At 45.1% G+C, this 119363-nt stretch overlaps 7 protein-coding genes and 2 long non-coding RNA genes across 16 annotated transcripts; 2 read left to right on the top strand and 7 right to left on the bottom strand.

The window, feature by feature from the left end:
* Positions 1-15263: 15263 nt before the first annotated feature.
* Positions 15264-30222, bottom strand: marchf9 (membrane-associated ring finger (C3HC4) 9). Its single transcript, XM_061807950.1, has 4 exons — positions 29150-30222; positions 25999-26154; positions 19522-19714; positions 15264-16297 (listed from the first exon to the last, which is right to left on the bottom strand). Exons 1-4 carry the CDS (start codon positions 29534-29536, stop codon positions 15966-15968), a joined length of 1068 nt encoding a protein of 355 aa, XP_061663934.1. The 5' UTR covers positions 29537-30222; the 3' UTR covers positions 15264-15965.
* Positions 30223-34415: 4193 nt separating this feature from the next.
* Positions 34416-41514, bottom strand: tspan31 (tetraspanin 31). The gene is made up of 6 exons (XM_061828227.1): positions 41221-41514; positions 39840-40007; positions 39678-39758; positions 37671-37811; positions 37323-37433; positions 34416-36647 (listed from the first exon to the last, which is right to left on the bottom strand). Exons 1-6 carry the CDS (start codon positions 41458-41460, stop codon positions 36573-36575), a joined length of 816 nt encoding a protein of 271 aa, XP_061684211.1. The 5' UTR covers positions 41461-41514; the 3' UTR covers positions 34416-36572.
* A 950-nt stretch (positions 41515-42464) lies between these two features.
* agap2 (ArfGAP with GTPase domain, ankyrin repeat and PH domain 2) lies at positions 42465-79838 on the top strand. 5 transcript variants are annotated; one of them, XR_009796180.1, is made up of 19 exons: positions 48788-50865; positions 56007-56065; positions 57116-57203; positions 59076-59161; positions 59238-59373; positions 61852-61986; positions 62085-62203; positions 62938-63084; positions 63210-63284; positions 64027-64131; positions 64719-64890; positions 65807-65917; positions 67735-67869; positions 69499-69650; positions 71626-71716; positions 72661-72883; positions 75331-75601; positions 75853-76146; positions 79713-79838. XR_009796180.1 is itself a non-coding variant. In XM_061828288.1 (19 exons), the coding sequence occupies exons 2-19, from the start codon at positions 49755-49757 to the stop codon at positions 76057-76059; spliced, it is 3423 nt and encodes a 1140-aa protein (XP_061684272.1). In that variant the 5' UTR covers positions 48788-49195; positions 49282-49754; the 3' UTR covers positions 76060-78877. The 5 variants fall into 5 exon arrangements, 3 of the variants coding, with proteins under 3 accessions (XP_061684286.1, XP_061684272.1, XP_061684260.1); XR_009796179.1 differs by lacking the exon at positions 79713-79838 and adding an exon at positions 78030-78877; XM_061828288.1 differs by lacking the exon at positions 79713-79838 and having other exon boundaries at positions 48788-49195; positions 49282-50865; positions 75853-78877.
* Positions 43023-44191, bottom strand: LOC133495191 (uncharacterized). Of its 2 annotated transcripts, XR_009793506.1 has the most exons (3): positions 43787-44191; positions 43654-43706; positions 43023-43549 (listed from the first exon to the last, which is right to left on the bottom strand). It is a non-coding gene; the product is annotated as an uncharacterized LOC133495191 (long non-coding RNA). The 2 variants fall into 2 exon arrangements; XR_009793505.1 differs by having other exon boundaries at positions 43654-44191.
* On the bottom strand, positions 59378-67091 carry LOC133505245 (uncharacterized). Its single transcript, XR_009796185.1, has 5 exons — positions 66942-67091; positions 65438-65941; positions 64089-64186; positions 62068-62229; positions 59378-59513 (listed from the first exon to the last, which is right to left on the bottom strand). It is a non-coding gene; the product is annotated as an uncharacterized LOC133505245 (long non-coding RNA).
* A 1352-nt stretch (positions 79839-81190) lies between the features above and the next one.
* LOC133505207 (zinc finger and BTB domain-containing protein 39) lies at positions 81191-88768 on the top strand. The gene is given in 5 exon segments (XM_061828237.1): positions 81191-81312; positions 82017-83060; positions 83425-83748; positions 84174-84425; positions 84428-88768. Coding segments are annotated over 5 exon segments (2340 nt in total). The 5' UTR covers positions 81191-81222; the 3' UTR covers positions 85058-88768.
* A 1646-nt stretch (positions 88769-90414) lies between these two features.
* Positions 90415-94909, bottom strand: gpr182 (G protein-coupled receptor 182). Of its 3 annotated transcripts, none has more exons than XM_061807957.1 (3): positions 94854-94875; positions 93104-93216; positions 90415-92575 (listed from the first exon to the last, which is right to left on the bottom strand). In XM_061807957.1, exon 3 carries the CDS (start codon positions 92570-92572, stop codon positions 91502-91504), a length of 1071 nt encoding a protein of 356 aa, XP_061663941.1. In that variant the 5' UTR covers positions 92573-92575; positions 93104-93216; positions 94854-94875; the 3' UTR covers positions 90415-91501. The 3 variants fall into 3 exon arrangements, with proteins under 3 accessions (XP_061663941.1, XP_061663947.1, XP_061663951.1); XM_061807963.1 differs by lacking the exon at positions 94854-94875 and adding an exon at positions 93302-93349; XM_061807967.1 differs by lacking the exon at positions 93104-93216 and having other exon boundaries at positions 94854-94909.
* Positions 94910-101796: 6887 nt separating this feature from the next.
* pip4k2ca (phosphatidylinositol-5-phosphate 4-kinase, type II, gamma a) lies at positions 101797-110176 on the bottom strand. The gene is made up of 10 exons (XM_061828247.1): positions 109717-110176; positions 107578-107675; positions 107404-107500; positions 105862-106011; positions 104927-105073; positions 104168-104206; positions 103954-104067; positions 103480-103744; positions 102464-102567; positions 101797-102380 (listed from the first exon to the last, which is right to left on the bottom strand). Exons 1-10 carry the CDS (start codon positions 109882-109884, stop codon positions 102300-102302), a joined length of 1263 nt encoding a protein of 420 aa, XP_061684231.1. The 5' UTR covers positions 109885-110176; the 3' UTR covers positions 101797-102299.
* A 2415-nt stretch (positions 110177-112591) lies between these two features.
* igfbp6b (insulin-like growth factor binding protein 6b) lies at positions 112592-118323 on the bottom strand. The gene is made up of 4 exons (XM_061828262.1): positions 117987-118323; positions 117349-117383; positions 116669-116788; positions 112592-113568 (listed from the first exon to the last, which is right to left on the bottom strand). Exons 1-4 carry the CDS (start codon positions 118321-118323, stop codon positions 113455-113457), a joined length of 606 nt encoding a protein of 201 aa, XP_061684246.1. The 3' UTR covers positions 112592-113454.
* Between the last annotated feature and the right edge of the window lie 1040 nt (positions 118324-119363).

The following is a 119363-nucleotide window of genomic DNA, read 5'->3' on the forward strand; positions in this document are numbered from 1 at the left end:
GTTGGATAGGATTAGAAATGAGCTCATTAGAGGGACAGCCAAAGCTGGATGTTTTGGAGACAAGATTCGAGAGAGCAGACTTCGATGGTTTGGACATGTTCAGAGGCGAGAGAGTGAGTATATTGGTAGAAGGATGCTGAGGATGGAGCTGCCAGGCAAAAGGGCGAGAGGAAGACCAAAGAGAAGGTTTATGGATGTGGTGAGGGAAGACATGAGGGCAGTTGGGGTTAGATGCAGGAGATAGGCTAAGATGGCAAAAGATGACACGCTGTGGCGACCCCTAACGTGACAAGCCGAAAGGAAAAGAAGAAGATTTTTTCATCCTCTGATTGGTCAGTCAGAATAAAAGTTTGACTAAAGAAACTTATCCGTGGCGATCTGCATGTAGTAATCAGCATGTCCGTGCCAGAAAAATTTTACAATTGCAGATCATTTGAAGAAAAAGAACTAAATTGTGGAATGGAGCAAAAAACAGAATTGAGAAAAGGGAACTAAACTAGTAAAATATCTATCCTCATTGGACTGAAACAATAATTCAAATAAAATGCACTGCACATAAGTTTAATAAAAACAAGTATTTGTCAACAGAGTGCGAAAAGATTTATTAACTGTACCACATGTAAATGTTAAACACAGGCCAAGTGTACTTAGCAAACGTACTGCACAAAAAAAAAAGTTTAAACCAACCTAACAATTTCCTGTTAGATCTTTCAATGCAGCAATTGTTTAACAGACCACTAGAGGGAGCCCCCATTTCGCTAATCACTCCCTCATTCCAAACTATGAGAAACACTGATTTTGTCCACTTATTTTGGGAAAATGAAAAACTGGAACGAGTTCGGGCCATGATGATCTGATTGTGCAGGTTCGGAACCCGAGCTACGGCCTCCCAGATTTCTCCGGGACCGACCACGTACAAAGCATTCACCTCAGCCTCGTTTAAGACGAATCTTTGATGGTCCCCAGAAACACTCGTCGCCATCGGCCCCGGGATTAGAAAATGTACAGTCAAACGACGGCAACGTTATGAGTGTGATGATCCTCGCAACAGCCGCTTCCCACCATGGAGGGGCTGCGCAAGAGCGTCTCGTCCACATCGGCAACCACGCAGCTCTTTCCTAGGTCGCTGACGACCATTCCTGGTGCATGTGAGCAACCGCAAAACATCTACGTGAGATAGCGCACGTGTTGCAGGCATGCAAAGAACTTCGAAATTAGATTTTAATCCTACACCTTGTAGTTCTAATCGATATTGAATCAAAGGTTTTGATGTCAATTCTCCGAAAAGTAGGAATAATGTTCTTGAAGATTTATTTCCATGCCCAATTACAGCAAACACCCTTTTTTTTTTGCACATGAATAAAAATGATTTCCTTTTGGAAACTGCAATGAAAATTTTAAATTTTGCCCGGCACAGCCTCCTAAAGACCTTCTATTTGTGTATTTCCATTTGGTTATCAAATGAAAGTTCGGTTGAAAGGGGCACCCGGGCACCATTAACACATGAAGCCCCCCCTGCTGGCCGGGAGCTGAGTCCATTTAGAGGATTTGCTGACTGATACTGAATTGAGGATCTGTATTTGCCGATGTGACATTCTTACATAGAGAAAAAAAGGTTAGTCCTAAAAACGCAAAAAAAACAAATGCTTCTTTATAATCTGGGGTCACAACATCAACAAGAGTACTTTGATAAAGTCTTTAAAATATGTATACAGTACATTATCAACAAAAACATTGATAAAACTCGTGTAGTGTATTTCACCCCCCCCAACATTAGCGCAACCCACTTGAAGCTACTTCTGTAAATCTATCAATAGCCTACACGACATGGGAACGATGTCTCCCTCTGAGTATTTTTGATTTCCTGCCAGACTAAAATGAATTCTCCCCGAGTTACGTAACATGCAATTCGTTGATGGCGACGAAGCTAAACAACGAGCGAGCGCTCCGCGAGGGCTATGAGCTCACATGCTGCACCAGCTCCTCTTTTTCTTTTTTCTACCCCTTCAACATACTGATTAACAGTACGGAAACCAATTTCCAACAGAAACAAAAACTATAAAGCTCTGCAAACAGTTATCCACACACAAATTTATATGATTTTATATCCACCTACGAAAGAGTCATGGGTTGGGCATGAAAAAAAAACAAACTGCACAGTCCATATTTGCACCCCCGAAAAAAAATCAGATGTCAAACTAGGGGGATAAAAAAATAAATGAATTGATCTCCAGTGTCAATATAGGCTGACTGTTTAAAAAAAAAAAAAACGCAAACATCTGCTTTGACTTTGGAAACCAACGAGCAACACCCCCCCCTCAATTTTCAAACCAGGAACTCCATCATCTACTGATGTTTCTACATGTTCTGCACAATCCAAATGAAATCGTGTGCTGTTTACACCCATGACCATTGAAATTCTAAACATTCTTCAAATTCCTCAATGAATTGAAAGTTGCAGCCCGAAGCATGGAATAACATGTCATGTGAAGGAAGGCAGGACTCATCCTTCATTCCATTTGTTTATTGCCAAACGGACTCCATTGAGCTTGCAACAACGTAGTCAAGAGAAGTTTTTCTCATTCCAAACGCTATTTGAGTTTCTTCCTTTTTGTTCCCCCAGAGCTCCGTTACCTACATATGTTATTATAATAATCTTATGTTATTGTGGAAATAAATGCATCCAAAAAACATGGATGGACAGGTGAAGCTGAGCTCACACACGAAGCATTCAGCAAAACGTGTCAGGAATCGAACACCATCAACTGGACTCATGAGCGTCCACGGTCCATCATTGAGCAACCGGGCGGGCCCCGCAAATGGCCACCACGAGCGATGTCGTCACAAAGGGCTGGAAAAGACACACTTCACGCCGGTAGCTTCTACGGAAAATGTTTCGCGGCTGCCCGGCGACGGGTCAGCAAGTCAGACCGTTTCGGGGTAGAGTCCAAAGTCAAGACAATGACAGGCCTCAGGCCACTGTCGGGAGACAGGGCGCAAAAGTGCCAGTCCGGCTCAGAACGTCCACCATGCAAGGCCTTCGCTGGCTGCGGCCGTGTTACACAACACTTGTGTTTTAGTAGCGCAACAACACTAGATTAGGGCTGCAAATAATGGTCACTTTAATCATCAATTCATCTGTCAATTATTTGGGGAGGGATCAGATTAAAAAAAACATGTCCATGTCTGTATGCAAAAACAAGACACTACTTCATATTGAGAGTCCAGAAAATTTACAAGCAAATTGATTATGATTCAGTTCCTGGTTTGGTCAGCCAAAAAAAAAAAAAAAAAGCTCAAAACAATAAACAATAAATATAAAATCACCTTAAACGCTAGTTATTTTTTTCCCCAATGTAAAATAGGTTGTTTGCACAACTTGAATTTGAATTAAACATAATACTGTTTGAAGAGTTGGACAATTTGTCGAGTGAAGAAATTCTCTAATCGATCAAACGACTACCAAAACTGTTACAGATTAAATGACTCATGGATTGGTTTTCATTCGTTGAACAAAAACGCTTCAAGGGCTCTGGCGGCCACACAAACAGGCGCTGACTCAATTTACGGTTTGGGGACGCACCAATCACGGGTGCTGTGCCGCCATCGGACTCGGTGGCTCACTTGAAGGAAAACAAAAACAAGATCACGAAAGGCGTTGTGACGTCACTGCCGAAGCCACGGCCGACGCATAGTCGAGCAGCAGCAAAACTACCAAAATCTTGACACGCGAGGCGCAAAGGCCAGCTGCTGCTGCGGCTGCTTGAGGTGCACTCGCGGTCCTCAACTTCGGGTGGGAGGGGGAAACGATAAACAAGCTGCAATGTGAGACGTGAGGGGGGGGGGTGTCGCAAAAAAAATGAAAATGCTCGAACAGCTTTTGCTCGGCCCAAATCACACAAGTTTCAACGCTTGCTGCGCGTTTGGTGGGCGAGTAGCTGCCAACATCTGCCGGAGATGTTTGCAGCTCAGCCAAAGTGGCGAGCGAGCCAAAAGAGGTTCCCAAGTGGCCTCACCTGTATTCGGGGACGCTTGGACGAGGTCACGGGCGATCACGCAGCCTGACCCATCCGCGATTGGCTTCCATTTTCACGGGTCGGACCGGGCCGCGGGCTCGGGGGGGGCGTTTGAAAGCGTTCTTCGAAGGCGCTCCGAACTCGACTTATCGACGGCGGGCGGCTCCTCCTGCCGCTGCGGCCGCCAAGTCGTCACTTTCGCAGCAGCGACAACAACACGGAGGGGGAATCCAGGCAGGCGGCTGCAAGCGAACCGAACCGACGACGACAACAAGCGAGGAAATGGGGCAAGCCAGCCCGGCCGGTTTCAAGCTCCCCCTTACTCCGCGACGACGACAACAACAACACCGACCGCCAGACGCGCTCCGGTACCGCAAAAGCACCCGCGACTCGAAGCCGACACTTTGCTCCCACGCGCAAAAAGCGCCCTCCCAGCCCGGAGAGGAAAAAAATCGACTTTTGTCCAATATCCCACGCGTTGTTTTTCTCCACTTGGCACTCTGCGGGTGCCCTGAAACCGACCACACCGTCTGATTGGGCGAGCCCTGCTCAGGGGGCGTGGCCGAGGCATTCCTCCCTGTCCTGCCGCCGCGCGCGCCAAATTCCGACCAGCAGCCGAAAGAGAGAAACACACAAAGGAATGACAACACATACAAAAGTCAATTGCAATTAAGTTGAGACAACTGCTCAACCTTTAATTTTAACAACACTCATGAATGCTTTGGGAACCCAGGACATTCATTGTTGAAGCTTTCGAGGTGGAATTCTTTCCCATTTTCGATGGACGTACAACTTGACTTGTTTAACACTACCGCCGAGGTTTCCTTTGTAGCATTTTGCGCATAGTAATGCACGTGGAAAAATGTGACATGCGATGCAGACCCTAAAGGTGACAAACCGAAAGGAAAAATGAAGAAGGATGCACCTGCACACATTGTCAACGGGAGATAGGTCCGGATTGCTGGCAGGCCAGTCTAGTACTTGCCTTTGTAGCGCCGGAGAAAAGGAGTCGGAGGCGGAGTGTCGGACACAGGGAAAGAACTTGCTTTATTGTTCGACATCACCAAACTAATCGCATAACGGCGGGAACTCTGTTAACCTTTTACTCCGGAAGCGCAACAACAAAAACAGTCCGTGCGGAACCCCGCACCCCAACTCGAGGTCCCGCGGGTGAATTATGTAAACACCACACAAGCCCCCCCAGAATTCACCCATAGTCAAAATCCTTGTGCCGTGGAGGGATGATGACCCGACCCCGGCGGGTGTGCACTGTAGGGGGGGCGGGGCCGCACTGTCCATTGAGTCACGGGACAAGGGCTCAGGCGGGGTCAAGGGTACCCCGGCAGGCGCAGGGGCACAGGGCAAAGGGGGACGACCCCGGCGCGGGGGGAGGGCCAACCCCAAAGGCTGGGCAATGTCCAGGTGCGCGGGTTTGACCCTGTCCACGGAAACAGTCTCGGGTCTGCCGCCAATGTCCACGAGCACGCTCTTGTCCCCGTGCTCCAGGACCCTGAACGGCCCGTCGTATGGGGGGCGGAGAGGTCCACGGTGGGCGTCATGACGAACAAACACAAAATCTGCAGAGCGCAGGTGACAGGGCAGCTGGGGTGCCATGTTGCGACGTGGGAACCGGCGCGAACCCTTTTGCGGCCTCCAGCAGGGAGGACCGTTGCCTGGCTGCGGACCAGGGCTCTGTGGCGTCCGGGATGAATTCGCCGGGGACCCGCAGTGGCTGGCCGTAGACGAGTTCGGCGGATGAGGACAACAGGTCCTCCTTGGGGGCGCACCTGAGGCCGAGCATGACCCACGGGAGCTTATCCAACCAGTTGCCGTCCGTCAAGCCGGCACGCAGGGCTGCTTTCATGGAGCGGTGGAACCGCTCGCAAAGACCGTTCGCCTGGGGGTGATAGGCGGTAGTGCGGTGCAGCTTGACCCCCAAACTCTCGGTGACTGCGTTCCAGAGTTCAGAGGTAAACTGAGGGCCACGATCTGAGGAAAGGTCGCACGGTGTCCCGAAGCGTGCAACCCACGTGCCGATGAACGCCCGGGCCACGTCTGACGACGTTGTCGAGGAGAGGGGAACGGCTTCGGGCCAGCGGGTCGTCCTGTCCACCATGGTGAGCAAGTAGGTGAATCCGTGCGAGGGAGGAAGTGGACCTACCAAGTCGACGTTGACGTGGTCGAACCTCCTCTCGGGGACAGCGAAGGGCTCCAAGGGGGCTTTTGTGTGGCGATGCACCTTAGCCCGCTGACAGGCCACGTATGAGTCGACCCAGGCCTGCACATCTTTCTTGAGACCGCGCCACACGAACTTCTGGGCCACCAGCCTCACGGAAGGTTTCCTTCCGGGGTGGGAGAGGTTGTGGACCGCCTCGAAAACAGCTCTTCGCCAGTTTGCAGGGACCAGCGGCCGAGGCTGGTCAGCTGAGAGGTCGCACAGCAACCTGACGCCCGAGTCACCAACCGCGACTTCCTCCAGGCGCAAACCCGTGTCAGAAGTCTTGAGGGCCTGCACCCCGTGGTCCGAGGCCTGGTCTGCGCTCAGGCGGGAGTAGTCGAGACCCAGATGCACAGTGCCGACGATCGCCCTGGAGAGGCAGTCCGCGACCACATTGGATTTGCCGGCGATGTGTTGGATGTCCGTAGTGTACTCAGAGATGAACGACAGTTGGCGTTGCTGGCGGGCGGACCACGGCTCGGCCACCTTGGACATGGCGAAAGTGAGGGGTTTATGGTCCACATATGCCGTGAACTCACGGCCTTCCAATAGGGAGTGGAAGTGGCGGATCGCCAGCCAGAGGCCGAGGAGCTCCCTATCGAACGTGCTGTATTTGCGCTCCCTGGGGACCAGCTGACGGCTGAAAAAGGCAAGCGGTTGCCAGGCGCCGCCGACCCACTGTTCGAATACGGCTCCAACAGCGTAGTCCGATGCATCGGTAGTGAGAGCGACAGGGGCCCCGTGAGTCGGGTGGGCCAGCATAGCGGCACGACTCAGTGCGGCCTTCGTAGCCTCGAAGGCTTCCATCCTCTCGGCCGTCCATTCAACGTCCCGGTTGGGGGCCTTGTCTTTAAGAGCCTCATAGAGCGGGCGCATGATGTGGGCCGCCCGGCGGATGAACCGGTGGTAGAAAGTCACCATCCCCAGGAACTCCCGGAGGCCCCGAGCCGAGCGAGGTCGGGGAAAAGCGGAGACGGCCTCCACCTTTGCCGGAAGGGGGGCGGCGCCGTTCTTGTCTATGAGGTGCCCGAGGAACTGGATAGAGGGCACCCCGAAAACACACTTCGCCGGGTTGATGATCAGGCCATGCTGCTCAAGTCTTGCGAAGAGGTCGCAGAGGTGCATCAGATGTTCATCCTCCGAGGAGCTGGCGACGAGGATGTCATCCAAATTGACGAACACAAATGGCAAGTCCCTGAGCACAGAATCCTTTAAACGCTGGAAAGATTGTGCCGCGTTTTTAAGACCAAACGGCATCCTCAGAAACTCGAACAGTCCAAACGGAGTGATTAAAGCCGTCTTTGGAACGTCTGAGGGGTGCACGGGAACCTGGTGATACCCGCGCACCAGGTCGACCTTGGAGAACAAGATTTTGCCTGCCAGGTGGGCTGAGAAGTCCTGAATGTGTGGAACAGGGTAGCGGTCGGGCGTAGTGGCGTCGTTAAGGCGGCGGTAGTCACCACACGGTCGCCACCCACCACTCAGTTTAGGGACGATGTGTAGTGGCGAGGCCCACGGGCTATCCGAGCGGCGGACGATGCCCAGACGCTCCATGTTGGCAAACTCGGACTTAGCGACTGCTAGCTTCTCGGGATCAAGCCGTCGGGCCCTCGCGTGGATCGGGGGGCCCTTGGTCTCAATGTGGTGCTCGACCCCATGTTTAGTCGTGGCAGAGGAGAAAGTGGGCCGTGTCAAGCCAGGGAACTCACCAAGGAGGAGTTGGTACTTGGTGCTGTCCGAACTGGAGAGACCACCATAAGTCGCCTCATTGCGGACGCAGGCGACCGTGGAAAAAGTCAGTGCATCCACCAGACGGCCCCTCTTAACGTCCACCAGCAGCCCGTGGGCACAAAAAAAATCAGCGCCGAGGAGAGGGAATGAGACAACCGCAGTGACAAAGTCCCATGTGAAGCGCTGACTCCCGAAACACAAGTCCACAGTCCTCATGCCATAAGAGCGGATAGGGGAGCCATTAGCGGACAGTAGGGGTGGCCCATGAGTCCCGCCAGCGGCGTCCTCCGCAGTGGCCCTCAGGACGCTCCTCTGGGCGCCGGTATCGCAAAGGAATTTGCGCCCGGAAAAGTTATCCTTGACGAACAGCAGCCGGCTCTTCGCGCCCACGCTCACGGCCGCTGCGAAGCGTGGGCTTTGGCGTTTCCCGACGCGTCGTAGTTGCAAGGGGCGCGGCACCTCTTCGCTTTCGCACCGAAACGGGCATGGAAGTAGCACAAGCCTGTGCCAGCACGGCCGTCGGTGCCGAAGGGGCCCCTGCTGGATGCCACCCCCGCGCCCGAAGGTGAGTAACTGCACGTCGCGGCCAGCGTCTCAGGGGAGAAGCGCTGGGTTGCCAGGAAGAAACGGTCGGCCTCCTCGGCCAGGGCCCGGGGCTCAGTGATAGTACTGTTCGCGAGCGCCGTCTGAACATGCGGTGGCATTTGCCTGAGAAACAGTTCCATGAAAATGAAATTGGGCTCTTCCGTGCCCAGCAGGTTTAGCATCATTTCCATGAGTTCGGAAGGTTTGCTGTCCCCCAGTCCATTAATAGCCAACAGACGTCGGGCACGTTCCGGCCGTGAAAGCTCAAAAACCTTGAGAAGGTGAGCCTTGATCCCAGCATACTTATCTCGGGCCGGGGGAGAGGTGATGAAGTTCACTGCTCTGGCCGCCGTTGAGCTCCCGAGTGCTGAGACAACGTGGTAGTAACGCGTGGAATCATCTGAGATCCCGCGGAGGGCGAACTGAGCCTCCGTCTGTGCGAACCACGCTGCCGCGGACGTCTCCCAAAACTCCGGCAATTTGAGGATGGCGGTTGCCATGTTCGTTTCAGTCTCGAAAACGCCGGGACTGACGTCGGGGTCACCAGTGTAGCGCCGGAGAAAAGGAGTCGGAGGCGGAGTGTCGGACACAGGGAAAGAACTTGCTTTATTGTTCGACATCACCAAACTAATCGCATAACGGCGGGAACTCTGTTAACCTTTTACTCCGGAAGCGCAACAACAAAAACAGTCCGTGCGGAACCCCGCACCCCAACTCAAGGTCCCGCGGGTGAATTATGTAAACACCACACCTTCTTATACTAAAGAAATAAGCCACACAGTTATAACCTGTGTAGAATGTAGCTTGGCATTGCCTTGCTGAAAAAAGACCTGCTTGGATGGCAGCATTTGTTGCTCCAAAACCTGTACCTGTTTTCTTCACAGATGCAATGGGTATTAACACATCCATCCCATCAAAGATGCTGGCTTCTCCTCAGCGTTGCACCTTTTTCTCTTAGACACGCAGGACACCACATCCGTGATTTCCCAAAACACTTTTAAATGCGGACTGGTCAGACCGCAGCACACTTTTCCACCTAGCGTCTGCGGTCCGTCTTGGATGAGCCTGGGTCCAGAGAAGCCAGCCGGTGGCATTTCTGCCTGTTGCTATAAAGCTTTGACTTTTCCTGGTAGAGTTTGAATTTGCAGTTTTGGTGACCAACATTAACGTGTAATGTGAACTGACGGTGGTTTTCTCAAGTGTTCCTGAGCCAACATGCCGACATTATCCTTGCCAAAACAATCCCGCTTTTTAATGGAGTGTATGAATATGTGAGCCTTTCGTGAGTGCTCCTTTTTAACCCAATCATGTCACTTTTGTGAACTTGTTCAACTTTGGAATGTTCCAAATAGGTGTTTCTTGAGCATCCCTAAACCTTTGCCATCTTGGAACATGTTGCAGGCATTGAATTCGAAATGTTTGAAAATTAGGTCTGTCGACAATTTTTGGCCGGGCCGCAGCTACACAGCGAAGCTGCGACGTTATAATGATTATTATTATTATTGCGTTCACAAATGAACAAAACGGCAAGCGATGCTCAGGATCTGTGGCGGCGTATCCTGGCAACTGTTATCCGACGACCAGTGACCTTGCCCACTGGGGTCTTGCAGATGCCGCGTGACTCTGCATGAAGTGCCTTTACCCATCTTTAAAAACAGAAAGCTTCAAAGTAATACTAAAACAACAAGCAGAATATTATCTGGGAAGAAGTCTCTGTGTTTCTTTTATGGCTTTTGAACAGAGTTCTAACTGATGACAATAGTTAAAGTGCACCCGTTGCTTGCCCTCCTGCAGCTGATAAGAAGGACGTAAAAGACAGCGAGAATCCAGATGTAGAGGTTTGGACTTTTTTTGCTCGTCTTCACAGAAGCTGCGTACTTGTAACAAAGTACAAGTGCTCTGTTCGTCGACTATAATGGATATCTTTTTAAAGTATCTGTGACTTATTGGAGTATCGAGTTTTCACACCATAAAGTCACCCGTTGGGACGATTAGCCTGTCTGGGCATGGACGAATGGGAAAAAAAAAAAAAAAATGCTGTTTGCTTTGGCTAATGTAGTATTTTTTGCACCTTGGGTCTCCGTCGTAGCAAAGCTATGGAGCTCAATTTTGATATTGTGATGTAATGTTTTATGAATTAAAATGTTCTAGATAGTGAAGTCTGTCAAAATGTTGAGTCTAGTTGGAAAGGCGACTTTAACATGTGTACGAGAGAGCAGGCGGGGTCACCTGGCCTCCAATCTCCACTCACATTGTGCACTGCAAGGGGTCATGCACTTTAGTCATCAATTGTGAATGTGTTCCGGAGGATTTCAGAGGCATTTGAAGCACTCATTCCAATCTTTTGGGGAAAATTCCACCAACATGCCGTCCACTCGTCACGCTGCAGTTGCAAAACGTCTTCAAACACGAAAGTCGAGTCGATGCAAGCTAGCTCTCAAACGACAACCTACGACATGGAGCATGAATTTCTTTTCCTTCTTCTTTTCTGCACAAGCTAAATTTTACAGCTTCAGTATTCACAAATTCTGTAAAACTTCCATTAATTTACTGAAGTATTTTTTAGAGTCTTGCTTTTGTGCAGGAGTTGAATCGCATACTTTAGCCAGTCTTTTTGTGGCAATTTGAAGCAGCAGAACTTCAGCTGATGGCAAACAAGACACTTGCAGGGACGGATGAATGTGACTGGGGTCTAAGATCATGTGACTTGCTGGAAGAGAACACCCGCTACCCACAAGCTCACCCCCCCCCCCTCCCCCTTCCTCCCCATCCAGCGGGCCTGCCCTGAGTAGCCTCTGCTGGAAGTTTCCAGGAAAGGGGCCTTGTGGACAGGCTGTGAGGCCTCAGCAGGGAGACATTTGGCTCATTGAGAAAAACAAAAACACAGAGGGGCGGCGGGAAGACTCTCCCTCTTACATAACTCAGCCTCCATGACAGGAGGAGAAAGAAAAAGAGGCACGATGCAAAGAAAAACCCGTCCGTCCACCACTCCTCAGCTCGGCTGGAATGCGACCAAATGTGAAAAGCTGCGAGGCCGCCTTGCAATTGTGCAACCGCCACTGCCGCGTTCAACTCGTTGGAACGTTCACGTGTTTTTGATCGACGTCGTCCCAGATGAAAGCTAGTCATTCGGTACCGCTCGTGTGCCCCGAGAGATGATCGTCGCGTAGTGCCATGGGAAATCGTACCCCATTTTCACTTCATTGTTCCTAAAATGGATATTGTGGTCAGTATCACTACGAAGTGCCTTCGGTTGTCGTGACAATACAGCACAGAATCACCTAACAAGACTTCCTAAAAATGAGTCTATCCCAATACAGAGTCAGTTTGAATTGGCCGCTTCAATTCGTGGACTTCCTAGATTGTTCCCTAAATTCCCTTCCGAGCAATTATAGAGTAGCGAATGAGCAAGTGATTTGCGTCTGCGAACATTCCTCCAATTCTCTTGTATCCCTTTAATGTCAAGACAATTTTGCTGTGCCACAGTGGAGTTTTTAAGCCTCCGCCGTGGTTTCTTAGTATGATAAGCAAAGTTAATTGAACATAAAGTTTCTAGGCGGGGGAGAGAAATGAAGACAAAAGACAAAGGACTAATTGTAAACAGGATAAGAAAAGTCAATCATTACACATCTACAACAATTAAACATTACATATGGGTGTTGCGTGGAGCTGTAGTGCTACACCCCGTGAGGGCAGGACAGTCGAAGAATCATGCGGGACAAGGGTCGTGAGTCCGGTTGTACAACTAAAGTGTACTGGGACGGACTAAGGGAAATATAAAAGTGTACAGGGTGAGAGTATAAATGAGGGAATACACAAGCAATTGGCATAGACGTGAGTTATTTGTCGCAATAAGTAAGTGCAGCGAAAGAGTCCTAGGGGTGTGGGCCTGTGGACGTAGCCCACCCAGACGCAGCACCGACCCCAAGACCCCTCCCACATTCCCGCCTGGCTGGCGCCATTTAAGACTTACCGCTCATAGTTTTTTGCGCTTGTGAGCAGTTGTACAGTCGTTTGTTCTTGCGGTTGATGATGGCGCACAGATGCAACTAGAGAAGACGATCTTGGCATCGGAACGCGTTTGTGAGCTGAGCCCGAGGCGACGAGCGGACTTAGCTGGCGAGAAAGGAGGCAAATGGTCCCATAGCAAAACGTCTGCAACTTAATGCAAGGTGGTTTCTCAAGTTAGAAGTGGGCTGAAATATTCAAGTTTGGCAAATGACAAAATGACACCCCGCATGTTAACGCTTGTTTTTTGTTAATAGTCTGCAAAGTTTTCAAGTTGCACATGGTTGTCACAACTCACTTTGATTGGCTAGCGAAACCCAAAAGAAAAGTGTGCGCGGCCATGTTACTTTCTTACGAGTGAACTTGAGTCAAACTTCACTGTGGTAATCACGTTGGAATTGAGCAAGGGTGCCCGAAGTTGAAAACCAAAGTCTAAAAATTGATCCTGCATGCAATACAAATAAAAGTAGCCAGCTGCATGTCGATTACTGCAACAAAAGAAAAGTACTGTTTCATCCAAACATAAATACTGTAGTAAAGGTAAAAAATTAAATAATTGTGCTTCATTAAAAGCAATCTGGGAAGTGTGATTTATCCAAAAGGTAACTTTAGTAAATATAACAGAGTAGATATAGCATGTTCCTACCCACCTCTGGTTTTCAGTGACTTAATGTACTAATATATGTCTGCCCGAATAACCCAAAAATGTGGGAATTCCAAATTTAAACGATTGTTTGGAACAAACTGCTGCTACATACTGTATCCATATTTATTTGCTTAAGAAAAAAGAAAATCACGTCTTTTGTCTTGTTTCTCTAACAGTGATGCCGCAATATGGTGCCAAAGTTGGGATCTTGGTACCAAACAATGACCTGTGTACTACGTATAGAAAGTACGAATGTGTTGGAGTGACACATCATTACTCAGACGCCGTTTGAAACATTTTGAATGAAGAATCAACGTGTCTGATTTTTGGTATCTGTGGTGTCTCGTTACCTGATTGTGAATTATTATTATTATTATTTTTCTTTTTTACACCAGTTCCTCTAAGGTTTTATTTGGTGCAGATGCTCTTGTAGGTGAAATCAGATGGAAACACCTGATGGTGGTTTTGCAGTTATAAACACGTGACTTGACAGGCCACATGGTCTACCTACTGTGTTCTATACTTAGGTGAATATTTATGATAATCTACTTTCATGGAATATTTATTGCCTTAATGTAGCTGTCCCCCCACCCCATCAAATTATTGTTTAGTGGTTTTTCCCGACAACAATTAAGCCAGTGTACATTAAACCCTCCCCCCAGAAAATCTACAAAAAGTATGATTATTGAAATGATGATTTTGTCTGAATGTACTTCACAAATCAACTTCGTCCCTTTGAAATTTGGGCCTGTTTAAATGCGCCCAACCCTACTACACTGGAAGCCGCTAGGTGGCGACCTACTCCTCTTTCTTTTTGCTTTCTACTTTTTCTTGTTGTTTGTATAGATATTAACACTTATTTCACCCGTTGTATGGCAATATTAGCCACAATTTACAGTCATAAATCAGTATAAAATATGCTCCTTGGAGATGTGTGCCTTGCTGTATTTTTTCTCAATAAATCCATAAATTATTTGACATTAATGCTCAGGATTTTTTTAAAAACCGTCAGAAGTACTTCTTCATTTTCACCAGTCCCTCTGAGTAGTTTTTCACTGATTACTTTCTCTTTCTTCCTCAAATACCTATTTGGAGGATGACTTTTTACTTTATTATGAGTTATATTACTCGTATTAAGCAACAAATAAGTATAAAGGATAGTATAGAAATTAAGTACAGCATTCTTACTTGAGTACAAAATTTGGCTAACCCTAGCCGTACTACAGTGGCCTGGAAGTGCTTTGCACCCTACTCCAACCGCTTGTGCTCCCTATCAATATCTCCCTAACTTCCTCCAATCAGTATTTTCTTTTCCCACGTTTGTGCTAAAAAAAATGTATTAACTCCACCATAAACAATGTCACAACAATTTTACCCATATTTTAAGTGGCTTAAGAGAAAGAAAATGACATTGGAACATCGATGCTAATTTCCACTAGCCTTACCGTTGTCTTTGGGATTATACTGTGTGTTAGCATTGAACTAGTGCATGTTTGGTTAAATTAAATAATCTATCCATTCATTTTCTTAGCTGTTTATCCTCACAAGGGTCATGGGATTTCTGAAGCCTATCCCAGCTATCTTTGGGTAGCAGTACACCTGGAACTGGTTGCCAGCCAATCGCAGGGTACATAGAAACAAACAGCCATTTGCACCTACGGGCAAATGAAGAGTCATCAATTAACCTAACGTGCCTGCTTTTGGAAACCGGAATGGTCGGAGAAAACCCACGCAGCCACAAGGAGAACATGAACTCTCCGCACAAGCGGGGCTAGGATTTGAACCTCAGTCCTCAGAACTGTGGGGCAGATGCGCTTATCAGTAGTCCACTGTTCCACAGACAGACAGAGACGGAGTCATAAGAGCTCACCGGAGCCCGAGTTTTAATCCAATAGTTTACCAATCAAATAGGACTCAGACAAATCTGTACTTGGTGTTTTAAAAGAAAAAAAAAAAAAACATTGTCGGACTTTGTGACGGTGACAAAAAGTTGAAATCAGATGGTTTGAGAGTGTTTATTCTGGCAAGCACCATTGGAAACAACAAATTTGTGTCCATGTTATGTGGTAAAGAAAATGATATAATCATGCAAAATTCCTCATGAAATGTACATATGATGTATTTATTGCAAAGAGATTATATCTAAATATCATTTCAATCTCATTGATTTTGATATGATTTTGGAGGGAATTTTTTTTCCTTTCACTTGGGTGTATTGCCTGGTATTGATAATGATCTTGTTCAAATGAAGAACCACACAAAGGTGTCTGGAAAGGCTCGGCATGTACTGTAAGGACTGACATGATTTCTTGATCCCTCCGAAATCAAAGATTGAGTAGAAAACAAAGAGATGCAAAAAAAAAAAAACAAAAAAAAAAAATTCGAGGCTCAACCGAAAGAGAAAGAAATGTCTCTGTGCATCCTGATATTGAACTGGAGAGAATAAAAAATGTCTGGTCATTTCGGATTAGTTTAGAAACGCTCCTTTCCCCCTTTTCCGTCCTTCCTTGATGTCTTTGAAAGTGTTTTTTTTAAATCCTTTTTTCATCACTTCCCTCATTGGTGAAAAGGAGCATCTGGCTTCTTCTCGTGATTAGAAACAAGAGGAGAACTCGTGGAGAGTGTCTCTGCGTGTTTTTGATGCTCCGGGCATCGCTTTTGCTTCCTCTGCAGGTCCTTTTCCGATTTCGCTTTCCCTATTACATACGCTCACCTAGATCTGGACTCCAAGGCCACGAGGAGGTCTTTCCTCCTTGCCACCTCATACGGTGGTGACCCTCATCACCACCTCCCGGTTGGCGGCGGTGCCGATGCGTGGGTCGTTGGGCCGCAGCTGGCTGAGGATGTGCAGGATGGTGTATCCGCAGCGGCGGTTCAGAATAGTTCTCAGCCTCCTGCCCCGGCGGCCCGCGCTGCCGCCCGCCAGGCCCTGTGGAGTCCCGCGACCGCCACGGGCCCCCGTCTTGCTGGCCAGACTCACCGGGTCGCCCAGGTCTTTGGATTTCTCATAGTTGAGAACTTTCCACTGCTGGTTGACGGCCTGCCATCGTTTGAAAATGCGATACACTGACGATCCCTCGTGGATGATGAGGCCTGTCGGAAGAACAGGACAATTTAGATCTGTTCCTCAACAGACAAGATACGCTGTGAAGTAAATCTCAACTCATACATCTGGTGAGACACCAAATTATTTGAGGATACACACACACAAAAAAGAAAAACTGAAAAGTCGCTATTCAAAACACAAGCCACAGTCAGAGTTTTAGAAAATGAATTACCAATTTCCAAACTTAGCCTGACCAATCGGCAATGCAAATAATATCGACATGAACAAGTAAAGAGCAACGTTTAGCTTGATGTTTGACAAAACATCGTCGCAATTAATTCTGAACTTAAATTAACGGTTGAGAAATGCAAAGCTTTAACGCAAATCTACTGCTATTCATGTTTTACTGCGTGTGTGCAAGCCAAGGTCATCTCCCTCTGACTTGGGGTAGGGGGGGGCGAGTCCTGTTGTGCGTACACACCAGAGTACACACTATTTTTGGAGTCCTTAGAGGGAGTGCTGGTGAGCGTTCCCTCTGGGGACTCCATCGTTCTGCTGGGGGACTTCCAACGCTCACCTGGGAAATGACAGCGATACCTGGAAGACTGTGATTGGGAGGAACGGCCCCCGTCGATCACAACCCGAGTGGTGCTCTATGATTGGACTTGAATTTATAAGCTTCATACAGGTATTTCAATTGCAATTAAGTGAAACTGCACTTTTGAGGGACATTGTGGTATTTAATTTGTCCACTTGAAGTTGCCTTTCACACACAACATAAGCGTGCCTGCTTGAGTGACGTGAACAGCCAGTGCGGTCCAATGCTAACGAGAGTGGGTGTTGGTGAGAATAAAAGCGAGAGTAGGGATATTTCAAGGGAGGCTCGTCGGTTCCATTCATTGGAACGTATCAAGCGTCTAGCATACATTTGCATACATTCAACTCACGAGCTTTTCTTTTTCTTCCACAGGTTCAATATCCATTATGAATATAGTTGATTTCAAACACAATATTTGATGTTTTATGTTCAATTTATATGACCTTATGCACCAAGGAGGTGCGGCTCACTAGATGCATAAATGTGTTTTTCCCCATAGGGAAAGCTCACCTGCGGCGATTGGGGACAACAATTCAATTTTGTAAGTGCGGCAAAACAGGTGGCAGATTGATCAGCCGCTTGTGAAAACAGTTGCCAAATCACACGACGGTTCAGCTGGGTTTGCCGGTGTCGCTCGGTGTGCGGCAGTTTTTAGACGCAGTCATTGAGCAAGGGAGGAGTCACCACATTTAAAGAAAGGCCTACTTCTGTCGGCCAATCAGATGACAGCTGGGCCACGGACATCCTTCACATATGTTTTTTTGCGGTTCAAAACCGATGTTCAGCTCCCTTACAAAAAAATTTCTCCCCCCATTGACAATTCTATTCATAAATTTAAGCATGAACTATTTGAGCAAGTATACCATGGTTAGAATACCCCTTTTTAAATTGTTCATCCACACACCTGCCACCCTCCAGGCAATGATTGGGTTTGAGGTCACAAAAGTTTGAGCCGTGACATATTCTATTACCAACACTTCTCTTCTCCCGAAGAATTTGACAATTTGAAATTTTGCTAGAGATTTTTACAAGAATCAGAGAAGTTGCACTATGGATTTGCTTTCGCGGGCCACATATCTGGCCCCCGGGCCTACAGTTTGACACCAGTGGGTTAAGAACTGTGCCAGTGTACAAGATATTGAATACACAGCATCCAATGCCTATTTAGGCTTATGAATGAATATAACGTATGAATCGCTCATGTGTGGGGGTGCGTTGGAAACTATGCGGTGGTCCGGTTCTGTCGGGTTGGGCCGCGTCACGGAGTGGGGGCAGGCTTAAAGCAGCTTTTGTCCTGGGCTTGACCTTTGTCCATGTTGGCAGAAGATGACATCCAGCGAGGTGGAAGGCACGACAAGGAACAAACATCTCAGCGTCGCCTTCAAATCAATCAATTTGATCCCGGCACTATCAGTCCCAATTTTGATTGGTGCTGGTTGGAATGGAAAAGTAATGCAGGCCAGGCTGGGCTAAGCAAGGCCAAGGCAGAAGGGAGCCGGGTCGTTCTGGAACTCGATGACATCGCCATCATACGTCACCGTTGATGACTCTAACCAAGGGATGGGCAAATGTTTTGGCTCAGGGGCAACATTAATAGGTGGGCCAATACAGAACCAGATCCTTAAGTATCAAAAAGAAACTAATCAAACAAATTAAAAAAAGGGCATTCCGTGTTAATGCTCAACTTTACTTTTAATCGTGACAGTTGTTTTGTTGATCACTTTTATTTTTTATTTTTTTGCCAGTGCATCAAAGTCTGGTGGTAGTTTTGTTGTGGCAATACCCAGAACACAATGGGGATGTTCATCATTCACCTGGGATCTGTAGGATGTTTAGCTGGTGTTCATCACACTAAAAGTCTGCCCACATACAGTACAGATGTAGAACCAAACACCGCCAGCATCCTGTGTGCCATCTTCAGGATTTTGGGACGTTTATCTGCGCTTAATGAAGCATAAAACCCTGGCATGTCACACTGGAGATCAATCAGTTCCAGGGCCTTGTGTGACCGAATCTTGGATTGGATTTTGTCAGAAGGAGGTGTTTTGATGAACCTGCAAGCTTGATTCTTAACCGCTGAGCTGTAGCCAACAGTTCCTGCATTTATTGGCCATTAGCACAATCAGCGTGCGTGGTAGAAACGTGACGGCTTATGTTATATTCCTCTAAAACCGCAATGGTTTCTTAACAATTTAGACATACAGCCGTTGAGTGGACCTCTGTGAAAAAGTATTTAATCACACATTGTAGATTAAGCACTTAGCACTAACAGTCAACTTTTCTTTTCTTTGGCCCACGCATGGTTGAAAAAGGGTTCAGATCAGTAGCAGCGTAAAAACAGAAAAGCCAAAGTCAAGTCTCAACCAAGTGAAAACACTGGTGATTACAGCACAACCTGGTGGAACCAGTCGCCATTACAGGATGCTGTCCAATCGATAAAGGCATGATTTTGATATGATTTGGGCAATTCAGTGCCAATCGTCGGCGGGTCGATTCGAAATGATAACGGGCCAGATCTGGCCCGGGGCCCGTACTTTGCCCACCCCCAGGGGGACGCCCTAACACACAAAATAAATAAATAAAAAAACTTTGTTGGTTAAATTAAATTGGACTTCTTGACTCTGTATTTCTTTGTACCGCAGTCGTCCAGCAGACCGTTTACGGCGCGCTTACCTATGCAGACAATGTCCATGAAGCCGTACATGCCGTAGCAGATTTGGAAGAGCAGGTCCTGACGTTGCCACTTGGCCGAGGGGCTGAGAGAGGACCAGATGAGCCAGGAGATGCTGGCAATGAGGAACAGGGAGCCCAGCACGATGGCCGCGATCTGCACCTTCTCGATCACCGTCAGCGAGATGGCCTGCCACTGGAAGGACACGCCGCTGGACAGACTCTTACATGCTCAACAAGTACTACATTGTCCAAAGTAATGCTTCCATTTGATATCACATTACTTTGGTCCAACCAGATGAATTGAAAATACCAAACAACTGCAAATTATTAGCTTCTCTGATTTGGTAGTACTGACAACCTAACTCCCAAAATCTTAATATAATACCATTTACAGCAGTGGTACTCCTACACCAACTCACACCTAAAAAATGTGGATCAATAAAATATTTTAAAACAAACACTTGTTTAAAATTATATACAAATGATGTACAGTAAATGCAAATGAGTTCAACTTAAAAGTTAAACACAACCGAACTGTGCTGTGTGCCAGTGAATCTTTGGCAAACAACTTGAGGGGGCTCTTGTGCAACTGATGGTGTGCGTGCTGCACCCCAATGTGAAATTATCAAAGAAGATCCAACGTTATTTCAGGTGCGGCCCCAGACTTTGGTGCGGGCAATGTGGGTTCGGTTCCAATTTCGTGATGGTCTGTCTATATCTATGTGCTCTGTGACTGACTGGCAAGCGGTTTAGGGTGTAGTCTGGCTTTTGCCCCAAATCAGCTGGGTTAGGTTCCAGTGTCCTGAGACCCTAACCAGGATAAAGTGCTCTTGAAAATGGACTACACAGGCCATCTCTTTTTTTTTTTTTGGATGCGGGGAGGGGGCCACTTCTCATTGGAGTTACAGTTGAGCTGGAGTCTTGCCCATCTGATTTTGTGTAGGAGGCGGGACATACTCGGAACGGGCCAACTGCCAATCACAGGGCACGTAAATCCAAACAAGCAGCTATGGACAGTTTTGCTGAAACCATTTTGGAAAGTGGAAGAAAGCTGTTTTGATGAAAATCTACCAAAGTGAGTATATTATCCGGGATGTAACGTTTCACTGACATGGCCAAGTGCTGAGTTTCCTGGCTTCCGACTTACACGTTTCCATGGCAACAGCAAGTACCACCAATCGGAGAAGTGCGTACCCACTTGATAGAGGAAAGCCGTGTCCTTCTTAATACAAACAAGTTTCTTTATTCAACATCCAAGGTTGCACGAAACATAAATTCCATGTAGATCTGTGGCATCGTAGACAGACAGACAGACAGACAGACAGACAGACAGATAGATAGATAGATAGATAGATAGATAGATAGATAGATAGATAGATAGATAGATAGATAGATAGATAGATAGATAGATAGATAGATAGATAGATAGATAGATAGATAGATAGATAGATAGATAGATAGATAGATAGATAGATAGATAGATAGATAGATAGATAGATAGATAGATAGATAGATAATGCAGCCCTATGGGGGCACAAACCAGTGCAATCTGTAGGCCGGTCCCAAGCCCGGATAAATGCAGAGGGTTGCGTCAGGAAAGGCATCCGGCGTAAAAACTGTGCCAAACAAATATGAGCGTTCATCTAAAGAATCCCATACCGGATCGGTCGTGACAACGCCCTCCCCCGGCACTGCTAACCTGCAGGGCGTCGGTGGAAATTCAGCTACTGTGGGTCGAAGACAAAGAAGAGGAGGAAGCCGGATCCATCGTCAGAAGCAAAAGAGGAATGCACAGAGCCTACAACTGAGTGTAGGGACTTTGAATGTTGGGACTATGACAGGAAAAGCTCAGGAGTTGGTTGACACGATGATTAGGAGAAAGGTTGATATTCTGTGCATCCAAGAGAGCAGGTGGAAAGGTAGTAAGGCTAGAAGTTTGGGAGCAGGGTTTAAATTATTCTACCACGGAGTAGATGGGAAGAGAAATGGAGTAGGGGTTATTTTAAAGGAAGAGCTGGCTAAGAATGTCTTGGAGGTGAAAAGAGTATCAGATCGAGTGATGAGACTAAAATTTGAAATTGAAGGTGTTATGTATAATGTGGTTAGCGGCTATGCCCCACAGGTAGGATGTGACCTAGAGTTGAAAGAGAAATTCTGGAAGGAACTAGATGAAGTAGTTCTGAGCATCCCAGACAGCGAGAGAGTGGTGATTGGTGCAGATTGTAATGGACATATTGGTAAAGGAAACAGGGGCGATGAAGAAGTGATGAGTAAGTACGGCATCCAGGAAAGGAACTTTGAGGGACAGATGGTGGTGGACTTTGCAAAAAGGATGGAGATGGCTGTAGTGAACACTTATTTCCAGAAGAGGGAGGAACATATAGTGACCGACAAGAGCGGAGGTAGAACCACGCAGGTAGATTATATTTTGTACAAACGATGAAGGAAGAAAATGAGAGAGAAGGAAGAGTTGAAGAGGCAAGAGTGAAAGACCAGGAAGTGGAAATGATTAGTAAGGGGAAAGTCAGAAAGGCACTACAAAGGATGAAAAATGGAAAGGCAGTTGGTCCTGATGACATACCGGTAGAGGTATGGAAGCAATTTGGAGGGATGGCTGTGGAGTTTTTGACCAACTTATTCAACAGAATATTAGCGGGCGAAAAGATGCCTGAAGAATGGAGGAAAAGTGTTCTAGTTCCCATTTTTAAGAACAAAGGGGGTGTTCAGAGCTGTGGGAACTATAGAGGAATAAAGTTGATGAGCCACACAATGAAGTTATGGGAAAGAGTAGTGGAGGCTAGACTCAGGACAGAAGTAAGTATCTGCGAGCAACAGTATGGTTTCATGCCTAGAAAGAGTACCACAGATGCATTATTTAGCTTGAGGATGCTAGTGGAAAAGTACAGAGAAGGTCAGAAGGAGCTACATTGTGTCTTTGTGGATCTAGAGAAAGCCTACGACAGAGTACCAAGAGAGGAACTGTGGTACTGCATGTGTTAGTCTGGTGTGGCAGAGAAGTATGTTAAAATCGTAGGTGTGCCTTAGGTGTGACAGAAGAATTTAAGGTGGAGGTGGGACTGCATCAGGGATCAGCTCTGAGCCCCTTCCTGTTTGCAGTGGTAATGGATAGGCTGACAGATGAGGTTAGACTGGAATCCCCTTGGACCATGATGTTCGCAGATGATATTGTCATATGCAGTGAAAGCAGGGAGCATGCAGAGGAACAATTGGAAAGATGGAGACATGCACTGGAAAGGAGAGGAATGAAGATTAGCTGAAGTAAAACAGAATATATGTGCGTGAATGAGAAAAGTGGAGGGGGAAGAGTGAGGCTACAGGGAGAAGAGATAGAAAGTGTGGACGACTTCGAATACTTGGGGTCAACAATACAGAGCAATGGAGAGTGTGGTCAGGAAGTGAAGAAACGGGTCCAAGCAGGTTGGAACAGCTGGCGAAAGGTGTCTGGTGTGTTATGTGACAGAAGAGTCTCTGCTAGGATGAAGGGCAACGTTTACAAAACAGCGGTGAGGCCGGCCATGATGTACGGATTAGGTTAGGGTTGGCACTGAAGAAACAACAGGAAGCTGAACTGGAGGTGGCAGAAATGAAGATGTTGAGGTTCTCGCTCGGAGTGACCAGGTTGGATAGGATTAGAAATGAGCTCATTAGAGGGACAGCCAAAGTTGGATGTTTTGGAGACAAGGTTAGGGAGAGCAGACTTCGATGGTTTGGACATGTTCAGAGGCGAGAGAGTGAGTATATTGGTGGTAGGGTGCTGAGGATGGAGCTGCCAGGCAAAAGAGCGAGAGGAAGCCCAAAGAGAAGGTTTATGGATGTGGTGAGGGAAGACATGAGGGCAGTTGGGGTGAGAGAGGAAGATGCAGGAGATAGGCTATGATGGCAAAAGATGACACGCTGTGGCAACCCCTAACGGAACAAGCCGAAAGGAAAAGAAGAAGATGGACAGATAGATAGATAGATAGATAGATAGATAGATAGATAGATAGATAGATAGATAGATAGATAGATAGATAGATAGATAGATAGATAGATAGATAGATAGATAGATAGATAGATAGATAGATAGATAGATAGATAGATAGATAGATAGATAGATAGATAGATGTCACCCACAAAAGAAGCTGATCAAATGTGTTCATTATGGGCTGATCAAAATAAAACGTGGTTCACCGGTCCAATGATGAAATGCATGATCGGCGTCTGTGATGGAAACGTAGAGCGTGTTTTCAGCGTGTTGACAAGAGCGGACAATTTCATGTTGGACTTGTGTGAAAACAAACGACATGCGTGATGCCATCCATCATTAAAGTTGCTGAACTTGAATGGCACTGAGCACCCTCTCCAAACATCCCAGCTGAGAGCAGCTACCTTTTCCCCCTCCTGTCTAATGCAAATGAAGTTCTGCTCACCAGACTTCCCTCAACTGCAGGGTGTGATTATTCATGATACATCCAGGGGGAAAAAAAATGGCTTGTGGAGAATATGGAGCGGTATCAAGAAAGAGTGGATCAGAACAAAAAAAAGAGCAGTGTGTTTAAAAACAACAACAACAAAAAGAGAGACGCTCCTAAAACTGAGGAACAGTTTGAAAAAAAATCTATGCTAGTTTTTTCACTGTCAAAGCTTGTAACTATTCCATCTTAGTGTTGTGTTTACATATTTCCTCTGTTCCACGTTATTTTCACATTGTTCAGAAACTTGACCTCATAGAGAAAAACTGAGATTGGTTTTGGGTTCCGCACCAGAAAAAAGCTGCTGGACCTAACTCAAAAAAAATGTGTGCTCCCCAGTGATCTTGGGGATTGTTTTTATGTCAATGCATTAGAAACACTGCATATTATGTTCAAAATCAAAACATGAAGAAAAATGTTTCCATTTTGAAATTCAGCCATCCATCCATTTTCTTGTGCTTATCTGAGGTCAGGTCACAGACTTCCCTGTTCCCAGCCACTTCCTGCAGCCCTTCCGATGGGATCCCGAGGTGTTCCCAAACCAGCTAAGAGACGTAGTCTTTCTAGCATGTCCTGGGTCATCCTCCACGGGCGACGTGCCCTGAACACCGTACCAGGGACTCTGAGCTCCTCACCCCCACCAAGGAAGTCCAAAACAGAACACCGCTTGGGTTCTGAACAGGGATGGCGTTCCTCCCAAACACGCCCTTCCAGGTGTAGCTGACATTGCCAAAGTGAGCAATGAAGTACTCCAGAAAAATAACGGAATCCCTGGCGGGAGCACTCTCCAGCACGCTCTACGAGGACTCCAAAAAGGGTGGGTACTCTGAACTGCTGTTTGGTGCATAGGCACAGAAAACAGTCAGGACCCATCCACCCCCTCTCCCCCCACCCAAGGGCCAAGGGAGGCTACCCTCTCATCCACTGGGGTGAACCCCAATGTACAGGTCCTGTGCCAGGAGCCAATAAGTACACTCATATCTACTTGGTGCCTTTCACCATGGGGAACTCCAGAGTGGGAGACAGTTCAACCCATTTCAAGAGGACTTGAATCAGAGCCCAAGCCATATGTGCAGAAGAACCAGATTACATCGAGTTGCAACTTCTAAACCTCACACGCCAGCTTGTGCTCCTTTCCTGCCAGAGAGGAGACATTTCATATACCTTGAGCCTGTGCCCTTGGGCACTGCCTAGCTCACTCTGCACACTCAACTCTATGCTCCCTGCTTCACATGGTGAGCCCAAGGGAAGTAAAACCCACGTTACACAAGCACACATAGGCTCCCATCACCTCCTTCTCATTTCCTGCTCGGAGAGAGGGCTCAGTTAACGGTGACTGATTCTGTGAGTGTACTTGTTCGGGTTTTGTTTGATAAACCGGGACGAGATCTGAGGCTGACCGCCTCCCCTGGAGTGGATGTCATGGAAGATTCTGCTCCAACACAACCACTTTCTTGAAGATTCTACCCACGGTGCTTCATCTCTTGCCTTTTTCATGAATATTAGACAGCTCCAAACAATGTGATAAATGTTCCTCACTTGACATCCATTGCAGCCTGGCCGTCCTTTCTTAAGGTGTCATCCTTTCTCCACAAATGGCTTTTGGAATTTTTCCTTGGTTGACTGGGGGGCTTAGATTAGGGGATGTGATCAATCAGCCAACTCCGGCTGATGAAGGCCCATACTGGCCAACGTGACTTAGTATTTTGTTGAATAACGATAGTTTGCAATAACTGCCTTGCATTTGTGTTGCATGGACTTACAACTTCTTACAGTCCAAGATGATTTCACACCTATTTCTATTTCACAGAAAGAATGAGCGCCACACTACGTTTAATTTTAAAATGGCACTTTCGATGAGTTTGATTGCACACTCATGAGCATACAAATCCAATGTTGAGTCTGTTGGTTTTCTACGACTACTGGTTTTTGGTCTACTGATTTTGAACAGCACTAGCTACGTTTGAGCTGTCCCAAGTCAGAGCGGGACGGACGGATGAAATACCTGCAGGGGGTTTTTGGTGCTGATGGCCAGAACCTGGTACTTGAAGTAACACAGCTCACAGCTCCAGGAGCCCCTTTCACTGATCCAGCGGATGAGGCAGGGCTGGTGGGTACAGCGCACAGACCCGTCGCACCGGCATGGGCTCAATAGCTCTCCCTGCATGACATAATAGGAACCACAGCAAATCAGGAAAATCATACAACACAGGTAGAGTAATATTTGAAGACAATAGGCACTACGGTACCTCCGGGTCGCAGAAAGTGATTGACTACCACTGTCGTGAACTGACAACCGTGGCATAAACAAATTGTGTTTGGGGTTGCACTACCAGGTATACACCAAATGGTTTAGGTATTTTTAATGTCTTTCTGTCGTGGATAAATAAATGGCTCAAATAAGATGGAGGAGAGCAGGTGACAATATGAGCATTTTACCGACAGAACCCATTTATACACGGTTAGCAGCATTTCTTAGACTTTTTTCTATTCTTGTACACTTTTTGGACAATCAAAATAACGTGAGGATATTAAAAAGAAGTTCACTGACTCAACATCTTTTTAGAAAGGATAAAGTTTCCATCCATCCATTTCCTACCGCTTCTCCGGGTTGGGTCACGGGGGAAGTAGCTTCAGCAGGGATATCCAGACTTCCCTATCCCCCGCCACTTCTTCCAGCTCTTCCAGAGGGATCCCGAGGCGTTCCCAGGCTAGCAGAGAGATGTACTTTCTCCAGCGTGTCCTGGGTTGTCCCTGGGGTCTCTTTCTGGTGGGACATGGGACCCAAATATCTCACACGGGAGGCATCCAGGAGGCATACGAATCAGATGCCCCAGCCACCTCATCTGGCTCCTCTCAATGCGCAGGAGCAGCGACTCAACACTGAGCCCTTCCGGCAATCTTCCCTCACCCGTGACAAGATACTTAAACTCCTCCACTTGGGGCAGGATCTCATCCCCGACCTGGAGAGGGCACGCCACACTTTTCCGACTGAGGAACATGCTTTCAGATTTGAAAGTGCTGATTTTCATGTCAGCCGCGAACCGCTCCAGTGAGAGTTGGAGTTCACGGCTTGATGAAGCCAACAGAACCACATCATCTGCAAAGAGCAGATGATCGATGCTGAGGCCACCAAACCAAACACCCTCTATGCCTCATCTGCACCCAGAGATTCTTTCCATAAACATTATGAACAAAATCGGTGACAAAGGGCAGCCTTGGCGGAGTCCAACTCTCACCAGAAACAAATTTGACTTATTTCCGGCAATGCGGACCAAACTCTCATAGCGGTTGTACAGGGACCGAACAGCCCATATCCGGGGGTTCGAGACCCCATATTCTGGTTTATTGGATCATAATACTTCCCCTTTTTTGGGGACAATGACCCTTAACCAAATAATAATAATAATAATAAGTTTCTCCTCTGTCCCAATGTGAGTAATACAAAAACTTCATCGAGCACAGAAAAAAATCACGTGGGGATGACAAAGATTTCAAGACATAAAACGCATTTGTAAAGGGACAGACTGGAAAGTAACCCACCATCATGGGGTTTGCGGATGGCAGTTTCTCTTCTATGAAAAGATTTGCTTGGGTTGTCTTTGAGTTATTTAGCAAAACATAATAACTGCCAGCTAACGTTCAGTCTCCAAGATGGCTATACGTTTCACTGTCAAAGTGAGCACATCTGTATCAATCCAAGTGACAGAAAAGTCCATTCCTAAATTCCCTCACTGTGTATGACTTACCACCATTTCCCACAATTCTCTTTTGGTATCAATGTACCTGTTCACATGTCAATTACGACCAGCATTACATCTCTCTCCAAAGCAACTAGGCTCACCTAACATCTTTGCACACATTCAAACTCTGGTGGTAGAGAAGAAGACAGAACACATGTTCGTCCTGATCAAATGACATGGAAGGCTCTGTTTATCCACCCATGCATCCATTTCCCAAGTTGCTTATGCTCACAAGCGTCACGGGAGTGCCGGTATCCATCCCGGCCAACTTTGGGCCAAAGGCGGTGTACACCTTGAACTGGTTGCCAGTCAGTCGCGGGGCACATATCAACACAATCACTGAGCGGGAATTGAACCCACGCTGCCGGAAGCAAAGTGAGGCCTCTGTACCACTACACTACACCATCTGTGACTCTTGGCGTAACATAATGTGGGGCGTTGATGCACTCTTAACTGCTCCAAAGGAACAAGACTGTATCTTGCACAACTGTGACTCTTATGAGGAATACAGTAGTTCCTATTAATTGAATGTCTATTGTTCTTTGTCGATTGTCGTATGAGGGCGGCACCGACTGCCGGAGACAAATTTCTCGTGTGTTTTTACATACTTGGACATTAAAGCAGATTCTAATATGTGTCTATGTATGTATGTGTGTGCATGAGAGAAAGAGATAATGATGCAGGCATTGATCTAATGAATGAAAAAAAAAATACTAATGTTGGCAGTTAGTCCATCTTATAATGTTTAATTGTAAAGTACAATAATGGGAAAAAAAATCCGTTATGACCTAATTTATCCATTTTATTGAAGTTGTTAGTCTTCATTTCACTACTTTTACTGAGATTTTCGATTTTTGCTGCCGTACAGCTTCAGAACCCCTATTGAAGTATTTTATGCAGGTGTATGGAAGTCCAAATTTTGGTACTGTGAAACCACTATTAGTGAGTACAAATCGTCCACTAGTAGATGGACCTTTGGCTGTGGAGCAAATGCTCAGAAGGCTCCTTCAGATCCAGTTTAAGGTTTCAGTGCGATTACAGCGGGGAAAACGTGACTAGAAATACGAAGAATTTATTTATTTTAAGTGAGGACAAAGAGCGCACTAGTACTTTGACCCTGAAGCTCCTCAAACGTACGTGGGACCAGTAGTGGCGAAAACACAAGACAGCGGTTCCACTCTTAGGCTGAACGCCCCCTCCCCCTTTTTTTTTTTAAATAAAGATGATCAATCAGCCGAGTATATTTAATGAGAAAAGGGAGGACTTGTTGTTGTTTTCAGACAGTGTGAGCCTTATATGGAAGGCTCCATCACGGGCTGCGTTCGACGAGCAGTGGAGCGCGCGAGCCCGCACGAACAAGCTCGCTCGGGCCTGACCTGCCGGTCGACCTCAAATGTTGGCCGGATGGCGCACCTGCTCGGGCCCTTGGAAGCAGATCCGGCACTGGGGGGTCCGCAGGCTGCTGGCGGTGCTGGCCAGCGACACTGCGTCCAGGCCCTGCACCTGCAGCTTGGGCTCCTTGTCGTCCAAGGCCCGCAGCTGGCTCCGGGGCCGTGGCGGTTCGCTTCCGTAGTACTCCTCGTCGTCGTTCCGGGAGCGGCAGTCGCCGAAGGGCGGCCAGCCGCAGCCGCCCATCACGCGCAAGCCTCGCACGGCGGCGGCAGCTGCTGCGGCGGCGGCGGCGGCCGAGCGTCGCTCTCTGTCGGGGTCGGGTGATGAGCCGGACTGGCTCGAATCGGATCGCATCCACACCAGCACTTTCAGTTCGTTCAGAAACATGCGGATCCGATATTTGAACATGTTGGGCTACACGCACACGGGAACCGACGCCTGCCTGGCTGGAGGATGTTTGCGAGTGGCTCGAATGGACGCGCTCCCTTCTTCCTTTCTTGGCCCTCGTCGAATTTTACAACGCGCCCATTCAGACGCTCGGTGTGCAGTCCTCACAGCAGCACGACATACATCATTCGTCTTCCGATGAAAATAGAAAGAAAATAAACCACCCGAGACACCTTGTGTTCATGTGCATGAAACGAGAGAGGTGACGGTCGAGCCTACATCTCGTCTCGCTCGCCGCCGATGTGGAGGCAAAGCAATGCCGAGGCGGGGAACTCGACATCCGCGCGCTCACATCTGGGACTCTCGGGGACAATCATCATCCGACAAAAGAAGCCATCTGGGGGCCAACAAAAGAGTCAGCTCGTCGTCACGGCCGCTCTCCTTTCTTCTGCTTTTGCCATCTCCTCCCGAGCATCCGGGCCCGAAAAGTCACTCATTCTCATTGTCCAAACACCGCCGAGTGCTCCCCGCGTCTGCCGTCGTCGCCATCAAGGGAGGAGGGAGGCGGAGGAACAGAAAGGAAAGGAACAACAACAACAGAAAACAAGAAAAAAGGCGGCCTGCGCTCGGTTTTGCCCGTCAAATGCAGAAGACCAAAGAAGGATGAAGGCGTCCGACAGCCATCGCCGACGAGGGGAGCGCATCCATCGATGCCCACCTCCAAATGGAGCTCGCCTCGCGCAGCTACTTCCGGAACACGCGTGGTGACATCCTGTACACGGACAAAGACTCTCACTTGTTTTTTTTTTCCTTTTTTTTTTTTTTTTTAAATGGAAAGTGCAGGTGGAGCGCTTCGGAGTCTCTTCGGGCAGCCAGGAGGCGCTGTCCGCGGTGCTGACGCCTCCTTTCGGAATAAAATTATTCGTCCAAACCTAAAGTACCGGCGGCCATTTGTCTTTCTTATGAGCAATTTACATCACAATTCGTCTTCATGGCGTTCGGTTGAAAATCCTCACTGGAGTCTGAGGACACGTAGTCGTACCACCCGGAAATAAGTTGTGTGACGTCATGAGGAAAAACTATCTTTGCCAGGGGTGACCAACATGTTGCCCACAGGCACCAGGTGACACCCCAATGATGGAAGATTGTGAGTTCGTAGGGATGTTGCAAAATTCAGTGTTGTCCTGGCACTCTGCTAACTACTTGTTCTACTTTCTTTGTATCTCTGTTCTACTTACATATGGTGAAATGTTCAGGTCATAGTACTGGATGAGAAACAGTAAGGGTGACGCTGAATATCAATGTTAGCCTTTCAGCTTCATATCAATGGTTTATTTCGTGAGGTGATGCTAAAAGAGGTGACGTGAAGTTGACTGTAAATCATATTGCCAGTTTACATACACCAAACGCACGCACGCGCACACATGCATACTGAAAGCAGCATTGGCCTTTCTCTAAGCTAGCAGGATTCCTGTGCTAATTCATTATTGATGGGCCATATTGAGCTGTTTGCCTTCCTGTTTGTCCACGCTGAATTGTGAGAAGAATCTGGATCCCCCCCACCCCCACACTCTCAGAAGCAATAATAAAAGGGCATCAGTCGTTCTTCCTGTTGCGTGCTGCAACAGGGACACTTCCATGTAGACTACGTGGCTCTAAGGCCAAAGCCGGCAACACAAGGGCAAGTTTGATTGTCAAAGTCTGGCAACGTGTACCACGAGTGCTACGCGGACTCCCTTGACATGTACGAGAGCCCACTGTTCAGTTCGAAAGTGCACCTTTTGACAAAGCACACTTGTTCCTAACTCGTTCATATATATATATGTATTTCCATTTTCTTAGCCGCTTATCCTCACGTGGGTCACGGGAGAGCTGGAGCCTATCCCAACTGTCAATGGACAAGAGGCGGGGTACACCCTGAACTGGTTGCCAGCCAATGGCAGGGCACATCGAGACAAACAGCACTCACAATAACACCTTGGGGGAATTTAGAGTGTCCAATTTTTGGGAATTTTTTGTCCAGTTTTTGGGATGTGAAAGGAAACCGGAGTGCCCGGAGAAAACCCACGCAGGCTCGGGGGAGAACATGCAAACTCCACACAGGTGGGTCCGGGATCGAACCAGGGACCTCAGAACTGTGAGGCCAATGCTTTACAGCTGACCCACCGTGCCGCCATATATATATATATATATATATATATAGTTGAACATCAGTTGCTGTTTTCACTCCAGCTCTGTCATCTTTTCTCACAATAACAACACAGCTTTTATGTATTACTACCAACTGTGACACAAACACCTACCATGCCTATACTCAATCAGTTGGAGTGCCAGGTGCATAAACTTGTACGGATTGTAACATCTTTGCATTTCTCTCCCTCACAATTGATATGACGACCTGAGATTCGCTGCCTAATTTGCATCTTCTGCTCAAAAGCCGTGCTGAGCTCTGCTCCAATCTGAAGCAGCACCACCATCTATTGGCCACACCCAGTCCTTACAGTGGTTTACAAACCTGAATTTCACAGACAGAAAGATTTTCGGCTGCATTCATTGGTTGAGGAACATACTTGACAACCAAATTGGGTCGGTGGTAGGAAACTGTTGGATTCCACTAGACCAATCTGAACAAAAGAAAGCATTGAATGTATTTGTAGACTTTCACTTACGCATACTTTATAATGTTTAATACTTTATGTCCTAGAGGAAAAAGTTTGGCTGCAGGTCTGCTTGGCTGACATGCAAGAACTTCGCTGGAAGTCCAATGCGACCGCTAAGGTTTTTTTTTTTGCCTCTTGAGCGGATTTCCGGCAACAGTTAACTTCCCCATCCTCCTGAGGGGCCTGATGCCAGTCCCCGCCCTACCAGGCGGGCCCATATGCCGGCTGGGCGCATTTGTTCGGAGAAACTGTGGAGGTTCGTGCGAGGAGAGACGACCATCTGTCCTCTCCCACATTTAGAACTCGCTCCGCAAGCACAAGGAGGACAGATAGATCTGCGAGGTTTCTGTCGCAGGTGTCGTCAAGCTTAGGGCCTCCGTAGGTCACGCCAAGTGAAGCTTGCCGCCATTCTGCAAAACTAGCCATGAAATTAACCAAACGCAGAAGTGCCAGATGCCTATCAGTGGCAACTCAAAAGTTGCTCATCAACAATCTCTTAAAAACACACTAACCGTCTGACTGTCAGCCGTAACTGCACTAAAGAATCCACCCGATGTCTTCAACACACTTGCTTTTTAGGAGGCTAAATAAAATAAAAACAGTGCTTTGTGGAGGTATTAGTATGGCATTGGGCACGTGTACAGTATATATATATATATATATATATATATATATATATATATATATATATATATATATATATATATATAATGTATGTGTTAAAATGGAAAAAGTAATAAAACTGAATTTAAAAAAAGGATAATTCCAACCCTTCAACTTTCATCTTTAGGCTAGCAGGACAGTTTCTCATCAGTTTCTTCTGCTGTAACTATTGCCAAACAGTCCTCTATGTGTCCAAAAATTGCATAGTCATTTGTCCGGCTTCAAGCCTTGGCTTATTTGAACTATGACCCTAACCCATCGTCGTCATTCCCACCAATAGCATCCAGCGTGTGCCTGTTTACAGGCGATTCTTCATTCAAGAGGTAAAAATAGCAGCAAGTGTGTGTCCCAGCTCTGACCATACTACCCCCACGTGGCGGAAGGTGGTAGAAATTCTCATGGTTCCAAGCCGTTTCCGGTTTAAAAAAAACAAGCAAAAAAAGCAAAAAAACAAAAAACCTTTCCTGTGGGCTGTGCATTAGGTACCTAAGCTGACTTGGTAGCACCACTACAACATACTGTAGCAATAAGAGAAATCATAAATGCTATAGGAAAATGCAATAAAACAGCTCATACGCAGCTATGCATCACACGCACAAGTGATGCTGATCACTAAATGTGCTAATGAATTGAGATCTCTCACGACGTGTTTTTCTCTGACCAACCAATCAGAGGACAACAACTGAAATTTGATTGGAGAAAACATCCACACACAGTACATCATCAATATTCAATTGCTTGACGGTGGGTAATGTATCAATATTTCCAGACTACTTCCAATGTCACCTTCCATTCCTTCAGGACTATCTAGACTTGCGTTTATGTCTTAAACACACACTATATTGCCAAAAGTATTGGCCCACCCGACATCCAAATAGTTGCTTTCCCTTCTACGGCCACAGGTATATAAAATGAGGCACCCTGGTTATGCAGACGCCGAGGCCAGCGCCAAGAGGTCGGTGACTTTCTCATGAGTCGATCGCTAGAGACCTCCAAACTTCGTGTGGCAGAGAGCTTCACGGAACAGAGCAATAGGTCACCAAGGGCATTGCAATGCCTCGGATGGCGAGGTGTAGAGCAAGCCGCCGCCGACTCTCGAGCAGTTGGAGACCCCTTGTCTGGAGAGACAAATGGCGCTTCTCCATCTGGCAGTCTCACGGATGAGTCTGGGTTCGGTGGTTGCCAGAACGATTCTTGTCTGAATGCTTGATTGGGCGCGGAGGGGGAGGGAAAATCCGCAGGTGTGGGCTTATTCCTCAGGACCTGAGCTTGGCTCCTTAGTTCCATTGAATTTGTTGTGGATGAAGTTGACTGGCCTGCCAAAGTTCTGACCTCAACCCCACAGCAAAACCCCTTTGGGATGAACTCAAGAACAGTTTGGGAGCCAAACTTTGTCATCCAACCTCAGTGTGTGAGCTGTAATGACATGAAATGTAGGTCTTTGAGTGTTTCAGCCAACGGAGAAGGAATTGCTGGCCCTAACCATGGCTTTCCTGCAAATAGCATTTTGTATATTTGTACACATAATTTTGTCCGCAGCCATCAAAAACACAAAAATGCAACACAAACTCCAAAAGTATGGTCCAATTTCAGGTTTTATTAATTGTAAAATGAGGTCCCCAAACAAATGGAAAAATACATTTGGAGGAGAGGCGCGCACATATAAACAAGGTGTGGAAATTGAGCAGAACAGTATTTGGCAACGCGTCTGCGAGCCTCAGGGAAAAGACTGGCCCAAAGCAGCAGCAAAATGTGCACCGGCTGTAAGCTGGCAAGTTCAAGTAAGACAATTCAAGTGGACGCTTATCCCAAGTGAAGAAGTGTGTACAGGAACGTCAATAAATCAGCAGGAAATATCAAAAACCCAACAAAGATGTCTTAAAACAAACCCATCTGTACAAAGCATTTAACACTGATGAATGAAAGAGTCAGCAATTACTGACAAGATTAAAAAGAACTGCAACCGAGGCCAAACCACACGTCACAACAAACCCTTAAAAAAAGCAAATTTGCCTCTGCCATGCACTTTTAGGAAGATTTAGCAAAGTGTGTATGTTTGTTGGCTATATTGTCATTTATTCCACTTAAATATGAGGAAAATCTATGTACCTGACAGGGAGCAACATCGGAGTGCGTGCAACACTAATGGAACAACTACACGGAAGATGAGTTTTATGTACAACATCAGGTCTGCAGTCCCATGGCGCTCAAACCTGTGACAGTTGGCTCAGTTACAGCTCACAATTATTCCAACGAGTGACTACTTTATCGAAATTCTGGTCCAGGAGCAACGTGACAAGAAAATGAGAGTCTGCCAAAATGCTGAGTTGGACTGGTGGGGCCCACTTCAACCTGAACTCTGAAAAAGCCCACAACTGTTTTCTTTTTTGGTAACGTCTTTACCTCTTGGTAAAAAAACAAAAACAAAAACGAAACTGAAAAGATAGTATATACCATAGTTGACCATTGACTCCTGGACCCTTTGGTTTGGTCTGGTCTGGTCTGCAACACAAGGAAGCCCTTCTCTGATTGGCTGACACATTTCGGGTCGCTTCAGTTCATCCACCAATAAGGTCGCAGGACACGTCAAAATAACCGTGACCTTTCAAATAGTGTCACTTACCGGATAAAGAAAAACCTAAGCCTGCAGATAACCGTGATTTTATAAAGGAATTCTTCTGTCCATTTTTTTTTTAAATAATCAAATAGAAAAACACTAATTCCCATTAAATTATTAAAAAATAAAAATCATTATTAAAATCTCAAAACTAAATGCACTAATTGATTAAAATTCAGCACTCTAAATGACAAATTGTTTGCAAGTGGCACCCCTGGTGAAACAAAGTTAATTATTCAGTCAGTAAATTAGCTCAAATGTTGACCACTGTTTTTCAACATGAAAGGCGACATTTGCAAATGCCTTATCTTAATTAAAAAAAACACACACACTTAATCGGTCTGCTTTGATGGAGGCCGAGAGGAATCTGAACACATTTGTTGTCAAGAGGTTGAACTCAGAAGATTTGGTATTGAGGAGGAGGGAGGGAAAAAAAAATCCCAATTGTATTTCTACAATGTCAGTTTGAAGGAAAAAAAAAAAAAAAGCTCCCGTTTATGAATAAAGAGTTGGAAATAAAGCCCCCCCCCCACTCTGACTCAACCCTGTCAAGGATAAATCAATGAAAAAAAAAAAAGTCAATTCAGGTGATAATTGATCATTGTTGCATCTGTAACGCAAATGGAACGTTATTGGTGTGAATGTGGGCAGTAGGATAGTTCATGGACTTCTTTCAACAAATGTCTGATTTTAGAGGCCTTTGAAGTCCAGATTTTTTTAAAAAAAAAAAAGAAAATTCCTCTCGTCCCCTTGCGAAGTCCAAGCCGTTTGTGCATTTTGCTCCACACATCTGGTGGCCACGTATTCTCACCGTCGCAGACGACGCCCTTGTTGCGTGTGACAACATTTCCAGGCCCACGTGGGCAAATTTGTGAGGTGCTTCTCACTCACTGGGATGGGCGGCAACCGCGAGGGCTAGAAGTCGGGCCATCAAAGAGAGGCTGGGTCGGAATACGGGAGAGTCGGCCTCACCGGTATTACGAGTCATCCCGTCGTGCGCAAACGCCCGGCCGGTCTCGGACCAAGAAGGCGTGTGGGGTGCGTTCTCGAGTGGGCCGGTCCGTTCTGCGTCGTGTACCAATGTGTCAAAAACGGCACGGGGATGAAGCGTGATGGATTATAGGAATGCGCTCGGGTTCGCTCGTGGGTCCTTCTGGTTCCTGTAGCGGACTGCCAGCCAAACTCCCAAAATCTGGAGGAGGACATTCAGGAAAGTCAGATGACGACAACACTGTACAGCCAAATATCGACTCTTGCAGTGTCTGGGGACAAATCCTTCAAAAGATTTTGAATCCAAACAGTGGCAACAAAAAGTCTACACACACTGTTCGCATGCCAAAACTTTTTCGATCACTAGGCCTTTTTTGAATGGTGGGCGCTCTTCCAGAACCGGTACCGGCGCCAAATGGTTACAACATAGTAGGATGTTTCAATGAATATTTCATATTAAACAGCTTTAAAATTGGATTTTGGTTGGCTAAAGCGCAAGTATTTTGGGTAAAAAAAAAAAAAAAAAAAAAAAAAGATTTGATTTCATCATAATTTTCAAAATCTGTACTGCCTTTCTTAGGTACATTATTGTCACAGCCTTGTTGTTAGGTTAGGGTTAGTTGGAGTTCGCTATTGGTAGATTTGACTTTTCATATTTTTCCCTGTGGAACCCACCCTCTCAGCTATTTTCACAATGACCATAAATCCCACAAGTGGACGGTGAAGTCCTGCCTAAATAGGAAAGTAGTAATTGATGGTCTTCACTGCACTATTTTAAGAATATTTGCAGTTCACGCAGACTGCGCCTAAATGTACCGAGTTTAAACACCTCCTGTTGGGCGTGTCTGCGTTAGTGAGAGAACCAAGCGCTGCTCACTTCTGTGAAGCTGAAGAAGAGCCCAACCCCTCCGAGGATCTTGAGAGCCTCACTGGCGTGGTGTAGCATCATATCCCCGCACGTGTAGCATGAAATGTTCTCCTTGCATAACTGCAATCCAATACAGAAAAACAGCAGATAAAGCTTTTTTTTCTTTTTTTTTTGGGTCTCTGGCACTGCAAAGCCGCGATCTGTCTGCTAAGCTCAAGCGATTTGGACAAACCGTGCGAGTTAAGCCAACGAAAACTGTGGCTACACACTACGGTGTACTGCTCACAGGACTATTTATTAAGCGACGTGATTAAGCGCAGGTCGTACTTGATATAAACGTGACATTTCCAGACTTACGGCGGGACAGTTCTGAAGATCTTCCTCGAACTGCGCTCGGTGGCTGGTGACGTTGAGCAGTCCGCAGCAGTTGAGCTGACTCTCCAAGTCGGTCTTGGTCTTATTATGCAGCATGCCCCATGCAGAGTTCAGAAGGCTTTCCTGGAAAAGCGTTTCATGTTTACTTAGCCTTGTGCCTCTATAACACCGTGCGTACATAAAGTTGGTGAGAAGTCAGTATGAGAGTGCCTGACTTGACATTTTCTACAGCTAGGAGAAAAGCACCAAACTTCGAACTGGCAAGAAGACAATTCATCCATCAATTTTCTAAAGCTTATCTGAGTTCGGTCGCAGCAGCAGTAGCTTTTGCACTGACGCCCAGACTTCCCTTACCCCAAGCCACTTCATACACATCTTTCCAGGGGATGCTGAGGCGTTCCTGCGCCAGCCGAGAAACGTAATCCCTCCAGCGCGCCCTGGCTCGTACCTGGGGTCTCCTCTCGGTGAGACGTGCCGGGACTAACTCACCAGGGACGCATCGAAATGAGATGCTCCACCCACCTCATCTGGCTCCTCTCAGAGGAGCAGCGATTTGATAATGACCACCTCTTGGATGAACGATCTTCTCATCCTCTCTCCTAGATAGAACACGGACACCCTACGGAGGAAACCCATTTCGGTTGCTTGTATTCGGGATCTTGTTCTTTCGGTCACGACCCACAGCTCGTGACCTTGAGTGAGGGTAGGAAATTAGATTGACTGGTAAATTGAGAGCTTTGCGTTTCGGCTTAGCTCCTTCTTTACCACACTGGACCGATACGAAGTCCACATCACTCCAGACACTACACCAATACTGCTGTTGATCCCCCACTCAATTCTTCCCTCGCTCATGAACAAGAGCCAAAAGTACTTGAACTTGTCCACTTGGGGTCGGATCTCATCCCCAACCTGGAAAGGGCATGCCACCCTTTTCCGACTGAGGACCATGGTCTTAGATTTGGTGGTGCTGATTCTCATGCCGGCCGCGAACCGCTCCAGTGAGAGTTGGAGATCATGGCTTGATGAAACCAACAGGACCACATCATCTGCAGGCTTGGCGGAATCCAACCCTCACTGGAAACGAGTCCGACTCGACTCCGCCGTCAGTAGGGAATGTGGACCAAACAGCCTATATCAGGGGGTGTGGCACCCCATGCTCCTAGAACACTTCACACAGGACTCCCCGAGGGGAATGCCTTCTCCAAGTAGATTGGTTGGGTGAACACCCATGCAACCTTGAGGACCCTATCAAGAATGTAGAGGTGGTCCACTGTTCCAAGGCCAAAACAAAAACCACACTGCTCCTCCTGAATCTGAGATCTAACTTCCTGACGGACGCTCCTCTCAAGCAACCCTGAATAGACATTACCAGGAAGGTTGAGGAGTGTGATCCCCTTACAATTGGAAAAACACCCTCTGTTCCCCTTTCTTAAAAAGGGGCTTTCGGATAAAGCTTCGTGAGGGGACTATGACGCACTTGTACCCTTTCAAGTCAACTGAAAGTTGACCGTTCAGCGTTTTAGTACTTTATGTACAACTTGTTTTTCTAACAAGGAACTCCACAGCTAAATTCAAAAGCTGTTGTTTGACCCAAAAAATTGATCAATAACATCCACTTGTATGTCCTTGTGAGTCTTTGGTCTCTGCTGCAACCTGCCAAAGACACCGTGATCATTTGAGCTTAGTGTCTATTTCCTGTTGGACAGCGAGGAACTGCTGATCGATAGAGCGGTCGTCATGGACTCATGATGTCAATATGGGAGCAGCGTGATGAAGATGGGGGTTTTAATTCCAATTCAAACAGGATAGCTATGGCTTTGAATTTTGTGCAAGTTGAGCAAAATGTATTGAAACACTGAGAATCTGTACATTTGCATTCAGAAGAAAAGGTCAGATTAAGTTCACAGCGCATTTTAGTCACATCCTGACAATTCAACCAAAAGACAATGGAGGTCAGGTACACATGAAGACGGAAGAGTACAGACTCACCTGCTGGCCGCGGTTCATCGCCAGGCAGGAGCAGGACACTCCAAATTGAAAGAGGAAGACTATGAAAAGAATTACCATGTACTAGGAAGCCAGACGTTAAAGAAAACCGCCGATTGAATTCATGAGACTTTCAATTCCCCGACTGACGAGGTGAAAGGATACAAAGAAAAGCACGACTTGGTGGTGGCGGATGGCTCCGACGAGGCCCACAGCGGCAATCAGCAAGAGGAAGACGCCCACGGCAATAACACCGCCGATGACGTGGATGCTGGACACCAAGCCGAAGCCCTTCCCCCACGCTGCCACGCCGATCAGCAGCAGCCCGACCAGCTGTATGTCACATGGGGGGGTCAGGGGGGCAATTAATTTCAACTTAATTCACTACATTTGAAGATATTTCCAACATCTTAAGAGGATTGAATACATTTTGTACACAGTTCTATATAGAAGTGTGACAACTCTTTGATAATCAGCCAGGTCTCGAAACAAGACCTCAACTTCAGCTTCTCCGCAGACAGAAATCAGAATATTTACTCTGAATTCCATCGTCCTCCACGGAAGCAGACCGATTACCTTTGTGCTTAATCGAAATGCAAAATTTTCAAACAGCTGCTTCTACTTTGGAAAGTAATGATCCAAGTTTTTGACCCACATGAATAGTTGATGGGCCTGTTCTTAAAATAAAAACACACCAGTGATGGGATGTTGTGATTTCGCAAAAACGTTTTAGAAGTTATCATTTGAAAATGTAAACTTTCTTTAGATTTATAGAACCTGATCCTTGTTGAAGCATTATTGCTAATTACTGAGATGTCAAGATAGTCTTCAAATAGATGAATACTAACACAAAGGTAATTTGAGCAATTTCTGAAATGTGTATCCAAATGTTAATAGTCCTTTGCATTGATTAGCACACTGACAAAAATACTTCATTTTCACTTCCAAGATTAAATTGTAGCATGTTGATGTAAATTCCCCATGCATTTTTAGTGTTTATAGTCAAATTAAGTTTTTTTTTTTGATCCAGTGTAGTGAAGTAGTCCTCAAAAAAAAGAAAAAAGATGACTGCTGGGGTAGACGTCTTGCGAAAATGAAAAGAACAAATCAATAAAAAAAAAACAAACAAACAGTAAACACACTGGTATTTGCTTGAGTGGACCACATCTGGCCTCTGATTTGTGCCGAATAAAGGTGAAAATTTGCATTGTTTTGAAACGGTTCAAGATAACACTCTGGGCAATGATTTCTATTTAGAGCTGATGAAACAGCCTGACCTGGGCCAACCCGACCCGAAGAAAGGGCTTTTGGACGTTTCACGCTAACGATCAGCTGGCCTAACTATCATCTTTGCTCCGAGGAAACTGCTCTACGGCTAAGAAGAACTACATTTGAAGCCAGCTACTAATATATTCACAGTACTCTGAGAATGTACTCGCCGGGGTCGTTCAGTGAGAAAACGAAAAGGATCGAAGCTGGTAGCATTTGTTCTGCGTTGCGGCTAAACTGCTAGCCGAGATGCTAAGGTAGCTAGCTCAAGTCTCACCATGTAGACCACGTTCAAGGCGCAAAGCGCGTTTTTGGAACAAGTGAAGCCACCGCACACCATCCCTACTGCCGACTGAAAGCCAAATCCAAGGAGGAGAAGAAATCGCTGCCGAGATTGACTTTTCCAGTCTTCTATTTTCCTGACGTAAGATACGCGTGACGTGACCACGTGACCAATTGCAACTTCCTTTTCCTGTTGAGGCGCTATTCTTCTTCGTCTAGTTCTTCTTCTTGCCATTTCCGTCACCTACTGCTCTGGAGTGTCGATCAGAGTACATACACACATCCAGTAGATCCAGTACTAGGGAGCAATAAAATATAGCCATCCATCTTGAGCAGCTTATCCTCACGAGTATCGCGGGAGTCCAATCCCAGCTGTCAACGGGCAGGAGGCAGGGTACACCCTGAACATGTTGCCAGCCAATCAGAGGGCACATGGAGTCAGACAACCTTCGCACTCACAATCACTCCTAGGCTCTCCAATTAATGCATGTGTTTTGGGGATGTGAGAGAAAACCGGAGTGGCCAGAGGAAACCCACACAGGCACGGGGAGAACATGCAAACTCCACACAGGCGGGGCCGGGATTTGAACCCCGCTCTTTAGAACTGTGAGGGCAACACTTTACAGTTGCTTCACCGTGCCGCCTAAAACAAATAGAACACGGAGAATTCATTGCTTCTGCATTTATTGCACTTTATTTGAATGACATTTTGTTTTCCTCTACATTGCTCTCTAAAGAAGTCTGGGATTTTTAACTTTACACATGCAGCACCTTCACGTCTATGCTACAGAGTTTAGATAGATAGATAGATAGATAGATAGATAGATAGATAGATGGATAGATAGATAACTTGTTTGCTTTGCTAGCTTCATAAGAAAGTAATTGATATGAAAAGAAAACAAAGTACTCGCTCCCCCCAACGCACACATACAGGGACCATCCTAATTTTGAGACAATAGTACATGACGTCTCTCGGGGGAACGACTTTTATATTTATTCCCTTCACAAATGTAGCAGCTTTGATAATGATAATGTTGTGTGGAAAAAGAAAAGTCATAGGAGACTTGCGGCGGCAGGAGCTTACTGCCTTATTGGACTTTACAAGGTAGGTACAGGCTAGCTAGCTTGCTCACGAGCAGTGCAGATGAGCTGAATGGTGACACAAAAACGGGTGACTTTCAACCATTAAAAGACGCTCTTGCACGAGTACAACACGATGGTCGCTCTGACATACAGGCGGAACAAATACCTTGCTGCTATTTAATGAGAAAGGAAGTGAAGATTGTGGCATGCGAGATTCAACCGCAGGGCCGTCGCGAGCCGTCAAAATTGGGCTCGAAAAAGGAAGTCAAGTCAGTTGAGTGCAAAGCTACAGGAAGGTTTCAAGTGTGCTGACTTTTGCGGTCCGCACGGCCTCTTTCCTTTCTGCCGCTGAGGCTCATGCGGGAGAAAGCGGTCCGATGGGACCAAGCGATCAATTGTGCCGTTGCTTGTGTTTGCGCCACGTGCAGCGACCATGAGCGGCAAAAGCAAATTGCCAAACTCGGCCGTGATCAAGGCGGAGGTCAGGCGATTTGAATCGCTCTATGGTGCCATCAACAGACTTTCTAAGCAGCTGGAAAGGGTCGCTGATCCACAGCTGCGCTCAGGCCTGAAAGTCTACCTCCGCAGTATAGAAGGTAAGCCGCTCTTGTGTACAAGTTTTGTTTCTTCCAAGTAACGTGCATGTCTGTCTGCAGTCATGGAAACCATCGATATGACAGAAAAACACAACCGTATGCAACTGTGACACATAGATCATCTGGAGCAGTTCACCTTTAATTCTTTAATCCAATCCTTTCTTTAACCAGAAAAAACAATTTAATTTCAAATCTGTTTTTCAAAGGTGGTCTGGCCAAGAAGGCGGAAGACAATTTATCTCATAATACAGTCGGCGCATTCATAGAAAAAGAAACAGAAAATTACCATTGATGCTTGCATCCACATAGACTGGATGCTAATGCAGCAGTCTAGCATGTCAGTGAGGAAGACCAGCAAGTGCAAAGAGAACTGCGACTTGTCAAAAGCAGGTAAAATTATGGTCAAGAAATACAGTACAGTCTTCTTTTTTTCCTTTTGGCTTGTGCCGTTAGGGGTCGCCACTGCGTGTCATCTTTTTCCATCTTAGCCTTCTCCTGCATCCTCCTCTCTAACCCCAACTGCCCTCACGTCTTCCCTCACCACATCCATCAACCTTCTCTTTGGTCTTCCTCTCGCTCTTTTGCCTGGCAGCTCCATCCTCAGCATCCTTCTGCCAATATACTCACTCTGTCGCCGCTGAATACCTCCAAACCAGAAATACAGTACAGTACTTTTCAGAAAAAGGGGCCAAACACTGCATCGACATAAAGATACATACAAGTTATTGTAGTACATGAAGAAAACATACAGGTTGTTCCACCAAAGCAACGTCTTTTGAATTGAAGCTGTTTAAGATGAACCCTGAAAGATGTTTTCCAATATTCAGTCTCTAAATATATTTCCTAAGCTGGTATTCATTTGTGAAAATTTTGTAGAGAAACCTTTGATGTGATATGGGTTTGCTTTCCTCGTGAAATTGGGCATCTTTTAGCCTCCATAAGTGCATCCACATTAGGCGTCAAATTCGGAGTCGCAGCCAACTTCCGAAGCCTGTTTAAGTGGTAAGGGGCCATTAAAAAAGTCGTTATGGCGCCCTCCAGTGGACAACGTTAGCAGTTAACAGTTACTTCGATTTAAAAATTTCACAAGTGAATGACTTCTGTTCTCACGGGCTGGATCGGACCCCTCTCCCCCACCCCGACGGGCCGATTCTGGACTGTGGAATTGTCTTTGACAGCGGTGGTTGAGGCTTTGGAACAAAGGTCAAGTTTTGAAAATCTCCTTCGTGTCTATGGTGGATAACGCATGCTACATATTTACACGGGCGGATGGACGTGGCAACTGATTGAAGCGTGTCACGGCAGCCAAAGAGCAGTCACGTGCAGCCTATTTCCTGTCTGCCTGTATGCAGCTGCCCTCAAAGCCACTTCCTTTCATACAAGTGGCCCCTTTTCACTCACGAGTTGTACCTTGTTGCCTCACATGCCTCACTTCTCATCGCTTCTTGTTAATGTGATCCAAGGCCTTGCAAGTGGTTCTGGGATTGCATTGCAACCTGTGGCATCCAGTGATATATAACAACATCTGAAAATTCCAGCAAAACGTGTTGCAAAATTCTCTTTTCGAGAGACTAATAGTGCAAATGTTCTGGTACAGTGACGAGTGGGCAAACGCTGGAGAGAGTTGTAAAAATTGTAAAAAACTGATAAAACTGTGAGTGTTTGAAGAATGTAGCAGGGTCCAAAAGAGATGTGCAAATTTGGCAGCATCCATCCATCCATCCATCCATCCATCCATTTTCTTCACCGCTTATCCTCACAAGGGTCGCGGGGAGTGCTGGAGCCTATCCCAGGTGTCATCGGGCAGGAGGCGGGGTACACCCTGAACTGGTTGCCAGCCAATTGCTGGGGACATTGAGACACTCACAATCACACCTAGGGGCAATTTAGAGTGTACAATTAATGTTGCATGTTTTTGGAACGTGGGAGGAAACCGGAGTGACCGGAGGAAACCAACACAGGCAGGGGGAGAACATGCAAACTCCACACAGGCGGGTCCGGGATTGAACCCGAGACCTCACAACTGTGAGGCCAACGCTTTATCAGCTGACCCACTGTGCCGGCAATTTGGCAACATGTTACAAAAAAATTGCATTAGTTTGCATTGTTCGATAGCTCAGCTGATCACCGTTCCAAGGCGCACTCTGCCAAAGTCAGCTCGGTTTGCCTTCAGCTCACCTGAAGGACAGCAAGTGCAACAGACCTTTTCAGGATGTTTGGAAACAAAAGGCACCAGGAAACCTCCGTTTGGATTGAAAACTGTGATAAAAATTTGTGTTTTAGGTTGCGTCATCGGATACCCTGACCAAAATGATTTTGTTATTTTCAAATTTCGTCTCCAAAAAAATCGCAATGAATTATGCAGAACCTGTGGATGAGGAGGATACTGTAAGTGGGAATGGATGTTCTAAATAGTTGTAGAGAGAAGAAAGATCTTAAGACCGAGTAGACACTTCTAAAAGGACCAAGTGGGACAAAAACCTCCATCATCACGTGTGTGTAATGCATTTTCTCACAGCTACGTAGAAAAGGTTTGCATGGGCTGTCTTTGAAGAATTAATCAAAAACAAATAGCTATTTCACATTTAAAAATTATCCATCCATGTTCTTCTGCTTATCTCGGGTGTGGCTGCAGGCTCAGTAACCTAAGAATCCCTTCCAGGGGGTCCCAGGATATTCCCAGGCTAAGATGTACTCTCTCAGTTGTGTCACACTTCATCTGGGAAGTGTCCAAGAGGACAGGTTAAACTTCAAATGTTAAACTCATCTCTCTAGTTCATCAAATATTCAAATTTTATTTTATTTTATTTTATTTTAAACAAATACTGTATGCTAGGCCTTTATGTTATTTTTGGCCAGCAGTGATTTTGGCCTTGGAAGTCTGCCATGGATGCATTTTTTTCCCTGTAGTCTGTTCCTTATTGTTGTGTCATGAACTCTGACCTAAAGTGAGACAGGGACTTTAAGTGAGACAAAGAGAGGCCTGCAGTTCTTTGGAGGTTGTCCCAGTTTCCCGACGGGACATGTTAGATGAGTTGCTGTTATGTTCTTGGGGTCATTTTTGTAGCTTGGCCACTTCAGGGAAGGTCCACCAGTGGTTCATATTATCTCCTTTTAAGGATAATGGCTGTCATCGTCATTTTTTGGAGTCCTAAAGCTTTAGAATCGGCTCTTTCCTTTCCAGACTGAATGCTGTCAGTGATTTTATTTCTCATCTGTTCTTGAATTTCTCTTGATTGTGTCACTTTGTTGCAGCTTTTTGAGACGTGCTTTTGGCCAACTTAATTTCGTCAAGTTCCATTTTAGTGATTTCTTGAGTTTCTTGAGGTAATTAGGCCTGGATGTTGTCAGAGAAAATAAACCAAAAAATATGATTAGTCATAGTTAATTTTATTATTGAACAAGGGAGGGAGGGGGCATGTTATTTTTGTTCCTCATTTACATTTATTTGATGATCTTAAAGATTGAAGTGGGGAAACTAAAGTTTAATTTAGTACCAAGAATTTGAGAAAGGATGCAATATTTTTTTCACAGGGCTCCAGCTACTTTCCATGTTCTCTGAAGTCAAACAAATCATTTTTTTGTTTGTTTTCATCTAGCACGCAACATTTCTCTTATTTTATTACGAGGTGCCACGTGTGGTTTAGTTGAGCTTTGAGTTCTTCGATTCTGGCTCATGTTGAAAGAGTTCCTCCTGCACGCACGTCGAACAACATTCATCTGAATTTTTTTTTGTGTGTAACAAGACTGGAGCGTTGATTCTGGAGTGAGGATCAAAGTGAGCTGTGATGTGTGAGTTGCGAGTTGAGTAGTGCTAAAAAGAGACGCCTTTCCTTGCTGCTGAGAAACATGAAGAGGCTGATGAGGCTGCTCCACCGAGTGAAATGAAGACATTGAGATTGCTGGTAGACTTTGGAAGCACTTATTATATGTGTGTGAGAGAAATGAGGGCTCACCCAACATGACCGACGTGTGTCTCTTAACTATAAATTTTATGCAGCTAGGTTTCTGAACAGACTATGGCGTGGCACGACGCCACAGAAACGTCTCCAACAGTGGGTGATGTGGATGGCGGCACGCCTTTAAATGTCGCGTCGGTCCCTTTGAGCCAAAGGCAGTTGTTGGCTTTTTTGTATTCCGTCTGAGTTGCTCTTGTCGGACTGCGGGTGGGGAGAGCATGCAGGTATAACCGGTGGATGCTCTGATTGTGTGTTGTGCAATGTTCCGTGTTTCCTCTGAAATCACATCAAAACAGTTTCATGAGAGCAATTCTTGACAATGAAATCCAAGAGGTGGACATGTTGGTGTTCAAACTGATTCCTTTGTGGAGTAACTCCTGACTAAAAATATATGTCTCTGTTCCTTCCAATTAACCACATTTGTAACATTGTGTTTTATTAATTCAACCAGGCGTCAGGAGATGATTACATCGATGTAATGCATGGGCAGCAACTGCACATCACAGTCAAGTCCACGACTGATAGAGTAAGACAATGTCTGACACCTGAAATAGTACTAAACAGTTTTTTAAACTGGTACTGTATTTTCGGGTTTTTGGCTCCATGGTGTAACGGATCTGTGCCACACCCCTCTGCTGGTCTATTTTTGACACACGGAGACACATGCAGAGTTGTAAAGTGCCACAGAGACTCCTCAAGATCTGCGATTGGTCAGAAATTGGCGAAAAAAGGAAGGGCAAATCTATGTAGCCAATATTGGACTTTACTCTATCACACTAAAATGGAAACATCCTTCTTCTCTGTTCAAATGAATCGGGTTGACTCACACACAAATTTCAGCGTAAGTGTGCAGTGACACCGTATTCTGTGGGCTGGCTATTGATGTCCGATATGTTCCCATCCTCCTGGTGAGACCATAGCTTTCCCACATCTGCTAATGAACACATGCCGTAGCTGATACTGAGGCCATAGATCAATACACGCACACGAAAGCTCTTTGGCCCACATCTACAACCTAGCACACAGAGACACACAATCACGTAGGGGAGTATTATGAGATCCAGGCAGCGAACGGAACAACAGCGGAGGAAGGACACGAACTAGATGATTCTGCCACCAGTGCCAGGCAGATTGGAACACCTTAGCAACAAACAGGCCAAGCCTCCCGCTGAGGAGGAGCTGCGCCGAGCCACAGACACATACGCATATGTGCAAACGCGCGGACACACACGCACGCACGCACGCACACGCACACACACACACACACACACACACACCAGTAGGGGGGAGAAGGGAGTGGTGTCCCGAGGCATCCACTGGGAGGAGGGGGGGGGGTGTCCATACGGGTTTTGCTGGGCATCCAAATCACACCCACCCCTATGAATGAATTTCATGGGTAAAATATGTAATTGGATGATAGTCTATGTCTACCAACCCCCCCTGCCCGCCTTCAGCGAGTGGTTTTCAGGGGGCATCACAAAAGCCTTGTGTGGCAGGGCATTAGCCACTGACACACAAACGGACACGCGCACACACACACACACGCACACACACACACACACACACACACACACACACACACACACACCACACACACACACACACCACAGACAGCTGAGCACAGATGGATGATCTTGATCAAATTATTTCTCGAAACAAAAAACCCCACCTTGAGTGCCCCCTTTCTCAGTCTATTCTTATTTCAGAGCTCCCCACCCTGCTTTCCCAGTGATCTTTTCCAGCGTCTCCCCCTCATTTAGCGGGTCCAACACTGGCGCTTTACCGCCAGCCGTTGCACCCTGTAGACACCCCGCCCCCGCCTTGGCGGCACGCTGAGGGAAAGATGGAGGGGAGGAGGGAATAGGAAGGCGGGATGAGGAATCGTGAACAGAGGACAAGCACAGTCTGAGTGAGGAAGCGGCAGAAAGAAGGAGCAGGATCCCACGGCTTGCAACAAGGAGGGACACACGTGAGGAGATTCTTAGCAGGACGTTTGAGAGACAGGCTCCGAGCCCGTAACGACTCGTTGGACCTGTGCGACCGCATCTCTTGTTGTCGTTAGGCGCGACTCGCCTCCTCCGTGCTCTCCCGTTCAACGCCTCTTGCAGAGATGTGGAGACGGGCTTGATGGCTGAATGCCAAACTCCGACTCTTTCCTACACCCTGCATATCCGCCGGGGATTTCTTTCAGCGTTTCGTCCTGATCCACCTGAGCCCTCATCAATGTCCTTCCTGTGCGCCTGGCTGCAGGATAGACACTGCTGTCAACACTCGAGTGAGCCTTGAGGAATGGCACGGGGAGCTCATGATCTGGATCCCTGGCAGCACTGAGGTGACTGCTGAATATTTCAAGACTTTAAGTTGTCTGTCACTTTGCAGCTGCCACCGATCCCATATTTGATCATGTATGCGATGCAGGGCAGTTGCTGTCGTGAAGGGAATCTTTTTTTACACAAGAAGACCCAGGGGAACGAGCAAGGTATAAGATGCAGGGTGCTACATAAAAGGTCAATCGAAGCACGACAGCAATGAAGGATTGCGCCCATTCATGAAGATTTATCAGCCTCAGTAGCCACACACATATGCAGCGTTGTGTTTTGTAGCAACACGAGTTTTAGTGACTGCTGTGCTAAAAACAATTGCTTGTGGAGAATATCAGTGACTTCAAATAAAACCCCAAACAAAGGAAAAGGCAGATATGGGGGATGGATGAATCCAACAGTCCCTGCGCTGACGTAAGGAGAAACTTGAGTTCCTTCCATGTAAGTTTTTTTGGTCTCAGTTGCACCGTCAGATTCTTCCGCATCCCAACACGCTGATAAACTGTCAGTAGTTCACGTCCCTGTCTCCAGTTTCATTCATCTACCTTGTGTCAACTGAAGCCTGACCCCATGAGCGAAGGCGGCACCCTGCAGCAACGCACCACCTACCTCATCTCCCTAACCTTGGTGAAGGTAGAGGCAGTAGAGGAGAATGGAGGCGAGGTCCAGAGCAGCACCGCGGGTAGGGAGGCCACAGCAAGATCGAAGAACCAGTCAGAGGAGAGCCGGGCGGAAAAAGCCCGGGTGAAGGTGGAGACTGAAGTACAGAGTGGACCTGGAGAAACCCAGGCCCGACCACTGGGAACTGATGCTTCTGTCTTAATGGGCAAAGATGAAGGGATGAAACCGCAGAGCACTTTGAAAGATGAACCCCCATGCACTGTTGAGGCCCCCAGAACTAGCAGTGAGAAACCACTGTGTAAACTTTCTATACCCTTCCAGCCAGAGAGAGACCCAGCGCCAAAATCTGCAGACACAGATTTAACTCAAGCAGAGAAAATACATTGCACTCCTGAAGAAAAGCAATCCTGGCCTCATTTTTACAACAGTCTACTCCCAACAGAGATGGGAGAACCCATTCGTACACCGACCAGAACCAGCCTACCTATTCGTCCTGTAGGCCAGAGGCCGATGAGTCTGCTCAAATCTCACAGCAGTGTGGGCCCGCGTGGCCGTGACTGCAGGGAGGGTCGTGAGCGCAGCCCGACCTCAGCCCAGAGTCTCGATCGCAAGGACTGTCGAACGGCTACACGCTCTCCGGGCCCTTGCCGGGCCTCGTGGGCTGAGGCCAGCGGGACCGAAGCATGGAGGGACCTGCGGGATGAGGTCCAAACTGGGGCACAGCTGGAGACTGGAGGCGGGATGGCTGCAATGCTCAGAGACATGCCGCGCAAGGATAGACTGAAGTCAGGTTCGACCTCTCTACCTGCACAAGTTACCCAGGTAAGCAAACCTCCACGCAAGGGGAAGAGTCGCACTCTGGACAACAGCGACCTGAACAGCCTTTCTGAAGACTTGGTTCGGAACAGCGAGGCCCAGCAGGGCCAGCGCGGAGCCTCGAAAGATAGGAAGATGTTGAAATTCATCAGCGGCATTTTCACCAAGAGCAATTCAGGTGTGGCGGGCTCATCGACAACGGCTGCTCCTGTCTTCATTCAGAGGGATTCCAGTGAGGAGGAAGGTCGGTGGTCACAAACACACGCTACTTCTCTCTCTTACTCTCCTCCACCTTTACGGATATGGGAAATATTTGTCTGGATACCAAAGGCCCTCAGGCACCAGTTTATCAGGGTGGGGTTGGTGGGTCTGTAGTACTGTCAATGTGCTTTTTTTTTTTTTTTTTAAACCAATACTGGTGCTATGTCTCCTGAAACATGCTCTTGTGAATGTGCACGTTCAAAGTGATGACACATGAACTTCTCGTCATCTGAGAGCGCGATACAAACGTCTTGGACAATCTTCATCTAATTCCCCACCGAGTGTGAGCTGATTTCACGCCGCTGGAGGGATAATCCGCAAACAGACACACACATACACACGCGCACTCGCACACACACAAATTACCAGTGTTCCTAGCATAGCTCTAAATCATACAATGAATCTGAGGGTGGGGGTCGCTGATGGCACAGATGGATCACGCTGCTTGTGGTGATTTTTAGCTCATAAAGCTCAAAATGGTTGCATAGACAGATGCTGAGAGGAGCTATACCCCACCCACGCCTAAAAGGGAATTAACCAATGAAAACGTTTCTTCCGTATTCTACTGCTTCATGTCCTCAGAATATATTTTTCAAGCTTTGCTACATGTTCACTTTCATTGAGAATGCCATATTTGCCCATGGTATTTGAACATGAACATTCCTTTTGCAGTTGTGTTTGTGTGTATGTGTGTGTAAGTTCATTCACACATTGTATATTCACACGGTTACACAGGCACATTGTGGATTCACTCAAGTAGTCGGATTACACACACATACATGCACACACCTTCACACAAGGCAGGAGGAAATGTTGCCATGGCAACCGGCAGAACGACCGCTGCTGCCACAGAGGCAGAGTCTGATGAAACAGAATGGAGGAGGAAGTGTGTGTGTTGGGGTGGGGGGGTGGTGGGTGCATGAGTGTGTGACATGTTTTGTCAAAAAATCCCTCCCTAAAAGACTGAAATGAAACGATTTACAGTGTTCAACGTGGACTGGTAGCTACGCGTGGGTGTTAAGTGGATCCCAGTCCGCTGGTTTGGGACACAGAGCGCGGATAATTGGCTTTCTGTGGAAATCTGGGCAGTGAAGCAGCTGAAGAATGACAATGTCTGATCAGTTTTGTCTTGGGCAGAAATACAAAGATGGAGCCAAAGTCCATGAATATGTTTTCTCTCATGAGAAACAACAGAATATTGGTGTTTGGAGCTGCTGGTAGTCGTGTTTTTATGGAAAAGGTTCTTGGTCTTTGGCATCTCTGAGAAGGATGTAGACAGTGTGGGTGAATTTAAAACAATGCAAATTAAAAAAAAAACAAAACACTTTCATGTCCTCACACAGGGCACACTTCATAGCAAGAAGGTCCAAGTTTTTGCTGTGGTCTTTTTTGTTGTTGTTATTGTTGCATTTCTTCTCTCTCTGGCATACCCCCACAGCCCAAAACTACATTAGTGCATTTTTGGTTTCAGACCGAAAAACCCTTTTCACCGAAATGAAACATCAATAACACGCCACTTGCACAACATCACATGTGAAATACGCTGAAGGATGACACACACGAGTCTGTACACATCAGAGAAAAAAAAGTCCTTGACAATTAACAAGCAATGCTCTGTAGATCTTTACTGACCATTCAGTTGAATTGACTGTGAGGTCACCTTATCACGCAATTAAATAATGACATATTGCCATAGTGCCATCGATCACTTGTAAAATAAGCATATGCAGTATGTTAACTCATGCTTGTATTCAACAAAATGCCGTTAACATGAATAGATACTAATAACAAAGGTGAATGTCTTTTTTTACTGTAATAATTCAATTTTGCCTGTTGGCCTGAATTATGGGAACTGCATGGCTGTTGCGTCCTGGTGCTAGCGGCTACTAGACCAGCGGAGTGTCGCCCAACCTAGCTTCTTTCCGCTGTTCGCTGATGGAATGCTTGTTGTTTGCTGTTTTGAGGCAGCCGCCCAAGCAACCTACGAGCTACAGCTAACGCAGCTGAATACAATCCCAACCTGCGAGGTGAAAAAATGTGCGCCAACGCAGGATAAAATTCACTAATCGTCACCTCCATGACAGGGATGGAACCGTTTTTAGACAAGTATTGTTATAAGGAAAGATTGGTGGAGGAGAAGAAATGATACAAACGGGAACAGCATGCTAATCGCTTAGCTATCATATGAAGTTGCAAACCGGCAAAATTAGTGATTGGCTGGCACAGTACACTTGTCACATTGGTCCGGCTGGAACCGCATTAATAATAAATTAAATAATAAACTATGAAGAGCAAAAAAGCAGGCAAATAACTACTTGTCTATAGAGTTCGTGCACCTACGTCATAAAAACACGTGACTCGCCATATTGCTGATCAAACAAGGCATTGTTGCAAGTTAATTCTGTTGAGAACAAACGAAAATATGTCTTATACCACGACATTCAGAGTTTTGTCTGATACCGTAAAACATTCAGAAGGTGATAATAAACAAAGGTACATGGAAAAATGAGAGACACTTGGCGTAGAGGACCCATATTTGATGCCGAAGTCGATATTTCCGGCGATAAGAAATTGGACTGTTTATTCGCTTCTGCTGTTCTTGGACAGTTGGATCTACACATGTACCTGGTGAGTACGTCGTTGGGATTTACACAGAAGACTTTGAAAGTGTATAACAGTCTGGACGCATACAAATGCTTCCTTGCTGGATCTGTTCTCGATCAGGATTAAATCTGACATAGTGATGGGAGACGGCTTGTGAACGCGGATTATTAACCTTTGCCGAAATCCATCGATCTTTTCAAATGGTATTCAATAAGAATACCAATATTTAAATAAATGACCCCTGGTTTTACACAAAATCTCATTCGTTAACTATGATTGAAAAAAAAAAGGGATGGAGTCGTCTCCATGGAACGTACATGGAAGTGATTGCAGCCACACGTTAACATCTCTGATGCGAGAGATGGTTTATTTTCTTTTTATAAATACGCATTGTTCTCAAATGAGTGAATTTGGCATTATAGATACAAATTGGTAGTTTGAGATTAAGAATAATTCCTACCCGAAATAAAGTGATTGCGACACAGTCATGTGTGTTTGGTTGGCCACCATCCAACATGTTTTATTGCCGAAATCCATCGATATTTTCTGGTCTTTTCAGCTGGTATTTCATAGAATGATATCTTTCAATATCTGTCTTGTTTGTTGTGACAACCAACAGCACAACAGGTCTCAGGCAATTTGAAAAATCTGGTGTGATTCAACGGCTCCCACAGTGCAGAGCAGCTAGGTTTGACCGGCAATATGGCACCGTGCACGAGTGCTATAGAGCAAAGTACAGCGATACACGATAATGCTACACAGCCATAACAGGAACCAGAAACAGGAAAAGAATTTCTACCTCATCAGTACACTGCCACTAGAGAAAATGGACCTTGAACTTTAAAGTACATTAATATAACCACTCACCATAATGTAAGATAACATTTATTAACTGCACAATTGGGAAATTTGTGTCTTTTCTGCACCAATAGTGAATACAGGAAATGTAAAAATAGCAAGAAAGGGAAGAATTGCAAATGCATTGGATGCAATAAACACTTTTAAAATAGCAAATACTGAATCCATAGTTTATAAACAATTACGGAGTAGTGATTATGCTGTGAAACGGAATATTATGCAGATTTTCAGACATAATATACTGCAAAACGTATCTGGAGGTAATGTTCTTGAGATAATTTTAAAAACATGGACATTCACAGAAACTCTTCTGGAAGTAAAATTTTATAGGTCAGCTGTGTCCACTTGTGCAATTGCTCAATGTGAAGGGGTTGCATCGGCAACTCTTTTTTTTATATGGAACGATCCGGTCCATTTGGGTTTGAGCCCATTGCGTAGCCTGGGGCTCTTTTTCTCATGCTCAACAATGTCGGAAGCCAATAACCTCATCTCGGTCTCATCAGACCGCAGGCCACGCTTCCAGTGATCTATGTCTCTCATCTGCTTGTCTTCAGCCATTTTTGTTGCGGGGCTTCTTGCGCATCATTTGAGAAGAGGCTTCCTTCTGCACGTATCAACTGGATGTGCAGTGGGCGAGGAACGTGCGTCTCGCAGTTGATGCGCATGCGTTGCTGTAAACACGCCACACGTGTTTGCGTGAATGCTTGACTTCTTGGGTGGTGCTATGGTTTGGGCCACAATACTGAAGCTCCGTTTCTTTGTTTTTGTTTTCTTTGTTTTGGCAATCTTCTTATAACCTGGGAACAGGCATATTTGTGTAGAGCAACAATTCTTTCTTTCTTTTTTCCCCACCAGATCCTCAGAGAGTCCTTGTGACCATATTGTCCTTTCAGTGATCATTTTGAAAGCATATGAGGACAATAAAACCACATTTAACACAGTCACTCTCCTCAGAAATGCATCACATGATTTCAAGAATTCACTGATAAGGCCAGACCTGGACACTCATGGGTGCTCTCACGTTTGTTGCCATGAAGGTTTGCTGTATGTTGAGCCATTTTGATAAAGATGTGCACTGACTACTTCCACATCTACACTACTTCTACAGTGAAGTGAAATGTTGTCCAGTAATAAAATGAAATATTCACACCACCATGAGGGTTTGCACAAAGGTCTTTTGTGAGTTACCGTACTGTATATACGCTACAGTGCAGCTATTGCTCATGCATTTATCATCTCTCCAGAAACCAGTCTTCCCTTTATGGTTTACGGTGTACCAGTACGGCTGTGCTTATGCGGTTTAGGGTTAGGGTTCAGAATGAAGGCTATCCATTGTCATCTACTCCCTTGTTCCAGTCTGAGTGCACTCTGGAGATTGCATAACCTTCCGCTTGCTTCACCACCATGACGTGGGACGAGTAAGTCACTTTGATTTCATAATTGTGAGCAGTTCCACTTTGGATTGTAGTTTTCAGAAAACAGAGCTCCGCCTCCTGGCCGCAGCAACTGGAAGGTCATATTCACAAATGTGAAAAATATTCTGCAATTGAGCGCTCAATCCAGGCTGTTGCGACATCCATCCTTTAATGCAAACGATGAAAATGATGAAGTATTAGTCGCATTGTTGACTCGCTGACTGTTTTCATCTCTGTCTGTCCGTAGTAAACATCAGCAACAGCCAGGAATGGAGCCTGAGCAGATCCATCCCGGAGCTACGACTGGTGAGGTTTCCGCCGTGTCGGTGGCGGTGAGCACGCTACACCGACAGAAAAACTCAAACAGTACCAGGCAAAATGTTACTTGGCCTTTGAGAAACTCCAAGTAGTGACTATGTTTCCTCCAATCCCTCGTCAGAGTTGTCACCGTATATTGCTTTTGCGCCGATGGTCGCTTAGGTACACGGGAGTTGACGATGTGCGGAAAACGTGACACCCTTGCCCCAGGCGGCTCCATTTATAAATACTATACCTTTTTTTTCAATATTGTAGTTCGCTGTCGTGTGCGTTTTAGTTATGGATCGTTAAGAATATAGTGTGTTTGGTCTGTTTTATTCGTTATCACTAAAAAGAAAGGCTGAAAAATTGTTCCACACTTATGACATGCACCATCTCTGAATCAGGTGTAAACTTTTACAAGCATAATCATTCTTCTGTACTGACAAAAAAGGCTGTTTTTGCATTGATGGATTGAAGACCCTAAATTGCCCATTTGTGTAAAAGTATGTGCGAATGGTTGTTTGTTTAAATGTGTGCCCTGCAATGGGCTGACGACCAGTCCGGGGCGTACCCCGCTTCTTACCCAGAGTCGGCTTGGATAGGGGCCAGCACAACTGCAACCCGCATGTTGAGAAGCACCAGAGCAGGGCTCAGCGACCTTTTTGAGCCCGAGGGCTACTTCGTGAGCACTGATCGTATGAAGAGCTACGTGACCTGTTTGCAGCAAATTTCAGACTCAGTTCATTACATGTACATAAAATATTTTCGTTTTAATTTATCGTAGTAAATGACATTACAGGTATTTTAAAATTTTAATTCACATAAGCAAGTCAGATTCAGAATTTAAAGCACAAATAATAGTAACAATTTGTGGCCCATGGTATTTTTAGAACATACCTCGCGGGCGCCTTATATGGTCCTCGCAGGCTACCATTCACCCGCGGGCACCACATTGGTGACCTCTGCGCTAGGTAAAAAAGGATGTATTTGAAGAGACTGAAGAATGTGATTGTGCAAACAGCGCCACATCTTTAATTTGCTGCTTATTTCTCGCAGGGCATACTGGGAAGTGTCAAAAGCGGCAAGTCAGCCTTGGTGACCAAATACATCACAGGCACCTACGTTGCGCTGGAAAAACCTGATGGTAAGAGGAACTTGTGGGTGCTAAATGCTGCGGGAAAAAGGGTTAGGGTCAGCATGCATTTGGGCCTGGTACACACATAAAATTAATTTTTCCACGATTTTGCCTCTTCCCGACCAAGGAAGGTAAACACCAAACTATCTTCTGAGATGATCCTATAATCCTATGATCGTATATGATTCTATGTGTTAATAATAAATTTATTCCAATAAGAGGTCCCAAACGGCTCAGGGCCGACAATCTTAAATATTAAACGTGTTCAATATTTATGAGCAAATACATGAACAAATACTGTATGTCCTACCAAATGTCATATTTTGGAGAAGTGGGTTCAACAGATGGCATGGATTTTTTTTTATTGACAGAGATGTCAAAAGTACTTGTATTCAATACTTAAGTAAAACTAATGATACTTGTGCAACCAACAAAAAAGTGCTGAAGTTGCTCCCTTACTCATGTAAAAGTACAGAAGTACACACTTATAAATGTACGTAAGTAAAAAAGTAAAAAGTTAAGTGCCGAACAGGACAAATATATAAAAATCAAAAGTTGTTTTATGTGGGAAAGACTCTACTCATGAATATTAAAAATCAAGTGTTCAACAGTGGCTTTATTGTTTACTGTGTGCGCCGATAATCTGGACAGAGGACACCACACACATATAAAGAAAGATTCTCTTTCACTGCCGATCTCAAAGTTTTATGATTTCACGTGATGTCAGAACAGTGAAGGCAAACGGCTGCTTCCGTGCCTGAGCTGATGTTTCTTGAATGTTAACGAGGGGAATTGATGCGGGACCGTTGTTATTAAAAAAAAATACTTGCAGGAAGAAATACTTCTTGCTGTTTCGTCAGCCCACTTTCAGACAAAACACATCATCAGGTGGGACATGCCTATCTTTTGTTTGATTATTTTATTGCCTTTTCGATATTTTCAATCCTCCTACTCTGATAGGCAACATTCAGTTTCACATCACCATTTTCGCTACGACTCAGAACCAGTTGGCGTTCCTCGCACACATGAAGAGTTTTTGTGTTCATTCTTCAAGATTGTCATTCTAAACCTTTTTTGGACCCTAAAATTAGGACAAATCTACTCTTAACACACCTTTGTCACGAACCTCCGGTGCGGGGGCGGACCCAAATGGAGGACTCCGAGGCAGCGGTATAATGTTCAATGTTGTTTATTCCGGAAACTCGGTCATACACGGTGTAAAAGTCCGACAAGGCAGAGGCACAGAAACGCTAGACTAGTCAGGACCCAAAAGACATGCACCAAGGTCCGATGATTATGGGGCAAACTGACAAACTCAACAGGACAGGATCAAACAAAAGCGCACAGAGTCGGTGTGACTGGGGTTACTCTAACTTATGCGTAGAAGCAAAGAGTCTCAGAGCCGGTGAATGCAACTCACTCACGCAAGGCAACGAACTGGTAAATGTCAGTGACAAAAACTCCAACTTAAATGCCTGTCTGATTACAGTCCGAATGTGAAACTGCTGTGACCAGTGACAGGTGTCACCGCCCAGAGCAGTGGCCTGGGCAGGCCCCTCTCGGCAGTGGCCAAGCCTTGCTCATGACAACCTTAGACCTTAGCACAATCTTTTATAAGACTTAAAATTGTCTGGCGTTTGACCTGCTTGGTTGGGAAGGGGCAGAATCGGCACAAACATAGGACAACTGTCTTGATGTGTGTACAGGGCTTTAAAAATCTGAGTTGAGACATGAAAATCTTCATGTGTGTACCAGGCCCGAGTTACTGTATGTCCACAGGAAGGATGTAACTTGACTCCCAGACACGTTGTACAAATTGTGCAGAATGTGTAAAGTTAGTGAGTCATTGCGTTGTGCTGCTTCACAACTTGTCTCGGTCAGGTGGCAGGTATAAAAAGGAGTTGCTGGTGGACGGACAGAGTTATTTATTGCTGATCCGAGAGGAAGCCAGCCCACCTGATGCGCAGGTTTGTGGAGATATCTGCACTAATATGCACGTGAGCAGCTGTCACGTGCGAGTCTCCCTTCTCCTGCCCCCTTCAGTTCAGCAGCTGGGCGGATGCAGTGATTCTGGTGTTCAGCCTGGAAAACGAAGACAGCTTCCAGGAGCTCTACCGGCTCTATGGCCAGCTCGGGGCGCGCCGTACAGACGTCCCCATCGTCGTCGTCGGGACACAAGGTGAGTGAGGGCGGCGGTGGTGTCAACCACTTTGCCCACACCGGCAGAACACAAAGGGCATCTTCTCTCTGTTCTCGCTTAATTGACCCCTCCGTGGATATTGCGCAATCCGCGTCACTGACCAATCAGAGGCCAGAGATCTGCATAAACCAAAGCCCATTTTTGCTCCCGCCATTTTCTCAGACAACATTGCATGGTCCAGTATAGGTTTAGTTAGCGTTTTATCGCGTATTTGGGTTATTTAACAAAAAATATGGTTAAGAGGTGTAGTCACGGACTTTGTAATAGTGACGACAGGTATCCTGAAAGGCTAGTTGGTGGAGTTCGATTCGTACCCTTTCCAAAACCGAAGACCCAGTACGAAAAATGCCTTTGATGGATCAAACTTTGTGGAAGACCGCATCATCAACTAAATCCATCTAATATCAACCGGAACACATATGTTTGCACAAAGGTATGCCATAAATTTGATTTTTAATACACGTCTTGTATAAATGAATGAGACGTTCTCCGCTAGCATAACATTGCTACGTGTGAACGATTGACACAGTTATTCTTTGCTGAGCGATATTTAGCGATGATCGGACTGCACAAACTTATTGATTTCTTGCTGGCTGATGGCCGAAGCTTAACCAGACTGTGTTTGCACGAAGATATGCCATAAATTTGATTTTTAATACATGTCTCGTATAAATGAATGAGACGTTCTCTGCTAGCATAACACCGCTACGTGTGAACGATTGACACAGTTATTCTTTGTTAAGCGATATTTAGCGATGATCGGACTGCGCAAACGTATTGATTTCTTGCTGGCTCGCGGCCGAAGCTTAACCAGACAGTGGTTGCACGAAGATATGCCCTAAATTTTATTTTTAATACACGTCTCGTATAAATGAATGAGACGTTCTCCGCTAGCATAACATTGCTACGTGTGAACGATTGACACACTTATTCTTTGTTGAGCGATATTTAGCGATGATCGGACTGCACTAACGTATTGATTTCTTGCTGGCTCGTGGCCAGAAGTTTAACCAGACTGTGTTTGCACGAAGATATGCCCTAAATTTGATTTTTAATCCACGTCTCGTATAAATGAATGAGACGTTCTCCGCTCGCATAACACAGCTACGTGTGAACGATTGACACACTTATTCTTTGTTGAGCGATATTTAGCGATGATCGGACTGCACAAATGTATTGATTTCTTGCTGGCTCGCGGCCAGAAGCTTAACTAGACTGTGTTTGCACGAAGATATGCCCTAAATTTGATTTTTAATACACATTTCGTATAAATGAATGAGACGTTCTCCGCTAGCATAACATTGCTACGTGTGAATGATTGAATGAAATCAGAAGCATGGCGTCTCTCTCAGTTAAGAATGTATTGTATTTAGAATCTATAATATATCGTTGATTTGAATGAAATCAGAAGCATGGAGTCTGTCTCAGTTCAGAATGTATTGTATTGTATTTGCCATTTTTACTGTTTGTCTTACGTGAGCGCACGTGGCGTGGCGTCACTTCAGGAGGCGTGGTTAAGTGCCCTGTACGGAGGGGTCAATTGGATCAGTGTGGAGAACACTAAAATATGCAAGGTGTGTATCCTTTGTGATGCAAATCTGACCAGGACTCATTTACGTCGTGAGGCCAACCCTCTACTGAAAGTTAAAAACCCACACTAACACGGGGGAAATGTGAACTCCCAATGGTGGAAAGTTTTTTGTTCTTTTTGTTTAACCAGTTAAATTTCTGATTGAGATTAAAAAAATCTCCTTTACAAGGGGGTCTGAGTTTAGGACAACAAGTTATCCTGGATTATTAACAACATACAAAACAACACAAACAATGGAAAATAAAGAAAGGCAGTCCAGACATTTTGCATACTGCTTTCCTCCTGACGGGTCACGCTGGCCCCCATCGTGGGTGACATTGGGCAAGAGGTGGGGTACACCCTGAACAGGTCACCAGCCAATCGTTTATACTTTTTTACTGTACCTAACGATGTGGGAATTTGCCAGCATGTGACGGATATCAGTTTATTCTTGCCCACTTGATTCACTATAAAATAAGTAAAGAAAGTAAATGCTCAGCAACAAGAAGCTCCTCTACAAACCATTTTCATAACCATCATCTTCTAAGTGAATTTACCAAGTTGCGAGCTGACAACAGCGACACGTTTTATATGTTAGTCGTGGTGGGCGCAGCTTGGAACAATTAAATCCATCGCGTCGTAACAGTTCAATACTATGCCGTATTTGTAGGCCAGGCGTTACTAGTGCTTTAACGCTATTTCCAGTCAGCAACTATTGTGATGGATTTCTTTCTTTCTTACAATAATGTCAGGTTTATAATGTAAATTTTGAAATCTAAAAACAACTTCGGTTCAACGCAAAGCACATCATTTAGAAAGAGAGGAATCTCCTAGTCCTAATGTGTGATGATTAATCTGATTTGGTTATTTTCGGTCTCTCTATGTAGATAAAATCAGCAACACCAACCCACGCGTAATTGAGGACCAAAGAGCCCGCCAGCTGTGCATCGACGTGCGTCACTCGCTCTTCTTCGAGACCTGCGCCACCTACGGGTTCAATGTCGATCGAGTGTTCTCGGAGGGTGAGTCGTACACGCAATGCCACTTGTAGGCGACAGAAAGGCCACGTGAGCGGCTTGACTCATGACAACAAAACACATTACCTGCTTTTCTCTTCCAGCTGCCCAGAAAATTGTCGCTCAGAAGAAGCAGGTGGCACTGCAGGCCTGCAAGTCCCTCCCAAACTCTCCGAGTCACTCTGGAGGCTCCACGCCGGGGTCGGCCTCCTTCCCTGGCCAGGTTGGAAATCCCCATGGCACCGTGTCCTGCACACTCAATTTTGTGGTTACCCAAACTGCTGAAGCCTGCGGCTGGATTGTGACATGGCTTGTGAGGTAGGGGAAGTGGCCGACTGTCAATCGAGGGAGAAAGACGTTACAACTTCAAAGATATTATGGCCACTCAAAAATCCCAAGTTGTACAAAAAGATCTTTCACTCCAAAAAGGATGTTCATAGGTTCCAAGAGAGATTCAGCAATACCAATACACTATATACCCTCAGTGGCAGACCCAGGCAATGGCTGTGGGCCCCAGGTGGCACTTTCCTGCTTATTTCGCATTTTTTTTTCACCTGACCCCCCCATGTTTTTTTAAAAAATTGAAATTATAATGAGGGTCACTATATTTGATGAATAATTAGTGGTACCCATCTATGTGAAAACACTGTTCATGGTCAACATTTTTCACAAAAACATAACATTGTTTGGACAACTGGGAAAAACAAAAACAAAAAAAAATAAAAACACGAGACTTAATTTTCACCAATCGATTGTCCAGGTGGAACTTGCCCTCCAGTTTGCGCAATGCAGTTTTGGTAACCACCTAGCAAAGGAGCAAATGGCAAATGTCTGAGTATTGGCCTTTGCCTCTCAGACAGCGGATATGCGTCTTTCATTTCACCTCCACCGTCTCCATCCTCTTTCTCCGTTCTCATCACGTTATCTCCCGACGCATGCCGCGACCTTTGCTCTCAGGTCAGTAACGGCGTGAGCGGCGGCTACGCCTGCTCCCTGCCCTCCACCCCCGTGTTCGCCCACAGGGAGCTGAGGGCGGCCCAGGGGGAGGGCGGCAGCAGTTCCCGTTCCCTGAAGAGCATCCCCCGAAGACCCTCGCTCTTCAAGGTCAGTCTGCGGTCCATTCCACACCTTTGTCCTCTCTCATTTCACGCCACCGTGCTCCATTTGTTGTCCTTTCGGAATGTTGGGAGTACATCATAAATCCTCCCGCTGCTGGGTTTTTCTCTCAGAATCGGGACTCGGAGAAGAGAGTCGCTGACACCAAAGGAGACACGAGCGGCACCCGGGCGGTTCCGATCAAGCAGGTTGGTGCCAAACTTTCATCCATCGATCAACACAAGGGTCGCGGGAGTGCCGGAGCCAATCCCAGCTATCATAAGGGGAGGAGGCGGGTACACCCTGAACTGGTTGCCAGCCAAGCGCAGGGCACATGGAGACAGAAGACAGTCACACTCACAATCACACCTAGGGGCTATTTAGAGTCTCCAATGAATGCATGATTTGGGTATGTGGAAGGAAACTGGAGTGCCTGGAAAAAACCCATGGAGGCACGGGGAGAACAAGCAAACTTTCAGACAGGTGGGGCCGGGATTTGAACCCTGGTCCTCAGAACTGCGAGGCCAACGCTCTACAGCTGTTCCACTGTGCTCCACAAAAATGTACTGTCAGTTAAAAAAAAGCAGTGAAGCTTCCTGTGATTTTGATACAGGTGCAGCATTAGACTCAATGGTGGACTTCATGTACCACTAGCACAAGTCGCAAGTTCTGAACGACTGCTCTATTGGGATTGGCTTCATGCATTTCGTCTGCCTGGAAAGATACGCTTTCACCACCATCACGTTGTTTGGTTGTCCACATCGGACTTCAACTGTGGACTGCTGCACATGGAGTGACCCCTTATTGGACTGAATGCTACGTGTTATCTGACAGAAGCAGACGACATCAAGTTGTCATGGTGGATTTTTGATGAACAAAGTCCCTGGTGCCACATTTGGGGTAAACTTTCACAAGACGTTCTGTGGTTAAGCGCTTGTTGTGTTTCCACAGAGCATCTTGTGGAAGAGAAGCGGCAGCTCTCTGAACAAGGAGTGGAAGAAGAAGTACGTCACCTTGTCTAAAAATGGCACACTGTGCTATCACTCCAGCTCCAGCGTAAGAAAACACCACCGACGCAGTGCATCGACATCTCACATACTGGTGTGCAGTGCTGAAATCAAAACACATTTCACTGTTCAGTAGCAATCACCAACCTTTTTTGGGCCCAGCATTGAAATATTTGTTGCTATATTTCACATAAATCAATATTTTGATGGCGCGGCGTTGTTCCGGGAAAAATCTGAACACTTTAGTAGACATACATATATATATATATCTATATATATATAGATATATATATATATATATATGGATCCCACGCTTTTTAAGACCATAAAGAGAACGGAAAAATACTGGCGTTACTTTGTGGCGATTGTACAATCTGATTAATGAAAAAAAATCCCATTCATGGGACAGCAGCACTACTCAGAAGCAGCGGAACCCCAAAAGCACTCCACCCCTACTTTCAACATCATTCTGCTGCCCGTGACACTAATGGTCGGGCAGATTTGATTACCACGGCAACACAAAGGTTCAAAGTCATCCAAATTCATTTGAATACTGTACACACTTATGTGTATTGTGCAAAGTAACCCCAAGAATGAATCGATATGTCTAAGTAATACATGCATGGCGGATTTCAGGACTACATGCAGAATCTGCATGGAAAGGAGATCGACCTTCTTCGAGTGACAGTGAAGGTTCCTGGCAAACGTCCCCCGAGAGCCGTCGCGCCTGCGGGCCCCTCGCCTGTGCCTCCCGCCCCCTCTGAAGATACCAGGCTCATTAACGATCCGGCAGCTGCGGAGAGCACCGGTACAGATAGGCACATTTTTTTGTTTTTTTGTCTTACAAACGGGAGGAGGGCCGTCGAGGTTTTAGGACGCAGCGAAAGACTATACGGAGCGAGTGGTAGAGTCATTAGACAAAGGATAACGGTGGCTGATGTTTGTCTAAATTAGTTTTTTGGGGCAGGCTAAAACTGATTACATAATGGTTGTGTCATTCATTTCAATGGGATAAAAATGACTTGGGAGACAAGTGTTTTGAGTTACAAGGGTTATCACAGAACAAAGCAAATTCATATATCAAGGCACCACTGTACCTTCTGGGACAGCATCAGTCACCTGCAGATTTTTGCTGTCAGTAGCAGGTTTCAGTCTCTCAGTGTGTGTTTGCTGTAAATTTGGCCTTCACGCGCAAAACCTCAAATCCGCAACCGAGTGTTGGTGTTTGGCACAAGTTAAAATTTGATTACACCAAGTGCCTAACGATTTGGTGTGAAAAAAGGATGGTTTCTGACAAAACATACCGTACTTGGAAGACAACATCTGATCCACACATACTGTAAATAAAAACTTACATGATCATTTTTGCTCCTTTTCTGTCAAACATCCATGTTTTCAGTCAAGGCTTAGGCCACTTGTTGCAATACTTTTGGGGATGTGTGAACATTTGCGGAGCTGTACAAGAAAAGAAAAGTGTTAAAGTGACTAGACACTTTGGTTATTGTGGAGATCAGGGATCCTCAAACTATTTTGGTCCAGGTGTGCCTGAGAGGGGGAAAATGTTCAAAATTCCTTAAACCCTTCAAATTTGAGCCCTGGTCCCCACATGTACTGAAACTATGCACTTTTTGAAAATAATCCTGATTAATTTTTGCCATGGCCTGCGGTTTTCAGACCCACTGTTGTGAATGTATATATAAAGCCACTTCCTTTCTTTCTGTCAGTTCCTCAGTTGTGCCCTGCTACCCTCTCGGTGCTCGATGGCCGTTATGCAGGAGGAGAGCGAGGCCTTCACCGCTGCTCCTCGTCTTTGTCCACCAAAGCACAAAGTGTCGGTACGAACTCATTCTACAGCTGCTCTGGGGAAGCAAAGATGGCAAAAGTATTCACACTTTATACTAGTGCTTAAAGGAATAGACTGCTGAACAATGAAAAGCCTTAACCCGAAAGGTCATGTCATATGTACTGTACCTTGAAAATGTGAGGATAATCCAATATCATTTTTATTACGAATTTTCATGGGCACCACCATTTTGGCGAGCCACATGACCTACTCGCACGGATCTGACGTATCCTGTGCGTAAACAATGAAATCAGGGCCGATTTGTAGTGTAATCACATGCAGTACCACCACCATCAGACACATGAAAATGCCATACTGTATCATGAAATTTTGCCATAATTCTGATAGAAATAATCAGAGGAAGGCTTGGTGGCATATTCTGCCCAGTAAGAAAAAGAAACATTTAAAGACCCAGTGGCTAGCGAAGTGTGGTCGCCCTGAGCGGTATGACTTGTGTACAGGTGTATTTGCGCATTTATTTAATACCAACACTTTTAGAGTACAATAAGTCTCTGAATTCTTTTAAATAAAATTGTTGTGATGTTGCTCACCAATCATGACAAAAGTACTTCTTACCATTAATGCGACTACTTGTACTTTCATACGTCATGCAGGCGTTGATACTTCCATCCGTTCATCGTGACTGTAATTCACTTTGATTTGCTACCATGATGGTGAACAGTTCTTGCCAATAAAGGCAAGTCTTTTATCCGTTTGATTATCTTGTCTTTATGCGAAGTTGGCAAAATGTTGATGGGCAACATCGAGTACGAATGCTTTGGCATACTCCCCATCTATGAATTTAAGCATACAGCAGAACCCTCCCTCTCCACAAAGGCTGTCCGTACTTGTTGAAAACTTCGGTACGCCTCATATTTTTTTTCTTTGAGGGACCTTTGTCAAGTTTCCATAATTATTGGTCCAACCCGATCAGCGTTTGACCGTTCTGCGCCTGTGGTTAGTTAGCTAGTCAGACTCCGCGTCATTCCTGTCCCAAAACCCATCCAAATATTCACCATTATTTACAGCCACAGGTTCAAATCTGTATGGACGTATTCCTCCGTCTTCCCAATCAACCGATGCTGGTATTTCTTCGGCAGATGAGGATAAATCCAAGAAATCAGCGCTGTCCGTGATTGTGTATTCCCTTGTTTGTGCACAGGAGACGTCACTTCCCGTTTTTAAAGTCATGTGACTCGCCAATACCATTAAATTATTTTGGATTAACCTTAAATTTGACATTAGTATTAGTGAGGGCTGTGCATTGGGGGAGTGAACGAAATGCATTATAGGCCCTACGTGTATGTACTTTTTTTCAGTTTAGATTAACAACTTGTGAACGACAGAAGGGTTCTAAGATGGCCCAAAACACATTGTATTTGATACGAATGTAAACCCACTACAGAGAGAAAAACCCAAAGAACATTTTGATAAAGCCAGGTCCGTTTGACCTTCAGTGGTGTGCTTATATGAAAACATGTTTACGCAGTGAACTTCCTTTGAAGGGAATAAATATCCCTTCAATGTTTTGAATATTAACATGGTTCCAAAAAGGGTTGAGGGTAGATACAGGATGAAAATATAGATAAGTATGTAAAAAAGCAGCATGATAAAATAAAATCATTCATAAATGAATGTGTAATACATAGATAAATACCTCACATAAAAACAAGGTTATATGAAATCCATTAATAAATGGATAAATAAAAATAAGATTTTATAAAATGAATTGAAATACAAATATGAAGAACCTAGCACTGCAAATAATTCTGTGACGGAAGATTCACTGAACTTTGCCTGAACTTTCAGATGCCCTCGAAGGGGCGTCCACACCTTTTTCTAGTAAAGATGCTGGCCAATCATCTCCCATGAGTGACCGCAAGAAGAACAGGAGGAAGAAGAGCATGAATCAGAAAGGAGACGCAGCTGTCGGGCAGGCCGAAGGTAATTCATTTAACACTCTCCATGAATATGAATACAGAAACCAAAATTCGGTGCAGTACTCTAGCCGATTAGTTAGCACGTCTGCCTCGCAGTTCTTTGGAATTTGCATGATTTTCTCAGTGCTTGTGTGGGTTTTCTCTAGGAATAGTACTCAAGCTTCCTCCCATAGTGAGAAAGATATATAATATTTAAAACTGGTTCAAGTGCTTCCATTTCTGGCCAACCACTTATTAATTTGTCAATAGGGGTCTCGAGTTCAGGTGTGAACATTTTGTTGAATGTGAGTTTCAAACTTTCATAAAGTTCCCCTTCCATAACTTTTTTAATTACATTTTTGTAATCTTTGAGATACTCTTAACAGGCGTGTAAAATAATTTTGGTTGAAAATGACCAAAATGTCCTTTGCAAGGTCTTCTAGTTGGTCTTTTTTCATTTTTATGTGACATTTAAATGACCTTTGCCTTGATTAGAAAGCTCATCTTCCCCAATTTTAATATGGAAAACAGTTTGACTATGATCAGTCCATATCAGTGTCTGCTAGCATAGAAGAGTGGAACAGCCTAGCATTCGTAGCAATGTGACTTTCAGACCTGAGTCCCTCGCAAGACTTTCATCGCTGGGTTATTTATGCACACTGATTATGCATTTGCTTTATTTGCACCACATCGATATGCTCCTCCCACCTCGGTCATCTGCACGCAAGCACTCCAACTGGTTCCCTTAATATTTTTATCTTTCCGACCCTCCAATCCGGTGACCATTCACCACCGACAGGACACCCATCACCCATTATGATTATATAATATCATAATGGGTGACGGATGTGTGTTTAACTCCTCCTGCAGTTGAACACACATTTTGTCAGTCAGATAGTCTTGACTTCAGTTTCAAATACCAGTAGTACCAGTCCTTTTGAGAGGGGTTGGACTCTCTCCCATTCTGGAATTGGCCATAGTGAGAGGCGCTGAGTAGTTATGGGTATACTCATTGCCCCCCTGGCTCTGCGCCTTTAGAAGGCATTTGAAGTTCCTGGTGGGGTTCCTAAAAAATGTCGGCCTCTCGTGTGCAACTGTTTGCAACACCATGTGCCGACACCCTCGTTCCATCAGTTTTCTCGTGCTTCCTCTTTCCCAAAGTCAGCCGGGACAGACTCCAGCGCGCCCGCAAAGCTAATATGGAAGTGCTAAAGAAAATCGATGGACGAAAGAACAAATTAATCTCAAAAGATCCCATTTTAATCTTCTGTAATTCTCTCTGTGTAGTTAAATGTGGCTGTCTCTGAACTTGTTCCCTCAGCCTATTTCTAACATCTGCACCTTCTTGCTCCGCTTTGTCTTCTGCCTCTGCGCCCGTCTCTCACTCTGCAGCCAAGCGCAAAATGTGGAAGCTAAAGAGCTTTGGTAGCTTGAGAAACATTAACAAGACAGGTAACGTTTGCGCTCACGTTTCCCGTGTTTGACTGACATCTTGATCGCCGAGCCCGATGTCTCCATTTGTCTCGTTTGTCACGGCAACATGGGCAGTTTTGCCTTCGTTCGACACATCTGCATGCGCGGTCTCTTCCTGGCTTGCTTGAAATGGACGCACAGAAGACATCGCTTGTTGACATGTGCACTGTTTATCTTTCAGATGAAGAAAATGCTGACTTTATCATCGTGTCGTTTACTGGACAGACGTGGCACTTTGAAGCTCCCAGTCTAGAGGAGAGAGACTCGTGGGTGTCAGCCATTGAGAGTCAGATCTTGGCTAGCCTGCAGTCGTGTGAGAGTGGCAGAAACAAGGTACACGTTCTTAGAACTTAATAAAGGCGAAGGCCACTTATTGAAAATAACAGTGTGTCAGACAGGTCATGTCATTGGTACTGGAACTTTAAAATCAAGATTTTCATCAGATATCATTTAAGGCTGTTTATATCGGTAATTTTGAATGTTCCCGGTCGCTGACATTTTGGGAGTCACATGAGTGGATGTGATGTGTCATGTGCTAAGCCCGAGGCTTGGTTACGTTCCTATACAGATATTGTCAGCGCTGATTTCTCCGATTCATCCTCATCTGATGAAGAAATAGAAGTTCAGGAAGATGGAGGAATACGTCCATACAGATTTGAACCTGTGGCTGTAAATGTTGAATATTCGGATGGTTCTTCGGACGGGAATGACCCAGAGTCTGACGAGCGAGCTCAGCTAACAGCCTTTGCCGCCGCCAAAGCTCGGCTCGGGCCCCGCCACCGAACCACGCTTGTCAGACTCCGCGTCATTCCCATCCGAAGAACCATCCAAATATTCAACATTATTGACCGCCACAGGTTCAAATCTGTATGGGAGGCCACGAGGCGAGCTCCGGCGGAGCCCGGGAGCCGAGCTTCGGCGGTGGCAGATGCCGTTAGCTGAGCTTTGGCGGTGGCCGCGAGCCCAGCTTTGGGGGAGGCCATTAGCCGAGCTTTGGTGGTGTAGCTCGCTCGTCAGACTCTGTGTCATTCCCATCTGAAGAACCATCCAAATATTCAACATTTACAACCGCAGGTTCAAATCTGTATGGACGTATTCCTCCATCTTCCTGAACTTCTATTTCTTCATCAGATGAGGATAAATCCGAGAAATCGGCGCTAACAATAAATGTGTAGGAACGTAACTAAGCCTTGGGCTTAGCACATGACACATCACATCCGCTCATGTGACTCCCAAAATGTCAACGACCGGGAACATTCAAAATTGCCAATAAAAATAACCTTAAAAGATATCTGATGAAAATCTTATTTTAAAGTTACAGTGCCAATGACATGATCTGATAAATTGTTATTTTCAACGAGTAGCCTTCCCCTTTAAAGGGAAAATACAACATCTAATAAATGAACAAACTTTGTACAAGCGGGAAAAGCCTGCTGCATTCGGAATCATTCTAATAATTTCCAAGCTATGCACAAAAAGAAACTAAGGAAAAAAATGCTATTATATTATTATTATTTTTTTTTCTGGTTAACAAAATCTTACAAAATCCTTTGCTTGTTTTCAAGCACTACAATGAAAACGTACAAATCATAAGTCTCAGACTAAATTAAGCAGTGGACTGCATCAAATATTCCACAAAAACGGTTTCAAGTAGTCAACAAAAGCACAACTAATTCACTCTTCTTGGTCTTTACTATTATCATGTTAGAAAACGATTGGTGATCCAATCGTCTTGCTTGTTTCCTTGCTATTTTGCATACCCCTCGGAATGTCTAGTTTAATAGTCATGACGTCTGATGTTGACTTTTTTGAGCACCAAAAATTTGCTGTGCATATAAAACACATTTGGCGGGGTGGCCTGGTGCTAACCCCCCCAAAAAAACATTCTGCCTCCCACATTTTTATGAAATTGTCTGGGCTCGTTGCCAACCTCTCTTTGCAGCAGTGTTTGAGAAAGATAACACTGGAAGTGGGTGACAGGATGCATTTTCAACAAATTACATTTCAACTAAGTCCCTAACATTGCTAATTCACAAATAAACTGCCGAAAACAGTCCTAAGCCTAAACTACATTATCTTTATATATATATATATTTTATTTTTTCTTCTTCTTTTTTTCTTGAACTCCCAGGGCAAGGCCTGCAAAAAATGCACAGCCCTCACTAATACTAATGTCAAGTAGGGGGATGCAAACCGTCGGGGTGTGGGTTTGAGACCCCTGGAATCATTCATGTTTATTTGACACTTAATATGGATGTTCATGTGTGTGTGTGTGCGCGTGCGTGATTACGTGGGTGCATGTGTCCAGGCGCGGCGCAGCAGCCAGAGCGAAGCAGTGGCGCTGCAGGCCATTCGGAACACCAAAGGCAACAATCTGTGTGTGGACTGTGAAGCACCAAGTGAGTGCTTCCATCTCCATCCTCTCAAGCTGCAGCTTTATTGTCCAATTGAAGTTTACTTTACTTTCAGGCCACATCTAGTTTTAAGCAAGCAGTACTCAATGAAATAATAGATGGACAATATAACCGCGCTCGGGTTTCGGGTGTCCTACCGTCATTGCAGTCTGCTTTAGTTATTGTAGTGTTCTCAAGAATAAGTCTTTTATTTCTTTTTTTTTTAAATCCACTACTTACTGATCTGGGCACTTGTAGCAGAAATTGGACATTAAGTAACATTCTCTTTTGTGTCCTTTTCTTCTTCACCTGTGATTAATGTATTATTTGATGTAGTCCAGCCTAGTGGTTTGAGTGAGATACCACAGTTGGATAAAAATCCCAGCTAACTATATAAAACTATTGGTTTTTTTTCATGGCCAAAAGTGTCCAGTACAAAGTGTTTGTAAATCGCTCATTGCAGAAAAGACAATAGATGTGCCATCATCACATGGGCGGCACGACAATGCCTCACATTCAAAATGATCGCCCCGTAGGCACGGGAGGCACATCTTTTGGAACGGAATTTAGTCAGATTGTATATGTGCGACGCAGAAATACATCGGCCCCATTCTCAGGCCACATTGCGCCACAGCGCCAATAAACAACTGTAGCCAATTATGGACCTAACAGACTCTGTCATTTTGTATGTTTACATGACAAATAGAAACTACTTTTTGGCCCATTAGTCAGTCCCAACAGTGTGTTTTTTATCCAATATCTGTTATGTTAGCATACTGTACGTGAGATCATGCTCTAAAACAGCATAATATGCTCTAAACATATTGTAAAACGAATGATGAATATAAATAAAGATGCAAAGCAAAATCAAAACCAGGCAATTCTTTGGTGTATGACTACTATAAATGAGGAAGGACCATCACTCCTCTAATACTCCTATCTCTCCGCAGACCCCACTTGGGCCAGTCTCAACCTGGGTGCACTGATCTGCATCGAGTGTTCGGGAATCCATCGGAACCTAGGCACTCACCTGTCTCGGGTGCGCTCGCTGGACCTCGACGACTGGCCCGGAGAGCTGACGCAAGTGCTGTCCGCCATCGGGAACCACATGGCCAATAGCATCTGGGAGGGCTGCACTCTGGGCAGGGTCAAACCCACGCCGGCGGCTTCACGGTGGGTGCGCCTTTGGGAGCCTTGCGGGATCAAGAAAAGGTGGACAATTTTGGATTCGACTTACTTGACTTTTCTGGCTCGTGTTCATCAGCTAATGTCAATGTCAATGATCACTGCAAAAACCCACAAAATAGTACAAAAATCATTCACCACGATATGGTGAGTGCTCGCAGACGGCGGCGGCTCTGAAGAACACTGCCGACAATGCTGCACTCAGCCGCGTGCAATGACTATAATAAATTTATGTGTAAAAGAAATTATAATCGTTCTGCTGAAGATGAATTAGTCCAGTGATTCCCAACCATTGCCGTGAGGAATGCTGATTATTCAATCTCACTTCGTACCTTAAAGGGCCACTGTCATGAAATGCATGATTTTTAGTATGTTATTAATGGAAAAATGGCAGCTGACATGGACCCATGCGTTTTTTTCACCACAAAACATGATTTTGACATATATGGCCTTTTGTAACTCCCGCCATGACAATCCTCTCGAGGGATTTGTTTTCGAAAAGAAGCAGGAAGTGACGTACATGGCAGAACCGCCCTCAAGCAGTCTCGCATGTTTAGTTTAGTCTAGTTTTACCTCCGGAAAGGTAGCTCGTTGATCCTTCATGTTAGCCAAAATGCTGGCTTGTTGCATTGCTGGACATTGCTTGAACACTCAGGAGAATGGACGTACACTTCATAAGTTTGCAAGAGACCTGGTTCGTCATGAAAAATGGATTGCACGGGTGCAGAGGACGGGAGGTTTGTGGGTTCCAAATGACAGGTTGGTGTGTACACAGCTACTAAAAAAAAACAATAGTTTGGGGCGGACCACGTAATCCGTCTCTCATAACGTAACAAAAGATCTGCGTACGTATGACAGGCGTGCTAAATGTGTTGATGTGCGTGTCGGACGACGCCGGTGAAGGCTGCTGCGTCGCCTTGCCAGCGAAGGCTGCACATCGGGCTGGTGGACGGCGGCGGCTCTGAAGAACGCTGCCGACAATGCCGTACTCAGCCGCGTGCGACGACAACGTCGTAAAGCGCCCCAGCTCGACGGTGTTGTTCATTGCGGACAGCGGCGTCTATGAACAACGCCGTAAAGCAGCCCGGCTCGGCTCCGTGATAAGCCACCTCGCTGCTGAAAATGAGCCACCCCTGCCGTGGCGTCGCGTACGCCGTTCACAGCTTCGGCGAAGGCTGCGCGTCGGGCTCACGGATGGCGGCGGCTCTGAATAACACTGCCGACAATGCTGCACTCAGCCGCGTGCGACGACAACACCGTAAAGCGCCCCAGCTCGACGATGTTCATCGCGGACGGCGGCAGCTAAGAACAACGCCGTAAAGCAGCCCGGCTCGGGTCCGTAATAAGCCCCCTTGGCACCGAAAACGAGCCACCCCGGCTGAGGCGCCGCATACGCTGTTCACGGCTTTGGCGAAGGCTGCGCATCAGGCTCCATGATAAGCCACCTCGGCGCCGAATATGAGCCACCTCGGCCGGCTACGAAGAGCCACAGAATGGCTCGTCGCAGCGTTGGGCTATAATGGCTCATCTATGCGGCGGAAGTGGATCACACGGGGTGGCGGTTTGGCCGTGATCGCATATCATCTGAATATGGCTCGAAAGAATAGGGTAATATTGCCCTGGTAACTTCACTCGGTTGTGTGATGTTCTCTTCGAAAATAGCTTCCGTGTCAGAAGGGGCGTGTTCCTGTCCCATAGTAGGGTCCACCGCGTGTTTTCAATGGCGAATGTCCAGGGTGACGTCACAGACAGGGGATGCAGCCAATATGGCAACCACTTTGATGTCGTCGAATGACACTTCTGCAACTTTGCGCATGGATGACGCAATCTCTGCTCATATTTATTTTTTTGTATAGACATTAAAGTGAATAATGTTATATGTATTTTTCATTACAATATCTATTTTAGAATGTTTATAGGGATGACACTTGAACTTTAAGTTTCAACTACCGATCCCAGAACTATTACAGAACTATTGCTCTTCGATCTCGATGGCAGAAGGTACAATCAACCGGTCACCTGTTTTCACTCATGCAACAGAAAAATGTCACGATTTTAAGTACAATTGTGAGCAAATTAAAATGAAATCATCGTTATTTCAGTATGCACTGTATACTTTTGCAACGTTTTGGATTGGTGGTGAGATCTTTCTCACAAAATGTGTGTTGGCTCCATTACGAGAGAAACACTTCATGAACAGTCCAGCCCAGTCTACCATCGGGTGAAAGAGCATTTAATGCTTCTCCCAGTCATCATACATCACTGGCATAGATGAATAAAGATGCATATTATTTGTAATACATTTGGCGATAAAATTAAATACCTTCCTTATGCGCTCTCACTAATGATCAAAGTCCAACCTAACAAAGTATTGTATATTTTTTGTGTGTGTGTATCGATGTGCGTGACTTTCTTTTTCCCGTTTTCTTTTCAAGCGAAGAGAGAGAGTCGTGGATTCGTGCGAAGTACGAACAACGGGCGTTCGTGCCGCCCCTCCAGCCGCGTGTTGACGACAGCCTGCCGGCACGGCTGCTGTCGGCAGTAACCGAGCGAGACCTGGCGCGCCTCCTGCTTCTCCTCGCCCACAGCAACAAGGAGCTCATTAACTCGCCGCTACCCGCCGTCGGGACGGCCCCGCAAGGCAGCACCGCCCTGCACGCCGCCTGCCTGCTGGGGGACGTGGTCATGACACAACTCCTCATTTGGGTGTGTTTCTTCTTCTCATCTCTCATTCTAGTGATTGGAAACCTCCAGTACAGTGGAATCTATTCGATTTGAGATGCTACAACATTTCCTTCCGTATACACTTCTGCATAACTGAATAATGATAAACTCAGTCTAAATCCAAATGTTCGGAACGCGTAGTTTCTTCCCCTTCACGGGGTTGCTATCTGTATTCTATAAATGAACTTTCGCTGAATATACATCATCACGCGGTATCATTTCTCTGCCTGCAGTACGGAATTGACGTGAAATCGAGGGACCACCAGGGTCAGACAGCCATGATGATGGCGAGAAAAGGCGGGAGCAAAGGCTGCGTTGATCTATTACGCCAACACGGTTGCTCCAATGAGACTTCCCCTGCCGTCGCCACACCCGTCCTCTCCCGCCGCTCCAGCACCGCCAGCCTGGGCTGCAGCAGCTCCAGGAAACACACCCCGTAGCCCGACCGTCCGGTCATGGACGCTGCTGCGAAACTTTAATCACACTCGAGTGGCTCGCAAGAGAAAACATTGGCCTATTAAGCAGAGGTGGGGATTACGGTCACATGACTTGACCTGGGTCAGACCTAAGTCACTAATTTGAGGACTTCATACTTTCTTGGCTAAAACTTTGACACGACTTTGACCTGTTGTTCTTGAGACTCTGCTTGTCTTAGTTCTGGTACATACATATAGTAAAAACAGTCTGCCTTTCTTGGTCCTAATATTACCTCTTCCTGTCCTCTAAGATGATCCCTCAAGGATCCTGTGGTCTGAGGTAAGGCTGACTGTGTTGTTGTTCCAATTAGAGTCCCAAACTGGTCAAAGGCCAACAATCATAAACATTGAACAGGTTCAATATTGATAAACAAAACTTTTCATGTGTGAGTAAAGACAACTTGTCCCAAGCTCGCACTGCATGGATTGGGACTTGAAACTGAATGTAGCCAATCAAGGAGTGACCTGACTGACGAACAAGTAAGGGGTCATAAATCAAAACAAACATCCCCCACCCGGTCATTTTTTTGCATTACCAGATGGCAAATAGTACTTTCTTTTTACTGATAGCATCGCCATTCTACAACACACCCACCTCTGCCCCCGACAGAACCACCTGGGAAACATCACCGCAACATATCAGAAGTCTCTCCTCTTTGGTCTTGTAAACGATTAGTGTGATCACACGAGAATTCTGTCTTGGAGGACTGGATTCACCATTGGTTGTGGAACTGAATCGTTGTGTGTAGTGTTCTCTGTTGGGATGATCGAAGCACACCACTCACAGTAGCACCACAACTGTGAAATGCCTAATTTTTACCTTTAAGCGTGGGCTCCGTAACAAATAAACCATCTTTTATTACATGGCAAATCCCTACATCTTGAACTGCCTTTTCAAGACAGTTTGCCATCTGTTTTGTTTGTGAAAGAAACTACATATCTTCTTTTCCTGGTCACAGCGTCTTCACATTTTCCATGTCACCTTATCTCCTGCATCTTCCTCTCTAACACCAACTGCCCTCATGTCTTCCCTCACGACATCCATCAACCTTCTCTTTGGTCTTCCTCTCACTCTTTTGCCTGACCCCTTCATCCTCATAATCCTTCTATCAATGTACGGTACTCGCTATCTTTCCTCTGGACATGCCCGAATCATCCAAGTATGCGCTCCCTAACTTTGCCTCCGAAATACCTAACCGTAGGTGTCTCTCTAATGAGCTCACTTCTAATCCTATCCAACCTGCTCACTCCTGGAGAGAACTGCGATATCTTCATTTGCGTTGCTTCTTGTCCTCTCTTCAGTGCCACCGTCTCTAATCAGTACATCATGGCTGGCCTCACTATCTTATAAACTTTGCCCTTCATCCTAGCAGAGACTCTTCTGTCACATAACACACCAGACATCTTCCGCCACATGTTCCAACCTGCTTGGACGCGCTTCTTCACTTCCTTAGCATGGTGTTTGGCTAATGCTTTTGCTAACATGGGTCACAGTAAAATACGAGAGGGGTAAACAAGTAACATATACTGTACATATACTTACCAGATAATCCAACTCGCCATTCTCCAGCCCGCACTCTTTTTCGTACGGTCTCCGTATTAGCAGTAGCAGGAGTTATCAAAAAAACTTCAGTGTGGCCACTAACAGTGACAATCATTTTATTCTTCATTGTTGTGCTCAACCACTCCAGGATGTTGTGTGGATTCCAAATGCTGATTGGGTGTGGCGAGTCGACTCTGTGTCAAACTAATTTATGTCTCGAGTTAGAATTTACCAAGTGGAGTGAAATGCAAAAAGCACATTTGTGCACGTCTGCTCAACACCACATGCACAGTTTGCTTTATCTTGCTTCAATTTGCTTCTATTTATGAATTTCTATTGAGTTTGTATGTAATCACGGCAACAGTGAAATTTGCATTTGGTATGATTGCAGCCCGACACTTGAGACCTACTTATGGCTTGTACATATGTGACGTCCTCCCACCTCTGGTATGAAGTCAAACGAAGCGTGTCTGAAGACTGAGCAACATATCAAACCACCTGAAGCAATATTTTTTCGTTGTGCTGACGGCAGTCGTTATCGTCATCGAGCTCATCCCGGATGATTTCCGTCGACTCCCCGAAGCCGACGATCTGCTCGTGTTTGACATTCTCCAGAACAAGTGCAATAATTTGGCTCGAGGGGATCTGTTCAACTGTTCAAGTCTGCTGAGGAACGGTTTCTTTTTTTGTCTTAGCAAATGAGACGTGAAGCTATAATACAATATGTCTCCCTGTCGCGCGTCTGTCGCCTCCTTATGATGGTGGCCTTGGCCTTAAGAAGCACTCGGGGTCAACTGGTGTAAGTAATTCTAGAAGATGGACTACTTTGTAACATGAAATATGTCAATGTATGTTTCTGTTACTGTTCAAAGATAAGGTGTTTTAAAATATAGTAAACGAATCGACACACTGTATTCACTGTAACAAATTATACAATAGAAAGTGATCAGGCAGTTTTTTAAATGATTTCGTAAATGCTGTTTTTAAAAGCATCTGTTCACTTGTTTATTTTTCATTATCTTTTTATAATTTCATGACAATACAGTATACAATGTATGGACTGAAATCTCCTTTGGGACATTCAAAAATGACTGAAGATGAGGAGAAGCTATTCCATTATTGATATCAATTTCCTGTTGTGTTGGTCTACCCCGTGAGTTCTTAGAGTGACGAATGAAGCGTTGTTATTTCGGACACTTTGTGGTCAAGCGAATCCCCCGTGAGCTACCGCAAGTAGTTAACAGAATTAAATAAACTTTTTAAAAAATGTTGTATTCTGTTGATGACATATTGTTAAGTTAGTTTCATTGAGAAACTAACTTAACTCCCATCTTGGAGCTGTCAACCTTATCGTGGTGGATGGGTTTGTGTGTCCCAGTGACCCTACATGCTAAGTTGTCTGGGGCTTAATGACCCTGGTAAGGTCACCCTTGACCAAAAAGTCCTAGATGAGGGAACAGAAAAACAAAGTCAACAAAAACCCCTTTAATGGACAAAATAAATGAATGCATGTTTCCCTTGCCCGGAGACAGGCCTGGAGGTGGGGCTCGGAGCCCAACACCCGCTGGTGGGGCTTGCACTCTTGGGCCTGGCCGGCCTCAGCCCGAAAGGGTAACGTAGGTCCCCCTTCCCATGGGCTCACCACCAGTTGGAGGGGCCATAGGGAGCAGATGTAGTATGACCTGGATGTGGCTGAAGGTTTTCCACTCCACAGCGACAGATGCTGTGACTCGGAACATGGAACGTCATCACTTTGACAGCAAAGGATCCCTGGTGTGTTCCGACTAGACATAGTTCAGCTTGGCTCCACACACAAATTGGGCTCTGGTAACAGTCCTCTTGAGAGGCTTTGGACTTTATTCCAATCTGGAGTTGCTCACTGTGAGAGGTGCCGAGCAAGTGTGGGTATACTGATTGATCAGAATCGGAATCCCGGCTTGGCGCCTGTACATTGGGGTTCACTCAATATGCCCGTTGTCACTGATTCTGTTTATACCAGAATATCCATGCGCAGCTTAGGTATAGAGGGGGTCCGGTATGGTGAAATTAGTATGTAATCTCTGCTTTTTTGCAGATCATGTGGAACTGTTGACTTCATCAAGCATTGATCTCCACCTCTCACTGGAGCAGTTTGCAGCGGAGTGTGATGAACTTGGGATTTCATCTTAATTGGTTCATACTTGGCTGCGAACCTTCAAATCTGAGACTGTGGTCCTCATTCGGAAAAGGGTGGCGTGGCCTTTTCAGGTCGGAATGAGATCCTGCTCAAGTGTCCAATTCAAGCATCTTGGGGCCTTGGTCATGAGTGAGGTACCTCGACTTGGGGATCCGTGCAGCGTCAGTGATGTGGACTCTGTATCAGTTTGTTGTTCCGGTGAAGGAGCTGAACTGAAAGGCAAAACTCACAATTTACCCTTACAACTGGTGACCAGTTTAGGGTGTAGTGCGCCTTACGCCCAAAGTTAGCTCCCGCGACCCTTGTGAGGATAAGCGGTTCAGAAAAAAAAATCATATATATATTTATATAGATTTATATATATATATATATATATAGCACATCTACTTCACAGTTCTGAGGACTGGGGTTCAAATCCTGGCCTGTGTGAAGCTTGCTTGTTCTCCCTAACTGTGGGTGGGTTTTTGTCCAGGTTCTCTGGCTTTCTCTCACATCCCAAAACCCTGCGTGGTAGGTTGATTGAAGACACTAAATTGTCCATCAGCATGAATGTGAGTGTGAATGGTTGATTGTTTCTATGTGTCCTGCGATTGCTTGGTGACCAGTTCAGAGTGTACCCTGGCTCTTGGCCAAAGATAGCTGAGCTCGCCTCCAGGAAGACTGCGACCCGCGTGAGGATAAACGGTTCGCGGGTGGATGGATGGATCTCCGATTGCTGCCTGAGGGAGGAGCTGGAAGAGATGATGACCGGGATGTGGAGGCGCCAGGAGGATTTTGCATGCCTCTTCCTTCTGCAGTGTGCAAGTCCTGAAGGGTTGGGGGGTACTGACGATTTATCTGGCAGTCCTCATTGTCCATTGCAGTCGGACATTTTTATTTATTATATTACTGTACTAGGGTGGCATGGTGGAGCAGCTGGAAAGCACTTGCCTTACAGGTCTGAGGTCCCGGGTTCAATCCCGGACCCGCCTGTGTGGAGTTTGCATGTTCTCCCCGTGCACTCTGGTTTCCTCCCACATCCCAAAAACACGCAACATTAATTGGACACTCTAAATCGCCCCTAGGTGTGATTGGGAGTGTGACTGTTTTCTGTCTCTATATGTCCTGCAATTGGCTGGCAACCAGTTCAGGGTGTACCCCGCCTCCTTCCCTTTGACAGCTGGGATAGGCGCCAGGACTCCCCACGACCCTTCTGAGGATAAACGGCTCAAAAAATGGATGGGTGGATTACTGTACTAAGATTATGTAAAAGCTGGACAAACACTGTTCAATATCTCTTCAAAAGTTCGAGACGGTCCTGTATTTTTCAGGTGCGTTTTTGTCTAGTACCTGAAGAGAGCGCTATTCCATGTAGTGATGTCATCAAGAACGCGACTCGTGTTGAGAATGTGTTAATGGTCAAAGGCTGATGACGTCAGAGCCGTCTGGGTCGCTTGTAAACACAAAATCGTACCGTCGGGAGCGATTTCGTCGCCCCCCACGGATACAATGGCGAAGGGTAAGTCAGCGTTTGCATGCTCACCATCTCCGTTGGCTTTTGTCTTCCTTACAAACATTTGCACACGCGGTCCTAGTGACGTAATTCTGTCTTAGAGCTCGGCGTTTTGCACTTGCACATCTAAATGTTGTCGTAGATATGTGACTGTTGCAAATCGTTTTTATATCAAAGTTGAGAGAACAAGAAGGCTTTAAACAAGATTAATATTAGCGGTTGTAGGAATTAAATAAGGAACCATGCCGCTTTTTATAGAAAAAAAATGCCCCAATTTTCTGCCTAGAAAACAGATTACACCCTGAACTGATCGCCAGTCAGTCACAGGGCTCATATCGGCACCATCACTGAGCGGTAATCAATCCAACGCAGCCCGCACCAAAGTCAGGCGTGTGTACCTACAACAGCGGTGGCGCATGCACAGTATATGTATGTTAGTGTGTAATGTACATAATTTTGTTGACTACCAAGTTATGGAACATAACCCCAAGTTTGAGATATTTAATTAAAGAACCGCACTGAATATTTAAAAACAAATCAACAACAATCACAACTCTATCAATCAAGAAATAAGTAATGGTCCCTCTTTCTGTCATGCATTTTCTCTGATAATGGTTTTGGCACATCCCAGTGAATTGGGGTGACTGGATGATAAATTACATTCACTGGAAAAAAAAAACATTATCCCTGACCCATTTGTCCTCCATCAGTTGGCGCATAGCCCAGCAGGAGGGATGAGGATCCGGCTCCAGGGTCCCGGCCACGCTGGTACCCTCCTCGCTGAGCTGGACCGCTGCCGCCGGTCCGGCCGCTACTGTGACGTCTTCCTGCAAGTGGGCAAGCGCACGTTTGCGGCGCACCGCGCCGTACTGGCTTGCGCTGGCACTTACTTTCGCGACCTGTTCACCCGGGCACCGTCTGCGCCCACCGACATCTTCTCGCTGGAGTTTATTTCCCCTGCCAGCTTTGAAAAGGTGCTGAACTTCATGTACACCGGGGAGATCTTGACTGATCTCATAGATGTCGGGGTTCTTTACGAACTGGCCGAGAGGCTGGGCGTGAGCGAGCTGGTGAGGGCGTGCCACGCCACCTTCCCGGACTTGCGGGGATCTGTGTCCGCTAGCCCCAGGGCAGGCGGCCTCAGAGACCTCCCGGCCGACTCTTCTGCCTGCTCCTTCACCGCGTCATCCTTGTCGCCATCGCCTTCGGCCGCCCTGAATACCGCCGCGGCCCCTTCGCCTCGTGTCCAGGCAGACACGTTGGCGGCGGAATGCCAATCTCCAGCTGGCAGCGCATCTACGGACTTGAAAATAGAAGACTTTCAGACTCGTCTAGGTTATGGGCAAATGGTGACGCTTTTAAGCGGCGAGGTGCCACCCCCGGGGCCTGAGCTCCAGCTAAAGGCAGAGCAGACAGCGGAGGAGGATGCGGTTAGAGGCGGGTCGACAGTTTCCGAGATGACGAGCGACACGCAGCCATCCGCTTCCTGCTCCTTCCCTGATTCTCTATCTCGGCTCGGAGCGCCAACTTCCTCCCCATCGGCAGAAGAGTCGACGATTCCACGGGCCAGCGAGGAGCGGCGGGCGGTGCCATATGACACCGCCATCGAACAGTCAGAGGAGGAGCGGTGGGAGCGGCTGGGAGGGGAGGTCATCGAAGTGAGCGACGACGACCCATTCATGGAGGAGGACGAGGAGGATGAAGACGACCTCGTCTGCGTGGAAAACGGCGACACAAGCAAGTCAAGCAACCAGGTAATATTTGTCTTGATCAGGAACATTTCAAATGATAAATTATGTTTCAGTACAACTTTTGTCAAAAGGGAAATTTTTCACTTGTTTTCACTTGATCTGTAAAGAAAGCAAATATTTCTACAGTTCTGATCTTATGTTTAAATACCCTGGCAGAATTTACGATTCCTTGGCCATTTTTCAGAGAATATGACTCCTAACACAGAAACTTTTATTCCAGTCATGGTTAGTTCTTTTTCACCATGTCTAATTTTTAATCAGTCGACCAGTTCGTGCCACAAAGTAGTTCCCGTTGTTCACTAATACTGCGAAAAGTTCCACATTGTCCAGCAACCCCACTTTGTGCTCTTTTCGTTTTGATGCGAAGTTTCCGTGCCTAGCCTGCGGAGCTTCTCTGCCCACCAACCCGGCCGCCTTGAGGACGCACGCCGAGAGCCACGTGAGCGAGCTGGGCCGCTGCGGACTGTGCGGCGCCACCTTCCCAGACCGCGCGGCCGCCGTTTCCCACTCGCTGGGCCACGTGGGCGTGCGGCTTTTCTCCTGCGACATGTGCCGCCTGGACTTCTGCAGTCTGAAGAAGCTGCTGCGCCACCTCCGCCACAGCGGCTCAGCCCTCGTCTTTCCGCAACCCGGCCGAGGCCCCGAGTTGCGGTGTGGCGTGTGCGCCAAAGGCCTCGGCAAAGACTTCCAGGTTTGTTCAGCGTAATGCATGCCTTGTTGAAACTGTTTAGAACAGGCGAGATGAACTGCCATCTATGTCCCCCGTAACCACAAAAATACTATTTCGACTTGTCGTTTCATAAATAAAATAGACACAATTGTCTTTCTCAGACATGAGACATTCTCATTGTTTTGGTGATACTGCTAAATAGCATGGCGGCTAGCAGCTAAGTTAATGCAAATTAGGTCCGAGCGGGCTTCTGAACCAACGTCAAACTGTCATCGGCTACATACAATACGTCTGTGTCACACGTAGATAAACACAACAGAGATAAGCATGGGCCATACAGGACACGAGCACACCAAAAATGTTCTCAACTTTGTTTTTGTAGAAAATTGACAATATTTCTCTTTTTTGGGGGGGGCTGCGGGGGGTTTTGTTGCCTCTTGTGTCAGACGGTGAGAGCGCACGCCCTCAGCCATGTGTGCACCCAAAGCCTGAGCTGCGGAGTTTGTCACACCCCCCAGCTCTCCCTGTGCTCCCTGCTGTGGCACGCCCTCGCCCACCTCTCGTTGCCAGTCTTCACCTGCCCGCATTGTGCCCGCTGCTTTGTGGAGCGCCCCCTGCTGGACGCGCATGTGGCAGCGCACGCTGAGGACACCGAGGAGCGAGAAGAGATCCGAGCGGTCACGGTTGGGGGGAAAGTTTTTTGGGAATGGAGGAGCCAGTTTGCTTCCCATGCCCGCAGATTTTGCCCACCACTTCCGCCTTTGTGTGCCAGCGCACCTCCGAGTCCTCAGGGGGCAGCGGAGTTGGAGCGCCCGTGGGTCCCGGACGGTTAGACAAGCGCAAGGCAGAGCGGCCTCTGGCCCGTCCACTTGGAGGTCTCGTGGAGAGGTGCGGCCTAGGTAGTGAAACGGCCCCGGGCTTACCGGAGAAATATTTCCACGGTTTGTGTTCTGGGGCCCTGACCAATGGGAATGCAGGACAAGAAGTGGCCCGCGGGAAATGGTACCGCTGTCGCTACTGCGGGAAGCGCTTTGCGCACTCGGGGGAGTTCACGTACCACCTGCGCATCCACACGGGGGAAAAGCCCTACCAATGCAAGGTGTGTCTGCGCTTCTTCCGAGGCCGCTCCACCATCATCTGCCACCTCAAGACACACGCCGGCGCCCTCATGTACCGCTGCACCTTGTGCGGCCTCTACTTTTCTACACTGAAGATGATGTCGTCACACGTGGAGCTCCACAAGGACCGGCTGCCGCCCGACTTCAACATTGAGCACACCTTCATGTACAACGACCGTTCCAAAGAAGCCCCGCCTTCCACGGACGCCTGAGTGGACCATAGAAAAAAATTGGATATGAGGAGCCACACAATCCTAAATTTTGGCCAACGAGTACCAACAAATACAGTAAAGTAAATAAGTATTTGAACATCCAGCTATATTGCAAGTTCTCCCACTTAGAAATCATCGAGGGGTCTGAAATTTTCATTGTAGGTGCATGTACACTGTGAGAGTGATAATCTAAAAAGAAAATCTAGAAATCACAATAAACGATTTTTGTTAATTTATTTGTTTGATACGGCAGCAAATAGGTTTTTGAACACCTGAGAAAAACAATTATATTATTTGGTACAGTCGCCTTTGTTTGCAATTACAGAGGTCAAATGTTTTCTGTAGTTGTTCACCAGGTTTGCACACACTGCAGGAGGGATTTTGGCCCACTCCTCCACACAGATCTTCTCTAGATCAGACAGGTTACTGGGCTGTCACTGAGAAACACGGTGTTTCAGCTCCCTCCAAAGATTTTCTATTGGGTTTTGGTCTGGAGACTGGCTAGGCCACGACAGAACCTTGATATGCTTCTTGCGGAGCCACTACTTGGTTTTCCTGGCTGTGTGCTTCGGGTCATTGTCATGTTGAAAGACCCTGCCACGACCCATCTTCAATGCTCTGACTGAGGGAAAGAGGTTGTTCCCCAAAATCTCACAATACGTGGCCGCGGTCATCCTCTCCTTAATACAGTGCAGTCGTCTGTCCCATGTGCAGAAAAACACCCCCAAAGCATGATGCTACCACCTCCATGCTTCACAGTAGGGCTGGTGTTCTTTGGATTAACTCATCATTCGTCTTCCTCCAAACGATAGTGGAATTATGACAGGAAAGTTCAATTTTGGTCTCATCTGACCACAAACCTTCTCCCATGACTCCTCTGTATCTTCCAAATGGTCATTGGCAAACTTATGACAGGCCTTGACATGTGCTGGTTTAAGTAGGGGAAGCTTCCGTGCCATGCATGATTTCAAACCATGACATCTTAGTGTATTAACAACAGTCACCTTGGAAACGGTGGTCCCAGCTCTTTTCAGGTCATTGACCAAGTCCTGTCGTGTTGTTCTGGTCCTTTCTAAAGTTCATTACGACCCCACGAGGTGACATCTTGCATGGGGCTCCACTCCGATTTAGATTGACCATCATGTTTAGGCTTATGATTCCTCTAACATTTTTTCACCAAGCTGCTTGGCAACTTCTCTGTAGCCCTTTCCAGCCGTGTGGAGTTGTACGATTTTGTCTCTGGTGTCTTTGAACAGCTCTTTGGTCTTGGCCATGTTACAAGTTTGAGTCTCACTGATTGCATGGGGTTGGACAGGTGTCTTTATGCAGCTAACAACCTCACACAGGTGCATCTGATTCAGGATAATACACGGAGTGGAGGTGGACTTTTAAAGAGACACTAACAGGTCTTTGAGGGTCAGAATTCCAGCTAATTGACGGGTGTTCAAATACTTATTTGCAGCTGTATCACACAAAAAGTTAAAAAAAAATCATACATTGTGTTTTTGGGATTTTTCTTTTTAGATTATCTCTCTCACAGTGGACATGCATCTACGAAGAAAATTTCAGCCCCCTCCATGATTTCTAAATGGGAGATCTAATCTATCTAATCTCAAATACTGATTTTCTTCACTATATGGCTACTCACTGGGTTGATCTGCACAAAATGCTCATTTATGTCTCTAAAATTACTCACCTGTTGCCATGGATAAGGTATAAGATGCTTTCAAAATATTGTTTTTGTAGCCACAATGCATGGACGGGCTCTAAGATGCAAATTTTGGTCCATAAGTGAAAAAAATCAGACTTAATGTGCCCTCAAAATACTATTTTGCTACCACAATATTGATATAGCCTAGGCAAAATGCTCATTTGCGGGCACAAATTAGGTGTATCTTGTGCTTGAAGTACTATTTCGGTGACCACCATAGAGAGACAGTATAACGTTTGCATAAAATCTGGTTACTTATTTACAATGTGTGCTCCAAATTTAATCCAGTCACCCATTTTCTGTACCGCTTCTCCTCACGCGAGTCACGAGTGCCAACCTGAACTGGTTGCCAGCTAGTCAGAGGGCACATAGAAACAAACAACCATTTGCACTCACATTCACACCTACGGGCGATTTAGAGTCTTCAATTAAGCTACTCTGCATGGTTTTTTTGGGACGCGTGAGGAACCAGAGTACCCAGGCAGAGGGAGAACATGCAAACTCCACATAGGCAGGGTCGGCCTGCATTTGAATCCCAGTCCTCACAATTGTGACGCAGATGTGCTAACCGTTTGCGTGAACATTTGCGATCTTTCATTTTCCAACTCCCAAATTTTGTGGACATTTTAGGGAACGATGTAGGAGGTCCCCAAGTTTAAGTGGCCAATTGGTCCAGTTTTACCATTTATACTATTTTTGGAAAATCTTGCCAGTAATATTATATGCCTGTGGCCACAAAATGGATGGATGAATCTCACCATTCCTGTCAATTATATATCCTAATTCATAGAAATCAATCAATATTGGTTATTTGCAGGCAATTCAAAATGGTTGGCTCTCCGGATCCACATGCGAGACCATTAAAAGTGCCTTTTTTATTCCCCACCCCCTTCGGGGCACTCCAAACTTTTTGTAGCACAAAATGTTCTTGTTTTAGTCTGGATTATTTTGTCCAACTTTTTTAAAATTCCCTACTACAAGACACCCTTCAATGTTGTAATTTCCGGATTGATTTCACACAGTTCCACATAATTGTTGTCTTTTGTCCAGCAAGTGTTTGAGAACATGTTGAATGTGTCACGTTGGCTTTGTAATTAGTCTTACCTCCTATTTACAATACTGTGACTTTGTACACCTTTATACGATGCCTTTTTTTTGTCTTTGTAAATGCCTTTTCATGGACCAGAATAGAACAAACGCACCAAGGACGTGACGCCGACTCCTCGCCGTCGTCCTCTTCGTGCTGTTGTACTAATGCCAGTTCTTTCTGTCTGCCGTCGTATCATTTCAACTGTTAAATGTGGCAAATTTCACATATTACCCCCCCCCCAAAAAAAAAAAACATACTAAAACCTTGGTAGAAGAGCACTTCTCATTTTAGTGGCCTAAAATGTGAAGAAAACATCTCTGCTTTCCCTGCATATGTTAAAAAAATATATATATTACAGCTATCTGATTTGGTTCAAGTCAAGAAGGTGCAGCGCCATATAAATTTACAGTTTACATTAAAAAAAAAAAAAAAAGCTTTACTGAATGGACAGGAGAACTTGCGGGTCTATGTACTTTGCGGCCATTCATGTTTCCTTCTAATGGAGGAAAACTGGAAATGACTATTTTCATTTTTGTTTTGTTTTGGTGTGTGTAAACGGCAAATAGTAAACGAGTCATCACTTGTTTCTAGGTTGAAAATCTGTAAAATTGAGAACAGAAAAGAAGCCTTTAAATGATTTTCTATGAGTTCTTAGTTAGACGTGGTGGACTCATGCCAGCCAAATCGACATTGACACACAAGTGTCGTAGAGTACTAGTGTAACTGTTTCAAGCTTTTTCTCAGAAGTAATTCAAGTGATTACATTTTGTTACTTTTGGATTGTCTAAATATGAAATGAAGGCATCGACTGTTCAAAAGCCCGTCACTTATGTTCAAAAGTGTGACTTTTAGTCAACCTTTTCAAAATCTGACATGGTGACGGCACATGATTACAGTTAGCCAATCACAAGCGGCGACTTCAGAAGAAGGTAGGAATATATAAAACAATTGCATTTGTTTCTCCGGAGACATAACAAACATGTGTACATATTTGGATTTTATTTCATTATTACTTGCAGCATCACATTTTTATCCAAGGTGTGTGGCATTCTTCGATATTGAAAAATGACAAATAATTTCTCATTGGAGATGTCTCCATCCATTTCAACAGCGCTTATTCTGTTGAGGGTAGGCAGGGTGTTGGAGCCTAACCCTACTGATTTTGGCCAAAAGTCAGACAACACCCTGAACCGGTCGCCAGTCATCACGGGGAACATATATAAGAGTGAATGGGACGGCACAAGGGTGGGCGTGAAACGGAGGACAGCCACCCACCGTCCAAGTGTGGACCAAACAGGCGCAGGAGATGACGCCGAGGGGCCTCTTCCGTCCGAAGAAAGAGTCGCTGGGGTTGTGGCTGACTCATCGCCCCCCAAGGTAAATGGCAAATGTGAGAGGAAGGTTCATCCGTAAATGTTCTATGGAGGGTGTTTGTCATCCATCTTTTGAGCTCGAATAGAAGCCCACCAGCATAAAGAGGATATCCAGAACTGTTTCTTCAGTTCAATTATTTTAATACGCAGGAGCAGAAACGCAAATGAGGGAAAAGTCCTTTGAATTTACTTAATTGGAACATGTACAGTACATTGGTGCACAAGATTAAAATGTTAAAAGACATAATACACCCAAATGTACATGTTCCAATTAAGTACATTGAAAGGATTGTCTCCCCCCAGTACATGTGCTGGAGTCACAAGAAGTGATTGTGAGAGCAATCGACCCCATAGACTGCCCGCATAGACACTTCGATCAATTAATAGTTGTCCTTACAAATATCAGTCATTCATTAAATGCACCGGTTAACAAATGAATTCTACAGCGGCCTGGAATTACAAAACAATACAGCATGTCATTTTTTTTAGATCAACGCATATTTGTTTGGCACAGTTTTATGCCGCATGCCCTTCCTGACGCAACCCCTCTGGATTTAGCAGGGGAGACCCCTAACGGGATAAGCAGAAAGGAAAAGAAGAAGATACCAAATTGTGAAATACTTTAAAATTTCACGAACCAAAAAAAAAAAAAAAAAAGATGAAACACAGCAACTTGCTATATTGTTTTGCACTTCCAGGTCACCGTACCTGACTATTACATTGTTGAAATAAAATGTTGTCCGGCAACATTGTTCGCGTGTGTCTCTGATGTGCGGATTTTTCTCCCCAGTATCACCTCGAGATGTCGCCAAAGCAACATCAGCTGCAGAAATGCGCGCGCGCCAGTCATAAAGTTGGCGTGAGGCACCGCACTTTTGCGTTCATTTTAGCGGACGGATAGAAAACAAATAATCTATTTACTGTTATTGTGACCTCGTGAATTATGTCTACTGTGATCGTGTGTTTCTTTGAAGTATGACACTGATGTTGTAGTAGTGGTGCACTACTAGTTCATCACATTTTTCCACTATTTTCTTTTAACAAATCCTTACTTAAGTCAAATCTTGGAATGAATGTAAAATCATCCAATAAAGAGTCACGGAATGTTTTTAATAGCTTTCTTTCATCCTTGAATACAAGTATTCTGTAAAAATAATACAAAAAAAAAAAAAAACCTGTAGAACAAAACAGTCAAAAGTGAGTCAGCTTCACAGGTGCATTTTTTATATTCTTCTCGTAGAAACATTTCTTAAAACGTCTCACTTGCAGGTTTAGTTCTATCTGCCCATGAGCAACATACACCAGCAGCGTTGATTTGCACAAGTGAGATGATATGACAAAGAGGTACAACTAAGACGGTATAAAATGTACGCAAATGAAAAGTAAGTAAAATAACACTACTGTGCTTGTATTCTGTTTGTCCAACATCTGAACTGCACTGCCTGCCACTGGACCTTCAATAACTGTTTAACATAATCAGTCTTATACTTTAGTTTCAGTACTTTCTGCACAACTTGCTTTTCAAGGACCTGAACAGCAAATCCCAACATGGACCAATAAAACCAGTTTGGTTAGAATTTGTATTTTAACAGTCCTCTTCATCATGCTGTTCACATTTTCAATTTTTCAGGTGCATGTTGTACTTAAGTAACTCGGGAAAAACACAAATACTATTTTGGGGAAATGAATCAGGTACAATGTTCACGGCACATAATAATGGCTAGGAAATGGGTATAATGTGCACATGGAATACAAATTGGTGCTGTTGCTCAATTGTTAGTTACCGTCTTGGTCACAAGATGTCAAAATGTGAAAAGGATGAGACGGGAAATTCATTGATGGGTTCATGAATCGAGCAGCTGTTGGGAATTATGCCATTCAACTCTTTATTTGTTAAAGTTGTGGCAACATTAAATTGTTGCACGTGTGCAATCAAAAGTTTAACCCCCAATAAGTGTTTTTGGGGGCTTGGTTGCCCCCTAAAACCAAAATTATGGGGGGGAAAAAATTGCTTGACTCTGCGGGTGCCGCAAGTAAGTAGGGGAGGACTGTGGGGCATTTTAAGGTTTATAGCAGTTCTAGCTATACTGTGGCCCCGAGTAATGTCTGGGTCGTTGTATACTTTGCACTGAATGGGAGCGGAGTTGACCGAACAAACCTCGAGGTGTGCAGAAGAAGATCATTAACCAATAAAGTAGTACACTTGTTTGGAAAGCCACCGAAGTAACAAGTGTCCACTGGTGAGGTTTCAGCCACCTGTAACTTTTCAATCAAGAGCTGACGTCAGACTGGCTGGTGCTGGCGTGACTGGACTTGGGGCGTGCGCCCTTGTCGCCTCCTCCTTTGTTGCGCCCAGTCCCTGCGTCCGCCGTCTGACCGGGTAAGCGGCTCATTACGGCATTGACCAGGTTGTCGCGGAAGCTCTTGCTCAGGAAGTTGTAGAGGATGGGGTTAGCCACGCAGTGAAAGAGTGACAGGCTCTGCACCACGCTGAAGGAGAAGTAGACGAATTCCACCATGTTGCAGCCAAAGAGCTCGGGCGAGATGTCGCTTGCGATCATCAGCATCATGACCAAGTGGTACGGCAGCCAACACATGACGAACACCAGCGAGTAGACATGCACCAACCACACATCCCGCCGGTCCTGCACGTCGGGGGCTGTCTGGATTGTGCGGGCGATTAGCACGTTGCAGGTGATAATGACCGAGGCGGGCCCCAGAAACTGGAAAATCAGGCACAGGAAGGCCACGGACATGAACCAGTGAATGTAGTTGCCCTCGGGAAGCATGTAGCAGCCCGGCTCGTCCCATTCCAGAAGATCCACGTGCACGTTCTCGACCAGGGCCAGGAGTAGGGAGAACAGCCACACGCCTCCGCAGAGGGCCCAGCGTCGCCGGCCCGCCGCTGGGAACAAAACTGGCGACGACGGCCTGCTGAGCGAGAGGTAGCGCTCCAAGGTCATGGCGGCCAGAAACAAGGAGCTGGTGTAGAAGTTCACTCCGTAGATGAGACTGGTGAGCTTGCAGAGGAAGCGGCCCCACAGCCACACCCGATCCACGGTCACCTCCATCATGAAGAAGGGCAGCACGGCGATCACCATCAGGTCCGACAGGCTGACGTTGAGCACGCAAAAGAGGACTCCGTTGGCTGAGTGGCGGCGGCGCCAGTTGACCCACACCACTAGCGTGTTCTCCAGCAGCCCCACCACGAACACGAACAGGTAGAGCAGGAAGAGGGAGATGCGGCGGTATTCGGCGTCCAGCTTGATGGTGCACTCGTAGACGAACCAAGGTGTGACGTTGGCGAGCGGCTGCGAGTGGTTGTACTCGTCGGCGCTCATTTTCTGTGGCGGACAGAAGAGGGAAACAATTTCCAGACACTGCCAAATTAGCCGTTTATGACAAGAAATCAATCCTCTTTGAGATTTAGCATGGGCCATTATCAGGTTCTCAACGCATGATAACCATCACCAAACATATTGTATATACAGCTCTATAACGCACTACATTGGAATGTTTGGGTATCTAACTTCTTTTTCATTGAACACTCTGAAGGCACATTAGCAAATCTAAAAAAAAAAAAAAAAAAAAAATCAAATTTCAATGCAGGGAGAGTCACTGATGGTGTAGTGGTACACATGCCTGCCTTTAGTGCGGGCCTTTAGTTGATGTCTGCCCAGCAACTGACTGGTGACCAGTTGTGGTGTAGTTGACCTCCCTGCGATGGTGACCATGCGGGCGCTCAGTTAGCTACACTGCTACACGACACTGGCGTATCGTGTTTTCATATCTATGGTTTGGACATGCTTACTCTCATGGGTGTATGCAAATGTTGCTGCCAAGACGGCGTTCTCGCCATCTCTGAATGTTACCTTGAATTAGTTACAGATGATCGTGTCGCTCTTATAAACTTCTACCAAGTTGTTATCCAGTCACTGACGGCTAACCCGAGAGAAAGATGTTGTCGTTTTACCTGTGCTGACCACTACAAAGGAAAAAACAAATAATTGTGAGTTTTCTGTTAACATCTGTCAGTGGGTGTTAAAGTGTGCTATAAGTACCACTCGTACTGAAATAATTTGTAATTTTTGTTTGCCTCAATGTGCCCTAGGAATGGCTGGCAACCAGTTCAGTGTCCCACACTTCCTGTCCGATAACAACTGGGATTGGCTCCATCTCACTCGTGACCCTTGTGAGGCTAAGCAGCTCATAAAATGCATGGGTAGATGAATTGGAGGCTCGCAGCCCATCAGTGGGGCAGTAGCATTGGTGGCTCTTCACAGAGGAACAACAACATATACCTGTTAGTCTTGTTTTATGCACTGTCTACATGTATTGCAACATTGTTGTGGGTGGGATACATTTTTATTTATGTGCAATACTTTTGATATGAATCAACTGTAGTTGGAGGGAAGTGCAGTACTGGTATTTAAAAAAAAAAAAAATGTGATCCAGAGTTTGATAAACGCGCGTCCGTCGGTAGGATTGGAACTTGAACACAGCAAGCGGCATTGGCCCCAAAGTCCATCATTGAATTGGAAGTCGTTGTTGTAGTTTGGAATGTAGTAGTCCAAATGTGATGTGCAAAAATGGAGAGACTGCTCCAAAGTGATGTGTTTCTCGCATTTTGGTAGTTATAGATATATGTTTGACTTGTCTTATTCGATTGGTTATCATTAAGGGCTTGCAGAGTTTTGTACTCGTACACTTTTACTACGATTTAAGTCACACAAATGTAATATTGTCTTGCTGAAATAGACATGTATGTCCTGGGTCAAAAAAGAACTTGCTAGGATGGCAGCATATTTGCCCAAATGTAGCTGGGATAGGCTCCAGCATGCTTGCGACCCTCGTGAGGAGAAGTGCAATGGAAGATGAATGAATGAATGCTCAGTACTGCATTCTCAAACAAACATACACGATTCGTTCTGAACGAACCAATATCATCCTTGAAACCAATCGGAAGCCACAAATCATGATAGAAATGGGAAAAAAAAATTGTAACAGAGTATTAATGTTGAAATTGTGCATAATGTTATCATAATAAACAGACTTGGGGAGTAACGCAATATATGTAATGGAATTATGTAATCAGAATTTTAAAAAGGCCACTTTTTTGTTACAATTACAGAAAAAAAAACTTAATCAGATTACAGAAACATTTACAGTACAGGACAGGTTAGGTTAGGATTATTTTGCAGGATTACGGTTTTAATATGAGGAGAGGCTGGTTGTTGTTTTTGAGCCACGACCTATTTGCAGTGTCAGCAGTTAATGATCGATTCGTGTGTGTGCGTGTGTGTATGTGGGTGGGGGGGTTTAAATATCACTAACTGCAAATTTTTCTTTTTCTTTCCCAGTTTCACTCAATATAACACACACACTTAGTCATGTGGTTATGTTTTCCAAACTTTATGAAACTAGTCAGCACACTGAACATGAGGTCTCACAGCTGTATGTTTTTGGGAAGAATGACCCAGAGAAAAGCAACCCAAGCACAAGGGCCCCCGTGGCTTTTCCGCGGGCACTCTGGCAAAGGTGCAACCTCGGCACAGGGAGCCCGAAACCCAAATTCAAATATGAATGTCAGCTATATGGACAGGAGAAGAAGGGTGGGCTTACCTGGTCCTGATGCGTTTGCAGCGCTGATGCCGAGGGGTGTCTGAGCTGTCTGCCAGAACCGCTCTGCCTTCTACCCCCTCCTCCCCAACCCCCTCCCCCGGCGAGCGTGTACACACGCGGATGTAACAGGACATCCTGCCTGTGTAAATGGCAAAGTGCTGGATCCGGAGATGTCCCTCAGCTCAACTTGAGCACTCGGAAGACGGAAAGCTGACTGCTGTGGAACATGATGGCTTTGGAGTGCCATTATCGACAATTAACTGGACTTGACTTCATTCTGGACTGGGTCTCGGTATTCCCCCGTTAACTGCCCTTAATTGTCCTATGTGACATCTCAACATCTTTGTCTGATGTGTGGCTCTGAAGCCCTTTTTTCACTCTTTTGTGATTCAGGGTTAGACAAATAAACATGACTTTAGCGTCATTGTTCTGGCTGTCACTCTATGCTGCTGGCATGGACAGGAAAAGAATATTTTGAATTTCTCCTTCCATCTTTCCTGTTAAAATTCCATGTCAACGGCAACATCCTCTCGGCGACTTGCAAAGGTCTACGTGAGCTCGCCGCTCGCGAGGTCTCTGACCTCCTCCGCCCCGTTTTGCAAATCTCGATCTGCAGTCAAAGTTGAAAAGCATTCTTTGGCCAACTCTGTGGAACAATCGTCCACAATTGGTTTGATCCGCACAATCCTCTAACAGCTTCGGACAACTTCGTTGGTAATTAGATGGGATTGTTATTTGTTAGTCGACATTTTGCAGGCATCTGAGGACTTTGCGTTTGTTCAGGATTAAAACCCATTCAGATCTGTTTGATCCAGCAACGTTTGTCCAGAATCAGTTGGACAGGCTCCATGGATACAAGATGATGCATTTAAAATGCATTCAGGCTGGCTACATGGGGACTCAAGAGACTATCAGGAGACTGGTGAAAATAGTGGACTGATGACATACTGGATGGCCAAGTTGAAGGTGTGCAAGCGGTAATCCCACATTTATGGTGAGTTCGCAAGGAGTCATGCGGGAGTTTGATGGGTCTCGATAACAAAAATAGTCAGGAAAAAAAATTGTCAGAAAAATTGGGGGAAAAATATTCAGAAAAAAGTTTAAAAATTACTCAGATCAGGACCAAAAAAATTAGACAGAAAATTAAAAAAAAAAATGTCAGAAAAACAGGACAAAACCCACTAAGAAAAACAGAAATATATATATTTTTAAAAAAGCCCTCAAAAGAATTGCAACACCATTTTAAAAAGTTGTACTTAATTAAAACCTTTGACTCGAAAGACCTTTCAGCAATAAGTACTTGAGTTTTTTTTTTTTTTTAACTCGAATATCTGTTCTTCTACACAATTACAGCATGTGAGTACTTTGGCCACCTTTGATTATTTGACGTAAATAATTTTATAAGCAATAAACTGAAATTGGATCGTTTCCCCCCCGGCAGCCCGATGAGCTCTCTTAGTTGCTGATGTGTTGAATGGCTTTTATTTTGCCTTGAAGATATCGTACGTTACTGATATGTTTGGTGGGCAAACACAACCAACCGTCTGGCATAGCTGAGCACACAACAATGGCAGGAAATGGAAGGAAGCGATTGAGACGCAAAAGGAGTTTGCATACGAGGGAAGCTGAGGAACGGGCCGTTTTAATAAACAGTTAAGTGTCACATCATCTCGCTGTCTGTCACAAAATGGAGTACATGCTTGAAATTTTTGCAAGTGGCTCAAGAGTGGAGCGGAAGAGGATTTTGTGGCGAGCTCCAAGCGCATGCGGGCTAAGTGAAGGGCTGGAAATTAAAAGCGGCCACAAAAAATATTGACTTTTTGGGCCCAAATCTTACTTTTTCATGTAGGGGTGTAGTCACTTTTGTTGCCACTGGCTTAGACATGAACGGCTGCGTGTTGAGTTATTTTAAGGTGATAGCAAATTTACACTGTTATACAGGTACAAGATGTGCATTGACTACTTTCCATATGTCCTAACAAAGTGCCATTTCTTACAGTATTGTCCCATGAAAAGTTGGTTAGGGCTGTAATCACTTTTGGGAGACATCAAAATAAATAAATGCAAATCTACTTTTTCTTTTACCTGCATTTAAAAGCCAGCAATGTCAACAGACATTTGAAACTTGGTCTCTCGAAAGAAGCCAAACTGCTCAATGTAATTTGAAAAATTGACTCTTGGCGCTAGGTAGCAGGAGGCTTGCTAACTTTTGCTACAAACCAAAGCTCTCAGCCAATCAGAGGTTGAGCCGCGAACTGAAGCACCGCTTGATTCCTTGTGTCAGCCAATCACAAGCCGCCATACCTACTTGCTCGCTATCCAGAACATTTAGCCTATCATGTGGATCACATGGCAATTGGCCGTGACAATATTCAGCCAAACCACAACGCTTGGCATCTCGGTGAACCTTAATTTTCACACAGTGGGCCTGGCAAATTTTTAGTTGTATTTGAGCTGTTGAGGGCCCTGTTCCAGTTTGGTGGCATCAGTATTTAGTCACGGTCACTTTTGGCAGATGAGGTGATTCTTTTGGCCTCCTCATGCAACAATCTTCACCGCTCGTTGGAGTGATTTTGCAGGCCACTGTGAAGTGGTTGGAATTAGAATGAGCCCCACCAAATCTGAAAAAGCTGGAGTGAAATCCTGATCCAAGAAGAGTAGTTCAAGTATCATGGGATCTCATTCATAAGTAAGGGAAGAATGGAGCTCTTGATCAACAGGCTGATTGATGTCTGCAGTTGTACGGACTCTGAATCGGTTTGTCATGGTGCAGAAGGACCTGAGCCAGAAGCCAAACCTCTTGACTAAGCAGTCGGTTTTTGTTCCCACTCTCACCTATCGTCGACCTGGAACTGGGTTGTGACGGAAATAACAAGATGACAGATATACTGTAACTGGATGCAATTAGTTTGTTCATTTTGAGTTTTCTTGTTCTAATAGCTTCATTTCTAGCTGTCAGGACTCTGAAAAGAAGCTCGGGCTTCTGGTTAGGATGCCCCTGGGACCCCACCCTGGTGAGGTGTTCCGGGCATGTTCACTGGTGAAGGTGGAAGCCCAAGAGACAACTCCAAGGCCTGCATCACGTCACGTGACCGCTGCATTGCCCCGCTCACACGTCCCAAAAAAGTTGCTGCGTGGGGAAAGCCAGAGAGCTCATCTCTTGTGATTGGCCAATTTAAGTCACATGCTGTGAAGACATGCTCCCTGCTCTTCCTGGATCCACACACCACCTGTACTGTTGCCTTCTCGATCGATTTTGCAGCATAATGTAACGTATCATCTGGCCATTTAGGTCCATTTGTTCAAGCATACGCGCTTCCACCGTCGCAATTGTTGTCGCTTTGTTCCTTATTACGGAAAGTAAAATGTGACCGGGAATGACCAAATGAGCTGAGGAAACCCCACCATGTGGTGTCCTAACCAATACCAGTCGTAGCGACACCACTGACGTGGAGAAGAACTGCAGAACTGAGCGCGTGGGTTGTGCTCGAATACCAAGGCAAACTACGTGCAGGAGAGCCGCAGTGATGTGCGTGTGTATAAAGAAGCCTTAAAAAGGTCACAGGAACGTTTACGTTGGCCAGGACCTGCACAGTGTAAGGGACGGTTCTGCAAACACGCTTCCCATCCCTTCTCAGAACGTAAACTGTAAGCAGGTTGGGACTTGCATGATGACCCTTCAGCTTCTCCACACATCCTGCCTGTGTGTGTGTGTGTGTGTGTGTGTGTGTGTGTGTGTGTGTGTGTGTGTGTTGTGTGTGTGTGTGTGTGTGTGTGTGTGTGTGTGTGTGTGATTTGAGACTTCCAATGGTCAGCATGTTCTGGCTTCTCTCATTTGACAGGAAGGAACTGGTCAGCAGAAATCGGTGTTCTGACACAAAAGAGACAAAGAAGTTCCTAACCTCCACAACGTCCTCCCCATCTCCAACTGCATGACAAACAACTCCAGGACATCTGACCGAACACTACTGACTAAAAGTTAAGGATTTGGAGCTTTCAGGTAAAAGTTTCAGGGTGAACCTAAAATGGACTTTTTAGCTGAACTTGTACGAACAGTATAACGATTGTTCAACGTTTCACTGCTTTTGCTCATGTTATTGCTATTTTTTTTTTTTTTTTTTTACAAGGAGCTGAATTTAAAAAAAAAAAAAAAAGAGGATTGTTTCAATGGCAATTTGAATTCAACCATGAAACGTCTCGGTCCTTTTATGGCTCAAACTTGTTGGGAATTTTTCCACTTAGATTCTTGTTCAAGAACACCAACTTCAACAAAAAGTACTGAAACACAAACAATTGGACATTTGAATTAAAAGTTCAAAACTAAAGCTCCAATTATGTTTACCTGTGAGGTGTGCATATTAGGTTCTTTCTGAGTTTTTCCACATTAAGTTCTGTTAGTTTTCACTGCCGTGAATGTTTGTGTTCTTATACTTGAATCCAACTGATAACTGCCTTTGAACAATATACTAGAAATGTCAAGTACGTTTTTCAACGGGTTGGCGTTGAGGAGGGTCTTACCCAGCTTGTCTGTGAAATCAAACTTCTATCCCTGTAAGGACGACTCTATCCCCGTAGATGGCGACATTGCATTGCTTTGGATTTGAAATGGGGGCAGCTTTTGAGGAGAAGATAATGATTAGGCAGTGAATCTCGGCATGCCGTGATGATGAGGGACAGATATGCCAACAGTCAGACAAGTTTAAGTGTAGCAGCTCCAGACTATGCGGCAGAGTGGCGCAAATACTAAGTGCGATAACCTCACACTTCCGACAACCGTGATTCAAATCCCAGTACCGCCTGCATGGTTTTTCCCCGGGCACTCCGGTTTCCTCCCACATCCCAAAAACATGCATTCACTGGAGACTCTAAATTGCCCTGGCTGGCAACCAGTTCAGGGTGTACCCCGCCTCCTGCCTGAAGATAGCTGGGAGATACTCCAGCACTCCTCCAACCCTTGTGTGGATAAGCAGCTCAGAAAATGGATGGATGGTTCTGGACTGAGCTTACTGGGACCAGGGGTTTTCAGAGTGGTAGTTTTAAATGCACATGCGTGCACTTCTAGTGTCTGAATTGCGTAGATCGACTGGTCAGTTGAGAGCTTCGCCTTTCAACTTCGCTCCTTCTTTATCCCAAAGGATCGGTTCAAAATCCGCATCACTTCAGACACTGCACCGATCCACCTGTCGAGCTCCCGCTCCATTCTTCCCTCACTCGTGAAAAAGACCCCAAGATACTCAAACTCCTCCACTTGTGGCAGGATTTCATCCTCGACCCGGAGAGGGCACGCCACCCTTTTCCGACTGATGAACACGGTCACAGATTTGGAGGCGGTGGTTCTCATCCCGGAGGCAAATCGCTCCAGTGAGCATTGGAGATCACAACTTGATGAAGCCAAAAGAACATCTGACAAGAGCAAAGATGTAATGCTGAGGCCACCAAACCGGACACTTTCCATGCCAAGGCTGTGCTTAGACATTCTGTCCATCAAAGTTATGACCTGAATCGATGACAAAGGGCAGCCTTGGTGGAGGCCCCCCATTTAATTTTACCAGAAAGAATGAACACAAGTGACGACTCAGACATTTTTTTGGGGGGTAAAATATATTTTGTCAAAATGCTGATATTCGGAATACAAAAATACAACAAGTGCAATCAAGTGGGAAGAGAAGACCTTCAACAGAAACATCGTCACTAAATCTCGAATATGACCAAATACCTACCAGGCATATTGTTATTTACCCACGAAACAACATTACACCATCTTCAATAAACTACCACTATGATATGCTTTAAATTCAAATAGCGTTAAATATTTAACTTAAGCAAACATGCTTCTTTATGCCTTTGACTAAGTATGTATGGCCGTCCTTTCAAACAAAACAGTCAAGGGCAAGTTTGCCGTGCCTCACGGTGGGTGAACATGTTACTCATTTGGCACTCTGTATGCGTTGGTTACTGTTGCCATAATTACACTGATAAAGTAACTTAGTTACTTTACTGATTACTTGATTTCAAAAGTAAGTTAGCAAAGTTACTTTTCAGTGACTTTCAGTAGCTGTTGAATGGCTGGAATATCAGTTATCCACAGTACACACAAAAAAAAACAACTTAGTACCCATTACTTAGTCATTTACGCCTCACAACTTTCAGAAGGGTGTCATCAACATGAAAAATTAACTTAAATGAGTTGAAGCCACATTAAATGAAGAACTTAGTGCAGACTTGATATGCCAGACACCTAAATATTAGAAACAAGCACACCATTTGCAGTGCGCTTCTTGAAAGACTACTGATGGATGGACAGACTGTAGCAACCCTGCCAATTGTGTGGGGGTCCAGTTTAAGTGTGCCAATCCCTTGTCACAGTGCACTGCGGGTGCACGCCGAGTTAGTTGACAGAATGTGCAGAAAACGTGCAACGCGTCACGTGACGTGCATGTATTAGTTGTGTATTTGAGTTATGGATAGTTTTTTAGTACTTTCTGAAAATTGGTCTTCACGTGAACGGTGATTGAATCAAGTGTCTTGGTGACTAACTTTTCAAGCACTTGAGTTTGCTCATAATAAATACAGTATCTGATGCCTATGCAAGAATAGCACATTTTAATCTCAAAAGCCTACCAAGCACCGGTTCTCATGAACAAAAAAACTTTGCCAAAAAAATCAAAGTAATGTGTTTGATTACTCATGACGTCACCTAACCACATTTTTTTAGGAACGACTTAACTTTGTTTATTTGGTAATGTGTTACTGGCTTCACTGGTGTTGGTAATTCCTCATGAATGTCGTTCAAGAAACTTTATTGAACATATATCTCAATTCAAGATGAAGACATTTCCATATTAATTTTCTTGTCGATCTACTCGTAAGAAAGCTCGTGCCATTTTCACGTCTGTCATGTGGTCTCCAAAATAGCTCATAAACCATCATGTAATTTATTAGAAAAAAAAAAAAAGAAAAAGTGAAGCTCCGCCTTCCTGGAATGTGCAATACATCAGCAAATTTTTGTAAAGTGGACTTCACTTTGTAGCGATTTAGCTGATGTGACGACAAGGTGGAGTTGCCACCAAACTCGAATCCCACTTGCAGCTGCACCACACAACAGCGCCCTCTTGTGACATGTGGACAAATTTCTAGAAGGGCCAATTTTGAAAAATTTCCTTTCAAATGTAAAGTATTTTTCAGTGGAAAGGTATTTTCATGGAAGAAACTCCATTGCCCACTTGTAGACTTGAAGACTGATCGAGGTAAATTACACCTCCAGATTTATTCCTTTCATAAGAACAGCAAAAGCGAATCTCGGAAAGAAATATATGATTATGAAGCACACTTTACTGGTCATCTAAACAATCCAAGCAGTCATTCTTCATGTCAACCAATAAAAAATATTGCCTTCGAACACACAGTTTGGTCAATGGTAAGAGAGTTCTGAGTTCTGTGTTCAGTTTATGCAAAAATGTTAGAAATGAAGTCCCGGAATCGTTTGGCATACTGCTCGGGGTGTACGGTGGAAATTTCAGCACCCGCCTGTGACAAAGAAGAAGAAGATCAGACCGTCAGGTCAGAGTCCAGCGAGCTCAAACCACAAAAGTCCCCAATGTCAAACTCACCCCGTGTTTGACAGTCTTGGCTGCGTGAGCAGCTTTCTTCTTGGTGTCGTACTGAGTGAGGACATCGATTAGGCCCATGAAGTAAACCTCCCTCTGAGGGGCGCCTGGTTTGAAAAAACAAACAAAACAAAAACAAACAAACAACCAAAAAAAAAAAAGCGCATCACAAGAATGATACATTTTCTGTGTGGAACATCTCCGTCTTGTTTGTGTCCTTTAGAGGTGCGCGTCCATCAAAATAATTTTTTTTCCCCCACGCGCAACATAAGTTAAAATGAGGCAGTGATATGGTGTAAGTATGACATCGCGCTTTGTGGATGGGGAGAAAAAAGGCGATAAATGGCACGGGGCGTGGAAAACCACCCCAACAGATTGCATAAATTTTTGAGACGAAGAAATTTAGAAAACATTCAAGCCCTCCCCCCCAATTCAAGATGAACGGCAACTGGGCATTTCTGGGTTTTAAGACAGCGAATCTCAGCTGTATAAATACAGTCTATAAATATACATGTAAATCATTTTGCAACAACACTTGCAATATTTATCATGCGAATGTGGTTGAAATAGAGAAGCTGGTGGTCAGTTCCCCAAAATAGTGAATGGACTCTCTCTCCCCGTCTCTTTTTTGTGCGTGTCCTGCTTGGCTGTTAGATCAAACAGGAGACTCTAACCACTTTACGCCAGAGGAGTTTTATTGTGCCACGGTGGAGTTTTTAAACTGCCATTTTGGTTCTTTGTATTCTGATGGATTTTATTGACAATATCAGTCAGACAGAAGAATGTTTTAAAGGGGTGGAAAAGAGTGGGGTGGGAGGAAGGATACTTTGAAAAGCTAACTAAATATAGGAAGGAAAGAATGAAAGACAGGATATTAGCTGTAAGAAAGATGAGGAAAGTTTATCATTTAATGGTTCACATTAGATTTGGGTGTTGTATGATAGAATGGAATCGCTCATAGATGCAGGCATGACAAAGACGACGTCCGAGTACAGCATGTCCACACAACAAGTGCTCACCCGGGCAGCTGGCGACGGCGTAGACGTCCACATAAGGGTCAAACTCCCCGGGCCCGAGAGGCTTGCAACAGGACATGTAACCGGCGATCCCCTCCGGAGACGTGCCGTAAGAGCCCGCGGTAGGGCCGGGGGCCGAGCCGTTCTCCGCCTCATGCTCGTCCTCGTTGGAAACTTCTTCACCTTCCTCCTCCTCCCTCTCTGCCCGGCCCGCATCGTGGATGCCCAACAGCAGGCTGTAGTCCATGATCTTCAGCTTCACCAGGAACTGAGGAGAGCAAGCATGTTTGATTTCTTATCAAAAGCAAAAGAATATGAAGTACTAAGGCCATCATAGGACATTAGATATTGGAAATAGGTGAATTTGCACATCGATGCTTACTCACTGGGGATTCTCTTAAATGATTCAGCTCTAGACAAGTCGTTCAAGAAATGGAGAGAGACAGTAAGGGTTTACTTTTCGAATGACCAGCTCACCTCCACATCCCGATTTAGTTTTTCCATGAACTTCTCCTTCTGCTCCTCTGTCACGTACACTTTTTGCATGTTGTTTCTGAAGTCCATGTCCTTGAAGGTGGGAAGCTCTTTACCCTGAATTGCATAATAGAAGCACCATTCAAATACTCCGTGGTCAAAACGAGGTCAGTGATGATGTGCAAAGCAACGCTCAAAAATTTGGGGAGGTTTTTACTCGCTCTTTGTCGCTTGCTTCTCGATCCACCAGAGAACCCTGCGGAGATAAAAATCAAAATCCACGTTTTAATGTCTTAAAGCCTGAGACGGGGATTACGTGTTGTCTCTATCGTCTTCTCTCTCTCCCCCATGGAGCAGTTTTTTTTAAAATAGCTATTGGCTATCAGATATTTACAGCTCTACGTCAAAGGGGAAAAAAAAAAAAAAAAGAAATACTACTACATAAAAAAAAAAAAACATTTTTGGATTCAGATATAATATGCAGGACGGCGACGCGGAATAAATGTCTTTTTCGGAGCTGATCAATTACATCACTGATCAGATAATGATGACAGAAATCGATGAGTTGATCAGCAAAAAATTACGAGCTGATCCGATCAGGCCTATCAAGTCGGTGTAAAGTATAATTAATAATAACAATACTATAGACTCATCTGTCTATGCAAGCAACATCTAGTGACGGCAGAACATTTAAATGCTCTTCCACTAGATGGCAGAATGTGCACTTAACCTGTGTATCCACCTATTGTCATTCATGCAACTCATTAAGAGCAAAGTGTTTAAATGGGCCTCGATATCAAACTAAATTGAGAGATCATCAAGATTTCAGTACATAAACAGTATTTTCAGTGACATTTTTGTTGGTAGCTGGTGTGCCTGAGCTATTTCTAAAGTACGCCACATGCCTCGACTGAATACAGGTTGGGTAAGACAATTTAAGACAGAACCTCAAGCAAGAAGCAAAGTTTTCCCTCACCTTCAGGTCGTACTTCCTGTGGACTACCATTCTGTGGCTGAACATGTTCCTCATGACAATCAAGTAGGTCTCTTCGCTCTCCACACTCACCCGGTACATTCCCAGGAACTGTGGGAGCAGGGTGCTCCCGTGACACTTCACGATGTGCTTGAGGGGTGTAGATAAAGGAATTCACATGAGGTAGACTCACAAATCCTTTTTTTTTTTTTTTTTTTTTTAAATCCTCAGAATGAAATGGTACTTATGCTGTGCTTAATGGTGGACTTAACAGTCCCCCCCCCAAAAAAAAATAAATAAAATAAAATGTTTTTATCCTATGTATAAAACAGTAGAATGCTGCTAGAGTATCTCAATAGGGTTGAGGTCAGGACTTTGACTGAGCCACTCCTGAACATGCAGTTTCTTCTTCTGAAGCCATTGTCTTGTTGATTTGAGTCAGTGTTTTGGATCATTGTCCTGTTACAACACGTACCTTCTTTTAAGCTTTACCTAACCCACCTAACCGAGCCTCAAGTTCTCTCCAGTTCAGGTTGAGCTCTTACACACATTATTGGAAGTCAGCAGCTGACAAGATGTTTCACTGTCTTTTAATTTCATAATTGATGGCAGAGCCAGAGCCAACTCTTTCTTTTGACACAAAAGCAAAAACACCGTTTTACAAAAGTCCACTTAAACAAACAAAACAAAAATCCTGAATAATATTTACTACTACATCTATAAATTTGGGGAACGTGGTTGTGAATACATTCCTGTAATCCTTGTGAGGAAAATCGGTTTGGATAATGGACGGAAAGTTGTGAATGGTTGAGCACTGATTAGAGACGTCCCGGGTTACGGCCCTACACGCCGTGGACTGGAAGTCCAGTAAATATCAGATTTAAGACAAACCAAACTTTTATTACCATTCGGTACAAGCTTGTCTCATTCAGACTCACTTGGTGATACTCTGACAGGATGCTGTGCATGTCCGCCACATCCTCGCTGGAGATTTGCTTGACGATCAGAGTGCGGTCGTAGGAGTTGAGGAGCAGCCCCTCTCCTTGCTCGTTGACACTCCTCGTCGGGGGACTGCGGGTCAATGACACCTTGGCAGTTCGGTGATAAAGAGAACCAGTCAGACCTTCATTTGTGTTTTCACCCGTAGATAAATACACAGACACCTGGTGGCGGATCAGCCTTTTGGATGCTTTTGTAGACATACTTGCTGAATAAAGAGAGCTCGTGCACGTGATGCCACCATTTTCACGGCGCCATATTGCCAGTCAAACAGAGCTGCTCGACATTGTGGGAGACATTGAACCGTAGCACAATACTTACAATACCTGAGACCTGTTGTGTTGTTGGTTGTCACAACAGACGAGACAGATATTCAAAGAGATCATTCTATGGAATTTCAGCTGAAAGACCAGGAAATATCAATGGACTTTGGCAATTAACCATGATGGATGGTGCCCAACCAAAATACACACACGCCTGTGTAGCGATCGCTTCATTTCAGGTAGGAATTATTCTTCTCAAAAATGTTTTTCTTTTCGATCATAGTTAATGAATGAGAGTTTGTGTAAAACCAGGGGTCATTTATTTAAATATAATAATAAATAGGTATTTGTATTGAATACTAGCTGAAAAGATCGATGGATTCCGGCAAAGGTTAACGTGCGGCCAAATACACTTTCACGTTCACAAGCCGTGAAAACCATCACTATGTGGGATTTATTCTTGATTGAGAACAGATCCAGCAACAAAGTATTTGTATGCATCCAGACTTTTATACGCTTTCAAACTTCTCCATGTAAATCTCGACGACCCATGTGTGGATCCAGTTGTCCAAAACAAGCGGAAGCGAATTAACAGTCCAATTTCTTGTCGGCGAAAACATCGACTTTGCCATTAAACACGGGTCCTCTATGCTGAGTTTATCTCATTTTTCCACGTACCGTAGTTTATTTTTACCTTCTAAATATCTGACAGTATCGGACAAGACCCTGGGCGTCGGGCTACAAGACAGATTTTCGTGTCGTCTCCAACCGACTTAGCATTGAGCGTTGCTTAGCTTGACCGGCAATATGGCGAGGTAAACAAAAGTCACGTGATTTTATGACGTAGGTGCACGAGCTCTATACATTATCTTAAAATTCGAGAGCGTATTTCTGCCAGTTATCCCATCCGTCAAGCAGATAAAAAAAATGCGTGTTGGTTTATCAAACAACCCTAACCCATAATACAATAACAAAGGGGATTGGGGTATGGCCCAGGAGGTAATGGCTGCCTCGGGTTATCCAGTCTAAGTGCTGAGTAATTGGGCATAGGTTGGAGCCAGAGGATGTTGTATCCCAATGCATTACATTACTAGTCACTATATCAGTGTTATTTTTTTTTTTCCTGGCAAACCGGAATGCCAATTCAAGTCACCATTGTTTTGTTCAAAGCCCGACTAGTCAGAGACGTGGAAGGAAACAAAAGGCGCTGTCACCTACCTGATAGTCCAAATCTTCTATACCGAAGCGCTCCCTTAGATTTCTAAAGACTTGAGGACAATACTCCTTGAATTTAAAATGTCCAGGAAGATTTTCTCTGTCCCAAAAGAGGTACGGATTTGAATGTCATTTAGCGACACTGCAAAGCACACTGCCCCCACTCATATGGCTTACTTGTTGAAGAGATGGTTGTTAACCTTGATTTTCGTGTTGGCCTTGAAGTCATCAGGGAGCAACATGACAGGTACCGGAACCTGGTTGAGATCATTAATCTGCCGAAAACAAAAACTTTTTGTAAATCAGACAAAAACGTGACTTACTTGAAATAAACATAGTCAAGTTTGGGATTTTAACTTGTTAGCATTTTTACCACTCTGAGAACTTTGTTATTTACAAATGAGTAATGTAGTATCTGATAGTAAAGCCAGGCTACAATTATAGTTTATTGTTCGTGACACTTCGGTTTATGTCTATTAGCGACACGTGGAAATTTCGGCCGTGAGAAGAAAAAGCCCAAAAGTGCATTTTTGGTCTTGGACAGAAGGAGGCCGTTTGGGGTTTTTTCCTGCAAAAGGACCAACACAACCATTCATGTAAAAGAGGGGCCTCCAACTCAATTTACCTCAGGGCCGCTGGAGGCAGAATCCGCCTATGCCTGGCTCACAGATGCACAATTTAAATTTTAATTAAAAAAAAAAAATATATATATATATATTATCAAACATATTTCTTTTGTATTTTTAACACAAACTAAAATAAGCAAGGATGCTGGTGTAAAAGAGTTGTGCACAAAAGTATTAGTAAAACTCTACATAGCAACACTGCTGTAAATTTTACTCAATGAAAAATGTTTCACTGCTTGAATCAATGTCATCCCCCCTAGAGCCATATACCTCACCGTGATCGTAGGTTTGTCAGCTCCGCACACAACACTGTGAAAGTGCCCTTCATTACAAACTCGCAGGCCGCACTAACAAATTTTCATATTAAGGTGGGGGTCACAAAATATCGTCTCGCAGGCCGCAAATGGCTCTCGGGCTGCCAGTTTGAGACCACTTATCTAAGGGGAAAGAATGAATCCGGCCATGTATCATGAGATTTTGAGTGAGAAACTCTTTCCATCAAAAAGGGCTTTCAAGACGTAACAGGCTTAATGTATTTAAACGCAAATAAATGAACAATTACTGTAATTTACTTTTGAGAAGCAATTAGGTACATAAGTAAATCCAGCAAATTAACTTTTTATTTTTACCCTGTTTTTATGTATGCACTGAACCAGGAGAAGCTCTCCAATTCTATTGTACGGTTTTATTTAATGACAATAAATGGCATTCAAATTCAAAAGTCATTTTAATAGAAACATTGCTCCATCTTGTGATTGGAGGGGGCTTACAACTTCAGCTCTCACTTACTTACAACCCCATCCTTTCATTCATTCATTCCAAAGAAATTCACTAATTTTGCCTTCAACACACAGTACAGTCTCCTTGACACCAGAACCGCTTTCCAACTAAACGGAATATCAAAGAAGGAGTTACCACCAAGTGACTCTGGTGGATGGACAACAGTCTCTGGGCTAGGTGGCTTAATGGCTCTCCCAAAAGAATGATACCATACAAAGTGTGAGGCCTGCTGATAAATTGGAGTATAAATACTTGAATCCTCCACACAAACTCTGGCTGGTGTGTCCAAAGATAAGCACAAAAAGCCAGGTAACATCCATTCCACGTTCCGAAAAAGATTAAACAATTACAATTTTATTTCTTAATATTCATCCATTAATACAAAAGAAGCCTTTGTTTCAAATTGACATTACATAAAATGCTAACACATTTGTTGAGATTCAGGTAATGGGGTGAGTAAACAAGATATCATGCTTAAAACTCAAGATGAAAATCTGTGACCTCAGGATCAGGTCATCAACTCTCAAAATTGTTGGTTATTTTGGCACATGTCGATTCATTGATTAAATCGTGAAATACTGTAGTAAGATAAGGAGAAAATTCAAACATTATCTTTTTATGTAAAAACAAACAAAAAAAGAAGTTATTTAAAGCTATAGTTGGACTACTGTAAACCCCGCCACTGGCATTCATGTTGGAAATGTGTTTTCACAAAATACCGTCTTGCAAAAAAAAATAAATAAATAAAAAAAAAAAAAAAAAAAAAAAAAGGATAAGGTACTCAATCAGTGGTGAGCAAGATGAAGTCAGTGTCCGACCGACCAGTGCTTGATTGGAGCACCTGCTAACGTCCAAGCTAATGACGCAGAGACGTTAGCATGCTTGCTTCGTGGCCTTCCGGGTGACTCACCGAGTGATTGACGCCCCACATGAACACGCTGAGGACAGGCTCGCTGGCTCGAAACACTTTCACCTTCTGTTGAACGAAGTGTTTCTTTTTCGTCTTGGTCTTGGGCGCAAGCACCACCATGGGACTACCACTCGAGGACGTGGCTGCGGAGTTGCCAAGCGAAGCCATGGCCGCAGCACCAGCAGACACTCGGTCCGTCCGTCTGTCCGCACACGCTTCTCGGTTCTACCCCGCCCGGAGCCGAACCGTTGCTCAGCTAACCGAGCGAATGTCCCCGATGCGACGACGAACAAAGGTCAACCGTCGAGCTCCGAATGTGATAACCGTACGAGCACAACTTCACTACCTAAGTGACTCATTCGTCGAGTTGAAATATACATAGACCCCCGATCTGTGGCGAAATTGTACGTCAATAGGCCGCCATATTCGATGTGGCTCGGCTCGCCTATTTAATCCATCTACAAACCCTTTCATCCATCAGTTTTTTGTACTATTTAACAATAGAATGAAACCGTGAATGCGGTCGCAAAGAAATAACTTGTCCACCGATAAGTGTGTTTCAGGTTAATCTTCAGAATCAAATATGATTATGAATGTGGAAAAGATACAATTACAATATTATGAAGGTCTTTTCCTCCCATTACATATATATGTGTCAATGTATATTTTAAACCTTCCTGGGCATACTGCAAATGTTTAATTATATTCATGTCTCTTAGGATTCGAAACATCCCAAGTATTTAGATTTATCGTATCATTTCCCATAATAATGTGTGTATTATTTACTATGGTTTTTGCCCTGACCGGAATTCAGTGCCCGTTGACCATGGCGAACCAAAGTTGGATGCAGAGTGCAAAGTCTAGTTTGTATTCTACGTCATGCACTTGAAGGAGGTTGGGGAGGGGGGGGGTGTCCCCCTCTATGTCACGTGATCAAAAACAAAGGTGCCGTTTGTGGGAAGAGGAACTTTCGGTACTGTGTACTGTCACAGCTACTTTGACATTCAATTTGTCCAACTGAATTTTAAATGATAAAACTCAATGTGAAAATATATAATTTGATAGGTCATCATGGTTAAAAAAATGATTGCATTAAACGTTCAGGTTTATTGGACTTAAGATCAAAACTAATTAGATTCAGATTACAGTTATTGAATGCAGTGTATGAATTAAACAAGACTAATTAAAACTGTTTTTCAAATTCGATTTTTGAATGCAATTATTTATCTAGAACATCAAATAGAAATGATTCAAAAGGGGTGGCACTGCGGCCAAAGCAGTTCTGAGGTTACAGGTTCAAACCCGGCCTGGCCGATATCGAGCTTGCACCTTCTCTCTGTGCACGTGTGGCTTTTTCCCGGGTACTCTGGTTTCCTCCCATATCCCCAAAACATGCACGCTATCTTCAGTGAGGACTGTAAATTTACCGTAGGTGTGAATGTAGTGTGAATGCTTGTCTGTTTCTATGTGCTCTGTGACTGGCTGGTTCAGGGTGTACCCTACCTGGCCTCTACCCCGTAGTCTGATGGGTTAGGCACCAACACACCTGCAACCCTCATGAATACAAGTGGTCTGGAAAATCGATAGATGGGTGAATCCAGACATCTATCAATCCATTATTTTTTTTAAATGCTTATTCTGCTGCCCATCTCTTATGAATTGGGCATGAGGTGGAGTACGCCCCAAACTGGTTTCCAATCAGAGCTCACATAGAAACAGACAGCCCCTCGTACTCACCTTCACACCTTCGGCCAATTTACAGTCTTCAGAAAAAAGCTACGCTGGCACGGGGTGAACATGCAAACTCGGATCTGAACTGTGGGGATGCTAAACAGTCATCCACTATGCTGCCTACTTTCAGATGTGTTATTTAAATAATATATATAATAATGTACAGTAGCTTGCAATCATTAAATATACTTTTCAGGGTTTTGATGAATACTTAGGCCTGACGATGGTTCTGTATTTTAATGTCAGTCACTTGGAGGTACTTGGAGGAATAAGTGTATTTCTTTTTGTATTTTTTGAGTGTGTAAAACATGCAAAATACTGATCTACACTACTGAAGAAAGTGAATATTTGCAGTAAAAGAAAAAAAAACGAGAGGACTTCAATATCCTTTAGGATTCATTGGAAATAATTGTGTTTGCCCTTTTGGCCTAAAAGATTTGCTCACCCAATGTTTCGGATGTGACAAGTGCCATTGGAGCAATGTTTTGACTTTGGGTGAATGAAGCTCATCAGTGGACTTTCTCCATTCAGGATTTCTGTCAAGTCTGGAAGGAGCAAGCACACCATAGACAAGCAGCCTAAAAAAAAAAAAAAAAAAGATTGGAATCCTTCTTACCGTGCTTGTCCTTCCCTTCTGCAGCAGCACCTTTTTGTTTCGTTACGCTTGGACGGATAGGGTAACGACACAGCGTTACCGTGGAAACAGGCATGTGTCAAAGATGAGAAATAATTCTTAACGTGTTGCGTATGATTAGCATGGCACACATATATGTATGTCCTGGTTTGTGTTTTTTGTCTCCCAGCTGCAAACTGTGGCTGTGAATCAGGAAGCAAGAACCCACTCACTGCGCAAACTCCTATTAATATAAGTTTTATTTGTTGATGTATTCATCATTGTTTTATGTTCTTTGTGTGCAAACATCCATCACAGTAGCACATTGATACAACAAGAAATTGATAAATTGTAATTCCACTTAACACAGAATTTTGAGCATTTTTGGCAAGACTTGTTTTTTGGTCTTGCTTTTCCAATCAGAAGTACAGTACAGTATCAGTAAGGACAGAACATAACAGTATCATGGACATTGTCAAAGCATCAATAAAAAAAAAGTAAAGAAAATATGATGTACAAGGGCTAAATTGAGCTCTGATGACCTTTTTTTTTCCTGAACGGTGCCATGAAAGCATTAGAATTCCACCAACATGAAACAAAATAATCTGTCCGAAAATAGGTTATAGCTAACAATATAAAAATACATGGTATTATACTGTAGTTCCTTAAATAAAGCAATAATTCATATATAAAATATATTGAGGTGTATAAAAATATACGTTAAGACTTTTTGAAAATAACAAGAGCTGTACGCTTTTTGTCTGCTGCTTGACAACGCACAAAAGTTCAACATTTGTACAAACAATCAACCCACAAGCAGTCACCACACCGAGTTGACGAAGAAAGTGTCCTGGTTGGATTTCATTAGACCATTTTTTTTTTTTTTTTTTTTTTGCCTAGACACAACATACACAAATATATCAGGTTGTAAGCCTAAAGCAGAACGCAGTCACGGAACTCCAAAATAAATGATAGCAGTTTATCTTTGGAGAGAGGGAGACTGAGAGGATGGTGAGGGAGACACACTTGTCAAGCATCGCGTCACATCACCTGCATTTCACCCCGCTCGGATCGGAACTAACGTTGGCAGCCTCCGACGAAAAACAGAAACGGACCGTAATGCGACAGCCGAGACAAGATCGCGGCAGGGAAGAGACAGACCCTCTCCTCGCTCGCGTCCTCGTCTAGGGACGATAGTCGAACATCAGCGCGGATGTTCTCACCCCTGTGTGTCTTTCTTCACGACTGACAGAAGTGTTTTTTCCCTGCTACCTCCTGTCCGGGCGGTGCCGAACCAGCTAGTCTGGCCCACGGTAACTCTCCCGTCGTCTCCCCGAGCACCTCTCCTTCCCTCCTCGTCATCCAGGCGCAGAACCAGAGCAGGGGCCGGGCTCTCACTCCGCGTCGCACGGTAGGACGCCGTCCTCGCCGCCGCGGGAGGGCGCCGGTGTGCCAAGCTCATCCACGCACCAGCAGTGACCGCGCCGCGTGCCTTTGGAAGAGCGGCACTAAGAGGACGGGGACGGGCCGAGAGACGCAGAGAAAATGGCGTTGGATCAAAAGGCAATAGTGATCGTGTAACAGCAGAGCGGACCGCGACTCAACTAGCCCCAATCAATAGACTCATGAGTAGACCCCAGTCCTGTTTTTCTTCATGCATCTAGGCAATATTTTGAGAAACCATTCTTCCGCCCATCATCTATGGAGTCATTCAGTGATTGGATAACTTTATTTTTCATTCAAGTTTATTGCAAAATATTTTGGCTCAATTACTGATGATGGTGGTAGTTTAATTTGGATTGTTTAGTGATTAAACAAAACAGTAATTGATTGCGACATGAGCAGGAGTTCTTGGCTACGGATTCATGCTAAGGACAACCAGTTTCAGACACACTTCTGAGGCTGGGTCAGATTCGATCATTATTTTTGCAGTAAATTCAACAAATTTTTTTTCTATGAGTCAATAATGATTCAGTTCCTGCTTCTGTCTGGAACACCCATCAGAAAATCGGGAAAAATGTAGCTGATTGTTTTCCAAAGAACTACAGAAATCAGAAAATATTTACTGTCAAGTGGCTTAAATTCTAAGAATTTTCACAATTTTTGGTTAATGCCTTGAAACGATTAATCAATTCCCAATATGGTTTTGCAATAATATGGTAATCGATTCATTGTTGCGCCTCTACATGGCACTTTTCCCGCGGAAAAAATGAGTGACATGATCGAATGCAAATGATCCGGACAATTGCCAGCAAATTCCAGTTTGCAACTCTCAACCACACACCAGGCAATTGACCCCCGTACCTTGCACTGACACGGTACCATAGAATAACTGGCAACCCTAGTGTTCTGATCTGGAAAACTAATCTTTTGACCACCCTACACGCCAGATTGAGTTTATAATTTTTTGAAACCCAAACAACGTGACCTGATTGTCAAGAAAGAAGTGGATTGATTAACCTTGTCATTGGAGCTACATTAGAGTCAGACAATGAGAGCAAACGGGCGACAAATCAAGAAGTGCGTATTGGAAAGGCAGTTGGCTCTTTTCATTGAATACGCTCATGCATTTCTTCTCCTGAACCTTGTGGAAAGCCTTCCCAGAAGAGTTTGAGCTGTTTGAAGTGTGGCGGGTGGACCAACGTCATATTAAGCCCAATTGATGAAAGGGGATGTCACTTCAGATCATATATGAGTCAAGATAGATAAGCCAATTGGTACAGCAATAGACTGTACCACACTATCATGCCAAATCAATTCCAGCTCTAAAATCCATTTTGAAACATTTTGGAAAATAGAAATATTTTTTTCATTGAAAACATTTGATATTTAAACAAAATGTTAATGTGCTACAGTGTTAAACATGTTCTATCTTTGAATGAATATATCTGAACACTTAGAAAATCACAATGTTCCACGGGTGTTCCTTGGGGGCTACCTGGTACTTGTTTCCACCATGTTTGTCATCCCTGCTTCAGTGCCACCAAAAAAAAAGTAATTTACAATTAATCTTGTCGCCTGTTTTGGAGAAGACTGTTTAACAAGAGACTTTGAAGCAACACTTCCAGTACCCACACTGGCACCCGCCCCCCCCTGAATTTGTATCGTCAATAAAACTAAACTGTCTCCTTTTCTTCCTGGTGTCATTCATTTCCTTATCAGAGCATTTGTCGCATGTCGAGCCCTCTCTTCATGTATATGCACCCCCCACCCCTCCGCTGAGCTGTGAAGGAGAAACCTATTGCCAAGCTAATTACCAGTACTGTAATGGGTAGTCTTGCAGTAATTGAAACCTGATGCAGTGGCGATTAGCATTTTTTGTTTGTGAGAATTATTTTCACCCCAAAAATATTTTTTTTGATGGCACTTATGAGTTTGAATTTCTGGAAGATTTTTGCTGTTCATGGGTTAGGGTTCGGTCCCAGTCCCTATCACCTGCAAAAGCTTGTTTGCATTTCAATGACAGCAACTTTTCACACTTTGCTTTTGAGCTACAGATGCATATTAAATTTAAACTCTCATTTAAAGCATTAACTTGTGACTAATCCCCCCAAAATATTGCATTAATCATGTGTTACCTCTGTTTAGTTACACAATTTGTTTTGACCACACACAATCCCTTACCTTAATTGTGCAAGCCTTCATTTGGGGTATGTTCTTCAAGTGCTAGAAGGCTATTTTAGTGACTGATTTGATACAACTGCTGAAAGTCAGATCGCTATCTATCAGCACACGAATGTTTCAGATTTGGTCTTTGGTTTTTAAGATCCCATATTTGGGCTATTTTGATCTTGCTACAAACTTAGTATAAAAGTGTCAATTACATTTAAAAAAACATCTTGGTTTCGTCACTGGAGTGTCCAGAAAAGGCCCTTCTGACAGCTACTTCTGTTTGACCCATTGCTGTATCCACTTTGTCCGTATTTTGCTTTACCATCCCATTTCCTATCATTGGTTTCCTCCGTGTTGTGAGAGCACACATTTGTTATGTTGACAGCCCTGGCTCTCAAAGCGGAGAGGTCGGCGGAACTCTTTGCTGGTGATGTGGATAAGCTCGAGAAATTCCAATGAGCTCATTTTAGGCCTCTCGGCAGAAAAAACATCTGGAACTCGGCATGCGTGGACTATTTGAATTCATATTTCACATTTACTGAGGCACCACATAAACAATATAACATACCAAATATGAGCAAAAAGTTGGTTTGGTAAAATATGGTACCTTTAAAGAGAGTGACTCCAGGAATTTACTAACTGAAATCCTCTCTTCACCTTGGTTATGTTGCAGTTTAATTGAAGGAAATTCAGTTTCATCTACTTATTTGTTTTAGATCGTGACACAACACCTTGATTGAACTAGAATCATCTGTAGACACTGCTACATGTAACTGTCATCTGCATAGCTAAAATATTCAAAATTAAAGTTCTGAAGAATTTGACCCAAGGGTAGCATATCCAAGCAGAACAGAAGGGGTCCAGGAGCTGACCCTTGAGCGACCCCAAGGATAATTTTATTTAATCCCACATAGTGTGTCACAAAGATGGCAAAAAGACTGTTTTCATGCTCCAAAATTTGCAGCATTCAAAACAATTCTAGATTCCAGCTTTTACCTGCTTTTTTCTGTAGAACCCCCGGGTGTCACAGTTTGGTACATAAATGTCATGGTCAGACTGGATAATGGTCAGCTGCAAACCTCTCAGGACACTGTTGAGCAGTTTGCGACATGGTGCCTGAGAAACACAATGTAAAGTGAGACTCCAAAGCTAGGGAGAGCTGCTCCATGGCATCAGTCACATTTTCACAGTGTTACCGTCAGAAGCAGGGAATATATGTTTCGACGGCACATATCCTATTACGTTATATAACTGTATTGTTACGCAATGCTTCAGTTTTCTTTTTTTTTTTTTTTTCAGGTTACTGTTTTGGAGGCTCCTTGTGACACTTTGTCACAACAGATTAAGTGATCAGTAAATCCGGATGATTTATATTCCTTCAAAAAAAAAAAACTATCACGTAAACCTATAATCATTCCGTGCAGCCTTGGAACTTTCCTGATTGTCATCGTGCTCAATGACTTCTGCCGCATAGCAGCACACACATCATGCACCATAATGCCATGTGTGAATGGGTGACACTGCAACACACACAGCAAAGCTGTCTAATAATCCTTCTTAAACAAACTCACTAGACGTCTATAACCTATTTAGCAGTTCAACCTAGTCAGGCATCATTCAGATGACCGCGTATCACCTTCACTTGTCACAGATTTGAGTAGAATAAGAGAACTTACTTTTTCAATGTCACCGCTGTGTGAAGGATGAGGTCCTGAGAGAAAAGGATACACCGATACAGTATTAGGCTGTGATGTGAAAGCATCTGCCTCGTTCACATCAAACAGCAGGAACAGTCTGTGTATGCACAAAACAAATCAAACGGTTGCCCAGATAATATGGATGTTTGATCAGTGGGTGGTGAGAAACATTGTTTCCACTGATGCCTTCCTTTTTCTCATGACAGTGTCTCTTGTTTAACGGTAGACCACTGCAATAAAATGCTCATTGATGAGGATGTAGCTGACTCTTTCACATTCACGATGAACACCCTAAAAGTCTCGTACATGCGGCTCATCTGAAATTTTTGGACGTAACAGCAACTTGCTAACATACATGACTAAATTTGAGTCTTTTGCAAGGGGTAGCAAATGACTGCAGAGGATGTGAGACCCTCTTGTGATGCGTACTGCTTGCAATGCCGTACTGTACACTAATTGGCCTTTCATTTTGCACGGCATCACGGGGTTTACAGAAACCTGCGACACGCAGTTGAAGCCTTCCCGCAGAGTCCAGTTGCATGCACGCGTGCGTTAGGAAATGCATAGGTCATGTATAAAGGATGAAATCAAACTGGAGACACCAGCACGTATCTTACCTGTCGGGTGGGGCCTCTCAGTGGGACTGGTCCTGCTGTGCTTGACACAAACGCCCCTGCCCTGCAAAAGAGCCTGAAGGGGGCTGTGCTCCCGCAGCGGGGGCACACAGCGGAGCCCCTTGGCACAGCTCAGGGTGTACACACCACAGGGCTCTCCCCGGGCCAACGCTGATGTGCCGCCTGCAACATTGTGCTCCCTGGGGGGCCTTCCTGCTCTTGACGGATCCCTGCAACTAGGACAGACCTTGAAGGGCCCCAAACGGTTCGCCCCTGTCCATGATCCACACTGAACAATTAGCAGTAAGACAATGCTAGTGAAGTGACAAAGCAGAGGCATTTCTCAAATTCTACACGCTTACAGGTGAATGTGGTTGAAGCTACGCCAGCCCTCTCCTGTCTCTCCCTTTCCTCACCCGCCCTCCCGCTTCTAAGATAGCTATCTTTGGCGCTTTACTGGCTGAGTCTCCTGCAGTGTCAGAGGAGACAAACGCAGCTCGAAGGAGACACGGCACAGCACCGGCTTCTAAAGATCTGAAAGGCGGTGAGAGAGAGAGAGAGGAGAGAGAGAGAGAGGAGAGAGAGAGAGAGAGAGAGAGAGAGAGAGCGTGAGGGAGAGAGAGAGAGATTGAGAGCAAGGAGCAAGTGCAGCTATGACACTTTCAGGGGCTGGGACTCACAGAGGGAGGGAGAGAGAGAGAGAGAGAAAGAGAGAGAAAAAGAGACTAAAAGAAGGACAGAGGTGGTGGGGAGGGATAGAGGAAGAGGAGGGGGGGGTGTTGTCCCTTTCACAAATGATTCAAATACCCACACATGCAATATTTTTCTTATCTCTAGCAAGTAGACCTCCTAATCCATAATGTACACTCTCCCGGAAGAATACTTACCATGGTAACAAATATGATACCGGCGCCACTGCACAGCTGCCTTATAATTCCATGTGAGAGAGAACATTGCCTATGCCATCATTTTGAAAAAGGACGAATAGCAAAATAGGTCAATTGTAACAGAGAACAAAATTTGGCACGCAAAAGTCAGTGCTGATCCAGCTATTTGACATGTAAAATGCCGCTTGAAATTAAGTCATCATGTGGATTCTTCATGAAGGGGGGCTCCCACTTCTGACTGCACATTAATGACAATCCGCTGCCTAAAAATAGCCAAAACCTTTTGAGAAATGCGGATCACGGCTGCCACCTTCACCTTTCTCCTTGAAATGCCAGCACGGAACATGGGCTAGCTGCGTCTGGCCCCGACATCGTCACGCTTGCGTCATCTCGTGCCGGCTGTCCCCGACGTCGTCATGCTTGCATCATCTCTGTGCTAGAGAACGTCAAGCCGGAACATTTGTCCCTGAGCAAATTAAGTTCATTCTGTCAT

The sequence above is a fragment of the Syngnathoides biaculeatus genome, chromosome 2, assembly GCF_019802595.1.
Source record: "Syngnathoides biaculeatus isolate LvHL_M chromosome 2, ASM1980259v1, whole genome shotgun sequence".
In the NCBI taxonomy this organism is placed as follows: domain Eukaryota; kingdom Metazoa; phylum Chordata; class Actinopteri; order Syngnathiformes; family Syngnathidae; genus Syngnathoides; species Syngnathoides biaculeatus.

Excerpts from the sequence above, each read along its gene's own strand:
- agap2 (XM_061828276.1), top strand. The coding sequence starts at position 49,755 with ATGAGCGAAGGCGGCACCCTGCAGCAACGCACCACCTACCTCATCTCC. Across the intron at positions 65,918-67,734 it reads CACCAAAGCACAAAGTGTCG|ATGCCCTCGAAGGGGCGTCC; the intron begins GTACGAACTCAT and ends CTGAACTTTCAG. Across the intron at positions 71,717-72,660 it reads TGTGGACTGTGAAGCACCAA|ACCCCACTTGGGCCAGTCTC; the intron begins GTGAGTGCTTCC and ends ATCTCTCCGCAG.
- tspan31 (XM_061828227.1), bottom strand. The coding sequence starts at position 41,460 with ATGGCAAGAAGAAGAACTAGACGAAGAAGAATAGCGCCTCAACAGGAA. Across the intron at positions 39,759-39,839 it reads ACCAAGTCGTGCTTTTCTTT|TACATGGTAATTCTTTTCAT; the intron begins GTATCCTTTCAC and ends CTGGCTTCCTAG. Across the intron at positions 37,434-37,670 it reads ATCTTCAGAACTGTCCCGCC|TTATGCAAGGAGAACATTTC; the intron begins GTAAGTCTGGAA and ends ATTGGATTGCAG.
- marchf9 (XM_061807950.1), bottom strand. The coding sequence starts at position 29,536 with ATGTTCAAATATCGGATCCGCATGTTTCTGAACGAACTGAAAGTGCTG. Across the intron at positions 19,715-25,998 it reads GCACCAAAAACCCCCTGCAG|TGGCAGGCCATCTCGCTGAC; the intron begins GTATTTCATCCG and ends GTGTCCTTCCAG. Across the intron at positions 16,298-19,521 it reads CATGGACATTGTCTGCATAG|GCCTCATCATCCACGAGGGA; the intron begins GTAAGCGCGCCG and ends TTCTTCCGACAG.
- gpr182 (XM_061807967.1), bottom strand. The coding sequence starts at position 92,572 with ATGAGCGCCGACGAGTACAACCACTCGCAGCCGCTCGCCAACGTCACA.
- igfbp6b (XM_061828262.1), bottom strand. The coding sequence starts at position 118,323 with ATGCCTCTGCTTTGTCACTTCACTAGCATTGTCTTACTGCTAATTGTT. Across the intron at positions 117,384-117,986 it reads TGAGAGGCCCCACCCGACAG|GACCTCATCCTTCACACAGC; the intron begins GTAAGATACGTG and ends CTTTTCTCTCAG. Across the intron at positions 113,569-116,668 it reads GGTTCTACAGAAAAAAGCAG|TGCCGCTCTTCCAAAGGCAC; the intron begins GTAAAAGCTGGA and ends CCGTCCTCTTAG.
- pip4k2ca (XM_061828247.1), bottom strand. The coding sequence starts at position 109,884 with ATGGCTTCGCTTGGCAACTCCGCAGCCACGTCCTCGAGTGGTAGTCCC. Across the intron at positions 107,676-109,716 it reads TGTGGGGCGTCAATCACTCG|ATTAATGATCTCAACCAGGT; the intron begins GTGAGTCACCCG and ends TGTTTTCGGCAG. Across the intron at positions 103,745-103,953 it reads AACTAAATCGGGATGTGGAG|TTCCTGGTGAAGCTGAAGAT; the intron begins GTGAGCTGGTCA and ends TGCTCTCCTCAG.